Below are 118,563 nucleotides of genomic sequence, written 5' to 3'. Positions count from 1 at the left end.
TATGGCAGTTTTAACAACATGTGTCCTGATACATCCAGGCACACCAAAGCACCTTAAACTCCTGGGGGAAAATCCCCTGGGGTGTAAACAGCCCTGGCTCCATTCACTTCACTGAGCCAGCTCAGGGCTTGCTGCAGCACCTGTGGCAGGAGCTCAGCTCTCCCTGGCTGCTCTGGGCTGCAGGACTGGGTAGGTCGCTGGCATGAATCAGCACCTCCCACCAGCAGCCGAGTGGGAGGGAAAATAAAAACGCAGTCGGAGCGAGCAGCAGAGAGGCCATTGATACCAAACGTCCTGGAGCAGCTCCCAGGCAGGGAATGCCTGAACAGCAGCAGCACTCAGCAAGGATGGCACAAGAGCTTGGATCAGGCATTCATGGCAGGGAGTAGAAGCAAACTCAGCCTGCCAGAGCTGGTCCTGGCTGAGCCCCGGGGCCACTCCAGTGGCTGCAGGGCATGGGCAGGGCTCAGTGCCTGCAGCAGCTCCCTCACCCTCTGACACACCCCTCTGGGGATGCTGGCCCAGCTCAGGGGCCCAACACCCACCCCAAAGCACACACACACCTCTAACAGACCCTGGCTGGGATGTGGATCTGGGCTGGGCAGCAGGGAAACCCTTGGGCCAAGGCAAATCCTCACCATGCCCTGTGTTCCTCCTACTTGGCAATGGGGAATCAATTTTGGCCTTGCTTGTCCTACCTTATGGGACTGATTCCCCATCTTTTACTTCACTTACACACTTTGCTTAGGATCTTGTGGGATCTGGCATACCCAGAGCCCTGAAAGCTGGTGTAGGTTTTCAGGTGTTGCTCTAAGTCAGGCTCAGAGAGCTGCTCCTTGGCTGTGAGCCTTGAACAAACAGAAGGAAACCCCCCCTTGCATTTGTTCTGCAGTGTGAGCCCCCAAATGCCTTTGCTAAAGCAGCCTCCACACACACACAGGGAGATGAACAGAGGTGCCAGCAGCTGGCTTTGCCAGCACAGGTGAGAACCACCAGTGCTGGGGAGGCAGGGACAGCTGAAACCACACAAGTGTCAAAACTAAGTCAAGTGCAAGCCAGGGAGAGAGGAAGGCACTTCACCTCCCAGGAATAAACTCAGTTTCTCAGATTAGTGCACAGGCTGGGGGGAAATGGGCAGAACATGGGACATTTCTCTGAGGGCTTCATACCACTCCTGGTACTTGCCATAAAAAAGACTGGTTTTTTTTACCTTGAGGAAGCCATGGACAGTCATACCCACGGCCCACTGGAAGTGAGCAGTGCACAGAGCTGCAGCATTCCTGATTCTGAGGGGTGCAAACTTCTCAAAAGACTGCATGTTTCAGCAGCACAGAGATTACCATGTCCTCTGCAAGATGCCAGACAAGATTTGTAGATGAGTCATAATCCAAATTTTTCAGCTGCATCCAGTCTGTTCTGCCTACGTTAGTCCTTAAAATTGAACAGTTTCATGCTCTCCTCTGCCAGTATCTCTCTTCATGCTCTTCCAGCAGCCACCTTTTCTCTGTTTTGTCATTCTGAGCTTCTTTTCTCTTCCATCAAAACCCAGTAGGGATGTCTCAAACATCAGTAGCAGCAGGTCTCTCTTGAAGAGCAGGAACTTCCTATTTTTCTACAAGCTTTCTTTGTGAAAATTGAATGTCTTTGGCTTTTATTTTTACATTAAAATATTTTTTAAAAGTTTGAATAGGAGACCAGATGGTTTTCAAGCTAACCTAAAGCACTGACCAATTCATCAACAAACCAAAAACAGCAATTGAAGGGATTCAGATGCAGACCTCTGATTTCTCCATCTCTCTCTTCATGGGAGCTTACTTCCCTTAAAATGGCAGTTAAGAGGCTTTGCACAGCAGCTAATTTAACTGTGTGGAACAGCATAAACAGTGGCAAAGATTAAAAGCAACAACATGTGATTTACAATGAAGATCTTCCTTGTTCCCTGCACATCCTCAGCAGTATCTCCCTACATCTGTCAAACCTGTGCCCTTGTGGCTGTGACAGATCTGTGGGGTTAAGCAGTGTGAGCTGGCAGAGGGGCCATGATGTTACTGTCATTACTGACAGCACACTCAGGAGCATGCTTGCTTTTGCCAGCTGTAGCTGTGGCTAAACTAGCTGATATTACCATTCTCTATAGTTTTTGCCAGCAGGATGCTTTCATCTGGATTTTGATACACAAGAACCTGTGGGTTTGTTTGCTACTACAGAAATGATGCTGCATCCCCACCTCTTTTTTTCCCCTTAGCACCATTAACTTGAGTAATGCTGGGGGAGCTGCTGAAGGTCTGCTCCAATATTCTGTGTGCCCTCCAGCACTTGTACAACACCTCTGCCATAAAAGCAAGCAAGCAACACAAAGAGCAGGACCACCACAAAGCTAAATGTATTGGTTCCATGATGACTCAGGGACAGGAAACTAAACCCAGGCACTTCCAATATAAATCTATTTGCAAAGAGAAATTAAACCAAGTCCTAAGACTTTGGCCATAACTTGCAGCCAGCTGGGCCCCCTCCTGCTCTGACTGAAGGCAGCAGCCAAATTTCCATTGCCTTTGCTGAAAACACCTGCAGAGCACAGCAGCTGTGCCAATCTGCCAGGGGCAGCAAGGCAGGAATAGCAGCCCCATGTGGGACTGCAGCAGGGAATGTGACACGCAGGAACACAAACACCCACTCTGAGATCTGGCCACTGTGGACAGGGAGTGGGTGAGAGGCTTGCAGCTGGGCTGGCAGGACATCAAATACCAAAACTGGTGTGAGCCCTGTGGCTGTACTGGAGCAACCACACTGATGGTGACCTTTGAGACCCCAACCACCCTTTCTGTCCTTCTCCCTTGCCCATCTGCTGTCATCTTTAACACATCTCTGGCACTCTGTGCTTCCTTGCTCACACCCACGCTGCAGAATGGCCTCCCCAGCCAGCAAACAACATCACTACAGCAAACTGCTCTTCAGTCCACAGGCCAGGGGGTGGAAAACATGCACAAAGACATTTATCTGCCTGGCAGAGGCAGTAAAGCAACAAAGAAGTCACCGAGCTGGGAGGCTTCTGAGAGAGAAACCTTAAGTGTCTGTGTGGGCTCATTGCTCTGTTGCTGACTGACATCATCCTCTTTGGGCTCAGAGAGATCCATTTCATTTTAAAGGGAACTTTCCCCCAGGGATCTCATTAGCACCACCATGAAAGACAGAAAGGAAGGGAAGGTTGTTGGGGGAGGTAATGGTGAGGAGGTAAATAGGACAGAAGCACTGTCAGAGAGCATACCCAGAGCTGTATTTTCTCTTTCTCATGCACACACACGCTTTTTCTGTCAGAAAAACTCACTTGGCATTGCAGTAATGAACTGTGGGGTTATATGTCTGTAGGTAAAAACACAGAGCTAACAGGCACCCTGTGGAGACAAATATTCAAACAAAATCTTAACTTTCCCTCTGCAGGGCTGGAGCACACCATGCCAAGGTCATTCAAACATTCTGTTCTTGCCAACAGCACTGGACAGCAATGCTCACCCAGGGGCTGAATTTGGGCTGGACCACTGTTACCCTGGGGTAAGGATGCAGGCCAATTTAAAAGCCTGGTAGGTATAAATTATCATGTTTGATGTCCCAGCAACAAACACTGCATCAGTCAACACATCCCAGGCAGTTACACAGGTGCTCCTAAAGCAGTGCTGCCCTTCAGAGAGCAAGGTGTCGGTGAAACCCTCCATGGAGCAGCTGCTGCTGAAGGTGGTGCTTGGAGAACAATGTCTATCCAAGAAATTTCACCTCTTTCTGGAGTGAAAGCAAAGCCTCCATGACACAAACAAAGCAGTGTCTTGCTCACTTCTCGTGTGACACATCAGGGCTACGTTCTGCCTGTGTTTGTTCCAAGAGGAACTGCAAGACATCATCTGAGAGTCCGGGTGTCCTCCTCCTGTTTTCCAACAAGACTTCTCCTTCAGCTGGCTTTGAGAAGCAAGCAGAGGGGGGGTGGTTTGGAAAGATCTTACATCCATCTCTGTTCAAGACCAGCTGTGCCATTTGCAGGCATCGTGACACGTATTTTGTCCCATCTTTTTGCTCCAGCTCTGAAATCTTCTGTGACAGACACCGTGAGGCAGCCTCGTAGGTTGGATCCTCTCTCTCTGGCTGCTTTCTGCAATACATTTTGTAGAAGCCATCCAGAGAGTCCCTGATGCTAGGATCTTCTGCACCATCATGTTCATGCATCCATGAGAGCACATCATTAGGTTCAGAGGGCTCACACAGCCCTGCTTTTAGGTAACAGCTCACGTTTGCTTCCTGAGGGCCTTCAGCAGAACCGGCTGCAGGAGCTGCAGATGATGGATTGCTCTCTCCTGCAAGCAGAGGATCAATGAAATTCATTAGTCACCAGGTCATCCCTGTGGCAAAGCCTTTTTCTGTCCCCCTCCCACTGCAGTCTGGCACACAGGCTCTTTGCATGAGCAAACCAAGTGCTGCTCTGAACACAGCTGGGCTGCCCCAGGGCCTTCCTGCACAGGTTGGTGTAAGATGGGCTGATCTGGGCACCTCACAGTTGTCCCAGCCTTGACACTGCAGTGACCGGACCTACTTGGTGGTACAGATCTCCTGGCTCCTCTCAGTTACACTTCCAAAGAGGTGGAAATTGGGCTCTGCTGCTCCTGGAGATGACAGCTGATCCACAAGGAAGTCTGGTTTGCAGCTGAGACACTTCTGCATCTGTTTCAGTTTTTTCCCTCATCCCTGGGTCTAATCCTTATTTTTAATAGTTCTCAACTTTACTCCAGCACAATGTGCAGTCCTGACCTCCAGCTTTCAGCCAGATTCACAGCCTCCAAACCAGCACTGTTCTGGTGACTGCATGGAGTTTCAGAATGAGGACTGCAAAGGGGGACTCTGTGCTTCCCCACGAAATCCCACTTTTACAGCCTCGCTGCACTAAATGCTCTCCCCGCACCCTGATGGAATTTTTATGGATAAAATCAATGCAAAGGCCAAGGATTTGTTCTTGCCTAGCTCTTCTCCTCCTTCCTTGCTGACCCACATCTCTGGATAACAGGGCTGTGGTTTTCTCTTGCTTCACAGCAATCAAGGGGATGCTTTGCACTAATTAACATAGCACAACAGGGACACTCGGCATTGATAAGACCAGGACAATCAGCCAGCTTCTAGGAGGAAGAAATTCCACAAAGAGACCTTGAATTGGGCCAGGCAGTGCCTCTGACTGCAATCTCATCTCCAAGCCCACTGCACCAGACCGTGTGCCAAGCACCTGAGTCACCGACAAGGAAATTTTCCAGGGCTCAGCCAGAGGTTGCACAGCCGTCATCTGCAAGTTACATAAGCAGGATGCAGGCAGTCAGAAAATAGCTTGGTCTTTTCTAATTCCGTGAGATGTGAAGCAGAGTGCAGTTCTTCATTCTGGTAGGAGACCATGTTCAAAGGGAGTCTCAGTGTGGTGGCAGAAGGCTGTTTTTCTCTCCTGGTACAGAGAGCCACCCTTCCCTTCCTAAGCAGGGGTTCATTAACGTGAAATTAAGCTGTCTGTGCAGACACGCTGTACCTCATCTCTTTCTTCCTGTCCCTACTTCCCATCTTTGATCTTTCTTCCCAATTGTAGTTCATCTCTGATTATGCAATTTTAAATAGAACTTTCCCTCCCCTTGCAGTGTCACTTCCAATGCAGTACAAAGAAAAGCTTGGTGGCCTTCTTTTAGCAGTGAGCTCTGGCATCAGCATAGCAGAACAGAGAATGGGTCCATTTATCCTCAGTAACCCCTCAGCCCATGCTAGGTTAGAACTGAAGCCTCTTGCATCTCTGATAATTCAATCAAGTGGCAACGGGACTCCAGTGCCACTGGACTGTGGCAATTGCAGACCCCTGGGCTGTGTTGGCCTTTTGCTACCTCCTGCTCACAGCCACATTTTGTGACAGAGCAGCAGCTGCCTCCACTACACACACCAAGCCTCCATGACTCGGGAAAAGAAAAATTCTGTTGGTTTCATGTTTTCAGGGGAGACTTCAGCAATGCTGCTTTGCCTTTCTCCTACCATCTAAGTTTGGGTATTAGGAAAAATAACTCCACAGAAAGGGTTGCCAGGCACTGGAACAGGCTGCCCAGGGAAGTGGCTGAGTCACCAACTCTGGAGGTGTTTAAACAACATGTAGATAGATGTGGCACTTGGGGACATGGTTCAGTGGTGGACTTGGCAGTGTGAGGTTTATGGTTGGACTCAATGTTTTTAAAGGTCTTTTCCAACTTCAGAGATTTACTGCTTTTTATTCCACAGTCAGTATGGCCCACAAAGCTGACATCCTTATGCTGAAGCACAACCCACCACAGAAGTGACCAGCAAGTGTCTCAGGGGTATATTCTGGAGTGTGATTAGTCAGAACATATTTCATCATCATTATTATTATTGTGAGAACAGTTTTCTTTCAGTTACTGCTTCAGATTTATGCATCTCTATTTCCCAACAGTAGGCCCTATCCTCCTAGTGGATTACTTTTCCAGCGAAGTCTTCTTAAGGCAAGATAGCCAACAGGGCTGGATGTCCCAGCCCTGGAGTGTTCAAAGCCAGGCTGGATGAGGCCTTGAGCAGCCTGATCTAGGGGGAGGCGTCCCTATCCATGGCAGGGGTTGGGACTATATGGTTTTTAAGGTCCATTCCAACCCCTCAGCACTCTATGATTCTATGACACGAAAAGTTGGATGCAGAATTCCCAGAACCAATCTATACCTCACAAAGTGCTGCCTTTCCTCAGCTTTCTTGACAATTTCCCAATACATTCTCAAACTGTGTGCCAAGACTGATGTTTGAGAATACACCCCAACCTTTTCCTGCCTAAAAGTTACCAGTTAAGGTAGACACCCTTCCTTGATACCCTCTAAAGAGCTGGTGCTGCTGTTGAAAGGTACAAATCTCCTGAATGATTTATAAACCACAGGCAACAAGCACAGCAACAGGATGCCTGCAGGGTCTAGAAAGAGCCTCTCAGCTGGAGCACACAAGCACAGGTTGTTGGCCAGCAAACATGCTGCTAAAGGCAAAGACAGCATTCAACTCATCAATCCCTTTGCCTCTCCATGCACATGCACCCCTCAGAAAATCTGGGATTCTCTCATAACACACAGCAGTGCTGCTTCAAAGCCCAGACCTTTCTGGCCATCTCTCAGCAGCAGGAAAATGTAGTTTTATAAATGCCTTTGTAAAATCCTTCCATGCAAACTTAACAACACAGCTGTCACACACCCTTGTGTTGGCTTGACCCAACACCTACAGGGGTCAAGGCAAAGATGAGCAAGGCTGAAAACTCTCACTTCTCTGCCTGCAATAGGATTTCATCACTAGAGAATCTGGCTCATTATTTTTAGCTATTTTCACTCATTTTTACTACCAAGTATTAAAGGGGGAAAAAAAGCACCAATAGAAAAGCCCCAAAAAACTGAAACAGTCATTATTAATGTCTATTTCATTCTCACATGATGGATAATCATGAGTAAGAATGTATATTATTGTATATTATTTCATCTGTTCCTCCACTCCATGCTAATTGAAGTTCAGCATTTGCAACTAATTAGTAAAAGAGCTGGGGGCAGATAAAAGGATAGATATTCTCGTGTTTATAAACCTGCTGATGAAAATTTAAAAGCTCCATCTGGTACAAGCACATAACCCTACTGCCTGAAGCACAAAACCAAATCCTGCTTTGAACCTGGGCCACTTTCAGTGAGGCAACAATGCAGCAATATTATTAGTTGCACTTACAGAAAATGTAGCTGTTTGAGTTTCTGTATAACTCTGTTCAAGCACAGTGAAGTTCTCACAGATTGCTTTATTTCTCTTATCCTACCAGCCTGTCAGGATCTACCTGGGGTGACTGCAATCATGCACAGGAAAGGGTCTGTGGCTGCCATGAAGTGCAGTAACAACAGAAAAGTAAACACAGATGCTGTCCCTGAGAGTTTCTCCAGCTCTCACCCTGCTCTTAGACAATCCCTCCTTGTCCTTCCATCAGACATGTCCATATGGCATGGGAAAGCTCAAGGAGAGGTGATCCTACTTGGACTAGAGCAGAGCTGCCAACTGACCCAAACCTGTGCCTGTTCAGGGCTGCATCCATCTGCACAGGGGCTGAGAACAGGTCCCATGCTGCAGCTGAGCTCCCTACAGGTATGGAGCACTTGAGACACATGATGCATAGAAAAGCATCTTTTTGCTTTTTTTTTTCTTTCCACCTGGCTCCTTTCCAGTGGGAGTGCATGTATCACCATGGGAGTGCAATTCCTCTCTGCTCAGGGAAGAAAGAAGAAATTTTAGGAGAATTTGGCAGGAGCTCTTTCTACCCCAATCTCACAAAGCACTTTAGCCTGCCAGTAATCACACACCTGAGTACTCAGAAATTGCAAATCTAGACATTTGAGGACCAAATTCTATTGCTCTTGCTTGCATTAAGAACATTTCCTCTGATTACAACAGTTAAATGTGTGAGCTGCTGATCCCATTCCTTTACATGAGCCGAAATATATTTGCACTATAGGATTTTTATTACCACATTTAAATTGCAATAGCACCAAAAAGACAAGTACCAAGAAAATAAGTATAAATACTGCACAAACACTTATCACATTGAGTAAATGACAGATCCTAATGCCTTTTGGTGTACAGGACTGAATAATTGTAGAGATTACAATATCTCTGCCTTGCAGAAAACAGCTGTTGACTTCTTGGGCAAAGGGAAAATGAAATTTCTGATGACATTATCATTCAAAAAGACTGTTATAAGCAAAGTAAATTTGTTCCTTGTGGGTATTTAAATTGTGAACTGAAAGTGAAAATAAGAATATAATAAGCCTTGCTACTTTGCTGTCTCCCTGGTGCCACACAAACCAGCTTTCTCCCTTTGTCATCTACAGTAGGCTGCAGCTCACAAGATGGGATCTGTGAGACTCTGCTTTACACATGACATAACCAGCTATATTCTTCATCTTCCAGCCCACAGGAGTGGCACATGTGGCTGTGTCTGACTCTGAGTGCTGGCCAAGAGCTCTGCTAATGCCAGCTGCTCTGACAGGAGACCTGGAGAAAGTGAAGGTGGGCAAAAGGCAGGAAAATGGGAGGAATTTGGGGATTGGAGCAGAAAAGGGAGACAGTGACAGAGGAATAGCACTGGCTATGGCCCAGTACTGAGGCAGGCTCTCTGCTTTTTTTCTTCTTTCTGCTGCACATTTGTGGTGTGAAAAGTTGTGGGGGGGATTCAATTTGCGTGGAATGAGACGTAAGCGGTTATTTTAGGGAAGCATAAAAACTCTTCCCTTTCAGTCTAACCCCCTTAGGAATCTGAAATTCAAGAAAAATAAAAAGGCTAGCAAATAGTAAAGTGCTCTTGAAATGCAATATGCAGGCAGAGTGCATTCCCCTAGACACTCTTGGAAATGTCACAGTGGTATTAAACCCTGCCCTGCTCTGAGAGCTCACATCCGACGCCCGCTGCGCTGAGCTTTTAATACAGCTGGGAAACTCAGCTCAATGAAAGCTTTCACTGCTTAAACACACTGGATTTAATAAACCACAGGGAAAGTCAGCTGCAATATGAACTACAAATTAACACTCCTTATCTGCTGAAGGCCAAGAGATAAACACCACTGCCACCTCACAGATCTGTTCCTAAGCAACCAGGCCCCACAGGCCAGGGCAGGAGGTATGGACAGAAGCAGCTCATAAACACCATCACTTCCAGCTGTGCCCCCAGAGCCTGAGGAGGATGACACATCCTCAGCCAGGCCTCAGAGCAATGGGCTCTGGATGTAACTTCACATCCAGGCTTTGGATGTAACTGTCTGTGAACAGCTGCTCTAAGTGCAACAGCACACAGGGTCACTGCAAAGATCACAGGTGTCTTTGCAACATAACACTGGGGTGCCTGAGATTTTATTTTCACAAGAAAGCTCCTTCCCTTGGAGCTCAAAATCATTCTAAAAATACTAACAGCAAATTAAAGCACTCTTCAAATAGGCATACTTACAGTGGTTTAATTTACATGATTCCCAAGCCAGTAAAAAACCCCTAAAGCCTCCTATTTGTCTCAAACACTGCTTAAGACCTAAGGTTAAAGAGTCGATTATTTAGGGTAAACCTTCTTTGAAACATAAATAATAATTTTTTTAAATTTACACGGCTGAAAACATGAACTGTGAATTGGAGTTATTATCCAGCAGATGAGGGCATCAAGGGGCTTTATTAAACTGCAATTATCTGCTGCTTTCCTGTTACACACAAAGTCTTGGGACTGAGCCTGACTCACCACGTCTGTGCAACACTGCAAGCACCAATTTCCCAGAGGAAACTCTGATAAGGCTCCTTGAGCTAACTGCTCAGCTTCTAACCAGGCACTAGCAGAGCTCAGGAAGTGAGTGTGAGAACAGCAGAGTGCAGCTCAGGTGCACAGACATTGCTGTGCTGGAGCAGCCTCTCCTTTCCCAAACACTCAGTGGGCATTCCAGCTCTGACAGACAGGATCCAACACAAGCATCCCCAAGCCAAGCCTCTGCCTTCTCTGCTGGTGAAAATCAGAGCTCTCCACCCATGTCAAGTCCTTTATCACCACATCCACAGCACTGCTCTGCCCACAGGGAAGACTCATCACTTGAATCAGATTTGACTTCTGTCTTCCTGCAAGCAGGAGGATTTTTAGTAAAATGATGGATTTTTTCCTCTTTTGATCTATGACTTGCAGTACTGCTTTTTTAATACATGAAAGGCTCTAATTTAGCCCCAGATTGTATTTGTCTTTAGGCTCATCCTATTTCAGAATAAAAGTCTGGTGCTTGAAGCAAATGAGAAACAATCATGCTACCCAATTTTCACTGTTTAGGATTTATAAAAATTTTATGGAGAAAATCTTGTTCTATGGTGACTGAAGAAGCTTTCTCACTTTAGTTACATTGCACAGATGAAGCAAATGATAGTTATTTCTGTTTATATTTTTTTCCAGCCAGAAATTGTCAATTCCAGTCTTGTCTAGTCTCTTTTTTCTCCCAGCTGATTCTGTAGAGTTAGCTCTTTCTGAACTGTTAGCTTTCTGACCCAAGAAGCATTTTCCTAAGGAACTCTATTTTACTAAGAGCAAGGAAACTCCAGAACTCAGAAAAGGATTTTCTATGCCCACCTCTTCAGCCAAGAACTGAGAAAGACCCTTGGGACCCTGAGTCCTCCAAGGATACCTATCCTAGAGAGCAAGAGGGTCTGAAGACAACATTTTCCATGGTTTCTTAAGGTAAAAGAGAAGCAGGGAGAAATCCTTCCTGTTTCTGGCAAGGCTCACAAAGGAAAGATACTGAACTTTTAGACATTTTGCTGATGTGGTCATTCAGAACTGATGAAGCTGTGAGCTGAAATTAAAAGCGGATTTGAAAATCTGTCTGGATGAGAATTAGTAGCCATAGACAAGACTAGCAAAAAAAAAAAAAACAAAAAAAAACCCACCAAAAAACCAAACCTACCAACATGTGGGAGAGTTATTAAATTCCATTTTTCTGGGCTTTAACAAACCCTTTCATAGAGGCAAGAATGGGACCCAACAGGCAGGACAGTGAGTGCTGTAAACACCATTTTGAGGATGGGGCTGACATAAAAAGAGGAAAACTGCCACTAAATGTGAAATATTCAGTAATGGCCAGTGGCAATGACAGGAAACAGCCCTAGACTACAAGTATTATTGAGGAAGTATGGCTCTATTTGCAATCATTGAGAAGAAAACCCAGAGCAATATCCTTTCTTTAGCTATGAAATACTTTGTCTCTCATTCAGTTACACATTTTCAGCAATCAAGAGCACCAATAATCTCCAGCTAATGCCTTTGGCAAGAATAAACAGACAGCTCTCACTGGAGATAAACTGCTCAAAAGTCCCACCATCAGTTTACAAAATTCTACCTTCTGCATCTCCTTGGAGAGTGATGTTTATGACAGTTTGCCTGGAAAAACAGGAAATGATGGTGCTCATACAGCTAAAACACAAGGGGAAGAGCCTGCCATGGCAGTGATCTTTAATAAGAAGAACAGACTAGAAGACTGACATCTTATATAAAATTTAGGAAAATATTTGCTTTGTTCACAGATTGTGTGAACTTGGAAAAGGAGATGGGGTGAGGGGTTGTTCAGTGCACTCTGCCTTCCCTTGCTGTTATAGCACTTGAAAGTCCAACTCATTAATCTCAACACCCACAAACACACACAGAGGTTACACTGAAGAGATTCATAGGCATTTCAGCCCTGCACACGTGTGCACACCAGTGACTTGGGAATCACAGGCAGAAATGCAGTTTCTTAACCAAGAAAATCCTGCAAAGCAAGGTATTTTTCAAGCATCCCTCTTGACTTGCAGGTGAAATTATACTACTTGTAAATACTTTTGAGAACAAAAGAGTTATGACCTGTAATAATGTCATTGCTCATCTTCATGGGAAGTCCTGCACTTGGAGACCTGAATCCTGAGGTGGAGTTGATGCCTGGGTATGATCTATTGTAAAACAGCTGCTGTGGGAAAGGGAAAACACTCCAAAATTGAAAAGAGGTAGAAAACAGAGTGAAATAAGGCAGAAGAAGGTGAAACTCAGTTAAATATATCTTCCTCTCAACTTTTTACCCCTCCTACCTATAGACTTGTATGCCTCCTAGGTGCATTTGTGTGAATTTGTTCAACTTTGTACCAGCTTACAATTAGGTTCAGATCTCAGACTGGTGCACTGATTTTCAGGAGTGCTGAACACACAAATGCTCTTACCAAATTTAAAAGAAGCCATAGATATTTTAGCTCTGTGGAAAACATTGCCATCTAAGCTTTAATTCTTCAGGAGCAGAATCACTGCAAGTTCTACAGCAGAAGAACAAGAGGGTACCTTGCAGTTATCAGATTTCAAGATCTTTCACTTTTGTCTAAGGCTAGAAGCATGAGTGTGGGAATACTGCAAGAAATGCTTACAGATGGACTGATTCCCTCTAGATGGGAGTGGAACAGCTCAATGTGTGCACTCTGTACCTCTTCAGATCAAAGGTCCTTACTTCCAGTCAGGATTGATCTTTCAGAAAGAACAACAGAGGAACATTTGCAGAGATGGTTTCCTGAATTTACTTGCAATAAGATGGCTTTGAAACCATGCTTCTAGTCTATGTCATGCTCCTGAAAATATGCTGCACATCAGACAAACACAAAAAGGCTTGCTCTTCTTTTAAAAGCAAGGATAGAAAAATAAATACAACAAAGAAATTATCTCAAAAAGCACAAGCAAATAGCAGGTACAAAGGCAAATACAACTACTGATATTCTGGTGGAAATCTGAAGGCAGAATAAGCCATTTTCCCAGTCTCCCTGCAGGCCTGATGTGGCTGTGAGCACTGAACAGGCTGTGCAGAGATGTGCCAGCCTCCAGTGCCTTGGCACAGAAAAGAGCAGACCCACATCCTCTCCAGCCATGGAGGCTGTAAGCCCCAAACTGTGACATCTTTCTTCTTCTGCATTGCCAGTGGGGCCTTGTGCACCATACATTGATTAAAAATCAAAAAACGGACTCAAAAATGAGAATGGAAGCAAGATACCAATCTCCATCTATCAGCTTTCCACAGGCTAATAAATTAAATAGCCTGACACTGAAAAAATCAGTGTCAGATACATCAAACAGTCATCAAGGAAATTTTCAAGAGACAAAACACAAACTGTACAGACTACAATGAAAAGCAAACAAGATATACAAGTTTAATAACTGGGGAGACATTTTCTCAACACTAGTCTGTGACATTTTGGCTTGCTACTTTAAAGGTATATATTAAATAAATATTTGAGCCATCTAGTTTTGCTGCAGCATTACTAGAAATCAAGTAATGAACAGAAATTGGACTACAGCAATAGGCACATTTATAGACCATTCACAAATGCTGGAGGCTTGAGAACCACACAGGGGCTTTTGCCTAATTATCTACATGCTGTTGAGGGAATCACAGACAATCTCTTCCATCAGAACTAGCTTGAGACAAAATTGGGCTTTGAACAGAATTGTTTTGCCATTTAATCAACCAGCTTCCTGCAGGAATTGTCTGTGGCTAATAAACCAAGCACCTGAAAAGTTATAACCATTTCCAACTTCAGTTAAGAAGGATATTGGGAGTGAATCCTCAGGCCCCAGGGCTGCACACTCCTACCCAGCTTTTTCTAGGTGGTGCCATGGCTGTGGTACTGTCTGTGCTTCTGCAGGGACTGAGAAAACCTCAAGTACAGAGCAGAAGGTCCTTGACAAGGAGTATGACTTTAGAAGCTATAAAGAAGAAAAAACACTGAGCAAGCAAGTCTCCATCCCCATCTTCTCACTCTGTCCTCAGCCAGTCACGAGGAAGGCTTGGCAATGCAGGCATCTCCCATCTTGGCCCTCAAAGGGAAACAGCAAAGATTTCAGTCACTCCAGACTTGTTTACATCCTTTTATCTGGCTCTGCAGCCTGTTAGTCCTGCTTTTTATGAAAGCTTCTTAGCCATGAGCAGATCTGGGGGCACCCAAACCTCAGTTCTGCCCCAAATCAAACATTTCACCCGAATTAATTGTGGATACAACTCTGGGTAAACTATGAAGGCAAGTGAAAGCTGAAATCTTGTTTACAAAGCAAACAAAATAAACAAAAACATTGTCCATTCCATATTATTGTCACACAGCACCAGGATGGCTCTCCTAGGAGGCTGCACACACCTCAGGAAAGAGCCTGGGGCTGTGTGTGAAGCACTTGCATAGAGCTTTTTAGCAACTCCTTGAACTACTGACGAACTGTGGTTAGTGATAGTTACTGCAACCAAATACTTGTGAACAGAAAAACTAATTAATTCCTGCAAAATAAGGTGAGTAAAAGGACAGATACACCAGACCAAGTTAGGGCAACTCCACTGATCCCTAATTAAATGAAACATTTTTCATCCACCTTACACCCTAAGATTGCCTAACTGAAAATACCCACTTCATTCAAAAATAATCATACAAGTAGCAAGGTAGGGAAAGAGAGGAAACTTTTAAGAACTTAACCCATCTGATATTTGCAGGTATAAATATGTTGATCATTTACAAATAGTAAAGAACTACTCTCCAACTATTTTTCAAGGTGATGTGGGAGTCTTTGTATGACTTTCACAGAGCAGGGAGATGAATGATGCTCGTGTTTGTTTAGAATTTGTTCCCTGAGTAGGGACTAGAGAGACTACAGAAGCAGATATGAGGAAACACCAGGAAGTTCAGAATTTGCAGTTTATTGATCAGACTCCCAAAACTGCACAGCTCCTTTTTTTTTAATGTGAAGCAACCAGTGTAACTGGGGCATTTAGCAATTCCCATTGCTCTCCTGGCATCTGGATGAGAACACAGGTGCAACCACATTTTAAAATGTCAGTGAATTAATGATAGTGATTAGCACTCCTGGTAAACATTAATATAACCATAATTAATAGTATTAACCATATTAATATAGCCATTCACCTATTCAAATGAAAAAGCAAATATCTAACATAATGAATGCCTGAAAATTTACATTTTTATTGAATGATAAAATTGTGTAAGTATGATATGTGTATGATATAAAACAAATCCTTAACAGTGAAGGTAGATTCCATTTTTCAAATAAAAAGGAAAGTTTAGCAATTTACCACTGATACTCCTGACAGCTGTGTTCCAGCACAAGCTCAAGTCTCCTTGTTCATATTTAACACTGGTTGCTGTCACATATTTGACACTGTTGGGTGGGATTTGACAGCCCACATAATTTAGCAGATCACACCTTGGGATAATTTTCTTTTAAATCCCAACAAGTTCAGGATCAGCTCAAGTATTTTGTTTTAAAAGGCCTAAAGAGTATGTAATTCAAACAGATTGGATTCTGTGATTGCGGCAAATACATCAGTTTTATTTCTAAATAAAATGGAATTCTGAAAGAAAGGCTTCAGTGAACATTTTCAGCTCAAGTTTTGGGATTTATCTTCAAAGGCTACTTAGAAGGGGTTTTTTAGATCACATGTGGGCAATGTGAGGACATAAGTAGTTAATCTGTGTTCCATTGCCTTGACAACCTGCTACCTTAATCTCTTTCATTTCCTCACAAGCCAGCTGAAAGCCTCAGCACTTTTGCAAGAGGACACTTCTGCACAGAATATAGACACCTGAACCTCTTAAAGAAGGTCTAGCTGCAATACAAGAACGTGCCAGAAAATGCTCATACTCAAAAGTGATTTGGACTGGAACATTATTGAATTACAAAAAAGGTGTCTATGTGCATTTTCCAGTAATAAAACTAAGTCAAGAACAGCTATCAGAAAATAAAATTGCCACTCAGGAGATCCCTCACCTTTGAGGTTTTAAAACCTCTATGTTTACAGCACAGGAATTTTTTATTCCCTCCACTCTACACACAAATCCACTTCCCAATTCCACATTATTCCACTTCCCCTTGGCCACGGTCACTGCTGAAGTTTAGTTGTGACTCTTAAGACAATGGAAAATATATCTGATGCTTCCTTGACCTGGAAAAATGTTTAATGCATTAAGGGCACACACAAAAAAAAAAAAAAAATCGTGCCCTTGAGTAAGCAATTGAATCAGGATAAAATAAAGGTCCACTGAGAATTAAAATAAAACAAATATACCTGCCTGCACAGGGGCTTAGTACCCTCTCTGCAGATACTGTCACTCTTTCTTTATAACAAAAAAATTGGAGGCCAGTCTGCAGCAGCACAGCTTTGACACAGTTCAGAGATTAAGGTATTCCCACAGAGGTGGAGACCAAAGGCATATCTTAGACAGATTTTGGCATTAGATCACAAGTGCTAAGTCTCAAGCAGAGCACAAAGAGCAAAGTGAAGCCATCCTAAAGAATGCACGCAAGGTTAATCGTTGGGTGTGGTCTTGTCACTTCTTTTTTAAGTCTATTATCACCACCATGTCCAACAGAGTTTAAAACACTCTGGGGTTTATGTGAGGTTTGGAGCTTTTTTCCCCCCAATCTTTAGCTCAACACTTCGTGCTCCTGCCAAGCCATGAGGAAAAGAAGGCACAGGAAAAGTTGTTTAAATCTGCTCGTGGCCAACAAAACAGACATTACAGGCAGCAGAGTCAATCTGAAGGCAGCAAAGGATCTGTCCTGGTGGAGCAGGGGCTGTGCAAAGCAGGGAGAAAGGCATCATTTACTGCCTTGCATTAGGTGCCAGTGCTGCTTTCTCACTGCTCATCTCACTGGGGTCCCTCTCCACCTACCTGCACCTGGTGCACACATCTCACTGCCTCTGAGTGATCAGTGGTTATTTTCTCAGCTATAGTATTTTTCCTGATCTTGCAAAAAATTACATTAAAGGAAGCTTGAAATAAATACAAATAATGGCGTTTCTCAAGATTGTACAAAGAGCCCTAAGCTTTTAAAGTGCAATTTACATGAAAGGAGACAAAAGGATTTTGAACTCTTTAGCAAAAACCATCACAAGGAAAAAAAGTGACTGAAAAGAAATTACATCCTGGCTACAAGTAAATTGTATCACAGACAGCTAGCTGTTCAACAGGAACACTTTGGACTGTGATACACATCAAAATAAATCTAATTACCCCTAAAAATCAGAGAATCTGTAGGTTTACCTAAAAACCAGGAAATGAGCTTTTAATTGTTTTCACTGCAGACACAAACAAGAGACATTGATTAACTTACTGGGCTCAAGAGAGGTAATTATTTTGCAGCAGATGCATCTGTAAGAGCAATTCTGTGACAGCTCCAGATTTAATCTGTCTTTGTTTTATGAAGAGCATCTGCACAAATTACTTTTTCCCTCAGATCTTAGGTTTTGAGGTGAACTCTGCTCAGACAGAATGCAAAAGTCAATTATAGCCCAGCATCAGGCTGATACTGATGCTAGAGACACATGCTACAGACTGAGTCTAATGAAAAGCCCCTAGCTGAAAACAGAATTTAATTTCCTTTAAAAAAAACCACAAACACTCCCCAGTTTTGTAAAAATATTATGAAAAAAGATTAACAGATTACTGAGCACATATGAAAGGGAGGATATTTGAAAAGTTTCAGGAAAGAAGCTAAGAAGTATTTTAATAAAATATTCTCTTACAGCTAATGTGCTATTTCATTCTGCAATATTAACCCAAGAGCAGAACATCTAGGTAACAATAATCTGAAATACTCTAAACCCACAGCCTTGAAAAAGCATTCAGCAAGAGATGCCAACATCTCCATACTAACTTTCCCAATGTAATTTCTTAGATCACTGCTGACTAGAGCAAGGCATCAACTCTTCCAAGCATCCATCCCCACACCCCTCATCTGCAGGGCATTTAGAGTCTGGAGCTCTGTGTGTGAGATGCAAAGCTGTGTCTCGTGTCAGGTACAAACAGGCAATGTGTGTATTTGTGAATGCAAAATGTGTGGACCCTGACAATGGGAGAGCTGTGAATTCTAATAATTACTGAGGAAGATAAAGCATGGAAAAAGGCCTTTGAACCTATCTGTTGTTTGCAATTAACCCTAGTAGATTTAGGAGCATTGGAATTAAGGTGTTAAAGATGTTGCTTTTTGCCTGCATTTAATCCATAAAAAGCTCTGCAATAATAACCTTTTGAAGTATAATTTTAGAATATTACTTGTACCATTGAAACTATAGCTTTGGAATATATATAAAGGAAATATGCTTTCTCACGCCTTATTGAAGCAGAGAAAAACAGCTTGAGAAAGGAAGATGAACATCAACATCAGCTCAAGGATTTATAGTTTCGACCAAGGGAAGCTGGACATCACTGTAATGAGATTTATAGTCTCTGCAATTAAAAGGTGGACACACATCTGGGGAGCTGGACCCCACCAGATGGGATTCGTCTTTCTTCTTTCAGAAACTGGACCACCACCATCTGGGGATACTCCTTTTGGGATACATCCTGAGAAAAACTAAATCACAATAGTGTATGGAACTGTGACGTAAAAATTTGGAATAGAAACTGCTGAGAAAGCTGATGAGTACCCCTATAAATACCTGTAACCCTCAACTACTGGTGTGCAGTAGGAGGGAAAACTTCCCCCACTGTACCCAGCGCTGTATTGCTCATACTTTACCATATTAATTAATAAATTGATTGCTGCTTGAATATTGGTCTAGTCAAGCTTCTTATTCATAACATGTGGAGACAGAAAAAATGCCTCAGGTTTTATTTATTCTAATGAATCCCTGAATGAACTTTATCCTCTACATCAAGTGGATGGGCCCTGAGCAGTAGGATTTCAGGAGCTATCCAGGGTATGAAGCCATACAAACTGCAGCTCCTTTGGATGCACATGCTCTCCCCAAGAGAGCTCTTTGTACCAAGGTATAGCTAAGGTGTACCAGGTGATTTACTGCACTGCCTTTGGCTTAGTTTTTTGCCTTTAAGCAGGACTTAACCTGCACCAGAGCACATTTTGAACAGTGACATGTTTTAAAGACTGCACTGAGCTTTGGGAATACTCACATGAATGTTAATGAGACCAGAGATGCTCACACAAACACTCACAGAGGGAGGACAACGATGGTTTTGGGCAAGGTGTTATAGAAAAAGACAAACCAAGAGTTAAATCAGCACAGTCACTTCTGTCACTTCATTTGTCACTACAGCAAGAGCAATCAGAGATACTGTGGTGTCCTGAAGACAAGTAAAATCCACAGGAACACACTGGTCCCAGAAATAACTGTTTTCAAATTGGCAATCAACAGTGTTTTGCAAATGGAAAACCCCAGACACATTACCAGATGTAACAGCTTCCAAAACAGCAGCGAAGCCTGATTGTTTTCTCATGCAATAATCAAGAGAGGGAACCAGATTGCTGCAGCAGCTAATAACTTACTGGCTGAGAAAAGCTACAGAGGTCTGCTTGAGTGGTGAGGAGAAAGGAGGGCCCAGCTATTGCCTGGCAGGGCTTCAAACAGCTTGGAAGGCTCAAGTAAATGCCTTCACTGAGGCTGCTAAACCAAAGAAAGCCTCCTGTCTTCCCTCAAATTTGACTACTCCACTGTTTTGGGATCACTCTTCCCTTAGTACCTGCTCCAAGATCCCACAGGAACTGAGATGAGCAGGATCTTGAGGCACATAGAATTGCAGTATTTCTAAGGAGGCCAAATTTGGCTCTAGTTCCAATAGTACAGCCTGAAATAATGTGTTTATTTTCATGGCTTTGCTGCAAGAGCATCTGGCTCAGTTTGATCCCTACACACTCATTTAGCACCACTTTGGAAAGGCAAACTGGGGTTGTAGTCAATAGGTGAGAGACTCCTAGCAGATCCTCTCTGAAGGATTTCCTTCTGAAATCATATGAAGAAGTGGTTAAACTGGTTTGTTTGTTTACTTGACAGGAGGATCAAGAAAAGGGGAAATCGTCAGTATAACCCCAGAAAGCACAGGCCTCCACACTTCAACACACATTTAGGCACTGGCATTTAGAAACAGCACAGTGGCTTTGTTCTGTGATGGGGGAGAAGATTTTGGCAAACACAAGATGTAACAAAGCAGATTGTTTGACTGAAGTATTTAAACCAGCCACATACACTTTTTAAACACAAATTATTGCCTGAGAGATACCACCAGGTTTTCTATCCCCTCATTCCAACTCTTCAGCAGCTGTAGAGAAAGCAGTCAATTAATCCATAATCAAAGGTCCATCTACAAATATTTCATTGCCAGGTATTGTTAATAAAAGAGAAGTCCTGAAGAATTTACATGATTGACTGTTTTGTGCAGTGTGGGGGAATAGCACAGGCAAACCCAGCGTTTTGTTTTGTGCATGAAGAATCTCATTTGCCAAGAACACACCATCACCCTCTTCCACCACATGGTCTAACTCACCCTGGGAGGTTTGCAGTTCACAGTTGCTAATTACGGAGCATGATGCTTTCATTCTGAATATCACACCCAACTATCAATCTCATTTTTGTTTAATCTTCTGCAAAAGAATGATTCTTCAAAATAAAAAAAAAATCCCAGCTAGAGTGACATCAGAAATAAATCGCTGTGTCCATTAACTGTCAGCAGGTTGCTGAAAGCTAATAGCAATAGGTGATTTCTTAACAATGCAAACATATTTCCATTTATATTCCAAGATTTCTGGGCTTAAGAATCCTAATATTTCCTTCCACTCAACCCAAGCCAGGCATGAAACTCACAGGCACAAACTCAGTGTCTCAGCCACTGGAGCTAACTTTACTTCTGGAATGCTGTCACAGGCTCTGCAGATGATTCACACACACACACAGATGCTATCAGGCAAGTGCCTCATACAAAATAATAATTAGCAGCTGTAACAAACACCCTACCACAAAGCACTGGTGCAGCACAAAATGGATCTTCTCAAGTTATTTTATTTTGCAACTTCTGCTGCTTTCTTTACATTTTAATTGAGACTGCATCAGGAGAAAAATTAACCTAGAAATAACCTCATTAGCCATCTAGAGAAGCAGCAATGTAGAACAATGTTAAATTCAGCTGGGATTGCAGATGGTAGCTCTGTAAATCAGATTCTCCTTCAATTCAGCTCTTCAGCACAATGTTCATCCTTTCAAGAAATTGCTACTGAATAGTAAGATATCACAAAACAGATCCCACCTGTGCTGCACCATGACCAGAAGTAGAGATGATGCATTTCTTTGCAATCTTCATAGACAATAACTGCTTAAATAATTGAATTCAAAATAAATTTGTATTATGAATAGTACAGAAGGACTTGGGCTAGGCTTTGGGTCAGCATATTAAGGATGAGTATTCCTTAGGTCTGTACAAATTACTGTAGTTTTGGTTTATCTATCTATGGGTTATTCATTAATAAACTAAAACACCACTGTAAAATGTACACATACACAAATACACTGTGGACCCCAAAAAAATTTCTCCCTTTCTTCAACTCTGCCTTACCTGCTTCTCTAGTCAAACAACCCCCTTCTGCTCCTAATTCTGAGCATCTTGTCCAAGGATTTCTTTTTAATTAACAGTTCTTAAGAGATACAGTCTAGTGAAGGGAAGAGCTGTACCTATGACAGCATTGATATCAGCTTTTCCACCTGCAGAACAGGAATACTCTAGAAAAAGGAGAAAGGAAGGAGGTAGCAGGCAGGAATAGATCAGCTTCAAGTCTGGTACGTCCCCTCCACTTGTGGTCTGTTCTAGGTGGCAACCTCGTGGTGGGAATATGTGGGTGTGACCTGACACTTGAAATTACACAGAGATTAACAAAAGCCTTGAAACACCATCAGATGTTTTCAATAGCTCAGCAACTATTGTATCAGCAAGAACTACTGAGTGAGCTTGCTCTTATTACAAACATCAGTGCAAAGTCACCTTTATTTCACTGCTAAACTCTTTGCCTCAATGATTTCCTGTTGCATTGAGTTTTAAAATCTAATTACCTGTTGTGTAAGAAGTGACTGATTCTGATTCTACTGCCTTTCCTTTTCATCCAACAGACACAGAACCAACGTTCAGATTCCTGCTGAGATCATTACTGGTTTAAATTTAATTTTAAAAATAGAAAAAAGAAAATGTTTGCATCATTGAGACTAAAATACACTCATAAAAACAGACCACTGAGAGTACCAAAGCCTCCATTGATCTAAAAGACATTACAGTATACTTGTCTGTTTTCCCAGGCTTAGTCTTTCTGGTTGTTTTTGTCTCTTATTTGCAGATTAAGAAAACAAAACACCTAACAAACAAACTAACTAAAAAAAACACCCAACAACAACAGCCACAAAAAACACAAACACAAGACCCCAAAACTATTCCTGTCAGACACTGCAGCCTGCACAAAGCTGGGACCTCCTTTAGTACTGACATACATAATTTCATTACTCAGAGCTACACAAAACAGTCTGTAGGCACTTATGGAAGGCAGGAATGCAAAGGGTTTACCTACTTCACAAACCCAAATAACTTTTGGAGTAAGATAACCTCTCTGACACAGGCAGTGCTACATTTATAAAACACAGTGAACTTGTAAAACTCAAGCCCTCCCTTGCTTCCACCTGTACCCAGAGTGAGCACAAACAGAAATCCCTGGGCAGGCTGAAAGGAACAGCAAGCAGCACACAGCACAAAATACTATCATTTGCTTGCCACTGCTTATTGCAGCAATAAATAACCAGCTGCCTGCCACCCTTCACAGAGAAACCCTTAGCATGGAGGCTTGCTGGAAAGGCAGCAGCACTGCTCACACTGACAGCATTCCATCTGGCTGGGAGGAGATTTCACAGGCACAGAGATGTCCATGCATATGAGGCCCAGCTCCTACGGAATCTAAGAAGGAAGGGCAGTGGGGTGGGGGGTTATTAAACTCATGAAAAGAAGGAAGAAATCAGATGCAAGAGGGCTCCAGGACAAACCTTCATGTACTGCAACCCACACTGATGCTGAATCACTGGGCTGTGTTGTTGTTTTGTTTCAAAAAATATTGTGGATGATGAAGTGTGCTGTATTTTATGCTTGCAGTCTGCTACTAAGGGGCTATGACTCACTATTTTTTATGCTGTAGCCTCATCAGTTGCACACCAGTGAGCTCAGTGAAGTAAACCAGAGAAAGAGAAGAAAAATGAGGCCTGAATTAAGACAGAGATCTAATTTAAATTCAGTGCCAGATGCCCCACAGGTAAGTGGTGATAGGAGTCTGAGCTGTGAGGCTTTAGGAACACTTCCTCTGGGCTCAATCCATGTGGTGTGGCACAAGCCAGATGTTACAGAGGGGAAGCCAGGAAACATTGAGAGCAGCATGTGAATGTAAAGGCAGGGACCAAATAACTGCACACAAATCCAGGGAAAATGGACCACAGTGACCCCCACAATCCTGGCATCAATCCAAACCACATCACTGCAGAGAGAAAGGCCCTGCAGCCACAAGAGGGAAATGGCAGGCAGCACTGCTCAGTCCTACATCCTCAACCCAGCTATGGAGCATCCCCTGCAGCACTGCAGGCACTGCATCCACCCTGAGCACATGGAACAGAGGCGTCCTGCCCACAGCCTCCTGCTCAGCTCACTCAAACCTGCCATGGCAAAACTGGGTAGGAGCAATCTGCATCCTTTCGCAGCAGCAAGCCTGCCCTCTACACTAAGCAGCATCCTGGGAGCACAGCTTCTCATTTAAACAACAGCAGTATAACTTTTCTGTTCTCCTCCCTGCCACTAGGCACAGAGGATTCCCTGAAATATGTTTTTTCTGTTGCCAGTTCGCAGCAGCTCCTACAGAAGCTTCAAATTCTGGGAATAAATTCAGAGGCAATAAGGGACCACAGCAATCAGGGTATCTTGTTTTCTGTTGCTGCATTTTAACCACTGCCAGTACAGGGCCTTTTGGGTCCAATAAACTCCAGCTGATTCTTCTACCACACAGTCACAGGCTACATCTGAAAAAACATCTGAATAACTGAGAGCTAAAGGTAAGGAAAGCTTGCCAGTGAAAATGAAAAAGTCAGACCATGCATATTTGACCACTGGTGCCCAAAATTAGGGTCCACCAGGGTGTTTTGTCTATCAGGACAGGTAAATCTGATAAATTAGGAGACAAAACCCCTGTGTTTAGAATCAGACCAGGAAAAAAAAAAAAGTAGAAATCTTACTAATAGAGTTAAGAAAACAAGATGTTTTAAAGAGACTTGAGGAGTGACATTTCTTATTTATGCATTGTGTATAAGCAGAACATCACAGTGCCCTCTAAACCACAAACACCATTCACAGCTGGACTGCAGGTGAGATGTCCCAGAGCATGTGAACAAAGGTGTGAAGTTCAGAGTTTGCTGGAAGCTCTGTACCCCCATTTACCTGGGCTCTCTGCCCCAGCACAGCTCCATTTCAGGCCAATGACACCGTTCTTCTGCTCCCCAAGTACTGATGCTAATGGGGAACCCCACAGCACTGTGTACCAAAGAAATATCCCAGAGGGCTGGCACAGGCTGGCCTCAACATGGCATTCCAAGCCACTTTGCCCTTTTCTTCTGCCCTAGCCTGACATCCCCCATTATTTAAATTGCCATTTTAAGGCATTTTCACAGATCTTCAGCACCCACAGCTAAGTGACAGAGCTGAGACACCAAGGCAGGTTCTGCAGACAGCAGGGAAGGGCAGTGCTGGTTTTACACAATGATCTTGGCACAGGCATTCCATCTTTTGCTGGCTGCTCAGCACTGACACCCAATGATCTTGGGTCATTCTTGCATCACCTGCACTACAAAAAACCATAATACCAAGCTGCAAAGAGCAACTCTATTATACAGGAAAGGAGCCAACATCTTGGGAGCCCCTCACAAAGTTTAACATTGATAAAAAGATGCCATGAACACATGTCCAGGTAACAGGAACAGCTACAGCCCTTGGCAGCTTTCCACAGTTATTTCAATTCCTAAGGATTCACGGCATGTACTTTCTTTTCTCCCTGGGAAAAAATAAGGCATTCTGTGGAGGTGTTTCAGCTGTACAGAAGTTCTTGCCCTCCAAAGTGAACAGAACAATTCATGCACACATGAGAATGTTTCACAACTGTATTACTGCATTATTGAAGCACTTTGTTAGAAAAATTACTACCCTGGCTTACAGGCCTTGGGATTTGCTTTGTAGCTTCTCTTCTCCAGTTTTAAGAAAAATTGGGAGTTTCACTGAAATTGTTTCCTACAAAAGATGCTTCTCTTTCTAAAAGCAGAAAGAAAAACAGGACAAGTCTAACTGGACACTCTGCAGGAGGGTCTGCAGGAGCCACAGTCCAACCCCTTTGTATTCCCTCTGTGAACACCAATTCTCATTCCCATGAGTTCTCTCTCATTCTCCTCTCTGGTCCTTGTCCCTTGGGTAACTCTCATGTCTGTCAATCTTGTAGTGAAAACTTCTTGCATAGTTTTAAAGCTAAAAACACATCCTAAAGGTATTTCTTGTTTTAGTTTTTTGGGTTTTTTTAAAGGAAACCAACCATTTTTCTCCACAGTAGTAAAGTGAACTTCTCTGCCTTCCAACATTTCAAACACTGAGCACTGACTGTTCACAGATACACTGAAATCTGGTTCATATTATCCTTCTTTAGAAACAAGTGCACACAAATTCTCCACTACAGCAGGAAAGCAGGGGACATTCTCCCAGCACTCTGCACACTGCTTGGTGAAATGCTTTATGGACACCTGGACCCAACACAACACAAATATCAATAGTCACTTCTCAATGGTAAGAAGCATCTATGAAAGGTTATCTTGGAATTCAGCACATAAAACCATCAGTTGCCTGAAAAAGAGGAAATGCATTGAAGTTAACATGGTAACCCAAGGTGATGGGCAATGAGCTCACACACACAATGCAGAATATTCTGTGCATCAATGGAGATGTCACTGCTATCCATCCTCCCATACCCTTCCAGCCCCACAGTTACATCAGGGATTGTTTCTGAGCTTCAAGATAATGACAGAGGTAACCAAAACTTAGTGATTAAACAGCACAACCCCTTCTGCACAGGATTTCTGACCTCTCCCTCAACCTGACATTCTAATTTCCTCCTTCCCTTTGCTGCATCCTGCACTTTCATTCAACCCTTATCCTTTCTATTGGCACTTCAGCACCTCTGCACAGAGCCACAATGATGCTAAAGGGAGCTGAGCTGGGCAGTGAAGCAGATGAGCATCTCTAAAATACCAGCCTGGGCTTCCAAATCTGATTGTGACAAGGAAATGGCTCAAGGCCAGCACCTAAGCAGAAGCAGGTGGTAAAAGCAGTCCCTGAGCGAAATTGCACAGATGAGTCTAAACAAGGCATTTATCTGTTTCAGAAAAGAATGGAACTTGAAGAATTTCCTCTACAGCTTTGCACTAAAATAACTGTGCCATGTAAATAAGAATATCTGATCTGCCTGCCTGCAATAAGCCAGACCCCTGGCTTGCAGCACTCAGTGGATCCCCTGCAGCCATGCACAGAAAAATGGAAGAGCAGCAAACCCAGTGTGTGAAACTGCAGCCACAGCCATTAGTGCACTCTGGAGTCATGCTCCTGAGGGACTGACAAGGAATGTTATCCATTTGCTGAAATGCTGTCCTGTGCCATGGCTCCCATGCTGGCCACCCAGTGCCACACAGCCCTGTTAACACAGTCTGTCTTTGGAAATTCTGGGGCCCAACTGGAGACAATTTACAGGCAAGTGTGTCTCAGATAGGAGCTCATGTAGTGGAGACAGCCATCCTGAGTGAATCCTTGTTTTACAGGGTGAGGATTCAGTAACCACTCTGCTGCCTCCAGCAGCCTCAGCTGAGTGCCAACATCCAGCATCCAGCTGCTCCAGGATAGATCCCTCTCCACTGCTGACTTCCAGGGCAAGAACAGAGATCACTGCTTTGAAAAGCCTGAGCAGGGCTGCAAAAGCAGCTTCAAGCACAGGAGAAACTTTGCACTACATATGTGATAAGCAAGTATTTGCAGAATGGGGAAGGCAAGAGAAGCACCCATAAAGGAGGAAACCAAGCAAGGAGCAGCTTTTCAGACACATCTGCACTGTATTTTGCAGCTTCACAGAGCCAGTGACATCTGGCTTCCCAAAGACACCCCCATCCCAGCCTGATACCAGTCTGGCTTGGTCAGCAAGAACTCCTCAGGTTGTCTTTTAGCTTGGAAATTGTTCACTGTTCCCATAATATTTAATGGCATTATAGTGCTTGCAAATGATGGCTGAATTTTTTACTATTCTTCTGCAAAACCCTTATTTAAACAGCTTCTGTTCCCAATTATAATTTTCCATCTCAAAGGACTCCACATCTGCACTTCAGAGGATGAAAAATGATTAATAAAGAATTTAACAAACTCTTGTCCATTCTTGCCCATTGAACAAATTCTTGACATTTATTTACAGGATTTAATTCCTTTTCATTTAAAAGATTAATGCTCACAGGTAAGATAAAACAGCACTGGCCTGGTAAGATAAAACAACATTTGCACAAACATGTACAAAGCTGCCTCACAGCTACCTTAGGAACAATTACCATAATGACATTACTGCAGTCTGAATTGGATTAGGTCACAGCAAAGGACAAACACTGACAGCTGTGATGAGAGAACTAGAAGTCCAGGCTGGAATGACAATTTAGATAAAGGTAAGGAAGAAATGCCCCACTGGGACTCTGACAGCTTGGCAGAACAAGGTGATATTGAAAGCTCCCAGTCCCACCAGAGGGCAGACAGAGCTCTACACACCTCACAGGTCCCACTGTCTGTCACTGAGGGTGTGGTGGTGTGACCCTGGCTGGATGCCCCCAAAGCCACACTCCCCTCCACAGAGGTGAAGAAATGCAGCAAAAGGTTCATGAGTTGAAATAAGGACAGGGAGAGATCACTCACTGAATACCATCGTGGCAGATTCAGCTTAGGGAAATTAGATTAATTATTACCAATCACACTCAGAGCAGGGTAATAAGAAGCAAAACAAATTCTCCTTCCCAAGAGACAAACTCCCAAGCTCCCCTTCATGCAGAGAAACACAGAATCCAAGCAGACAACTTCAGTGCAGTAGTACAACTCCCTGTCTCTGTTACTGAAGCATCTTCTCTGCAGTTGATTTCTAATTATTAATGGTCTAATACAAGCTGTTCACTTTCACAGAACACAGAGGTACTCTGAAGCATTAAAGTCTAAAAGGCAAAGCACGTGTCTCAGTTTTTTCCCTGATATATGCATAGTGCTCTAATTCTCCTCAAAAAGGACCAGTTTTCTTCCTCAGACTGTGTAGAATAAAACTCTGCCTTTTTCTGTTCTAGGATTTACTTTTGGCTGGATGCTTTATGTAACACATCCCTGACAAATTAATTTACACAAGATCTAAGACCTACAGTGACCCAGTGGTTCCCAGTGCTTTCTTTTGTGTGCTGTGCAGTTTCCCTGTACCCCTTTTATGTCAGCTGGCATAAATTCCACCTTGCCTTTTCATTCCAGTACTCAACACAACTGGGTCACAAAGAGATGCTTGGAGGGTTGGTGATGAAAACTCACCAGAGCCATGGAGTCACCCACTGAAGAGCCTGTCCATAATTTCAGTGGAGCTGCACAACTTCAAGTCCACTGCCCCACACCATCTATACAAAATTAAAAGTGTTGAAATATTTTGCTTTTCTTTTTCCTCTTGGTAAGACTTGAGTCTAAGAAAAATCTAGCATTTTGGTCATACTTCAGAGTGCACTTGATTAAAAACCATCACTTAAAAAACCCTCGAAAGTTGTAAGCCTGCCAGGCTGGTGAAATCAGAAATGGGTAACATTGAGCACTAGAGGGCAGCAGAAAACAAACCAAAACCGGTAAATGCACCAGTTCCCAAAACCAGGGACTACCTTCCTCACCACGGCCAAGGCAAACACCGTGCTTAACCAATTTCAAACCAACACACTGGTTTTAAAAATAATTCTGTTGTTCTACGGTTAATAATAATTAGCTCTGTTGTTTGGGACCACAGCTCAAACTGAAGTGGATTTGCATGTTAACTTCTGCAGTCAATGAAAACTTCCCATCACCAAGCACCTGTGAACAGCACTCCTCCCGTCACCTTGTAAGCAAACCAAAACCTAAAACATTCTCAGTGTGATCAATATTTTTTAGGCAAAGGAGACTATCAGACGTTTCTGTATCTGACCTGGAGTTCACTTATGAGCCCCTTCTAGCTCAGCTTTGGCTCAGTCTGAAAGCGATTTAAAACATCACACACACTTTTTGGATTTATGAAGTTACACAAACCTCTTGAAGAGACTATATATAAAAGTGTTTAGCCAAACAAAAAATTAATTTTGGAAATTTGGCAACTTTAGGCAGCAGTGGCAGCTCAGACAGCCCAGCTGTAACTTCTACACCAAGCAATGAGTTCTAGGCTGAACTGAACCTCCCAGCACCCACCAAGAGCCAGCCCTAAAAGAGCTGCTGATGTGACCAAACACACTCCTTTCATTTCCAGCCTCTACATCAACACTTGTGAACAATTCCCAGGCAGGAAAAGCAGAATCCCCATGCTGGACTTGTTCAGTAAACACAAACCCACTTCTGCAAAACAGATTAAGTAACACCTGATGGGCCAGAGGACACGGCAGAGAGTATTTAAGGTAGAGAGCATTTAGGGACAAGTCAGAACACATGCACCAACATCAGCACCACTCCTCAGTTGCTAATAAAAGACACAGCAACTCATCACAAAACTGGGCATGTAAATTCACTGGGAACCCCTGTGAAAGCCAGGACACATTGCAGAGCACTGGATCTTGGCTGTAGCTGTGCTGCTGCCAGGAAGAGGAGCTGTCCCCACTTCATCCACACAAATACTCACATGGCTGCCCAGAAAGCTGGGCCAGTTCCCTGAGCTGACTTCCCACTGTGTACCAGCACTAAGGATCAACCAGGAATAGTAAGCACAGCCAGGAGCAGCCTGGCACTCTCCTTGCACTACACAGGTCAGGGAAGCCCATGGAAAATAACTAAAGGTAAGCCTGGGCTCAAACTTGAAACAAACTGCAGGAACAAAAGTGTCTTTGGAGAGGAAACTAAAGGTTGAACACCTCTTTAATTAATTTTGCTTTTTAAAAAAAGCCAGTCAGCTTTTAGATATTTGCAGGTCTCTTCAAGCCTACAGGAAATTCTGTTATCCTTTCTCTCCTAACATCACCTTTCTTTTATTTTCTCTGTTCCTGTGACACACCATTTTCTTCCACTGGGTGACCCTGTCCATCCACCCATTTCAGAACACAGCTTTTCATTACAGAGGAACAGCAACGAAGGCAGAGGCTACAGGACAGAGAGACCCATCTGCCCAAGATGACAAGCCCTAGGAAGGGCCATGAAAGGAGATGGGACTGAGCTTTGCCCATGCCTCAGACAGGCAGTCTCCCAGGCATGATTCCACAGCTGAACTCTCAAACGCTGCTTCCAAATTTAGGAGAATTTCTCCAGGGCTGCACTGGCAAATCCAGTTCTGCCTGACCACAGAGCATGGGCAGAGCCCAGAACCCTCTGCTCTACCAATTTGTAGAGCACACCTGTTGATTATTCTCTAGCACTTCCTTAGATTGCAATTTTTCCATGTAAATAGTATTTTTCCACTGTCCCTGGTACTCTCTGGTTCAGTGCCCTGATTTAAGGCTTTCCCACACACACACTTGAGTGCTGCCTGCCAAGTAAGAACTTTTGCTGGCAACTTCTCTTAATCCAGAGGAAGTGGTAAGGTCTTCCTGGTGTATTGAGCAACTGAGTGATGCAGATTAAAAAAAATGATAAACGATTACATTTTTAAAAACTATCTTCCAGTATGGGATAAAAAAGTTGAAGAAAACTGAAGCGTTTACTGATCTCATTTAATTTTCCATTATCACTTAGACACTTGAACTCACTGTGACAATAAACTAAAGGTATGAATGCCTGTTGCAAGAGCAGAACCCTCACTTCCACACCAATCATACAACCACTTACTTATAAACCATTTAAGAGACTTAGTAATGTTCCTACAGGACTACTGTTTTCTTGCCTGGGGATGCCTGCTTTCAGAAGGCCGTGTATTCATGGCTAATGAGTACTTACCTTCTGCTATTAGAAGGGATGGAGCCTCTCTAGACTAATAAAACCTGTTCCTGGTGCCTCAGGCAGCAGGGATACCCCATGACCATTTCCACCTCCTGAGGCATGGATGGTGTGGTACTTCAGTCAGTCTCAGTCCAGTTCATGTGGCAGATGGCAGAAAACACAGCCTGTCCTGTCAGTCTGTTTCATTCCTAAGGAAGCTGCCACATTCCCAGAGGCCTATGGGCCTTTTGGAAATGCTTTGAATCACTAAGGAAGATCCTCATCCATCCTGCCCAAGTCCCAATCCCTTGGTCATCCTGTGGGGTGCAACCCACAGCCACTCCCACCCTTCCCACTTACACAATGCCACAGCAGCAGCTCTCAGTGCCTCGTGACAAAACAAACAAACATGGGAGCTTCCTTTCCCAGGATACATTTGACAGAACTTGCTTTTCCAAGAATATCTGAAATGGACAGACTGTTTCTAAAACCATCTTCCTGTCTCTTCTGCCACAGTGACCAAACTCAATGGGCTGGAACGCTGAAGTTGCACCAACAGAGAGAGTTTACGTGAGTATGCATATTGGCTTGATGTTTTGTGAGGAGAAAAGAACCAAGGTGTTCAGAGCATGAACTGGTTATCCTGTGACACTTGGATGATTTCACTCCAGGAGCATCCCACAGTTATTGCTAAGGGGTTTCAGTTGTGAGCAGTCTCTGCAACAAGCAGTGAAGGGGAGGGTTCATGGGCCACATCTGCCCTCCTCAGCACACCTGGAATCCACATGGCACAGGGGGTGTTGGGGACAGCCAGGAGGCAGGATGTGGCCTCAGCATACCCTGGTGCTGAGCCTCAGCTGCCTGCTCCCCGCAGCCCCACAAACACTTCCCCAGCACTGTCATTTCCACGTGTGCTGCTCCCACCAAGCCTCGGACATTCCTGGGGCTGCCAAGTGGTCCATGTGTCCCATCCAACCCAGCAATCAGGGCCAGCTGCCCTGAGCCACAATAAATGGTGTTTGAGCAACACATCCCAGGAACTGCCTCACAGCCCCCAGGATTGCCTCATACCTTCCACACAGGCCTTGTGAAACCTGAGTAGACAAATGCCTTCCAGCCTGTCTCACCATCAGAGCAGCTTCTCCATGCTCCTCTCCCATGACAGTGGAAAAGGCTGGCTCAGGACATTCCTTGCAGTGCTGGTCACTACTCTTACACACAAAAATAAAGCAAAACCTCAAAACAGACATGCTATTGCTCCAGTGCAACAAGGATCATGGAATGTGATATGTGTTGTGGTTTAAAGCAGAGGTTAAGAGCAGAAGATTCCCATCATTATTAAGATAAGACATGTGACCTCCTGGTCTGTGTGAAAAACCAAAGCAAGGCTTGGTCTCTGCTGTTGGCAGATTCCATTACAGATCTGGATGTCTCATACCTAGAGCTGAAGGCAACTACACAGACAACCAGTCAGCATCAGCTGAGAGAGGTCAGTTGGTAGATCCCCCTGCTCACCTGCCTAGCACATGTGCCATTCCCACTGCAAGAAACTCCCCTGTTGAATTTCAAGCTAATTACTTGGAAGCAGATCACAAAAAACCACTTTAGAGTAAGAAGAGGAGCCAAATCCTACTTTTACACTCCTTAAAGATTCTAAAGCAACAAGAAATGTTGTCAGTGACATTTTAACCACTCAGGTGTCTTGACAAATCCTCTCCACACATCATTTGTTGACCAGAACTTATTTTCCCCCCCAGTATTAAACATAATCACTAGAACCTTAATTCCAGCCAGCATGCATGCATGGCAAGAAGTGCCACTGGGCCAGCACATTTTGATCTCACATTTCTTGCCAGCTGTCCCTTACCTTCTCAGATAAACAATTTATACCATTACTTCTAAGAATCTGGAGTAGTGGCTGACCTAAAATGCTACTTCTGCAGAAGCCAGTCCTTTTTCAGGTGAGGAGTAGAACTGAAGCAGTCCTCACCACACTATTGTCATTAGCACAAGCAAAGACTCAGTTATGATTATTATTAAAGTAATGGGGTGATGAGGCCACATCCTAAGCACGTGGTGAGCACATGAAAAACACAGGGAAAAGTTGAAAAACTCTTCCTACTGACTGTGGCAATTTGTGACAGTGTTTACTCCTGATGTCTGGAGGACATACTAGCTGTCCTTCTGAGAACACATTAAACATGAAGAGTGTTGCAGAACATCAGCAGCTGACAGCATCCTCTGAGCTCCTCTCCTGTGTCCCACCAACCCACAGTTCCCACTGTTTGTGTCCAGCTGGAGCTCTGCTAAAATTGTGGTTTATGACAGGCAGGTGCACCAGTATGAGACTGCAGTGACTCAGTCAAGCAGCACACTGCCTACACAGCTGAAGCACTGGCTAAAGAAAGAGCATGTGGAGAGGCAGAAGCTGTTACCTGTGGGTGGAGAGGGAAAAACATCCCCAGAAGGATAAAGCTCCTGGCTGTTCTCAGAGCTGTGTGGAGGCAGAAAGTGCTCTGCCAGGTCACAGACAGAGGGGAGGTCCAACATGCTGCTCTCTGAGGTGTGACTGGGTGATATCTCCTTTTCTTCCATGGTCCCACTGCAGACAGAAATGAGACTCAGTTGGGTTTTTACAGCATGAAAATCTAACAGAAGTCAGCATAAATAATTTGGCATTTTTGTACTGCTTTATGAGATGACAGGAGCTGCTCTAGTATAATCATACTTCAATTAAGAAGATAAAAACAAATTTAGAGATGTAAAGAAGGAACAGCAAGCCCCATAGATAACAGCCCTCAGCCTTAAGAAGGAGATAACTAGGAGACCACAATAAATCTGGCTTTCCTAGAGGCTTCCCAGAAGTACATCCTCAGGCCCCAAAACTAGGAAGCCATGGAGCATATTCCCCTCAGAGTATCCTCTGTGGGCCATTTAAAAGGAAACACGTTCTACAGGCTCCCTTTCCACTGATGCTGCTACAAGTCTCAGGTTAAACCAACCCCTCCTGGTTTATGTTCAGTAGCAGGAAGGAAAAGCATCTTACAACTTGGCAGCCTCAGTCTCACAGGGATGGCAAAGTTTTCCTGGTGTGGAGACACCATGGCAGCTGTGTTATATAATCAGTGCTCAGCACTTTGGAAAGCTTTGGTTGAAGCATCCCCTCAGCCCAACACCTTTTTATCAAGCTTCCTCAACCAGTCCACCAGCACAGAGGGAAGAACACACAGCAAGACAGGGCAGGTGCCACCCAGCTCCACACCAAGGGTTACAGTGGATGGACAACTCCTTTGGAGAGGATGGATCTAAAATGTTCCAGTCACATGAGTGTCTGGGGCAGAAGGGCAGTGAAGTGAGGAAAACTTGGTGGGGTAAGAGTGACAAGACAGAGGATCCAGATCTGGTGGTCAGGCAATGGCCTGTGGCCCTGCAGGCTTACATTTATCTTCTTTTCTATAAAATTAAGACAAATTCTTGTTTTGGGGGTATTATCAGTAAGGAATGTAACAGCCACAGTGGGCAAGGAAATCCCCAGAATGCCTTAGTACTGAAAAATAAATACCTCAAGGCAGATTTTTAAAAAAATGACAGAATTCCTTAGGTGGTTCTGTGCTGAGTAAACTTTTATCCAAGATACATCTCTGACCTTTGCAAAATGCTGGCTAACTCACTGATGAAGAGAGGGGAGATGATGGCTGTGACATCAGAGAAGAGCAGCTGCCTTGCCTTGGAGGGAAAAGGTCTGTGCACTCACAGAAAGATTCCAGGAAAAAGGCAGTGGAAGGTTAAAAACAAAACAAACACACAAACAAACAAATACATAACCATCTTCCCCCACCAGAAGGAAACTTCTCCTCTACTGCTCTTCATGCATTAAAATATAAATGACTTGAGCATAAGGAATATAGAGAAGGAAAAACTTTCCTCAAATATTCTGTTTATGATGTGTGCTACTTTAAAGTAGAATGGTATTTTAAAGAAATAAACTACCTATACCCTTCACTGGTCTGGAAAACCCCCAAAAACACACACCACAAGCCCAGTGAATTCTATGCCTCCAAGGGACAGAATGGCAAATGGCAGATTACAGCAACAGGAGCTGCTGGTGTGACACCACAGCAGCTTAAGGCTGTCACTGATGGCAGCTGCAGCAGCCCTACATGTCTCTGCCAGCTGCCTGTGCTGCTCCCTTTCCTTGGCTTGCAACAACAGGACTAATAACAACATGTGCAACCATGCTTTGATCAGGCTTAGACAGAACAAAGCAGTATTAAAAAATAATAGTTTTCCTTTGGATTAGCTCCCTTTAGTCCTTCAAAGGCAGGTACACAGCAGTTGTACCCCCAAAGCAGATGGTGTGACTACAACTCATGGTGAGACCACAACTCAGCCCTGGCCTTCAGACAAATGAAGGAGATTCACTAATTCCTCTGTGCCATACCTGGTAAGAGAGAGCACTGATGTGCAAACAGTCCCTCTGGACAAAGTCCAGGAGCAAAGAGTCTGTTGCTGCTTCAGGATTCCCTTACTCTTCCTTCATGGTCTGTCAGCCCCAGACTGCTGGAACAAAACAAACAGGTCAGTCAGATGCTTTGGGCCAGCTGATCTGGCAGATGGACAGGGTGACCTTTCAAAGTGCACATGCTAGCCAGTGTCAACAGCCAGTCATCACATATGCCACTGTTTCTTGGGTCTGGTTCAGAGGAAAAGTTTCTTCTAGGAATCAGAAAGAGTACATCTAGTTATGCCCTTGAACGTCTCAACAGCCATGGAAACCTCCAGGAAAGGGGCTGGCACATCCTAGAAGTAAAGGCAAGATTTACTTCACAAGAAGCTGCCAGATGGGCTGTTTGTTCAAAACCCACCAAGCAAACATGCAAGAATAGCTGGCAACCTTCCCTGCCTCCTGTGGAGAGCAGGTATTTCCCCAACAGGTTTATCTAGAGGTGTCTTGAAGTCAGCAGCCTGTTTTGTCAAACCTCAACCAGGAAATGTGTTTTAAGAGGGCCACAAAACCCACCCAACACAGCGTCACAAAACGCAAATCCTGTTTCCTTTGCCATTACCTGGGTTATTTTCAGTGAGCAACCAGGACAGGCATACCTTCAGGCAGGAACTGGATGTTTTTCTGGGCCACCCTCACCAATGGCACCGCACAGATACCAGGAATGTCCCAAAGGCCCGTCCTGCACAGGCTTGCCCGGCTGGCAGCACTGCCGCACAATGTGATGGGTACAGCAGGACGTGAAGCACCGGCCTTACCAGCTGCCCTGCTCAGCAGGTGAAGGGGTTCTCTTCCTCCCGGCCTCGTTCCTTTCCCTTTTCCTTCAGGCAATATTCAGGAGTTATTTCAAAAACCCCGCCCCTGGCAGTGAAGCGCCCCAAGAGTGACACAGGGCATGGTGCGAGCCCGGAGAATGGCGTGGGCCAAAGCCCGAGCACTCGCGGCCCGGCCACGGCTGCTGCGCCACCCCTTCACCACCTCCTGAGGGGAAATGCCACCGCAGCAGCTCAAAGGCAGCCACAGCTCGGGGGAGGAGGGAGTGGAAACGGGGAAAGCCAAAAGCGCGGCAGGGCTGCCCCGGGCCGGGCCGCACTCGCACAGCCGCGCCTCGGGCCCTCCACACGCTGCTGCGGGGCCAGCGAGGGCCCTCCCGCCCCGAGGCCGCCGAAGGGCGAGGGGAAGCGGGCAGAAGCCTCACGGCTGGGGGCAGGTGTGACCGGAGAGCCCTGAGCTCAGCGTTACTGGAGTAGGAGGGCCAGCGCTAAAAGGAAGCCGAGCAGCGGCGGCAGCGGCCCCTCCGTGAGGCGCCCAGAGCGGCTGCGCAGGCCCGGCCCGCCCCCGCGGGGCTGCGGGTGGAAGGGGGCGGGTGGATTTCAAAATGTTCCCAGCCAGGTTTTCCTCGCCAGGCGTTTAGCTCGGGTTTATCTCTCTGCATTCAGAGGGGAGGGGTTTTGGCGGGCTCAGGCAGTGGCGCTGTCCCGTGCCTGGTACACCGGATGCTCAGCGCTTGGTTGCTGTGCACCGCCGCCCTGCAGAGGCGCAGCCTGGCCGGGCCCTGAGCAGCAATGAGCGGGGCGATGCAGGGTGCAGATATCATAGCCTGGGCTGAGAAAAAGCCAGCACAATTCCCACGCGGAACACAAGCTGCCAGCCTTCCTCCGAAGGCCTGCGGAGCTCATGGAGGAGATGTGCACCGAGGCCTCCATGTGCTCCCACCGGGAGTTTCAGCAGGCGGCGGAGCGGAAGCTTCGCAAACCCCGCTGGGCAGCGGGACACAAACCACGCTCAGTTTGGGGCATCCCATGGCTTCGGCACCTGGCACGGTCGGTGTGTGCTGCCACTGCCACAGCCACAGCAGGCGTGCTGACAAGGACATTTACGGGGCACCGACACAGATATCTGGAGTCTCTTTAGCAGGGCTGCAGGGAGCGTCGCGGCCGAGTGCTGCCAGGGGAGAGCTGCCTCGGCTCTTGGCACGCTTGCTGTGACAGAGACTGGGAAGGAGCTGGGAGTTTGTTCCAAGAGCCTTTAGACTTCAGTTACCGAGAGCAAACTGATGTGTTAAGGAGGAAGTCACTGAAAGGAGGGGAAATCAGTTTGAAGTTCCGGGGCTGCCAAGAGGGCTTTGTTTTTCTTGCAGGCTTGAGCTGGGAAAGGTCTCCACAGGGAGAGCCTTTGGATCTGTGTTTCAGGCACAGCAGTGACTGCCCTTACAGTGCTTCTCGAGCCAGGCCTGGGCATTTGGGGTCACTGCCCAAGTGGAGATGCAAACCTGGCTACACCCTGGGCTGTAGCTAACTCCGGGCCCTGCTCTAGTGCTAGGCTACCTCTTGCCAGTTGTATCTGTCCCCAAGAACTACCCCTCCCTCTGTGGGGGCATTCTGTGACCTGGAAGGCAGCACCCCAGCCCTTCATTTCCTTGCAAGGATTAGAGCTGGAGCTGAGCTGAGGAATTCAAAACATCAGCAGATCTGCTTTATGTATCTCTGGGAGCACATGCATTATTACAGCATGCAGAAAACAGCCACCTCTGTGATTTCACCCCACTGGATCATGCCAGGTCTCTGCCACTAGAAAAGCTCTGGCAGTGGGGAACACCACTGGCTCCTGGAAAAGCAAGGAGCTCCAGCAAACAGAACTGCCAAGGAAGCTGTAGTACTCATTAACAAACCTACACAGCTTACCAGTTTCTATTTGTCATACTGGGTGGACAGCCAAATCTTTGAACTTCATTTCCCTCCTCTCCCTCACCAGAATGAGGAGCTCCTGCAGTGCTGGCACCGCCACCGTCATAGTCTACACATTGAAATCTTTATTCCTTATGAACTGTGTTATCAGCAAGAAGATAAAGTTTGCCTGTAGTATTTAGGGCAAGTCTCTAAGAGTGTACTACGGTCCCCTTTATCAACCTCTTGTTGTTAGCACATGATAAAACTCCACCAGCAGTCGTGTCTGAAGCTGGTTAAAATAGAAGGTACATGAGAGCCAGGAAACTCAGAATTAAACCCCACACTTGACATTTAGCAAAGATCAGACTACTGAGAGTCAGCTGGGGAAAAGGAAATGTGTTTTCTGACTATTGCAGCTCTGTCACAATCAGATTTTTCAGTGCTGACAGTCTCAGGGCCAGATGGTACAAGCTGTACAGTCCCATATCATTGAAGGTAATGTGTACCTGCCAACTTACCATCTTAAATACTTAATACATAACATGAAGAAAAAGAGTCTGTCTTCACAAACAGCAGAACTTGCACATTCATGTCTTTTCAGTTCTTTCCCACTCTCACACCACAGGGGAGCCTGCCTACTTCTTTCTTTCTTACACAAGAGCTCAAAGTTAATTTAGTGCCTCAAAGCAGAGTAATAGCTGAATTAATAGAAGCTAATCCAGGAAGTGGGCTGAAGGGATGCTAAGGAGATGTGAACAAGGTTGATCCTTACACAATGGAATGTACAAAGATTATTCTGTTGATTAACAGAAATTATTTAATCAAAGTTTGTAGTCTATACTTCAGTGTTTTGGGTTCACTCCTCACCATGAACTAGCCCATTGTTCTCAGAACTAAAAGCAAGAAAAAAAAATACCAGTAAATTTAAATTTATTAATTGCATGCATTTTCCTTCTTAGCTCAAGACACTGTTACTAAAACAGATGGAGTATCAGGCTCCATCCCAGTTTCCATTCTGTAGTTTTCCCCAAGCACTGCAGACAGTGTTTTAGTGGCCTTTGCTCTGGAAAATCCTGTTGTGGTTACCCCAGGAATGAGTGTTCAGGCCAGTGTCAGTGAGAAACAGCTCTTCAAACCCATGAGATGAGAAACAGCAACTGGCAGCTCATCTCCACTCTTTCCAAGCCAGTGAGGCTTGCTGACAGCAATGCAAGCAGCAAAAAGCAGAGGAAGGCTGTAAGAAAGGCTCTTTTTCACCAGTCCACTATCCCATAAAATGTAAGACACCTGGCATTCTCAAGTCACTTTTTGTGAGATTATCATTCCTTCATCTAGAGCTGTGTCCTTTGTGTGCACACCACAGTGCAGCACTGAGAGTGCAGCTCAGCTGCAGAGGCAAAAGACATTAAAAGCTCTGTTATCCATCCTGATTCCTACCAAGGCCAGAGCAGGGTTAGCATACTTCTGGGAAAATCCTTGCTTACCTTGGAAAAAGAAAATAGCTTGGTTACCCTAAAGCTCATTGATTTCTCCATCTGTGTTAGTTGTTCAGATGAAGAGTATTACAGTCCCTCCAAATTTGCCAAAGTTTTCGGGCCCACATAAAAAGACATTGTGTGTTTCATTTTCTGCCACGTCAAAGGCAATGACTCAAAGCAGCAGAGCTCCCTCTGAAGGGTCAGTTCCACTTAAACTGAAATACCCCTCCTGGTCATTGCTATCTCCAAGCAGTTGTAACTGCAGAGCTAATGCCTTTCAGAGTTCCCACTGAGCTACCACAGAGAACTGATTGTTGACTCAGATTCCTGGTTAACTCTAGGGTTAACATGTAAGCTATTTTACCTGTATTTCTAATTTGTAAGTTAATCTACCTGTCTTTCTTGCCCACAGTCAAGCAGGCATCTCCCAAGTTCCTCCAACCTCATAAGCTCTATTCTGGTAACTTCTTTTCAAGACAGGTGAAGTTTATGAGCAGCAAGTCACCTGCATTACAAAAAGTGGGTCAGCCAAGCAATCATAAACATTCTTGGCCCGCTCTTCCCTGGCCATAGGACAAACAATGCTTTTTGTTTCCTCCTTCAGTATCAAGAGGTTTAAGCCTTTTGCATGTCGCAGTCAACACCCTGAGGTACAGGAAGTTTCAAAGACCAAATGTTATTTTCTGCTGTACCACATGCCAATAAATTGACTTCTATTTATTTTTCTTTTTTAATGAATCCCTTGTTGTGGCTGTGACCTGCTTTTTGTGGTATCTGACTTTTTAAGGTGTCACTTCTAATCTAAATATGAAATCATGGTAGCCAGTTTATGGTTTTCTCTTCAAAAAGTAGTTTACTGTGGCAAAGGTTTGACAATGTGAATGTTTGGGATCTTTCAATGCAAGCAGGAGCAGGATTTTTTTTTTTTCTGTACAGTTCTGTACCAAATCCCACCTCTCTCCTTTGAGATCCCCTGCTAGAATGGGTGCAGAAGCATGCCTTCCAGTGCTCTGAGTGATAATACCTCCCTTCTGTTTTGGGCTACCTCCTTGGCATCTGCTCCTGCTTGAACCCACTTTGAATGACAGCTTTTTAGGACCTAACATTATTATTCTTGTTCTGTACAAGCTTTTAGCACTGTGGATGATGATGTAGGGCTCTGTGGGGCCTCGTTTCCTTTCTTCTGTGTCACAACTGACTAAAATAAAACAAAAGCATTGTGTGACTCAGGAGTAGGCATGAAGCATACTGTACTTATCTCTCAGGATGCTTAAGAGCACAACTTGTGTCTCCCTTCACAAGCATCCAGTTTCCCCCTGACAGACTTCTCCTCTTGCACTGCATTCCGGTTTAAATCCCCACACCCACACCCTTGCATTCCTGCTGCCCAGGAGTTCTGTTTATCCCAATGCTCTGCCTGGCTGTGGCACTGCTGCTGCTCATGGCAATGCAGGTAAAGCAGAGACATTTGGAGTTCCTAAGCTCCTGTCTCAGTCTCCCTTTGGGGCAGAATCACCCTTTAACCCTTGAGTTATCATCTGCTGTTCATCCCCTTGCACTCTTGAAGCAAATGATCAACAGTCTCTTCAGCTTCCTAGTCACTGTACACATCAGCCAGCAGCAGGACTCCTTTATTTCTGGCAGGGAGCATGTGTCTGAGTTTCCAGTTCTTCTATTCCTGGGATCTGGATGGAAATTGTTACAGCTGGACCTTCATCCCTCTGTACACACATAAATGCCCACCAGGGATGTGTCATGTTCTTGTGCTGTTGAGCCTTCAGGGAATTTCCAAAAGATCCTTCCAGTTTCACTTGAAGTAAGCAGACACAGGGAACTGTCAGTCTGGCTTCTTGCCTGGATCTTCCAGCTTCTGATGTAGCATGGAGGTACAACAAGAAGTGTCAATGGCACTTCTCAAGTGTAATTATGCACTTCTCTCCACTGGAAGACCTCCTGTGTTTAGGAGCTGAGCTCACTTGACTTTCTACACTGCTAGGGTGTCTCCCCCGTCCAGTGCCAGGTTTTTGTTACCAGTAGCACACCAGCTGGTGAGCTCTGACCTCATTACCTAACAGTCTGTTAGATTGGATCCAAGAGTTCAGAAGTAACCTGAGATAAGAACGTCCACATTGACCCTGTTTTTCCTAGAAGCCAGATCAAAGTAAAGAGTAAGGTGTGTCATCTAAAGGGCTGTTGTTCTGCAGGTGGGTGCTGATGAATACTGAAACTGAAGGGCAGAGATTGTGGAGTGCCCAGGGAAATCACCCTCTGCTCTCACACAGCAGTAATGATTCAAGGGAACTTTTGAGTTTTTGCGGTTGTGGGCACAAAATTTTACTTGGAGTTTCCACTCCTAGGATGCAGATTTGACAATGGCTTTGGTGTTAATTTCACCCACCAGTTCTAGGAGAGCACCTTCATAACTTAAAAGGGAGGCTCCATTCACATGCCATTCAGTGTTTCTTGATTTCAGATGACAGCCTTATTACCTGCCCCATATATTGTGGTGGGGTGCGTTGGGGCTTTTGGGGTTTTTTTTGGACTAGTTACACATTTTCCTATAATTCCTGGATAAAGTCTGGCTCTCTATGAGGTTTGTTCAAGGTGTGTCTACCTCTAACCCCTATGAGTCACAGCTAAAGGACTAAAGCTCCCCAAAAGTCAGGCTTGAGTCAGTGCTCCTACATGGGAGGGACACTGCTGAGCTGTAGCTCTGCAGAGACACACTGCTCATGGAAAGTGGCAAGAATATGCTCAGAGAGATATTGGCTTCCAGCTATTCTCTAGGAATCCACCTGGGCAGGGCAGAGCACAGCTGGGCAGGGCAGGGCAGGGCAGGGCAAGACAGGGCTTTTTCCTGACCTGTGAAATGCTCTCAAAGTCCTGCTGGTTTCTCTGGAGGGCCTGGCAGTAATACCAGAACAAAAATAAGTTTCTCTTTACTGCTTGGGGCTATCAGCAGTGAGAGAGTGGGTTTGGGCTTTCCTTTTCTGAGCTGTCAGCAGAGCAGAAACACAATAGAAATTGTCCCCCAGGCTGGAGATCAAGAAGGGGGCAAAACTAAACTTGGCAGGGTGAAATTCTAATGCATAAACTGATCTTCCCCTCAGCCTGGCCAGCCTTCAACTGGATTTTGAGCTGTCCTGATCCAGTGTCGCCAACACTGAGAACATGCTGTTATGCAATGAATCTATGTGAGCACCTCAGAAGGAACAGCAAAATTCTGGCCTCCCACTTCACTCTTCACAGCTGCAAAAGCCCCCAGTCCTACTGGAAGGTTAAACCAACAATGTTTTTTGTTTAAAGAGATTGTAGCCTTGTTGCTGGCTTTAGGCTGTTTTTGGAGGTGTCCTTCTAGTTGAATTCATCCATGACCTTCCCCAAGTATGGAGAGTCCATCCTTTAGGAGCAGGAAGAGCCATGCAGCTTCCATGGCTGGCAGTGCTGCAGCTCAGACTGCTTCTCCATTCCCAGTGCTCACACAGCTCAGGAGAAGGAGAACAGAAGCCTTGGGCTTGCACTGAGGCAGGAGAACCCCAGGAGACCTCTGGCCTGCTGGGGCACAATTCCAAACAGTGCTCCTGAGTCAGCTGAAGCCAGCCTTGAATTCCTTGGATGAAAGCAGCAGACTAAGACTGCCTAAGTGAGCAGAAACAGAAGAGACCCTGCCTCTGGCCTAAGGCTTAATTACTGCCTAAAGGCAAAGACACTTCACAGACACAGAGCTGTTCTCAGTCTCCAATGTAAGCTCCTTAACTGCTCTTCTGGAGTGCTCCCTCCCTAATCTTTTATTTTTAGATTAGCTATTTTTAAGAGATTGCTTACTGCCTACTTAGAGGTTTTTGATGCTCACATTTCTCAGTACTGAATGCTGTTTTATTTGCAGTTACATCACACCAATTATTTATCTACTGGCTGGATCATAGAATTTGACCTTGGCAGGCATGGGAACAGAGACCTCTAATTAAAAAACCCAAGTTACTCAAAGAAAAAAGAAAATAAAAATCAAAGCTGCAATGACTCAGTCACTGGCTCACATTACACTGAGAATACAGCAGGTTCTCAGGGTGGAGACCTCTTTTCCAAGGGTCATGCAATCTGCAAGTCCTGACCTCTCAGCACTTTTCAAACCAGGGTGTAATATATAGAATCTGGCAATGTATTTCAGGGCTGTTACACTGACGGATATTCCTCTTGTATTTTCAATTGTGACTTCAAACTTTCAACTTCTCCCCCTAAAAAGCAGGGGAGGGGAGAGCAGAGAGAACCTTGATTCCCTTAGGAAAAAAAATCTGAATTTGCTTATGGACATCTACCAACTGCAGTGACCTCCTGGACAAGCACCACAGCTCCCAGTGCCAACATCACACAATCCACTTAAATTACTTTCCTTCCTGTCACCACTGCCATTCCCATTGCTCCCAGCTCAGGTGGGTGGCCCTACAAGACCTTGCAAGGAGCTCCCTGGCTCTGCCTCTGCATGGACACCTCTTGTGCAACCTGGTCAAGCTCATGCAGCAAAGACTTGGATAAGGCATAGATAACTGTGGTGGGAGGCTCCTCAGCCTCGGGAATTTCTGTACCCCTTTATAAAAAAAAAAAAAAAAAAAAGATCAGTGTACCTAGGTATGGATACCACTGTGGTTTTAGTAAGGGATCACCTGACTTGGAATTGGAAGAAGTTTGTCACCCTTTTTGCCCCAGGAGGGCATCCCACATACTCTGTAATTCAGGTTTTTGTTTTGCTGAAGGTTTCTATGAGCTGTCACCAAGTCCCCGATCCCAAGACAGGAACAGGCCCAATGTTTGTCAACCTGTTACCATTTTTTTTCTTTTTAAAACCCCTATTATGGAGGAAAAAATATCAGCACACATCAATATAGCTTGAATCTGGGAAGCTTGAGCTGCCTGAGTCTGATTTTGATCAGGCCTTCAAAATCAAGGGATGGCAGGTCCAGGACCTGTCAAACCACAACTTCTCTCCAACAACAAATAGAAGTTTGGGAGTATTTGTGTGTAGAGGCATCAGAAACAGCTGAGAAGTAGGATACATCTGTCTGCTGCTCAGCTACCTGAGCAAAAGAAGTCCATGTGCCCATGTAATAATCTCTTGGCTTGTTACAAGCCCACAAAACCCTTTCAGGCTGTTACTACCAATTTTTCCTCCTGATGGAGACAACTGTGCTTGGATCCCAAGTGCTCAGATTCACTCAAATCTGCTTTTGGGTAGAAAAATCAGGAGCCTTCTGCCTATTCTGCACCACAGCCTTGTGTGGAAGTTACACATTGGGTGGAAGTTACACAAACCACATTTTCAGTCACTGTGGCTTTGCACTGCAAGACTTTCAGATCCAAAGCCAGAAGATCAAATGTTCAATGATCAAAAGTCAAATGTTTCCAAGTCACATGATGACTGAGCTGATAAGAAGTATTGAATTTCTGGAATGCAGGCATTTTGGAGGAAAATGTATCACTTTTCAGTGGCTATTGGAGCAGATGAACTTCTCTATACAAGTCATACATATTCAACCTGACAAAGGTAAGCTTAGCAGCTTCTGGCTAATCATCTGTAGGAAAAACAATACACAAGCAGGGCTTCTGATGCATCAATAATGAATCTCTGTAAAAAAATCCTCATTCCCTAACTACACCAAAGAGAAAACCTAAAAGGTTTGATTACACCCCAGAAGCTCCAGCTGGTCCTGTTCCTCTGAGCCAGGTCACTCAGGGCCCAGCACCACAGAGCACATGCTGCCCACAGCAATTTTGGCTGCAGCTCTCTAAAGCCAGGAGCACATTCCAAACAGCAACACCAGTACAGACACAGTACAGACAAGTGAGCCAAGACATTTGTAGTGCATTTTTGAAGACCAATGAGGAGCAAACCAGGGGCCTCCAAATCACTGCCAAAGATTGTATGTAAACAGCATGGAGGTGTTTTTTTTTTTTCTTTTTAATGCTAAAACCAAGGACTGAATTTATTTTTATACAGTATCTATTTTTACTTTCATACCATTGTTTCCTCTTGCTAGAGGTCATGCTCCTTCCTTCCTTCCTTCCTTCCTTCCTTCCTTCCTTCCTTCCTTCCTTCCTTCCTTCCTTCCTTCCTTCCTTCCTTCCTTCCTTCCTTCCTTCCTTCCTTCCTTCCTTCCTTCCTTCCTTCCTTCCTTCCTTCCTTCCTTCCTTCCTTCCTTCCTTCCTTCCTTCCTTCCTTCCTTCCTTCCTTCCTTCCTTCCTTCCTTCCTTCCTTCCTTCCTTCCTTCCTTCCTTCCTTCCTTCCTTCCTTCCTTCCTTCCTTCCTTCCTTCCTTCCTTCCTTCCTTCCTTCCTTCCTTCCTTCCTTCCTTCCTTCCTTCCTTCCTTCCTTCCTTCCTTCCTTCCTTCCTTCCTTCTCTAGAAAGCAAGTCAGCCCCTCATCCTGCTGCATCAAGTGGTTGTACCTGCTATGCCAAAACTGTCAAACAAACTGTAGCTTAGAAATACTAAAGAAATATTTTTACCTTAATTTGACCTTTTAATTCAGAAAATAAAGCAATGGTATATTTAATATTATAGTGGGATATATTACTGGATTTAATCTGCTCCTCTCTCACCATCAGGGGAACATGGAGTTACTAAATAACAAGTTCCCTAAGTAGATTGGAACGAAATCTTGTCTAAGTACAGCATGTTCCCTGTTACAGAAATTAAAACAGCTACATGATCCATGTGAGACCATTATTCTGGCAATAGATGCATCCTCCCTTCCTGTATTTTCTCCTCCTTTGGGTTTATATGAGAAGAATTCCACATTCCCTCATAAACATCGTGTCTATTGATGCTTCCCTCACCCTCATAAACTCTGCACTGGTATTTGCTTAGCAATTCCCTGGCACTACTATCAGTTTCCATAGCAAAGGATGTTAAATGAGACTGTAATCACAAACTCAAGGAACTGCTGAGGACTGAAAGTCAACCAAACCACACATGAAACAGCACAAAAATGCAAAATATCCTTGGAATACCCCTACTGGGAACTCCCTGAGAGATAGTGGGAAAACATTCCCTTTAGAAATCCTGTCCTGAGTAGAGCATCCAGAGCTAAAAATGCCAGACTAGATCTGATGTCCAAAACTGAAGTGTCACAGGTAGGACAGGGAACAGATCACAGCCAAATCTGCCCCTTCTGCCCAAAAATGGCTGGGGATGGAGCAGCACAGACAAGGCCAAAGAAGGGCAAGCTGCTCCTGCACAGGGCTGGCAGTGGTGTCTGCTCCAGAGGCCACCTAGGCAGCTGCCCTGTGCCAACAAGTGAGCAAAGGATGGACTTCCACAGCCCAAAAACTGCTGCCAGCAACCCCCTTGCACTGAAGGCTGTCCATTGATGCCCCTAGCAGCCCAAATTTGCCCTTCTCACCTAGGGTACAATCAGGGGGACAGAAATTCACCATGCAAAGATTGCTCCTTGTTCCTGTTGTCTGTCACTATGTCTGAGCAGGAAAAGCATTACCTCATTCAGGATAAGCATGGATACCGATTCATTAATTTGACTCTTTTCAGTGCTAATGGTACATTTAGGTGCCTGAATCAAGTCAAGTGCTGTGGATTTTTACATTAGACTCTTAATTTGACTGTTTTTAGTGCTAATGGTACATTTAGGTGCCCCTGAATCATGTCAAGTGCAGTGGATTTTTGCATTAGCACCAATAACAATTATCCATCCAGTTGCCAAGGTGAAGGATTAATCTGAATTTTCCCCTTGAAAACACATTTTTTTTGTGTTCTGTGAGCCTTTACAATTACAGATAAGGTTCAATCTGACCAAACCATGACTAGAATACAGCTGCCGTCTTGTAACACATGCAGCCTCTGTAGTGCTCCAATTTCCTCCTCAAAGGCCTAGTGTGCTTTAAACTAAATTATTCCACTTCCCCTGCTCCCCACCACCCCACAAAATAATTGAGATATTGTTTACATGTTCTCTTGCTCATTTAGCTTTTAGGTTGTACGTGCTGTTTTCTTTCAATATTTCTCAAGACAGTAATTTGTACTTCCCTGCCAAGAAATAACTGATCACTGATTCATCACAACTAATGCCAGAGGCTAACAATCTGAATATTTTTAAAAACACATTTGAATACATTTTTTGAGTAGTCCTTAAATACTGTTCTACATGCCTCTAGAGATGGCATTCCATTTCTGGAGGTAATACAGCTTCTCAGTTACTGCAGCCTTGAGCAGCTGTAGTACTTACTGTCACACCTCTGCACAAGCTTAAAGCAAGTACATCTGCATAAGTTCTGGGCAGAACTAGGTAAAGACAGAGAGAATATGGGTTTTAATCAACACTTGGGCTTTCACAATGATTTTTAACTAGCACAGAAAGTCAGGCTCCCTAGCCACAAGGTTCTTCAGCTCCATCCTCCCTCTGCCCCCCATGACAACATTAGAAGTGGGCAAATGTCTGTCTGCTTGTATCTTTAGTGGATCCCCTGCTTCAAGAAGTGCTTTCACAGCACAGAACTGTCCTTGCAGCTGCCCTGTGTCTGGAGAAAGGCCAGAGGGGTCACTTGGTGGTAGAACAGCATGAGAGCTGCCTGGGAGCCAGCTGGTCACCTGCTGCCATTTGGAGTTTCCTTCCTCCCACTGCATGGTCAGACCTGCAGTTACAAATCCACAGGCTCTGCCCTGAATCTTCCCACAGCAAATGCCAACAGAGAGATTGTCATCCCAGGAGCATTTGGCTGCAAGAGACCTTTGGAAGTCACTCTGGATCCCATCCTCCTGGGTGACTGCCAATGCTAAATAAGGTCTGCTGTGGCTTTGTCCAGCAGAAATTTGAACCCCCTTCAAGGGTGGAGGTTCTCCCAATCCCTCTGGTGATCTGCTCCAGGGCTGCACAATTTCCCCACGATGAAGTTTTTCCCAAGCCACAATTTATAGATTTTTGCCTCTTGTTACACCATCTCCCACCACCAAGGAGAGTTTGGCTCTGCCATCTTTTCAGCTGCCCTTCAAGAGACTGGTGGCTACTGTCACATTGACCATGTCAGTGACCAGGTCATGCCAGTACTATGTTGCTGACACTAAAGATGTGACACTTCACAAAGGAGTCACCAAGAGGATCCTGCTGGAGGGTTGTGAGCTCTCTTGGCACCTCTCAGCCAAAGTCACCAGTATTTGCAAACAAGCCACGTAACATCCACACCAGTGGGTGTGTTACACAATCATGTGCCTTGAGTCAGAGTGCCAAGGGCGAGATTCTGTGCCAGGAATCTCTAAGCAGCTGCTCCTTCAGTCCCCCTGCATCCCTTGTGGAGGGGAGGGATAGGAAATATATTGCCTTGAGCTCAGAGGTTCATCAAGCACCACCATGTAAACAAAAAATACAAAATGCATAACAAAGACAAGAAGACTCGCTGAAGGATGTTTATTTCCAGGACAAGGCCCAGCCATATGCATAGAAAACTTGTGCAAGGACATGCCAAAGGAGATTGCTGTGGAGCTAAGTCCAAACAAGCATCACAGCCAGTGTTCAGGAGGTGCCCATGTGGGCATAATCACTCAGTGCTGTCCAATTTTAGTGACAGAGCTCCATTCCAGTACATTCTACATTCAGTACAGAGGGGGAAAGGGAACCTCAGCTATATTTAAAATAAGAACAAAATAGATCACTGAAGGTGGGCAGCCTAGCTTCCCTACAAGCCAGCACCTAAGTCCTTTAGGCTCTTGTTTGAAAGCCATTGGTCCCTTATTTAGAACAAAATCACAGCAGCAAGAAGCTAAAGCTTCCCCCAGGCCAAAGCTGCACATGAACACTGATCAGTTCCTAGTGACAGCTGTACCTGGCTCTCCCTTCTCTTGTATGTACAAACTGCCTCCCCAACCCAAATCAGACACTGGAGGCAGGGCACAGTTCATTAATCCTTTCCAGCCCTGATGTTCCTTGAATGCCTTATTTACTTGTTCCTGCAGAAAAAATGGGAGAATAGGTATTTGGTGAGCCCTTGACAAAAAGAGGTTTTAATAGGATTCAGAAAGGTTTAAAGATATTCCCCATGCAGGACTGGATTGCATTTTATGGAGAAGTCAGATCCCAAGGGTGTGCATTTGTCTGAGGCTTCCAACAAAACATTACATTGTGATTTGCAGAGGGTGAATTTTAAGGCATTTTAGTGAATTGACCTAGAAAAGGCTGTGAGGCTCCACTTATCTCTGGATACCTAAACAGGGATGTAATGCTCAGCTGTCAGATAAGAGTTTGCTTCAGTGATTCATTGATTTGCAGTGACTTACACAGAGCTGCTTGCTTTGTGAATCAACATTTCACAATATTTGGGTGCAGAACCTAACTCCCAACCACCCTGATGACGTCATGTATGGATAAGAAGAGATCCTTACAAGACTGGAGTTTACTTGATACACTAATATAAAAATAGTTTCTTTCTGTGACCTTCTAACTGCAGTAATCCTAACTGCACTTTGCCAGCTGAGAGGATGATGTCACAATGCTGACAAATGGGCAAAGGATGGACGGTTTGACTGCACTGCTGTGATCTTGGTAAATTAATTTCAAGTCCTTGTGCCTTGTATTCCTGCTTGTGAAAGTGGAAGGAACTAAAACCTCCTTTCTTCCCCAATGTGGTTATGCTGGCTGTTCAGATGATAACACTTCAAGAGAGGACAATGCAAAGCAAAGCACAACCCATGAAGAATACTAAAGCAATAATCAATGTCATGCATTTTTTGGCATCGGTGTGCAAAAGTGATTTGGTGGTTATAAGTTGCTGTGGGCCCATGGCAAGAATTGCAGAGAACTCTGGTTTTCAGAAATGAAGCAAAATCTGCTTTTATAGGAAGAATTTACAGATGATCAGTAAGTGAAATCATCTTTTACTTCCCAAAGAAACTGAAAGATTAAATAAAATCCTGAAGTGCCTTATTTTCAGTTATGGGAAAATAAATCAAAATGAAATTTATTAATCTGAGACATTTAGGATTAAAACAAATTTGTGAAGACAAAAGGAAGAAACACAGAGATAGTTATAGTTTGGTTAAAACAGCAGAGTTTGCGTTACCATCACATGCCCTGAGCTGAGCTCAGCAATAAACCAGGGGCTTGGTTTGAGAAAGAGGGACCTTTTCCTTTTCCAACTCAGGTGTGTTAATAAAGAAGAATATATGTTTGCCTTGGGAATTACTTATTTCTGCCACGCTCACTAAATTCATTTAGGTTGCCAGTTGAAGTCTGTGGATCACATGGGAAGACTCATTACTTGTCCAGTAAGAAGGATATGAAAAGATCCATAACTGATTGATGTCAGCTTCCCTCCAATTTCCACTTCAGCAACACTTTAAACTAGGTCAGAGCATTAATTAATTTTTGTATGAAATCTCTCCTCAGTCCACCTAGCCTCCCATTGGCTAGTTAATTAAAATCAGCACCATTATTTGGCTGCTACTTTGCAACAAGAAAAAGAAAAAGCTAGTAATTATCCACTGGGGGAATAATTAATTAGGTTACTATGTGTTAATGCTCAGCAGCTCTCTTGTAGCTGGAAGGCAGAGTCCTTTCTGTCCTGCCTGGGTTTCTGGAAGGTAACTGGGTCACAGGAACATGTGCCTTGGCTTCAGCCTTCGCTGTACTTCCTTTTGACAAATCTTTGTTGAAGATAATCTCCTTAAAATAGAGGCTGTTTCTTCCTGCCTTCTTGTTGGAAAGCAGCTCCCTGAGCACCTTACAAGGACCTTGGAAAAGTTGGACTTCATGCTGGGAATGAGCTGGGCTTTCCATTCCTGAAGCAGCCTCCAGAGAGCCAGGCAGGGTTTCTCATGAGGCTTTGCTGGCCACCCACTGCAGGTTCCTGCACAGGTGTGCCCCAGATGCTCCCAGGAATTTTCACATCCAGGTAACACCCACAATCACACCTGGCCTGTGTGGAGTGGTAAACAACTGTGCAACAATGTTTAGGCAAGGATCTGATTCCTGTTTTGGGATAGGTCTGTGCTGCTCAACTGGCAAAGAAGTCCTGATGCTCACCAGCTCTTTAAAAGAGAATCCAACGCCAATAAAACGTCACTTATATCCCGACTGGTGAATTTATACTATAAAAATGCAATTTCATGCTTTGGATGTATGAGGAAGAGGTGAAGAGATCAAACAAGATAATTGCCAAGGTAGTAAAATCAGAAAGACCATGGCAAACAGATAGACTGAACTAGGGATTAAAAGGATAGAGGTTCTCCCCTAGTTGGCCAGCAGAACAATTTCCCTGCAACAGAAGGAACTTGACTGTGTTGCACCAGAAAACTCCTGGTGTTTGAAGCTGTGCATTTTGTGCTGACAATACAGTTTTAAAAATTACAATACAGTTTTTAAAATTACAATACAGGTTTTTGTGCAATACAGGTTTTAGTCCTAAAGCCAAGCACCATTTTCTCAGTTATTCACATTACACCAGCAGTATCCATAGGGATATGCCATCGTGCAGCACCTCTGGGACCAAGTGCCACAAACTTGCAAGCAAATCCTATATTTTTGTCTTTGCAAAACCTTTCCCTCTCATAACTGAATCCCTAATGCCAACATTCTTTCTCCCTTCTCTGGAGGGAAAATTGTTGGCAGTTTTTTTCAAGCCAGCCTTCATACCCCATGGCTCCTTTGCCATCTCTAAGATACTGCTGTTGTTAGAAGTGCCAGATACGGTGCAGTATTTTGTCTGGGAAAATAATAGAGTCATGCTATTCTTTGCAATCTGAGTATGATAAAAGTCAAATTAGCCTTCTTCCAAACCCTCAGCTCTCATGAACTCTTCATCTGTCTTCCAATTTTGTCTTCCAGATTTTATCTGTATCTATCTAAAGTTTATGTGCAGTTTGTGCAAGATGCAATCACACCATGAGATAAAGAAGATACAATGATTACATACTTCAGAAGGAAAAAGCACAGCTGTAAAACACTGATTTATCCTAGAATTTGTTCTCTTAACACAACAGTTGAAAGGTAATGTCTGATGTAAACAATGACAATTACTTCCTCTTGCCTTTTGAATTCTGGCAATTGCAGTAAAAGAGGCTTTTTACTGCTCATAAAGTAGTAGTAGTTTACTGTTTATAAGGCAGCTGTGCACACTGAGATATAAAGCAGCCAAACATCAGAAAATAGAGTTAAGGTCTCAAACATTCTGAATTTGAAGGGTTACACACTCATACTGGCCCTGTAGGCTTTGCTGACCTGCAATGAGGACTGGCTCCTTTCCTTCCCTCACACCAGCCTCTACAATGCTCCCAGCCCTTGCCCTCCTTTAGAGAGGCATTCAGTGGAGAAGTCACCAAGTCATTGATGGATACACATGCTGGATCAGGCCTTTAGCAAATAAAAAATCACTTCTTGGGCTGGGGACAGCTGAGTGGAGTGTAGGGGACTTATGGACATGCTTTCCAGCTAATACTTTATTCCCATGGATAATCTCCCATTGTGCAAACAGTCCCACTGAACACAGGGATTACAGTTAAGGACAGCAGGATGAAATGCTCAGATGCAGAGTAAACAAAGTATGACATTAAAGCTATTAATGTGTGCTAATAGGCAGCTAATGAAGTCAGGGTGGCCATGAGTCCTTCCTGAGCTTATCAGCAAAACTGTTCTCAGTGCAAAGCCAGAGTGCCATTTTTAAATATAGCTACTGTCCATACACTGAGGCTGTGACCTCTCTGTGACTGGGCAGCTAGAGGTGACAATGTCACCCTGGGCCTGAAGTTTCAACAGGAGCTTGGTGTTTTCTGTTAAAGTCACTCTCCCTATCCTCTCAGCTAGCAATAATTTTGCTTTATGTTTTTATCACATTTAATTTCTTTTGCCCTGTACCCTGAGAAAAGTCAAGGTTTACTTATCTAGGCAGTGTGTTTATGTTGTCCTATTTTCCAATACTTTCTGAATCCATACACAGATTTTGGACTATATTGACAAAGGGGCAAGGCCATGGGAAAATACATCATGAGGCCATCCTATGGCCTTTGCAAGCCAGACTCCCAGCACCTGAAAGGATGCAGGACCTGCTGTCTATCTTTATTCCTATTTTCATTCTACTGTGTTACAATATCTGTTTTATTATGCCACTTGTTCTTGGGGTTTTCTTACTGAGATCTGGAAAAGCCATGCACCATCTTGCCCTCTTACCTTCCCAGGGGTGCAGAGCAGGATCTTGGTCACATTGGACAGAGGGTGCACAGGCAGGACAGGAGAGGCAGAGCTCATGTGCCACTTCTGAGAGAAAACCTGCTGAACAAAATTAGTATTTCAAACACAGAAGTGGGAAGGAGATGCTGACAAAATGTTTTCTACTCCAGAATCTCTAATATTTAATTTTAAAACATTTTGTGAAAGGTACTGCAACTCAGTTGATAAATATAAAAACCATCTCTGAGTGGTGAAGGAGTTTTATACATCAGTTGGAAAAACAAGATATCTTTGTTTTATTTCTACAGTAGTTTGAAAAACACTTTTCTAGTTGAAACAAAAAGGATTTTCCGAATACTTATTTTTGTAGAAACATCTGCTGTGGGGGAAGTTATTTGAGCAAAAAAACATACCTCTTTATTTATACTAGAAAGTTCTAAAAGTCTGGAGCATGTTGCAAAACAAAGCAAAGAGAAATAAACAGGAAATAAGGGACAGAGTAGTCACAACATTTTAAGGTCAGTTCCCATTGCTTTGGATTTAAGTTGTACTCTTTCCCAATGTGTATTTTTTTCAAGAAATTTTCTCTCTGTTTGCCTTTTTTTTTTTTTTTTTTACTCCTTTTCCTTTCCTGCTGTAATTGATTTATTCCCTTTGGTCCTCTAGAGGGTTTGAAAACAAATAAACTTTATTTCTACTTCACACTGGGTGTGACAATGCCTATGCACAAGTCACAAACTGCTTCACAATATGTCAAACCCTGGTTCATTCACTGCCTTTTCAATCACTTTGATTTGATTCAGCCTGATCTTTGGTGTGCTTCAGGATCCTTTGCAGAAGATCCATTGGACAAAGGAATTGGAAAGATCACCAAACAGTTTGTTGAGACCAGGCAATCTCCTGCCTCAGAATCAGCCTGCTCCATTCAAAATCCTCCCAGTAATTCCATCCCTGAGATTTTGCAGGGATGGAAACCTCTTACACCCATTCTCTAGAAGAGTCCTCATTTCAGGCAGCATCTAAGAATCTCCACAGATTTTGACTGCATGCACACAGTCCTGAGATCTGCTAAAAAAGAGGTTTCTGCTCTTGGATGCTCAGTATTCATTAATCTGAAAGACATTATTGTGGCCTTTCAGTACTTGAAGGAGGCTTGTAAGAAACATGGAGAGAGATCTTTTACCAGGGCCTGAAACAACAGGACACAGGGTAATGGTTTTCAGCTGAAGGAGGGCGGGTTTAGATTGGACATCAAGAATTAGTGAGGCACTGGAGCAAGCTGCCCAGAAAAACTGTAGGTGCCCTGCCCCTGGAAGGGCTCAAGGCCAAATTGGATGGAGCTCTAAGAACCTTGATCTAGTGAAAGGTGCCCCTGCCTGTGGCAGGATGAGATGGTCTTCAAAGGCCCTTTCTAACACAAACCATTCTGTGTTCTTTAAAGCTTCCTTCCAACCCAAACCATTCTGTGATTCTAGTTCCAGTGAACAAGGGTGAATATTCAGTCTCCAAAAAACATCCTTTGAGTTTCTTATCCTTTTACACCTGTTCTGATCCCACAGGATACTGGAAATCTGGTTTAATAATGTTAAAAACTGGTTCAGTTCTTGGGGGCTGTAACTATCTGTGGATCAATACTTTGAAGGAAAACAGCAGAAATAATTACAGCTGCATCTTGTTCTAGAGGAGAGCAGGAAAACATCACAGGCATGCCATTAACACAGACAATTTCAGTGCTCATTTTACTCCTCAATGCTACCCATTCATTTGTACTTTAGAAATGTGGAAGTTCCGTATAGTGCCTAACTGGCCATAGTTCAATACTATCAGAATTTAAAGACATATTATTTCACCTTGGGAGTAGGTGGGTGCTGTTTCTGGGGCAGCCTCTCCCTGTAACACAGTCTGAGCCCAAGGCAATTGCTGACAAAATTGGTGAGTGCCTCAGACCACCTCCCTGCAAACCAGAGAAGTTAATTTGACAGCCTAGAGAACTGCAAGGTGTAACAAAAAGATACTTTCTGCCACCTCAAAACTGTGCCCGCTTTCCTGCCAGTAGCACCCCAGGGAGCCTGCTGTGTTCTGTGCTGCTCTGGGTTCAGGATGACCCTGAACAGCCTGGGACTGCAGCACTGCTCCTCCTCTCCTCTCCAGCAGCCTTCCCCAGGGACTCTTTTAATCATTATTTCACCCCACTCCTCAGCAGGGTCAGATCCCTGGAGGAAGAGCTGCAATACAGTACGGAGGTTTTGCTCATCTGCAGTTTTTCCAGCAAAAAGCAGTTTCCCTGGGTTGTGAGCAGCAGCTGAGCTCTGCAGCTGCAATCTCACTGGCAGAGCTGCCAGCAGCACCAGGACAGAGGCTCACACACTTCAGTTAATCAGTCATTTATCTGTCTGGGACATGTCTGTGCTTTATCTGTGCTGCCCATGCACACAGCCTTGGGACCAGGCCAGTACTCCAGCACACTTGAATGCCTTTTGCTCCCATGGCTGAGAGCAGCTGGGCAGGATTTTCAGTGCTTTTCTGTGGGGCTTTCTTTTTCCACATAAAAGAGTGTTCACATCAACCAACAGGCTGGCTTTGAGTTCTCACTACCTCACACCAGCTACAGCCTAGGCTTGCTTTGCAGCTCTTACAGCTCTTATTTTACTGCCTTTGGTCCTGATACTCTTTTTTTTTTTTTTTTTTTTTTTTTAGTGAGAATATCCATTGAACACTCCAATAGATTTTGCAGTGCTCCAAGAGTTTATCTATACTTGTCTGCAGTGAACCTGATAAACCAGTTTTTGCTGTCACACAAATGCAATGCATTGTTCAGCTGCACAATGTGTCTTTTATCACTGATCTTGCATTTTAAGGCTTTGACTAAAAGGTAAATGGCAAACCTGTGAACAGCTTCACATGGAGAACTGTCAGACTCAGCAAAGGATGCTGACATCTTTAAAGTTACATATACCTGTATCTATCCTCAGAAGCTTGAAAATGAGAGTTCTTTCTTCTTCCCAGCAAGGAGAATCAGAGTCAGAATTACTTGAAAAATTGTCTTAGCTTGTTTCTTATTAACCTTATTAAATTTTTTTAAAAAAATAGTTTTTTGGTATTTCCAAAGCTGTGGGCAGAATAGGAATGCTTTGTTTACAAGAGTTACTGGCTAAGCACAACAGAAAGAGCTAAGAATACAGAGTTAGTGTAAAGTAAGTGACATGTTCTCACATTTCCCCTCACAAGTCCACTTTGAGGTGGCTCACCCTCTGTTTTAAACATAAATTGTTAAATCTGCTTGAGCTGCTCTTTGTCACAACGAGCAGTTCCCTAAAAGCTAAGGACAGCTCAGCTTCTGCCTGCTGGTGTCCCCACTTAAACCAAGACAGCTCCAACATTCATCCAACCTGAATTGGAATTGTTTCAGCCCACTGACTCAACATAGAACTAACCTCACTAAAAACCAACCAAATAACAACAAAACAAGACAGAACCCTAAGCAAAACCCCCACTTTCTGACTGAGAACTGTCCTAATTCAGTGAAAGGTTTCACAAGGGCCAGAGAGAGGACAAAGGGCAGGTAGGGCTGCAGGAGGAGGTGTAGCAGAGCCAAAATGCTGCAGCCAGATGTTAGGCTGGCTTAAAGCAGGGAGAGCCTCAACTTCTCCTCAGGCTGACCTTTGCTCCCAGGAAAGAAACAAACTCTCTCTGATGTGTCTGCAGTCCCAGGCACAACAGCACAGTAAACTTTGTGTGCTGCAGTAAACATGGGAATTGTTACTATTTAATAACCATATTACCATAATACTATTTAAAAAGGAAGATGATATTTCATTCCACTTTTAAGGACTTTCATGCCAATGACTGAAACTTAAACCACATTTCTCTGTCATTAGGAGTATGTGTGGCAGATGGAAGAGAACTGCAAGTGATGGAGGACAGGAAAAGCTAACATTTCCCCCCATTAGATTTGTCCCATTTACTTTCTCCATATTGGTATATTCAGTAGAGGCACACTTCAAGAAATGTTGAGTCTGAAAGTACAACAGACAATAAATAGCAAATTTCAGGCTCCTTTGGGCCCTTTGGTGTTCACACAGGTCACTGAGAACACAATTTGCCTTCTCCCCTGCAAAACAAGCACCACCACACCACAAACCCCACACTGCAGCTACTCCTTACCTGCAGAATTCAAAGGAAGCACTTATATCACTACCACTGTTATCTGGCAGAGCATAAAGGTCAGCCTCACATTTCATTTAAAACACAAACATGACCTTTGGAATGGGATTTTAAATGACAGCAGAGTCAAGCCTTCCTGCTGTCATAGGAAGCTCTGTCTCTCCTTATCTTAAAGTGTTCCTCCCTGTTTGAGAGATAAAAAAAAGGAATAAACAAAGCAGTATCTGTGTCATGTTCCATAACTGCTCTTCATTTTCTGACCATTTTCATTCTTTTTTACACAGTGAAATGGCTACTGCTGGGAAAACCAGCACAGAGCACAAATCCAGAGATAACAAGATGGAGAAAGTAACACAAGAAGATTTTGTGCAAGAACACAAGAGAATGGCTTGGCACATAGAGCTAGGAGTTCACAGAAACCACATATACATTCATTTCAAAGGAATGTAAATATTTGTACTAGTATTAAGTTATGGATATAACCTCAGTTTTATGCTGATATACAAAAAACCTGAGTATAAAACTTATTCTAGTTGTATTCAAACCTAAAAGGTTTCCCATTTGCAATTGACTGTCAGTTTAAATGTGGTTCTGTGACTGAGTGGTACTTGAATCTTTCAGGTGTTTCACAAACAAACCTACCACCACAAAACAAAACCAAACAAAAACAAACTCACCAACACCAAAACCAAACAAAACCAACCTCAAAAAAAATCCAGCATCAAACAAAAAAATTCACAAAACCAACCCCCCCAAATTATATATGTTTCATTTCAGAAACTATAAACCAGCTCAGATCAAGAAGCAAATCATGCTGGAACTCTCAAAACTAAAACATAGCATGTGTCATTTCAACTTAAAATTTAATGCCTGCAATATTCTATTGGCACTTGGGGTTTTGTGTTTTTTTTTTTTTTTTTTTTTTTTTTAACTTTTTGTTGTAACATTGTCTATCACCAATGCCAAATTATACATAATAATTAACAGTGTTTGAAAGTGACTGAATTTTTGATAGAAGAAAGTGAAACTCTTTTTTCTTGTTATAAATTTAATTATTGTTAATAATAGACATAAGAGGGTTTCATTTTATAACTATGATACTTTATACTTGATACTTTGTTACCTGATATTTAGTGATTCACTCATAGCCCACCTTGCAAAGCTCTAGAGAACATGACAAAAGCATTCATTCTCACTGAAGGATGTCTTAGCCTTCCTTTCCACAAAAAAATTGGGACTGGGAGGATGAGAGGAAGGGTAGAGAAGAATCAAAATTGGGGGAAAAACCCCTAAGCAATCCAAAAATCAATGTCCCAGTCATAGAATGGTTTTGGCCATGAGGGACAAGGCATCCACAGCTTCCCCCAGCATCCAGTGTCTTGCTAACCTCCAGGTAAAGAATTCCCTCCTAACATTTGTCTGAATCTCCTCTCTTTCAGTTTCAAACCATTCCACCATCACAAAATGCTCTTGTGAAAATCCCTCTCCAGCCATCTTTGTAGCCTCTTTTGAGGCTCTGAAGTCCCTAAAGGGCTGAATGGGACTCCTTGGAACCTTCTTTTCTCCAGGCTGAGAAACTCCATCTCCCTTACCCTGTCTCCATCATAGCAGAGGAGGTGCTCCAGCCTTGTGAGCACCTTCAGAGCCTGCTCTGGACTTGTTCCAGGGGAGCCCAGAGCTGGCCACAGCACTGCAGGTGGGGTCACCAGAGCAGAGCCACCTCCCTCAGCCTGCTGGCCTCCCTGCTTTTGATGACAAACTGCAGACTTGTCCACAGAGAAAAACACATTATTCTGTACTACAGTAAACATTACAGAAAAAAAGCCATTGTGCAATGGGAAATTTTTCTTACAATCCTTTCTCATCATTCTCCATGAGACTGAGAAGCTTTTGCCACGCTGACAGCATGGCTCTTTCTTGCTATTATTTCATATCCCTTAGCATCACTTTTCTTTAATGCCCATAAACTGTCCAGATTTTCCATTAGGTAGTGATACAGCAATATTCTCAGTGCCAGAGAAAAGGTCAGAAGTGTATTTTCAACCATAAGTGGTTCTACAAAAGATCAAAGAACATTAATTTGATGCTGCATGCCTAATGCTGTGCCTTCATTTGCACAGTTTTAGCAGCTATTTTTATTCCCAATTACCCACCAGACCCAGAACAAGTGCAGAAAGATCAAGTGCAGTAAAATGAGGAGTGAATTCATCTGTACATGCAGCTTCCATCAGCTGTGAGCACTGGTGTCAGTAAAACCAGACCACTGGAACTCACTGCAGGCTGTGACAGAGGAAGCACAGCTGTAATTTGATGTTCACAATCTTTATAGCTACTTGTAGCACCAATGAAGCTTGATTATAGGCTGAATCCATAATTCTGGCAGCTGAAGGAAATATTCCATTGGCTACAGAAAAGGACATAAACCTTTGAAGGCCTTCCCTAGTGCCTTTTTAGTGTGGGTTTGCCAGTGTATTGTAAACCTATTTCCTGCACTTGGGCAAGTATTTTTTACAAAAATCATTGCAGTCCTACTGGGCTCCACATCCCAGCCAGTGCAGCCTCAAGGCTGCTTTGATTTTCTACCTACAGCACACAACACCTCCAAGCAACTTCATTCCACATTGTCATGGCAGGGAACGAGACACAGTGAGAGGGCAGAGTCCCCATGGAGCTTCAGCATCTTCCTTTGGCTCTTCCACTTGTGCTCAGGGACTTCAGCACTACACTGACACTGCCAGAACAAAGACAGAATATTTTACCCTCTGGTTAAGTATTAGCAATTCTCATTCACCTTGTTTAATTTTTATCCAATAAGAAAATATGTTTTCCAACAGGTGCACATATAGCTTAAATAGAGTTGGTGCTTGGGCACTGGAAACACATCTTGTAACTTTGTCTTTTTTGGAGCTCTTTTACAAACAGCACCTCAATTCAATTTATATTCAACTCAATTTATATTTTATAATATAAAACCCTATTTCTCTTGTTTTGTTTCCTGTATAAAAAAGGAAAGCAGATCATCAACCTTAACTTTTTTAACAGACACTTAAGGAGAGCTCTATAAACTGACCCACATGCTCTAATTCCTGCACAGTTTTATATTCTCTTAAAGGCTAGCTGAGACTTGTCTGCTGCAGCATGGCCAAGTAGGAGTTTATCTGACTCAACCGTATTGAAGCAACTCCTTAGGGTGGAAAAAAAAAAAAAGTGTGCTGGCAAGTTTTAATTAAATGTAGACTTTTCTTAAGTCAACATAAACCAGTATTTTCCATTCCACCCTTTTCCTACTTGCTCCACACTGATGCACATCTTTAATAAAATGAACACATGAGTATTTCTTGAATCTATTAAGGGTCTAAATTATAATTTTTAGCTACAGTGAATTATGGAATGAAATGCAATATTAGTTTGACAAAATAAAGTCCTTTTTTTAAAGTTGACACTAAGGCTGAATGAAATAAATTGTTGCATTTCTAACAAAATTGTTTTTTAACAAAAAATTAATGGTACAATTTTATAATATTTCTGGCATGACATCAAATTTTTGAAAAGTTTAACACACCAAACCATGCTTGAAAGTGTTCAACTCTATCCCTGCTTTATAGCAAATTCATTGAATTAATAAATCTTAAAAACAGGGAAGAGAAAACAAGTAGACAACTGTTTTTTCTAAATACTGTTTTCTCTAAAGTTTCTTTATCCTCTTTCTTCCCTCAGTAGTGAATACACCTTACGTTCTCTTAAATACCGAGGGTTTGTAATTAGAGTAGCTCACATCTGTGTTTAACAAGGAAATCCTTTCCACCAACCTTCACTCCTCCTTTCCCAGAGGAATTCCTCTTATCTTTTTCACTTAAGAATGAGCTGCTTTCAGCTATAATTTCTTTTTGTTGCATGCTTCCCCCTACCTTTCTTTCCATGAAGCTTGAAACACTAGCATAGAGACCTCAGCAGTTTAAATGCATTACACACTTTTCTGATATTAACATTAGTTTTGCCTACAACACCCAGTGGAACATCACAAATTTCTTATAAACACAGCTAGATCTGCAGGGCAGGAACAAATGGAAAATAGCCCTCTATTTAAATGGCAGATTGAGGGATGGCATTGAGTAGCTGTCCCATTCCTGTAACAGCACTAACTCCCAACAGAGGATAATTGGCTTCTCTGCCCACAAAAGCAGCTCTCCAAAATGCAGTTTATTCCATCCAAGAGGTTCCAGCAGTCCAGGGTGGTGGGTGACAGAGCTGTGCCTACAGCTGTCAGCTCCAGCTGCAGGCAGGCCTGGAGACCCTTGGTTTAGGTTACAATGCATTATACACTTTTCTTTGCCAAGCATCTTAATACAGTAGAGCCAATCTATACCTTAACATTATCTATAGCCTATCACAGCTACTATAATTACCATATTCATGTTACTATTCTCCAATCACTAAAAGCTAGTACATTACAGTTTAAGCTAGAAGTTGTTATTCAGTTTTCTTGCAGGGGAAAATTTTGAGACCTTTTTTCTACTTGCCACATTGGCTGGCTTGTTTGCCTGTGCTATCTTTCTGCTTGGTGAAAACATCTTCTTGTTTGAGGTAAGCTTATTCTTTAAGCCATAAAAACCCCTTTTAACATACCCTTTGCTTCCTTGGTTATCCAGTAAGACTGGCTCAGCAATTCTTTTCTTCTATATCAAAACTTGCTTCCATGTCTATTCCTTCATCAGACTCTACATTTAAAAATCTTTCTGCTAAGATACATATCTGTGAGACTTTTTTGTCAAATTTTCATCCTACCCAACACATGTCCTTGGTGCAATAGGCTTACAGCCAGCTTCAACCATGGTAAACCTTTAGGAAGCAGAACTCCCTATACTTAGGGCAACCCTTACCCAGGCTGGGTACAGAGGATACAGACTGAGGTGGGGGTGACCACAGAGGGAGTGTGGGTGGCAGCAGAAGCCTGACTCGCCTCAGCAAAGGCATTCCCCTGCCATCACAGCCACTGTCCCAGGGCCACTGTCCTGCCCTCAGCCCCACTGTCCCAGGGCCACTCTCCTGCCCTCACCGCCACTGTCCCTCAAGGCCACTGTCCTGCCCTCAGCCCCACTGTCCCCCAGGGCCACTCTCCCGCCCTCACGGCCCCCTGCGCTCCCTCAGCGCCAAGGCTTTCAAGGGAACGGCGCGCGCCCCTCCCGCCCCGCCCGCCCGGCCCTGATTGGCTGCGGCGGCGGGAGGGGAGGGGCCACGCCGCAGAGCGACGCGTCAGCCGGGCGGGTCACGTGGCCGCGCCCTCCCGGTGCGCTCGGGGGCCGCAGGATCCGGCTGCCGGCCCCGCCGCCCCCTGCCCTGCCCTGCCCTGCCATCCCATCCCTTCCCTGCGCTGTCAGCGGCCCCGCCAGCACCAACAGGAGCCCGGCCAGCGCTGCTCGCAGCCCCGCACAGAGGGGTGGGCAGCCGGCTGCCGCGCTCGGCCAGGTCAGTGCACGCCGCCGGCCAAGGGGGCGCGGGGCCAGCGGGAGTGCTGTACGGGGGTGTGGTGGCGACGGCGGCGAAGGGCGGTCGGTGCGCCCTCCTGGGGAGGTCTTGGTGGCTGGAGGAGGTCGGGTCGCGCTGCGGTGTCGGGAGAGCGCTGGGGCAGCGGCGCCGCGCTATCAGAGGAAGGTACCGGGGGAATGGCGCTGGGAAGCGGCGGTGCTTGGCCCTCGGGAGAGGCGGGTAGGGCAGAGCTTCCCCGCCGTGCGCAGGCGGCCACAAGCCGCCTCCAAACCCCCCTGCCTCTCGGAGCCCCCCTGCGCCTGCCCCCGCTCCGCGCACTCCCCACGCCTCCCTCGGCCCCGCCCCGGGCCCGCGGCTGTCGAGGAACGGGCCCGCCCCCCGGCGCTTCCCGCGCTCCCATTGGCGGCGGCGGGGCGGGCGGGGCCGCGGCCGCGGTCACGTGTTGGCGGGGGGCAGCTGGAACCGGTTGGGGCCGCGCCGCCCCCTCCCCACCCCCGTCAGCGGCCCCGGGCGGCGGCCCCGGTAGGAGGGCGGGGAGCCCGGGCTTTGCTGTCTGCAGCCCCGCACAAAGCGAGCGGGGACTGGGAGCGCCGCGCCGCTCCACCAGGTCAGTCGGCGCCGCCGGCCGCGTGTAGCGGTGGGACCGCGCGGTGGCGGAGGGGGCGGTCGGCGCGGCTGAGCGGGGTCTGTCAGAGCCTGTGCGGAGAGGGCGCTGAGGGAGCGCTGGGTTATCTAAGAGGACGTGCGGGAGGAGCGCCTCGCCTGGTACCGGGACGTCTCCTCGGGTTCCTGAGAGGCGGGAAGAGCGCGGCTCCGTGCGCCCGGGGGCGGCCGCGGCGCTGCCCGGCCCGGGGCTGCGTGCCGTGCCGGGAGGGCTGCGGGCGCATGGCGCTGATCCGCCGGGCCCTGGCTGACACCCGGCGGGCGGCGGGCCGGGCAGCGCGGGGCCTGCGGCTCTGTTTGTTTACGTCGCCGCCTAAAGCCCTGGCCTGGGGCGGTCCCGCCGCTGCCGCATTATGCAAGCGGCCGGGCCGGGGACGTGGCGCGCCGCCTCCCGGCCGGGCTGGCTCCGCGGGCGGTGCCGTGCGGGGCGCCCGGAGCCCGCGGTCCGTGTCCGGGCTGGGGTCGCTGCGGCGCCGCTGGGCTCTGCCGGGAGTGGGGTGTGCGCTGCGCTGCTCTTTGTCTCGCTCTGCGCTAGAGGAACGCAGCGGTGCTGCTGCCGGCTCCAGGTTTGATGTTATTGATCGCTGGTGAGGCAGCTCTAGATGAAGTTTAATTTTAAAAATTAATCTGTTATCTGCACCCTAACCAAGCACAGATTCTTTTTTCCATTTTTCTCTTTTTGCTTTTTCCTTTAAGTTAATAGCTTGTCTTGTTAGTATTAGTGTTTTAATTTGTCAGAGCACGCAGTGTTAGGTGGAGGTTAACCTCCAACGTACTTTAAATGTTAATGGTAGGGTGAAATGGTGTATAAGTGGAACTATTTTTATTATATATGTTTTCATTCTAGTACTGCTTCCTGTAAAATAACTGTATAAGATGTTAAAAAAATAGGAGATTGCCATTGATTTTGAATAGACACTGGTAGCCAAAGCTGTCATGTAATTAGTCTTTCAGTAAAGCACGTAGCCTCTCCACAGAATGGATCCAGGCTTTGGAAACCTGTTAAAAAAGTGGTTTGTTGAGAGCTGTGGGGAGCATTATACATGTTATTTGTCCAAGTCATTCCTAAGTGAGGAATGTTAGTGTGATCACAGGGAGCTAAATTGCTCCCTGCCTAAGATCTTGTCAGCCCTGTGTTAATAATAAGCAACAGTTCACAGAAGAGGAATCAGACTGGTGCTGTTCTGTCTCGCTTACAAACGTGCCCCAGCTGTTTCCTGTGTGCTTCAAGAACTTCACCAAACTGCTGTGGCATAGCTGAGGCCGAAGGGTTTGTCACATGGACAGGTATTTGCCAAATGCTGAAACAATTAACTTGTTGTTACTTAAAACAAAGCAGATACCTTGTGAGTGAGCAGAGGGAACCATGGCTGATGTGGCCCCTCACATGGGGAGCTAAATTGATACTGAAAATACAGTCCTCAAAATATTTTTCTCACTTGCTGTGTATTCGTGTGATGCAATTTCAGAGGTTCACTTGGGCTTTCTAAATGTCAGCATTTGGCTGTTGGTAAAATTTCAGCCTTTGAATCAGAGCAGCATGTCCGAATCCTCTGTGCAAGTTTGTTTGCTGTCCAGTGTTAGCACTGCAATGCAGAAGGAGAGACCTGCTGAGTTTGTCCTTGCTCCTGCAGTCAAGGTGCAGTGGGGGGAGAGGAGGGGGCAGAAGAACCCTCTTGTTTGGTTGAACATGAAGGGGTTGATGCTGTAATGCTGTTTCTAAAAATTCTCTCCCATTTGTTAAAGGGAATGCCCTGACAAATATATCCTCTGACGCTGTTCTAAAACCCAGGTGTCGTCAGCTACTGTTACATAATTTTCTTGCATGTCTAATTTGTTGCTTTAGATGGATTCTGTAATATCTGATACCTCATTAGGACCAACCACAGGCAACAAAATCTGTTCATCATAGTACAAGGTTACCCAGATACCACTTGGTATCTTTGGAATATCACAGTGTGTGTCTTAGGCTCGTGTCCCTTTGTTCAGCACAGCAGTAGATCTGATGTGTGGCGGATTTTTTATTGCTGTGTGTAGCACATCTTTTGGGAAGGTAAAATCTGAGCACAGTACCTTCTCCCACAGGGCTGGGCTGTGTTCAGGCTCATGGTTCATGAGGGAGGCTGTAATGGGTGCTCTGTGTCAGCCCCAGTGCTGCCTGTGTGTCCTCCCAGCTGTCAGATGACTTGGCTGGGGCTGTGGAACCTTTCCCCTGCTTCATTGTGGAGTTGGACTCTCCTGGGTGTTGATACAGCTCATGAGTCTCTTAAGGTGGAAAGTGTCAGCTCAAAATGACAAAAATAAAAACAAAAATACTCCAGCCTTCTAGTCCTTGCTGATTTTATCTTTATGTGCAATAAATGGAGAGATATTTTGAAATGATTGAGCCTGTTTGCTTTTAGGATTGTGCACTTGCAGGCCTGTGCAGCAGGATGTGTGATGAAATGTGTGCTAGCATTATGAAAGAGCCTGTTTGTGCACAGGAGGTGCTCATGGGTTGGCCTTGGCTGCGTGCCAGTTGCCCACCTGGCAGCTCTGTCAGCCCTCTCCTCAGGGGAAAAAAGGTGGGAAAAGCCTCAGGGGTCAAGATAGGGGCAATTTGATGCAGCAAAAATAATTTCTGCAGAAGCAAGGGGAAACAGAAGACTTTATTCTCTGTTTCACCATTAGGGAAGCAGGGCTTCCATATGGATAGGAGCTGCTCTGGAACACAAAGGTCTTAAATGACAAACATCCTCCTTTCTTATAGCTTTTTTTTTTTTTTTTCCCTTCTTTTTTTTTCTTTTTTTAATGTATCAATCTCTGAGTTGATGTCATGTGACCAGGAATGTCCCTTTGGCCAGTTTGGTCACCTGTCCTGGCTGTGTCTCCTCCCGGGACGTTGCCCACCGCAGCCTCCTGTGATAGTGGGGAATGTTGGAGAGGCTGCGCTGATGCTGTGTGAGCTCAGCTGAAACTCTGGGTGTTATCCACACCTTTCTAGCTGCCAGTACAAAGCACAGCTCTGTCAGGGCTGTTGTAGGGAAAATTAACTCCCTCTCAGCCAGACCAGTTCAATGGGCTTTGGTTTTCTGCAGCTAAATAAGCAAATTTGGTAATAGAGCAGGCAGAAGTAATCTTACACTAAATATCAGATGTTTGAAAGTGCTAAAGTGCATTCCAGGAATTTTGTGGCACCTGTGTTCTTAGTTGTCTTATTACCTGTGAAAAATCCCATTAAGTATCTATGAAATTCATTAGTCTAAAAAAAAACCCCAGCCATTAAAATGATACTTTGTGAGCTGTATTTTTTCATCTCATTGGAAAAATCTGTGCTGCACATTATCCAGTCAGTTTAAATATAATGTTACCCAAGAGAGTTTTGGGTTGATACCTTTCCATCAGAATTTTTTACTTTTAGCTTATTGGATTGAGATTGGTGGCTTTTTGTGGGGAGAGAAGGGGAGAAATGTGACACTAGTGTGAGTCTGATACTTTTTTGCTTTCTTACCAGCGTGTTGCCAAAGTCTGATTATCCATAATGGATGTGTTAAGTGTAACCAGCCATTCTGCAGTCCTTACAGTCAGTTTAGAGTTGATAAAATCAGCTTTTCATTCAGGTCTGTCAGGGTAGTTGCTTGAAGTGTTCCCTGCCTAATTTTGAAAGCTCTTTGTCCATGCACCAAAGTTCAAGGCCTTCAGGCTTGTTAGTCTCCACAGTTTAAAAAAATATCCCATTGTACTTCAAGCCTGCCCTTGGACCACCAGAATCAAAGCCTCAATACCTGTTCAAGTTTTTATTAAAAATATTGGTTGTAATGAGTAGAGAGCAGCTAACCTGGCTGCATGTCTGCTGTGAATTTTGATGACTCTGGAATTTGTTCAGTGTTTGTCAGATAGACTGTTATATTCCAGGATTGCCCCAGATTACCTGGTGTGTATTTAGCTAATCCTGAAAAAACATATAAAACGTGCTACAGCAGGCAGCCAGCACCTCTTCAATCATATTGGAAAGGTTAGGGAAGTTAAGGGTGAGGCAGAATAATCCACTAAAGCTGAAGGCTTGTGAAGGGTTTTATTATATCACCAGACCTATAAGCTGGAAGGTTCAAATTACCTTCAAGATTTGAATTAATAAATCAAGTCCCTGTCCTGGTTTATTTCTAACTAGAACCAAAAAATGTTTTGGTCTTCCCCATCCAGGATGACATTTATTACCTTGTTTTAGAGGAAATCTATGATACTTTGTGACACTTTAACAGTTGATTGTATTATGTCATCTTTTATTTCTTACCTGCATTTTCTAGGAGTTCTCTTTTAGAATCAGGAAGAGGAGAGTTTGGATTTCTTATTCTTTTCTTCCTATTAATGTTTCCTGTTGGGGTTGTTTTGTTTGTTTGGTTTTGTTTATTTGTTTTTTTAGTGAAGTGCTGATAAGTCTCTGCCAGTGTGATTTGTCTTTCCCATGAGGAGAACTGAGATTCAGGTTTTCACTGCTTTCTTGCACGTGGTTGTAGTCTGTAAAAGCTGACCAAAGGAAGAGGAGCAATTGTTTGCACCCAGGTTAGCATCTGAATGCCTGTAGCTGCAGCAAATGTGAATTCAGCTTTATTCCTTTTGGACTCAGAGGTTGTTTAAAAAGGGTTGTTGCACAAGGATTTCTAGTTTATAAATCAGCTCAATTGATTTTATTAATGTTTGTTGATTAGGAAATATTTATCATTTTTAATGTAGCTCTTCTAATTTGCTTCAGTTCCCCTAAGCAGTTATGATGTGACCCCTCTGAGCTGAAAATTCTTTGCATTCACCTAAAAGCCCATCATGACAGGAGTGGGGAGCAAGAGAGGATTTTGTTAATTCTTTGCCAGCTTCTTTGGTTAAGCAGTGCTGAAAATCTGAAGGAAGGAACATCCTGTTTCAAGGATGCCTGACACTTAGAGGTCAAAGGATTTGATTGTTAAAGCTTTTCATTCCACTTTGGGAATTAAATTATTATCTCTCTTCAGGAACCATCAGTAACTAGACAGCTAAACTCAGCTTGTTTGGCTTTTTCCCTCCCCCTTCAGTAAAATGTTTTTGTATCATGTCTTGAAAGCACAGACTCCTTTTATAAGTGCATTATAATATACCTCAGAGGTTTGATTCCTTAGCAAAAAGCAGAGCTTGTTTTTCCTTGCTGTGTGTTTGCATTCAGTGCAAGAAAAGATGTTTTTTTCAGAATGAGAGATGGTACTTTGACCCTAAATATAAGAGTAATACCTGTACCTGCAGTTCTGCTAGAAAAGAAACATGCTCTTGCTTGGAGAAGTGGAATTTTTCTTTTCTTCATATGCATCCCTTGGGTAGGCTGAGTAGGTTTTTGAGATAAAATGCATTTTGGGTAGAATTTTGGTAATTTTACAAAGTCAGTTTATCACAACCTCCTCACAACTGGCTACTCCTATATAGAAAAATAAAGTTATTTTACTAGGCAGTTTAGAAAAGCCCACACTTGTCTGGAAAGTAGGTACATAGAATTTTGGCAAGATTGGCTATAAAAGCTTTATAGACTTAGGAGGATTTTGGATGATTCTCTAGGAACAGTCGGGTAGTTAGTTAATTTGCAGTAGGACACATGCTGGGTTTTGTGAAGTTTAAATTTGAGTTGTTGCATTGGCTCTGGAAACAGCTTTTTTTGGGTTTTGTTTTGCTTTGTTGTTTTTTTTTTTTTTTTTTTGTTTGGTTGGCTGAGTTTTTTTGGTTTTTTGCTTTTTTTTGTTTGGGTTTTTTTTTTGTTTTTTTTTTTTTTTTTTTTTTTTTTGGGGGGGGGTGTTTTTTTTTTTTTTTTGCAAGCCAAAAGCACATTCTTACTTTGGGGAACTGGGTGCACATATCCGCTTTCACTTTCCTGCTTGACTTTTGCAAGGCATTTTTGCCTCCTCCATTTCCCCTTTGGCTCCTCTGCCCTTTGAGTTAAAGGCTGTCCAAACAGGCATTTGGGGAGCACAGCCAAGCCCCTGGCTACTTGGTGTCATCATAAATGCACACTAGTAATTTATATTCTCTGCGTTACACTGAGGTTTTTTTGTCACATTAGACCAGCTTTGTGAGTCCAGTCTTAGTTTCAGCACTGAAACGTGCTGTGCTTCTCTGTCTATAAATAACTGCTAAAAACAAGTGCTAGAATGTGTCACTTAACATACACAGGTGAGAAAGTTCCTAAGGGGCATGCCCTTCATGGAATTCCTGTTTATCAGCTGTGCTTATTTCCAGCTTCAGGAGTCTGGGATTTTATCATTTGAGAAAGATAAAATTTGTGAAAGGCAGATGCAGAATTGGAATATGTGACCAGAAACCTTTATATGTCTACTGTTTTTTTTTGCTCTCATTGTATTACTGAAAAGTCATCTTCCTTGACATGGAGAGGGAAAATAAGGGAGGAGAAAAAGGAATGTAAAGGCAGCTGTAGTTACAGTAGGAATAGAGGAGAAAATCCAGAAGAAACAGTTCTGAAGGCTCAATACCTGCAATAACATTCTAAATGCCCACAAAAAATGAGGTTTGATGATGAGCTTCTTTTTCCTGTTTGGTATCTGCCTTTTGCTTTCAAGGCATATTTAGCTGTCCTGTGCCCTTTGAAGGCAAGGGCTTCCCTTGTAGTAGTAGAGCTAATGAAAGGCAAATTTTTGTTCAGTGTTGTTAGTTCTTTCTGATGTTGTTATTAAAAGATTGCTGACCAAGATTGTACTGAAATAAAGTGCTATTTGTCCTGTTCAAAAATAGCAATAGTAACAATCTACTTCCTTAGTTAAAAAAAAACCCCAACCAAACAAAACACATGCAGAACAAAAAGCCCTTCACTGTGATGTAGAGAACTGGATTAATTGAAAGCATTGCAAAATTCATTCTGCACATAATAATTACAGTTATTTTGTAGCTCATGTCCAGATGGATATACTTGGGGGATGACAGTCTAGCAACATCCATATGTGGACTTTACTATGACTGCTGCTTTTGTAAATAATATAAAAGGATGTGATATATCAATATTGTTTCTGCTGTAATGGTGAAAATGGGCTTCTGCCAGTTCTTTTCCAGTCAAGGTGTTGTGCATTGGAGGAGAAAATTGAGGCAGAGTCAGTCTTCAGCTGCAGTCCTGGCTAAAGGCAGTGTCGTCCTGCTGGGCTGCTTTGAAGGCTGCTTGGTGCTTCCAGTTGCTCCTGGTGCTTCCAGTGAAAGCCTGGAAGTGGGGGAGCAGAGTCTGCAGGCATGGACAAGTGACAGCAGGGAGCTCTCATCTCTTATGGGTTGTTCCCCTTTCCCTTCAGGGTGGTTGTGCTTCTCTGTGGAACCTTCCTTGTGCTTTGTAGAGCATGCTGAAGAGTAGCACTGATGAGACAGAAGTTACTGTTTGCCAGGGGTCCTGATCTTAAATCCCTTAAAACCTTCCAGTGGCCTCCTTGGAAGCAAAATTAGTTTAGAAAAAAATCTCTGCTGAAGACTGATAAATGCTGCAGCATACTGGTACTTGCATATGGTATTTGATTTAGTGGTCTTTTTCTTATGCCAGTGTTGCAGCTGGATGTTGTTTTCTGGGTCTGCAGCTGCTTTTAAAGAGCTTTCTACTTCTGCTGCTCACTCAAGCAGTAATATCACAAGTAGCTTGCTTCCCTGTAGGTGGTGGGATTTCTGTTTCCTCTTACTTAGAGCAGCACCAAATGAAGTGATTGTTCCTCAAATTAGTTCTCTTTCTTCCCGCTCTAGGAGATTTCAACGATCCCAAGACAAAATTTCTGCAGAAATGAGCTCTTGTCAAGTCACTTTTGAAATAAGGGGACCATCAGCACCAGGTACTCAAATCATACTTTCTCCTTTCTCTATGGTTGGTGTAGGAGACAACTTAAAAGAGGAGTGTTCAAAGGCTGCCTTGTCTGTTTTCCTCAGAGATAAAAGAACACATTAGATCAAATATCAAGATGATAAATCATTGTAAAATATATTAAGACATTTTACCAATGAATTTGAAAATGAGAGTTGGGAAATAAATTTTACCTCTTTCTCCAAACAAAAATTTCATAATGTACTGGGGATTTTGATGCTAACTGAGATGGTTATGATTGGTTTAAAATCTTCTCTCTTTAGTACCTTTTTATTCCATGGAAACAAGCATTTGTATTCTGACCCATGATACTTTGGCATGCACTGATGTGTTTGTTCTGTTTTTTATTTTCTCTGCATCCCTGTTGAAAGTTCTCACAAGATGTGACCTCTATCAGAAGTTACAGACAGAAAGAATATGCAGCTTAATTCAGTATTCTGTCTATGCAAAGAAAAAAAAAGTGTAAAATAACTTCTGTTACCCAAATGAGGAACACAAGGTATCACATCAGGTAGAACATAACAATCTGGTATTGGTTAATTGTGCATATTATATTGACCTTCATTTTCAGGAACTTGGAAGGAAGGAAGGTTTAACCACAGTTGGTAACTGAGGTCCACAGAACTGCTCCCAGCCATGTTCCTTCCCAGCTTCTTTCCCAGCCCCCTCTCTGGTGTGGAGAGAACAGAAGAGGCCTTGATGTTGTGAGCGCTGCCCAGAAGTAACTGAAATATCCCTCTATTATCAGCACTGCTTCCAGGACAAATTCAAAACACAGCCCCTGCTAGCTGTTGTGAAGAAAATTAACTCTACCCCAGCCAAAATCAGCACAGAAGTTCACCAAAAAAGTAATGGATTGTTGCCTTACAGAAGCAGATGAATGTGGGAGCAGATTGGCAAAATTCCTGTGGCAGGCCAATACCAGATGGCAGAAGTGTCTCCTGTAGTTGTAGGGGAAGAAAATGATAAAACATTGTACAGGTTTTGATATCTGCCCTGTGTTAGACCTCTCCTGTGTTTTTCCCTCATGATTTGGCGTTTGGGAACTGAAAACTGCTACTCAGTGTCAACATAAAGCTGTTAGTGAGGAGTAGAGTTTTCTGTATCATTCTAAAGAAAATTTTAGAACTTGAGAGTAAATTGACCTTAGCTCAAGACCTGTGTGGCTGTACCATGGAGTATTGCAAGCGGTGCTCTCTTTGTCCTGCTCACACTGTTGCTTCCACAGCTGTGGTGGCACTGTCACTAGCAAAGCTGACTTTGGATGTGTAACTTCTTCCTGTGCTAATAATATCTGCAATGAAAAGTAGGATTAGTGAGAACCAGGTCCTGCCTCAATGGCTGCTCACAAAGAATTATCTGAAAATACAGCATAAAGAGATGGCACAAAAGGGTGCTTCTGCTTATGACAACATTGATATTGTTGGGGTTTTTGTTATTATTGTTGGATGAGTGAGGCTGTTAGTTGTGGGATCTCAGCACCTCAGGATGGAGGTGCAGAGTGGCCGAGAGCACCCTTGGGGGGCTCGGGAGTCCTGGAATGTTGCCAGAAGTGTCTGGTGGCAGGGCTTTGATCCTACACAGGAGGCAACACCTGTATGAGGACTGGGAAGGTTTCACTGGGTGAATGGTGAAGGGATAAGTTAATTAGAGTGTAAAACACAGGGTTTAGGATTTTGGTACAGGGGGGTCTAAAGAAGTAAGATGGAGGAATTGGGGCGTGTCCTGTCCTTCTTCTTCTTCTTCTTGGCCTCCATCTTCTGTGGTGATGGTGGCACTTTGGGATTGGTCATTACTAGAAGTGCACCGGTTAATAAGGGTAGAAGGTATTGGGGAAAAATGATAAATATTGTACACGTAACTTCGGGTATAAAGATAAGTAACCGCCCCGGGGGCTTGCAGTGTGCTCATGGCTGGCTTGCTGTGCAGACCTCTGTCGGGCTGAAAGAAAATCTTTTAGATAAACAATTAATAAACACCGAGACCGAGACAAGATCAGAAGTCTCTCCTCGTCCTTTGAAGCGTCAGCTCTTCAAGGCCATCCCTGGGCCTTTCCAGGCCACCTAGACAGCCTAAACAGCCGAGAAAACTTACAGTTAGTAAGCTTTGAGTTGGGGCACAAAGTGTAGATTAACCTTCTTTGCTGAAGGAGCTCTGCCAGGAGCAGCCTTGAATTCCCTGACAAGGAGAGGGGAGAAGCTGAGAGCCCCTGAGCTTGAATTGCAAACCCAACCCAAACCCCCTGAGTTCAGAATTGCCTCTGGGGAGGCGGTTTGCCCTGCATTTCACTTTGGCTTTACTGGGATAATTAAGGCAGTGTTTTACAAATCCGAATTCGGCCTCAGTGCAGTTCCTGAAGGGAGTTTAGGGTGGCTGCACATCCTATTCAAGCATTGCCTTTGGTGTGTGGTGCCTTACTGAGTGAGAAGTGGGCACTGGATGTTCACATTTTGTTTAAAATGGGAGCCCAGAGAACTCTCCCAGCTGGCACCTGTTGAGAGGAATACAATTATATGGCACTTCAAGGTTGGCTGTGTGGACATGAAGGTGTATTAAGTACTGCTGTTTTAAAGGGATGTTAAAAGAATTTTAGCTTCTTTTAAATATTTCTACCCAGAAACTACCTGTGTGGTGTTCAGGTGGTCTTCCCTCCCCACTTTATCTCGTCCCTCACATGCCTCAGGATAGGGTGGAAAAGGGAAAGCTGACATAGGTAATTGCATACTAAATATACTCATAATGTAGATTTTTACCTACATTTGTGTGCTTACAGTGAGCATCCAGAAAGCTCAGGCTTCTTTTTTTTAATTAATTGCAGCAAAAGATTTAAAAAAACACAACTGTTGAAGTTCAAGGTGTTATGTAAAATTATTTCAATAAGCTGCTTTCAGAGAAATGTTGTCCTGTAGATTTTTTCCAACCCCTGGGTCTGCAGAGGTTTCTTTCATAAGCAGGCCTGTGGTATCCCTTAGTAGTTTAACTGGAGAAAAGGGACACAATTTTAGAGACAGAAGGGCATCCTCAAAACTGTAACTGTGTGCTTTGAAGTGTCAGCTGTGATTTGTGGCTTAGGAAGAGGTAATGTACACTTGCTGCATACAGCTGGTCTACTTTGTATCTTGGGATTATTGTGTCCCCCACACTACTCATTTTGAGAACAGGAAATAAGTCAGTGATGCTTGTATCATTCTTTTGTGGTGCCTAACTGTACTTTAAAACTCCATATTTTCTCATTCTGCAACAGCTTTTTATTATGTCTAAAAATCTTGTTGAAACCCTGTGAGAGCAAAATTCTAATTTGTTCTTTCCATTAGTATTTATCTTTGCTGTTCTTACAGTCAGATACATACAGGTTTTATATTAAAAACAAGGGTAAGTTGCAGTGGTCACGTGGGATATCCCAAAATTAAATATACTGTCGTGACCTTTTGGGTTCTGTATGTATGTATGCATTAAGAGAAGTGTGACAATTTCATGTGGATTTTTTGTCTAACAATATTATGTTTTGATACCCAGTAAAAACTGAAAGCATAGCAGCAAAATTAACTTTATTACTTTTGGGAATCAAATTAATTTGGGATGTTGCCTTGGGAATAATGCTAGCAACCTCCTGTTTGTCTGTGCTTTCTAAGTTTTTGGTATGAATTTGAGGGAATATGGACATACATTAAGAAATACAGAATATTTAGGGAAATAACAGTGTTATCTTGAGATTAAACATTTTCCTGGGAAATTTGCCTGCTGCATTCCCAGAGATGTTTTGAACACTGTTCCTTAAGAATGGTTTGGAAGCCAACCCTTTTAAGGGCTGGAGTTGTCATTAGTCCCTCTCTCAGGTCTTAGGGATGGTGAAGGAAATGCTGTTGTAGTTTTGGGTGATTCCCAAGGATTCCTTTGAAGGATTCCTTTCTGGACAGGATGGATTTTAAATGAGTGATTCTGGTGTATGTATTTAAAATACTTGAAAGTTTGACTGTGGCTGTACTTTCTATGCCATCTAGCCTGAAGTAATGATGATTGTGGGTATTTTTCTGTTTGGATTTTTTAGGAGAGGTTTTTGCAATATGTGGGAGTTGCAGTGCTTTGGGAAATTGGAATCCCCAGCTTGCAGTGGTCCTCCAGATTGCGGATGAGTAAGTTGGTCTTGATTTTTGGTTTTTCTGGGGGGATTTTTTTCTTCTGTTTTGAATTTTATTTACTTATTCCATTTGAAGTAGCTGGAGTTCTGCAGCAACAAATTTATTCTGTCTTTGAGTTTGTAAACTCCTGAGCTGCATATACTGGTAGTAGAACTCAAGAATTTCCTGTGTTGCCCCTGAACACTTTGGACACCTAGGAATTTAAGGAAATATAAAACTTGGGTATGCTTTTCTAGTTACAGATGATGCTTCTGCTGTTGTGGTTGGCATTTCAGTAGTTTAGCTTTATACTTGGAGTATGAAACTGCTTTAGGGCAATTCTCAATCCCATGGCTGTGCAGCAAGTTATAGGAGATCTATAGGATAAAAGGAAAGTAAAGACTATAAAAAAGTTATTATTGTGCTAGAAAGTGATAGGGAGGAGATTATTTAAACTGAGAGTTGCATTGAAATTCTTAAGGGGGAGGGGATGTATGAGTGTACACAAAAAAAGCTTAAATGCAGTGAAAAAATTCAGTATTTTTTTTTAAATGGTGCCAGTTTATGGCAGCTTTGTGGTGAAGGAAAATAAGGTTTGCAGGCTGTGTCTGTAATTCTGTCAGTGGCTGGCTATGTGATCTTGGATGAGTCTGAATCACTTCACCACGTTTTCCCCCTCTGTTCAATGGGGATGAGAATTCTTGCTCTCTTAGAGCATTTCAGATCTGTCAATCAAAAAGTTCAGTGTCATTTCTAAGTACATCTTGTGTTCTGTGCATGTTTGGCTAAGCTACTTTGTAATAACTTTACTTGCAACAATACACTAGACTTTATTTTAGGATATTACTTAGACATGTGTCTGAGGTGGCTGTTAGGCTGTATTTTGAAACTTATTTTTTTGGTTGGCTGTTTTCTTTTTTCTTCACAGTATGTTTGAGAGAAGATGGAGAACTACTGTAGAGCTTCCTAGAGGAGTTCCTGTTCAGTATCGGTATTTTAAAGGATACTTTCTAGAACCTAAGGTATGTACAACCTTGTCTACTTTAAGTTGGCTCATCCTTAGGAGAAATTCCCATACTTGAAATAAAAAGAGGATTTCCTGAGTTAAACATGAGATTTTTTTTTAGAAATAAGTCTTGAATTGCTACATGTGAAACACTAAAATGTGTGGAAATACAGTTCACTTCTGGCAATACATGACCATATGCTCTTAACTGTAATTATATTCTCTTCTTTCTTTTATCAGTGTTAGTGTTCTAGAAATATCAGTGGTAAAGAAATCCTTGACATTGTTATAGAGCTTAAATAATATGGTGAAGTTCTCACAGTTAGAATATAGTTGCATAAGGACTTCAGCAGGGCATGGATCTCAAGTGATCCATGGAAGGAATGTGATAGTATCTCATATCTATCCTGTATGATAGCATGGAAGCAGGTGATAATAGGAGAAAAATGATCAGTGTAGGAGGTGCATTAAAATTTTAAAAGTTTTTGATATCACTGCAGATTTGTTTTTGTGAAGCATGAGAAGTATTAACCAGACTTTGTGCTGCATAATTAACATAAATTAATCTTTTGAAGTGAAAAGGTGAAACAAGGGATGAGGCATCCCATTGTTTTCTGTATGTTTGTATGTAGGTATTTGCACGACTTGGAGGGGGAAAAAAGAGCCAAGAGACACAGACAGATGTGTTTTTACAGGTATTGATGTCAAAGTTGCATATGACTTAGTTACATAAATTAGAGTTTAATGTATGTGGCACTGTACTGGTTTGTAAACATTGCACTAGGGCAGGGGGAAGTTCTTCAGATGGGAAGAGGCTGCATCCAGGAAAAAGCTGGGCTAAGTTGGGAAAATAAGCAGCTACTCTTGTACTGTTTTTCAGAATAACAAGTAATAACCTTAAGAAATTTAATGCTGCCTTTGCTGTCTTTCTTATTCTATTAATATCCTGTAGCTATTCACCCTGGGCTTTAGTTCCTCATTGAAACTGGGATTATGAAGGCTGTAGCTAAATGTGCAAAGGAGTTACAGAACCATCTCATCAATACCTTTTAAAAATTTCAAATTACTGTCAAGAGCATGTAAGTTTTTGTCAGCCTTTTTTTAACTAAAAAAATCACATTTGATGGAGGTATCATTTCAGTGAAGGGTACTAATTTCAAATGAAACACAGTTCTGGTTTTTTCATTAGAGCAAGTGAAACAGTCTAGTCAGAAACTGGTATTTAAATTGCTACTTTGAGGCAAAAGAAGGGAAGGACAGTAATAGATTTTGCTGAGTTCAAACTGAGGCCAAAAGTAGATTAATTCTTACAGCTCAGCAGCTCTGATAGGACTCTTGCATTTTGTTTGGTTTTTGCAAATGACCAGAAGTTTAAAAGTCCAGAAGTTTAAATGTAAGCAAATGTAACACACTCAAAAAGCAGAGTTAGTGAGCAGAGGCTGAGCCATGGTTGATACACAATACAATTTCTGTTTTACCATTTGCAAAAGTTTACCCTCTGTATTGGTGAGTGTGTTTCTTTGAGTAGGTGCTCTGTATCTGCACCCTTATGCACCGTGTGATGCAGGGTCTGCCAAGGTAAGTATGAATTTAATGCAATACCAGCATAAAGAGCAGGAGAAAAGGAAACCACCCTACAAAACAAAGTGAATTCCTGGGGTGCAGGTTGTCACCTTAGTGGTGTCTGACTTGTACCTGTTAAATGCACAGGACTTCTTATAAAATAAAGTCTTTTGAAGGAAAGAAATCCAGTTACAATGTAGTTTTCTTCTTCTTTTTGTAAACCTATTGCAGAACAATGAAAAAGTAACAGGAATATCATGTACAGTATAGTGCAAGTGAGACAGTACATGGAGAACTTTAGCATTAAGGAAATGCTGATAAGGAAAATATACTTTAAAGTTAAATTATTCTGCCTATTTTTATTTCAGAATTTTTTTCATTAGGCATTGCATGTGATTAATCTAAATTTGACAAGCTGGCAATATATGATCTCTGCCATTTAATGTTTTATATCAATTTTATGTGTAGTAAAACAACAGTGTAATCTTAACTATATGTTCAAGTCTGAGTATATGAATTTGACATCACATAGTTATTAAATCACGTTGAGGACAGATCCACCTGAAGTCAGCAACTTCGACAGCAACTGCATCTGTGAAGATGCTTGAGTTGGACATGGTGGCAAAGATGGGGCTGATATGTGTTTACACAGAGAAATGGTAGTTCCTAGATTACCCACAGTAGTGCTACAGGCTAGATGTGAAAATAGATAGAATAATTGATATTTTATAAAAAAAAAAAGTGATGTCTTTTTCTCCCTTCTCTTTAAAAAGATCATAATTTGATCTTAAAATTTTTTTACTTGAAGGAAAGTATGATGTAATAGAAAGTCTTGTTTGTAGTGAAGCATATTGCTGTTAACATAATTGTGGTTATGTAAATAGAGTAGTGTTTTTTAAAAATACTCAATATATTGAAATTCATAGAATTTTTGCATGAATACAAATATATATCCAAAGAACATTTTCCTGTAAAATTGGTGTCAGGTCTTGGCTCCTGCATGTCAAGAGATTTTAAAAAGAAAAATAAATACACACAACTGGATGAAATGAGACAGTAACTTAAACTATTTTGGTTGAGGTTGTTCCTTTGTTGAACATAGTCTGGGACCAGTGAGCTCCCTGTGAGGATCTTCCTGGCTTTTATTCTACACTCACTTTCTGTTTGTGGCAGTGGGTTGTGAGGGGGTTTGTGTGAGGCACACCAAAACTCCCTTGGCTGGAATTGGTCTTCTATGTATCTTACATTTGTTTGCATGATGCATACTTGAAAACCTTGGTAAGGAACACACCTTAATCTGTTCAGCTGTGTTCTGTATGTGCTTTTAAAACTGTAAATAAGCATGCAAGTTCAGGGTTACTTCTTTCAAGGCAAGTGTGAAATAACTAAGCTGTCTGTGCATGTAGCAGGACTTTAAAAACTGCATTGGAGGACATTTTTCACACTTTCTGCTTAATTACAGATGTTTCAAATGAGAGTTTGGTTTACTTTTTAAAGTGCAATTAAAAAAATCCATTTAGTGCCTAGACTGTAGTAATAAAGATGAAATTGAAACCTAGACTCAGTAATTAATGCCTTAGAAAAGCTTTTTGTAAATTAAGAACCCGTGGTTGTCACGATAGTAACAGAGACATTATTGTCTGCTGAGATAGCAGATTATGTGAGAAACTGTTACTGGAAATACCAGAGCTGTAAAATCTCTACTGAGCTCAGCATTTCCTGCCAGGTGACTTTTATCTGCTGCTGCCTTGCAAGTTGGATGTGATGGCTGAATGGCTTTAATTATTCAGTTCAGTGCTTAATTATTGTCTTCTACATGGTACAGAAATCCAGAGAGATTTTAGTCAGAAATGCAGTTTTAGCAATTAAGGCTAATTTAGCTGTTTCATATTATTGAAGTAGATTATTTTTCTTGAAACATAGTTTTAATTAGTGAAGTGCATTTGGATAAATGTGTTTGTGTGGCATTTTTAAGATTTGGTTTGGGTTTCCCCCCCCTCTAATGCCTACTCTGTTGTATTGTCTTAAAGCAGGAAGCTTGGAACTGATCTCCTAAATTACCATTTAAGCATCCACAGAAATGTTTTCATTATTTAATTGTACTGAGTACCCAGGCACTTCATGGAAATGGTGCATCTGCTTTGAACCTCAGAGCCATTATGCTAGATAGGCATTTTCCCCTTCATTTCAATAGTGTCTAATGACTGCTGGGGTGGGAGGCCCCAGCTTCTCATAATGGAAGAAGACTTGATTTTTACAGAAAGTTCTTGAATGTTCTTTAAAAACTTGAAAATCGAATCAGATGTTCACCTAATCAGCATCAAGCAACATAATATTCGTGTTGGTTTTTATAAAAAATAAGAGTGTCTGTATTAGTAGAAAAAAGATCCACAGAGCCACTTACCTCAGTGTACTGCCCATGAGATGCTTGATGTGACATTTGGATGGATGCCCTTTTAAGACTGTCCTCTAGAAACTCTCCTTTTAGGCAATGTTTCCATACTGTTAATATTGATGACACCTCATTTAGTTCTGCTGCTCAGCTGGCTGCTTTTCAGATGTGGTCAGTATATGCCACAGAAATGACATTAGTCTTTTGACCTCATTGTAACAATGGCTTCTGTTACATGTAATTGAAACGTTCTTTAAATGCCTGTAAACTCAGAGAGGGTCTGAGCAGGGATTGGGAGGGTTCTGAGTGATATCTCTGTCTGTTCTCTAATCAATTGCCCTTTTTTTCCAGGTAGCTTTGCTTGGCTCTTCTTAGTATGGGAAGTGTTGAGGGTTCCTGGGATTAAATGCACGATCAGTCCATTGTATTCCTTTCATGAAAGGAAATTATGCTGAATGTATCTGGCATGGTGTCCTTATTGTTGGGATAATGTTATTCAAATTCATTCATCATTTTAGAACCTAACTTGAGAATGGACAGTTACAGTAGTGTAAGAAATAAATTGACATTTTCATACAATACATTTGGGGTTTTACAAGGAAGAACCTTGGCTTATCTTCTGAAGGAAACAGTTTAGTCCATGTTAGGAAGATTTGCATTGCCCAGGTTCACAATCTAAAGCTGTACTTGTGCTCATGGGAGCTGCTGTTGCAGATCTTGCATGCCTGCATGGTGGGAGTAAATGGCAGCCTCCCTGCTGACAAACAGGGTTTGCAGATTTAGAAACTGTCATTGTGACAGGCAAACGTCACTGTGCTGTCAAAGAAGGGGAAAGAAACTTCTCATTATTTACTTTTCTAGAAATCCTGAGTGTGGTCACTGTGGCAGCAGTGAGAAGTTGTGAGCTAAAACTGCCCTGTAACAAGAATAAACTGGAAGCAGTAATATAATTGTATTTGTATTTTACATGCATTCTGTCTTTAAAACATAACTAAGCATATGTGGTATATTTTGACATGACATTTAAGTGTGGATGCCTCTGAACTCATTAGGAGCATTGCTTTAGCTGAGACTCACAGAGCAAAGCCATCCTACTGAGCTCTTGTTGAATGTTTGGTGTTTGCTTTCTGTTAGCTCACCCAGAGGCTTGGGAGATTAAATGTGCTCACTGTATGTCAAGAAATCCCATCTGCATGTGAAGAATTTGTTGGGTGAGGTGTAAAGGAACAAAGCATTTTGGTGCTGTGTAATTACACTGCTGAGTCTGAAGCTTGTCTGGATGTCCCTGTGGCTCTGAAATCTCTTTAAACAAGAGCCTGAACTACTGGGATGAGCTGGCATGGAAGTTTCCATGTCTTTGGCAATAGTAGCAAATTTTTTTTGAAATAAGAGTTACTTAGGCCCCAAAACATCAAAATTACATATTGCAGCTATTTGACAGTGGTTTCTACATCTGATGGTAACAACTGTGCCATGCTAGGGGAACCTGCTCAGGGTGACTGAACTGCTAATCAGGCATGTTCTCTCTGTTAAGTTGTGGTTCCCTAAAAGCTTTTACCTAGAAAGCTATCTCAAAGTTAAATTGTTCTGAAAGAAGAGTTTGTGTTACTGTTCTGGTTATCTGAGTCTTGGCTGTGTTTGTCAACAAATGTATTCTTTTGGTGGACAATATTTTCTTTTTAATGACAGTATCTAATTTATCCTGCTCCAGCTGGAATAGCCTGCAGGGTCTTCATTGCTGGCTGATTGGATCAATTATTTATGTTTTAATTAGATGATAAATAACTTGCTTTTCAGTACCACAACTAAAATAACTGTGTTTTATAGTCTTTGAATTTAGCAAGGCAAATTTTGAAGGAGAACTCACCCCTGCAACTGCTATGTGCATGAGTAGGTGCTGAATGCTGTTTGGAATTAGAGATGTGGGGTATGTTTGTCATAAACTGTTGCTGTAGCTTGAGAACAAAGTGAGCACTCTTAATGAATTTAGAGATTTTTTTTGTATAAGAAGGAGACTAAAGTAGTCCAGCAGAGCATCTGTTAGCAGTGAAGGTTTAATGATTCCATGTAACTTCTCTGCCATGTCAGACTGTCAAAAGTTTTGTCATATGTATTCACAACATATCAAACAGAGTCATCAGCAGTTGCAGGGGTAAGAAGCCTCATCTGTTTCTTTCTTTCTTTCTTCTTCAGTCTTTTTCTCTCTCTGTTCCTCTCCCTTTCTTCTCCTCCTCCTTCTTTTACTTCCTTAAATCTCTAAGTTTAGTTCACAACCATCCCAACCAGCTTCATGGGTACAAAGTCAGATCTAACAAAAGAAATTATTGCAGACATTTAACTTTTAAATTACAGACTATCGATGGTCCCTGCGAAGTCATAGTTCACACGTGGGAGACTCATCTACAACCACGATCAATTACCCCTTTAGGTATGGGCATCAACTGCATCTGTTTGAGGCATATGCATAAGATTGCTGATATGCTGCACACTGGTTTAGAGGGATTGATGGCTATAGTTTTAAAATACTTAAATTTATTAATGTGTGGGAGGTATAGACTTTTTCTTTGCACAACATGGGCCTTACTCTCAAAATATATATGTATATATAAGTAAGTGGCTTCAAAATGGAAGTGGATGTGAAATTCTTTGCTGTCATCCTTAAGATTATGTGGGTTGGTTTTTTACTAATTTGAAATTTTAATAATTTTCTGTAAGCTTAATTCTTTGAGACTAAGGATCCATATGATCTTTTTTAAATAAAATGAGGGGAGGGTGTGAAGTCACTGCTGTTTTTTATTTAAGTGCTATTTAATTAGTAAAATTTTAAACAAAAATGTTTAATTAGGCTTCTATAAGTAAATGGATTAATGCAAATAGAGAAATGAATGTACTTATTTACCCGTCAATTGAGCAGAAATGTATTTTGCTGAAAGAAAGGGTGGCATGCAGACTTGCATATGAGTTACTAATGCTTTTCTGAACAGGGAAAAATTCGGGTTTTAAGAGGGACTGAAATAACCTTTGAATGTAGCTTCTAGTTTAGATCTCTTATGCTGCTATGGCATGTTTTATGCACTGTCTTTTCTAGCACATAAAAAATACTATTTTCTCCACACTTAGAAGTTTACATTTGTTAAGAAACTTTCTAATTATTTGAAAAAATGTCTTTTTGAAAGAAGGTGGTATCAAAGAATCTGTTAGTCATTAATAGTACCATGATCATGTTCCGTTCTCCCTTTGCCTTTTTTTTTTTAATTTCAGTTGAATTTGTAGTGTTTCTTTTCCTGTAAGAAGGTTATTTCTGTATTTGTCAGTAACTGATAAGAGAAGCAGCCTATCCTGTGCTAGGGCCTAGACTTTAAATTTAGATTACCTCATTCCAAGTTGAGATTTTTTTACCCCAGGTAATACTCAATTCTTCATAAGCAGTTTTTAAGAAAATGCAGCAATGCACAGTATGTTAGCACTGGGTCATATTGATCCTAAATTGTTGCCTGTGGTCTTTAAGAAATTAGGTTAGGAGCCAAATGATTCTTAGGGGAAAAAAAAAAAGGGATTAACCACTGTAAAGGCAAAATTACGTGAAGTTTTATGTTTTGAGAAATAGATGGTTTGTTTAGACTATCTGTTCTGTTAATGCTGATGAGTTTACTTAGTGCCTTAGGATTTCAGTTCTTAAAGCTTTGGAAAGAGTAAGGATAAAAGTAAGTGTGAAGTGAGTGTTTTCAGTATTCATGCTAGGTTGGTTTCTGTCACGTGGGCAGAATAAGCATTTTAATTGTGACTGACTCAATTTAAAAGCTTTAAATGTGCAGCAGGACAACTTTGTTGTATATTTGCAAGAAAATTTAATGTCTTTGACACTACTTTGACAAGTAAAGCATCTTAGATACTAGTGGGATGTAGTCAGCAGCAAAATACTGCAGCAAGCCAGAAAATTGTGCAAACTTTTTACTCTCAGTTCAGATTACTTGTAATGAAATGTGGTATTTTGTGTGTTGGTTGGTTTTTTCATGCAGAAACTGAGAAAAAACATAAATTGAGATCAGTCCTTATAGAAGGTTGCAAAAAACATGCTGCTTTGTCTGATTCAGTTTTCCTGCGTTTTCAAGATACACTTTTTAGAAGTGAAGTGGAGAAGTAGAATTAATTTAACTTGGCAATGATTTTTAAATGTGAATACTAATTACTTTTTTCCATTCTTTTCCGTTCCTTTTAATTCTAGAAAATAAAATTATTGTCGATGATGGAGACTTTGGAATCTGTAGTAAGTGAGATATATTAACCTTTATTCCTTACCATGAATTTAATTTAAACAAGGTTAAGTCTTGTATTTGAAAAATGTTTGAGATTATAGGTTTTGAAAAGAATTGCCTGTGATAGTTTTCTCTTGCTTTTATAGTTATTTTTGTATGTAGCATTTGTGAATTCACGCTCAGGCTGTTATCCCTTCTAATGTTAATAAAAGAGTGCTAGGAAGAGTTGAAGTCTTGTCGCTCTGATGGTGTTAAAGGTTGAAATTTGGGAACTATAAATCATGAGCGTGCATTTTTTGAAAGCAGAGAATAGGCTTAGCTTTCTCTTAATACTGAACTTTAGAAAAACTCTTCATGCCTGGAAAAACACTGTATTTACCCACTCTGCCTCTTCAGTCAGAGATGCAGCTGCCAAAGGGTTCTTGTAAGCCCACACCTCATGTTCTTGTGTGCACAAATGTCTCACTTGTGACAGTTCTGACTCACCTCTCACTTAATGTTCAATCCTCTGACACTGAAAGTAACTCCTTACCATACCTCATAAATCTTGTCTTCAAGCTTTTCCATTTCCCCCTCACATCCTCATCAAATGATGGGTTTGGCTTTTTAGACCTCTTCAAAACTGTGGGGTTTGCTTCAGCACCTGGTTTACAGCTTGTGCTTCTGGTCCTCCTTGTTTTGGTGTTGAGGGTGAGGATTCTCCACGCTTTTCATCAGAACTGTTGCTGTACCCTGTCCTGCAGACTTGCACTGCTTTACTGGCACTGATTGTGATGGGCTAATGGATACATCTGTTTGATCCCATTAAAATCCTGTTGGCTGTTCTGGGTGGTTCAGAAAGACTGGGGAAAGGCTGCACTCCACTTCTTGCATTACTGTAGATTAAGGCTGGTGACAAGGAGGATTATCTGGAAGGTGATGGCAAGAAGAACTACCTAGATCTCCCTAAAATTAGTTACTAAAATGTCTTCTCCTTTCTGTTTTGCTTTTGATAGATGGTATTAAAACTGTGGATGCTGGTTGGCTGACATGTCAGACAGAAATCAGGCTACGTCTGCATTATTCTGAGAAACCCCCTGTACTGATTTCTAAGAAGAAATTTAAAACATCAAGGTTTAGGTAAGAGCCTGCTCATCTCAGTATGCAATTTACCTCATCTTAATTGTCAATACTAGGGGTATTTTTTTTACTTAATTGATGTAGCCTTTAAGTTCATTTTGGATTACTAGCCCAGTTTCCAAGTGTTAAAGCACAAATATTTACTCCATAATTGTCTTGGCATTTCTTGCTTTTTAGCTGTAACTGTAGATTTCTTAGATTCTTACTTAAATCAGTTTGGTGCTTTTCTCTGCAGAGGTGCCTCAAAAATGAGGCATTTTTATAACTCCACAGTTCATTGTCAGAAATGGGTATCTTAGCCCTGGTGTTTAGAGGACTGCACTGTTGCACACAGTGGATAAGGATTTGGCTGGGTGGTTGCCCTGGATGTTGTGGTCAGCAGCTTGATGTCCCAAGTGAAAACTGGGGATGAGGGATGACCCTCAGGGGTTGGGGGTATGGAAAATAGGGTTGAGTGTCCCTTCAGTAGTTTGCTGATGACAGCAGCCGGAGCAGTGCAGTCACACTGGAGGCAAGGGATGCCATCCAGAGGGAGCTTCAGAGGCTTGGGAGCTCAGATCTCACCAAGGCCAAGTGCAAGGTCCTCCACTTGAATTGGAGCAATCCCAAGTGCAAGCTGGGTGGAGAATGGACTGAGAGCACCCTGAGGCGAAGGACTTGGGAGTGTTGGTGATGAGAAGCTCCATGTGACCCAGCACTGCACACCTGCAGTTACAGAAGGCCAAGTGCATTGTGAGCTGCAGCAGCAGCAGTGTGGGCAGCAGGTGAGGAGGGGATTCTGGCCCCTGCTCTGCACTGATGACACCTCACCTGGAGAACTGCATCCCCTGCATCCAGCTCTGGAACCCCCAGGCTAAGTACATGGAGGTGTTCAAGTGAGTCCAGAGGAGACCATGGAAGTGCTCAGAGGGCTGGAACACTTCTTGCTGTGGACACAGGATTAGAAATTCTGTGTTCTTCAGCCTAGAGAGGAGAAGATTCTGGGGAGACCTTTGCAGCAGTCCCTAAAGACAGCTGAAGAGGGACTTTGGATAAGGGCCTGGAGTGATAGGACAAGAGAGAAGTGCTTTAAACTGAAAGAGGACAGAGTTAGATGAGATATGAGGAAGACATTCTTTAATGTGTGGGTGGTGAGGCACTGGCACAAGTTGTCCAGAGTTGTAGGTGCTGAAACCCAAGAAGTGTTCAAGGCAAAGTTGAATGGAGCGTGGAGGAACCTGGTAGAGTGGGCATCCCTACCTGTGGTAGGGGGGTTAGAACTAAATGATCTTAAAGATCCCTTCTAAACCAAACCATTCCATGGATCTGTTATACTTGATTTATTTCTTTTTTTCCAGTTTTGATTTGATTTCCCCTCCCATCAATTCCAAATTTGCTGATGAGGGAAAGATTTATTTAATATGATGCTCTTCAGTGAGATTTAATACTTACATTGTGTTCTGTACAGCTTTGCCTTTTTTCCTTGCATGTTATAGCAGGTAGAGAGAATAATTTCTGAAGCCAGCTTCTTGTCTAAGTTAAATGGTTGAAATAAAACTTGATAAGCTAGATGCATTCACTAAACACTCTGTCCTAAAATGTTGGATCTGTCCAGTCATTTCTGTGACTGTCTCTTGCTATGGCAGTGTCATTTTTCAAGTTTCTGGAGTACCTGTGTTGTAACTTCTTTTATTTTTTTTTTTAATGAGGATATATTTCAATGTGGACTTGGTGTAATAGATTTCCATGATTGTAATTATTTCTTTGAGATATGACATCAGTTTTACTGGTGACTTGGCATCTATAAATGATAATCCTGTGTCTCATCTGCTGTGTCTGTGATGCAGGAAGGGATTTGGTTTACTCATGTGTGCTTACTTCACTGACATAACTAATTTTGTCTGGAAGGTTTGCTCTGTATGATAAAGGACTCTGAGTCCTATAAAGAGGCTTGTGCTTCTCAGTCCAGGATTTTTTTCAGAAATCCATTCAGTTTAAATGCTCATTCAGGATTTTTCAAGGGATTTAATTACTTCAGCCTATATTACTTATGTCTATATTAGAGTATACTTATCTGCCTTATCAGAGAGGCATAGCAGCAGCCACCAATGTTCAAGGCTTGACCTTGATGATGACTGCTGTTTTCAGTGCTTTTTGTTAGCTTGTTGGCACTATGGGTGTCAGCCTGTACAGGAAGGCTGTCTGTTTGGCAGCCCAAATAGTCTGGTGGGAGTGCTGCTTCTCAGACCCCTAGTAGAGTTCTCATATTTCCCCATGTTCAACTTCTAGCAGTGGCTTTAGCACTGAAATCTGACTAAAATAGGATTTAGACAACGGCTGCAAACTCTTGCTCATGTGAGGAGCCTCTGTATGCAGTCCTGTTCTAAATCTTTATCATTTGTAAAGGTACTGCAGTGACTTGACCATTTGTTTTGTGTTTCTGGATGAGTAGAGTAAAATTGACCCTAGAAGGCCTAGAGAAGGATGATGATGAAGACAAGACATCCCCTACTGTTCCCCAGAAAATGGCAAACACGGTGGAGTTCTCCTTGATCAGTAACGACGACTACAAGTGTCGGCACTCTCAGCCAGACTGTGGCTATGCCTTGCAGCCAGACCGGTGGATAGAATACACAATACAAACCATGGAGCCTGATAACTTGGAGTTAATATTTGATTTTTTTGAGGTATGTCTCTTTACCCTTAAGAAGCAGCTCCAGTCTGCCTTTTGGAGCTCAGTTGTGAAGATTTCACTGTTGAAACAGAGCTACTGCCTGATGTTCTTCATATTTTGCATTTATTTACACAAGTGTGAGATTACTGACTCCCAGCCCATTGTAGAAAGGTTTTGGTGAGCCTTCTTGATGTGGCACAGGAAGTTTTTCAGTTCTGTTTATTTAGAAGTCAGTACAAATTAAACTTGAATCTGCATGTGTGCAGTATTGCATGCTGTTAGGTTGGCTTGATATTAATCCTTTATCAGAATGTTAATCCTTTATCAGCTACGTTATGCTTCCCCTGCTTCAGCCTGTACAATGTGTATATAAACTGATTATATCACAACTATTGAATCTAAATTTTTATATTTATAAGCAAAAGATATTTCTCTGAACTAACTCATGCAGATTAAAACTGGATTCTCACTTTTGTGTCTGTTATTTTACACTGTTTTTTCCCCTGAAAAGTCTTAGTATTTGAAGTTCTTTTTAGAAGAAAGCAACTTATACAGAATAAGGTTTTTTAAGCATTCTCTTTTTGGTCTGAAAATGCCTTCAGGATCACTTACAGTCATAATTGTAAAGTGTCTGCATAGTTCCTGAACCTGACTATGGTCAAGTGCACATTCTGTATATTAATTCTTCTCTGCAAATGCATACCAAGTTTTCTAGCATTTTAAGCATAAATATTATTCCAGTAATTTTTGTCCTAAACAAGGCTTGGGCATTTTAGAATATAGATTATTCCATGCATGCTATTTTGATGTGAAAAGTTTGAGATGTACAGGATGTCAAAGAAAAATGTGAGTTTTGTAGATTTCTGTTAAAGTTTTCATTTTCCTGATAGTAATTCGTAACTTGCTGTTACATTAAACAATTTTAGCTGAAATTAGTGCTTTGTGTAACACACGAGAAACCTGTGTGGTGTCAAGCCAGAAGAGTTTGTTTAGAATTCTTACTCACATCTAACAGTAGGGGTTTTGGGTTTTTGTTTTTGTTTTCAGGAAGATTTAGGTGAGAAGGTAGTACAAGATGATGTGCTCCCAGGTCACGTAGGCTCTGCCTGCCTCCTGTCATCCACAATTGCAGAACCTGGAAAGAGTGCTGGAGTTCTTTCACTCGCCATTATGAGCAGAAATCCAAGGAAGACAATTGGAAAAGTTAGAGGTACAGTTGATGCCAGCAACAGATGCAGATAACTTTCCTCAAAGCTATCTGCTGTTTACTGACATGGGAAGCATTGCTGTTTTTCTTGCAGTGGACTACATAATTATCAGACCTATCCAGGGATACACTTGTGATATGCAGGCTTCATATGCAAAGTACTGGAAACCAAGAACAGCTCTGGATGTTGGACACAGGGGAGCAGGGAATTCTACAACAACCACTAAGTAAGTTTGTTTGCATTTTAAACTGGGGAAATTGTTTTCTGTCACTGACATCAGTTGAGGAAGTGGACATTTTGAAAAGCTGCAACCCATAGTCATTTACTTCAGTATCAACTTGTGGGTAGTCTCTAAAACAAAAACTTTTGATTTGTGTTTCTGTTGGTTCAATTCTGTGCTATACTGCATCTAACAAACACTTTATCTTGGCTGTTGTTTCAGGCTTGCTAAAGTTCAAGAGAACACCATTGCATCCCTGAGGAGTGCTGCTAGTCATGTATGTACACACATTTTCATCACACAGCACCTGTCTCATGCAAACTAGGTTGGCTTGTACATTTAATTTGCATGATTCAATACAGTGAATGGTAATTGAACTGATGTAAATGAGATAAAATCACTGTGGAAATTGCTTGAGTTATGGGAAGTTAATAGTAGGTTAGACTCTTCTCAAGTCCCTTAAAAAAATAAAAATTTCTATTTAGTGTATTCTGCTGGTATTCTAATACAGGAGAATTTTAGTCTCAACCCTCTACAGCCAGCTTCAACAAGTGAATCAAATTTTGGCACTCTAGAGTCTGTCAGCATCCTCTCATGTGGCAAAGGTCTTGCTCAGGGACTGCTGTGTACTGAAACTTGCTCTCTGAAAATGTGACTTGGGAGCTGAGCTGGTAGAATAAACCAGTCCTTCTTTTGGTACTTGCTGCAGTGAAGACTTGAAATCCTAAGACAGAAGTTCCAGTTTGGGAGATAATAGCTCCACGTGCCTAAATTCTGTGATGGAGATGGTCACTTTTATTCCTTCCAATAATCTTGATCACTGAACAAAGCTGTAGCTGCTAAATGACTGTTTTGAACAGTAGTCCTTAATCCCTGAGTGGACACTACAGGTTTATAGACAGGCTTTTAAAATGCTCATGAGATATATGCATTGAGGCAGAAATTTGCTGTGAAGTCATCAGCAGCATGACTAGAGAATTGCTTTCATCTATTTGCAGATTGAAAAGGCTGAAAGCCACCAATTTGAAAATATTTCTGCTGAGGAAAGGGCTGAAAAAACCCATGTCCTATTTTCTCTCTGTGCTGATTGAAAAAGTGGGTGTCAGGGTGATAATTTGATGAATGGTGTTCTTGGAGGCCTTCAAAGGAATGACTTGCAAGCAGTCAATATGTGTAAAAAACCCCAAACCTGTTACTGTCTTTTTCTTTCTGGGCCTCCCTCTTTTCTGGAAGACTGTACTTCCAGCTTTTGGATCTTTTTTCCTTTTTTAACACCTAACAGAAAACATCTACAGCTGAAAAGGGCAGGAAAATGCTGAATGCAGCTATTTCTGCTCTTGCACGGATTATAACACACTGCTGCTGTGTTACTCTCTAGTGACTCCAGAAGTTTGTTCCTATATGGAATATCTCCCTAAAGCCTTGGCAATATGGAGCCATCACTTGTCTGTTGGTGTGGTGATGGGGAGGAGGGAGGAAGATGCCTCACAATTATCTGTGTTTAAAACATTTGTGTCTAAAAATATTGTCTTGATCTTTCTCTGTAATCAGGTTCACAGGACTTGAACCTTATTAGAGGGCTTTATAAGATTAAGCAATATATATATATGTCTGTATAATGGTAGTTAGGATAATTTGCCATATATTTCTTTCATCTTTAATAATCCATTGCTGAGCATGATTTAACTGGCAACAGCCAGTTGTATTCAACTTCTACTTGATATCCAGGACCATGAATATTTGACAGTACTTGCATGCAGTTCTGTTGTCCTTGTTCATAAGTAGTTAATGGGCTTTTGTTTTGTTCTGTGTGATTTTCAATTTTCTGCAGGGAGCAGCATTTGTGGAATTTGATGTACATCTTTCTAAAGATCATGTGCCTATAGTATACCACGATCTCACGTGTTGCATGGCCATGAAAAAGGTAAAGATAATAGCTGTATTTTGTGTGCAGATATGCCCATTCTAGAAATGTAAAATATTAAGCTCTCACAGAAATAATTCTGGGCTCTCAAGGGATGGAATGGCAATAAATATGCAGCATTACTTACTGCATAGATCAGGGAAGTTGAATTTTTTCCTTTTGATGTTGTAGCAACAGCATTTCAGATGCATGGTTTGGCACTCTTCAAGCTGACATTGTAGTTACTATTTAGCTTCTTTCTGACTCAAGATTTGGAAGAAAAAAAGCAGACAGCTGTGCTCTATTCTGTGGTGCCTATGGGGCTCTCTTATTCTGAGGCCTGAATGTTTGCATTTTGTCCTGTTCTGCTTATCTTCCCTCCTAGTTCTGGCAGTGAATCAAAAGAGAGATTGCAGAGCACACTGCTCTGTGTTCTTGGCACTGGGTCTTGTGGCTCAAACTCCCACACTCACTGCAGTATTGCACTTTTTAAGAAGCTTGGTTTAGGACAGTGTGGAAATGGAATTTGACTGAGGGGAATGAATGTTCAGTGTATCTTCACTCACTATTGTCTTGCTCAGTAAAAATTTCTTAGTGAAGAGGGGAAGTGAGAAATGGACAGAATTTTTTTGACACCAGATCTTTATTTTGGGAGTGGTCTGTGTGTGTGAATTTTATCCCAGGACATTTATATATTTTATTAGTTTCTGAGACATTGGATAAACAGCAGTAAAGTGAACTGCCTTGGAATATTTTTACTGCATTTCTTTACTTGTAAACATCTTTCCTGAATACATTAACCAATCAAGTTTTTACAGAATAATTATGCTACTGTTTTGGGGATGAAAGAACTTTAAAGACTCCGTCTTGCATGGAGGCAAAACACTGGGTTTCTTTCAGATTGTTTTATGCTTTTAAGTGCCTGTGTTGTCTTGTGAAAACTGATCATCTTATTCATAAGATATGACTTGTATCTTTATCAATAAAATAGGAAACATTAATTGCCTTTATGGCTACTTTATGAAGGGTGTGTAGGCTTTTTTGTTGCTTTCAGTGATGCTTAATTACGTGTTGTTTCTCTTCAAAGAAACTGGATACAGAGCCTTTGGAACTGTTTGAGATTGCAGTCAAAGAACTCACATTTGATCAGCTGCAGTTGTTAAAGGTATTGTTTCCTTGGCTACTACAATATTCTGTGTGTAGAATTTTATGAAGCTTGGAGATTTTGGGAGTAACTACAGATAGTTCTGGAGAGTACAGTTTTAAAAATTGTGCAAACAGAACAATTAGGTAATTCCAAGAAAAATACTTTTGCAACGGTTTTATAACTTGGATAAATGTCATTACTTTTATGCTCTAGAAATATGGTATCTAATTTTAAAATGATAAAGGGTCTGTGTTGAACTGCTCTACCTTCCAAACATAAGTGCCCTGTCTAGATAAAAAAGGGATGAGTGGGCTATTGAAGACCCTGCTGAGCTACCTGCCCTCAGTCAAGGAAACCATCTGGCTAATCCAAGAACCATATGATTCTTTTTACTTAAAATTACTTGGTCTGTTCCTTTTTGTGAAGAGAGAATTTGAACGGAGCAAGGGAGCTGGCTGTATCTGGCCTGATTCTAGCTCAGTGTGTGTGACTGTAACATAAAACAGGTCAGCAGGATTGAAACACAGAGGAGAGATAATGTTCAGACTACTTCACATCTTGATGTTGAATTATAATTTGTATGGGTTTACCCTTAACACGATTCCTGAATTTTCAGTGAGCATGTTTTCAGTTTGGTTTTGAGCTTTTATTGAAATTGTGAAAACAAAGTTTGAAAGAAAATTGTGATGTGTACAATTTGTCTTTTATTCTTTTACAAATTTTATCTGTAATAGACTTTTAAATTGTAAAATTATTTACAAGCAAAATTAGTTACATTTTACATGTAGGAAGATGTGGGTAGAGTGTTAATGCTGCTCTTATGCTCTTCAGCTGGCTCACGTGACGGCCCTGAAAGTAAAAGATCACAATGGTATGTACTAGTTTGGAAGAGTGTTGGGATTGATTTATTGCCATGATATAAATTCTGTGGTTGCAGCTGCTTGTTGTAATCACATTTGTCCTGAACATTTCTAAATGCTTAAATAGTTAATTTTGTGCATGCTGTAGAGTTCTTTACTGGGAAGGAAATATCTGAACAGAAGTTACTCCCTTGGGAGGCAGGGACAGAAGGGTAGAAGGCAAATATATAGATCAATATATTTCTGAATAATCATAACAAAATTGCCACTGATGTTTCCATCTTATGCTTCTCCAGCTGTACCTTCAGCTCTTCAGACTTGCTGACAAGAACTTTGGTAACTGCTGTAGGATGTCTTATCAGTGCTGTAAATTTTTGGCCTTAATTATCCCTTTTGTAGGGACAGCAAATTCTCTCACACATCCTGTATAAGAAAAGATATCATTAAATGAAAAGATATAATTCACTGAGTGAAGTGGTGAAGGATGAGAGAGGCCATTCTGAGATATATGTATATATATATATGTATATATATGTATGTATGTATTATGTCAAGGGTTTAAATTCCAAACCAGGAATTGCCAACACCAATGGGAGTATGTCAGTATTAGAGGAAAAGGTGTAGGTAATCAAAAGGGAGACCTGGTTTCATTGTTCACTCCTAAAGACCTTATGATTTTGAGCCAGTTTTTTCTTGCTGGCATTACTGGGATTATGCTTCTGTTGTTTTAATTCAATATTTCATCTTTCTTTACAGCATCTTTTAGTGATGAAGAGAACTCTGCTTTTGAGATGCAACCATTTCCTTCTCTGCAAAGAGTAAGTGGTGAATATGGAGCAAGATGATTGGGGAACATGAAAACCTGTGTTTTACTTTCAGCTTTGCACACATAGCAAAGGGGATATTGATTTTTGGGTTTAGGCCTCTGGTATCAATGCTGGAACTGAGAACAGGGGTGTTATTGTTGGGCACTGGAGGGTTTTCAGTGCTCACAAGTAACAGTCTGTGTGTATTTCAAGCTTCTGAGTTCATGAGCCCAAGCTGTGTAGCTCAGGGTGCACTCAGTTTTACAGCTGGTTAACATTTGGGCATTGCATGTTAATGCATTGACAGTTTCTAATTTTGAAAGAAACCACACCTGCCCTTTGGCAGTTCCTCACAGTGTCTTGGCCATCTCTCAGAGCCAGACACTGAGAAATGTTGAGTGAATTTCCAGTGTGTTTCCATTTAGGACTAGTTTGTGTTAGCTCCACCTTTTGAAATCACCTTGCAAATAATTCTTTACAGGAATTTCACATGAAATAACTTTTGTTTTCATGGTAATGGCAAACTCCTGGATTTCATACTTAAGATGCGTTTTGCATTCAGAAGAACTTTCTGGAGAAAGAAAAAAATTTTTTTCTTTAGGAGTACAAATGGGGCATTTCTTACATGTGTTAAGGTGAATTGACTCATACTTGTACCTTGTCAAAATCTTGTCCTTAAGATTGTATCCACTTTTATGTATTCATTAAGTTTAAACTGGAGTAGAAAAGGGTGTATACGTGTGTTGTATAAAATGTTAAAAACCTAGGGTTTTAAATTCTACTGTTAGGACACCATTAGCATTAAAATCCAATGTATTCTCCCAACAATTACCTTCCCAGTGCTTTTTTGTCCTCCTTTGCTGTTGGGTCTCTTCATAGTAAAATTTTTTTCAGGTCCTGGAGTCTGTTCCTAACGATGTTGGGTTTGACATAGAAATAAAATGGATCTCCCAACAAAGGGTAAGTAAAGATACATGTGATTTACTTTGATTGTTTGACATTCTTATGGCTGAAGCTTGTAATTTGATGTGACAATTTATGAGCTGCAAAGGCGTAATTTTTGTGGGGGTTTGGGCCTTTAAAAAAAAACCACTGCATTATTTTTAAACTGGGGTATAGTAGCATCACTCCAACAAATGAACAGTCTTATTCTTAAAATAATAAAATTCATAGGATTGAGTTTAGACTGCTTTTGGTATGAGATTCTTTTTAAAGTCAACAGATCACAACAGGGCAGACAGGAAAGTGGCAAGAAATTCAACCTCTCCTGGCCCTGTGCAGGAGCAGCTACAGCATGGTGCAGTGATGCAAGCAGCTGCTTCCTTCCAGTCAGCAGGGCTGCAGACTCAGCTGGATTGTGCAGCACTCAGTCCAGAGAGAAATGGGTATAAAGGCTGGGATTGGAAGCCTGGAGTGGGGGAAGGAAGCTGAGGACAGTGGTAGGTGGAAGTCAGTATGCTAGTAATAACCACAGAGAGTAGCTGCTGTAATTACTGTTCTTCAGGGAATTTCTTTGTGTTTTTGTAGCTGTAATAGGCTTCCTAGGAATGTATTCCTTGGATGGGGAGACAGGGAATTTTTCAGTGAATTTTACTGCTGTGAGAATTCAGCTGCCCCTCTCAGGCTGTCAGTCCTGGAGAGCTGGAACCAGCACTGAGCAGACTGAAGGACTGATGCTGCATTCAAACTGTCCAGCTGAGTTCTCACTTTGCTCAGGTTGACTGAGAGGCCATTGCTGGTTAAAATAATTTTAGTAAGCATTCATTTAAGTGACTCAAACTTGTGCTTTCTTTTTCCAGGATGGACAATGGGATGGCAACTTGTCAACTTACTTTGATATGAACCTTTTTCTAGATATTATTCTGAAAACTGTTTTGATGAATGCTGGACGAAGAAGAATTGTGTTTTCTTCTTTTCATGCAGATATTTGTACAATGTAAGTTTAGAAGAGAAATAATATACTTTGGTTTTGAAATTTATTTTTATTTGGTAAAATTTACTTTGTATTTTAAAATACACAACAGGAAATAAGTAACAGGCCTTTTCCTTAGACATAAAATTTGGGTGCCAAAATAGTTGGGAACTGAAATGAGACCACTTTGCTATCTGGAATGAGCCTGAAAAATAAAAATAGGTGAACAAAGTCACAGTGAGTATTTTTGTCAAGTGCTTTTCTGGATGCTTCACTCTTTCTTAGCTCAACAAAAATGTCAGGGTTTCTTCTGGTATCCCAAAGTCTTTTCCAGTCATACTTGAGGGGTGTGCAAGCCTAACTTAGGAACAAATACTCTTGTTACAGTATTCAGCTTGAAAAATGCATTAGTAAGGTTAGGGGCTGTGTATTAACCATATTTAGAAATTCCTGTCATGGATCTTCATCATCATCATGAATCTGTGCATTTAAGAAGAAAATTACAGAATTAAATGGCATTAGGGGATTGTATATAAACATATTGAGGATGTAAGGCTGAGTTCAACATCAAGCCTAGCTTCCCTTAACATGTGTTAATCATGTGGCAAAAGGACTCATTGGAGCAGTTTGTCAGCACAGTTTGATGCTAAACTGTGGGACCATCTCCTTGCACCAGCTAGGAACTAGAAGAATGTGCAGGAAAGAGAGGAATTCCCCTTGAAACAGTGAGATCAAATCTTTGTTCTTTCACTTGTATTTTTTCATGTGCTACTTGTGGACTTTTGTCCTGACAGGATCCGACATAAGCAGAACAAGTATCCTGTGCTGTTTCTCACCCAAGGGGAATCTAAACTCTATCCAGAGCTCATGGATCTCAGATCTCGCACAACTTCAATTGCCATTAACTTTGCACAGTTTGAAAACTTGCTGGTAAGCTGACAAGTTAAAATCAAACAGAATTATTACTGCTTGTTTTAAATCTATCATTTTTGGCACTAATGCTTTAAATTATGGCTAACCTCACAAAAGAAGTACACTAATATTGGCAACAAAAAAGGTCCATTGTTTGAAATGTTTTTAATACAGTGTTTGAAAAATAGCACTCTAATTAAACTCTCTAATTGTGTTAAATATGTTTTATTATTATGGATGAAACAGTAAGGAGCTGCCAGTGTTAAAAGATTAAAAAAGCTGATGTGTTTCAAAACCATGGAATTTTAATTGAAGTCTTTTGTATTTCAGGGAATTAGTGTGCATTCTGAAGACCTGCTGAGGAATCCATCATTTATTAAACGGGCCATATCCAAAGGCCTGGTTATTTTTACGTGGGGTGATGATACAAACGACCCGGATAACAGGAAGAAGCTGAGAGAATATGGTGTTCATGGGTTAATATATGACAGGTACTTAGTTGTGGCTTTTTAAAAGAATGATCATAATCACCATCATCATCAAACTTAGAAACTATTGTAAATTGATTCTGGTGAAATTTCATGTTGCTTCTTGGTTGACTGGGTGCAGAAAGTACAAGGACCCCATAAACCCCGATCAAGAATAAGTCTAACACCAGTTGCCACTCTTTCAGCTGTATCTATGAAGCAAAATAATTTTTGTTTTTCCTGAGATCAACATAAATGTAGTTAGATCCTTTAAAGAACAAGTGTATGGCATACACGTTTAAGGTACTACTAATATTCATTATAGTAATTTTTAGGTTATGTAAACGTGTTACAGCGAGGAAAATGTCATTTAATTGTTTGACTGGAAGTTTCAGTATTCTACATTGAACTGTGGAAATAGTTAACACAACATTCTCTTGTGTTTCAAAGCTATGAATTCACATTTTTCCTATCAAAATTAGCTTGGAGTGACTCCAGGGCAAACTGCCAAGTTAGTAATTTCAGAAAGTAGCTGTTACATCAAAAAGTTCAGGTAGAAACATCAGAATACTGTGTTAAATATTTTAACAAAAGCATTGTTGTGTTATTTGGTTGCTTACAATATCCCCAAGTTTTAGGTCTTTTGTCTTTGAAGATGAGAAATTCATCATTTTGAGGTGAAGTTTAATTTGAAAAACTGTATTAAACTAGAATTTCCGATAGAAAGTAATTGGGAAAGCATTAAGTGTAACTGAAGTTTCAAATTACAGAAGGCTTTCAAACCTTCTGCTTTAGCAAGAGTATTGCTTTGTATATTGTTTTACCTACAAAAAAAAAAAAAAAAAAAAAAAGAAAAAACAACCAAAGAAAGAGGAATCAATAATTGTCAAAGGCTCTGTTTTATAAAGTGAAAACTCAGAGTCAATTTAATCAACTCTAGGGGCAGGAAATCAAATATGTTTGCTCCTAGGGTTCTAGGCTCTCAGTATAAAAAATTAGTTAGCTCTTTTCTATCTGTTGTTGACTGCTGGGAGTCATTTGTCATTTCAAGGTGCATTGCTTCTCAGGTTTGCCAGAGGTGCCCCTTCTTGTGCTGTACAGAAAGTCTCCCATTTCATTTGCAGTAAAAAAAGGAATAACTAGGTTTTTACACTAGGGATCAGCTTCAGACTGAGGACATGGACACAAGTCCTCTTTCCTGCTACAGCAGTGCTGTGTGTTGCACCTCTCCTGCAGCTCAGGATTGGGGCCTCTTTAGTCAATGAAAAATACCTCTGGACTAGAATGCAGGTGAAAGAATCATCTAACTACTTAGTGTGCAGTCATAGGGTAATGAAATTTTATTCTGTGGTATGCATAAGTTAAAGTGATATATTATTGGTGGGGTGTTAATCAAACTCCACTGCATAAAGTGTTTGTGGAATGTCTCTTCATCTCATATCTACTGATCCAGTCTTCCAGAGTTGTTAATTACTCCCTGTGCAATAGATATTCACTACTGTGGTAAAACAGTAAAGCAGGGGCCAGCCTAACTTCTGACTTCGTGTTGCTTTTATTGCTTTAGATACTCCACACTACTTAAATATTGTGGCATTTATGTTGAGGCTGCTACTTGTCATTTTATGTGTCCTATTTGGTGTATTTTAAGTTGTAGTAGGTCAGTAGAACACCTTTCATCTCACTTTCTGATAACCAGCCAGTTTGTTGGAAGGCTTAATTCCCTTGTGGATTTAACTGAACAAATATTTCTTGACCTTCCTTCACTGTTTAGATAATCTGGATTCTTAATAATGTTTATCTCTCCTCTTGCTGCCTGCCTCCTCTGTCACTTCCACTTCAACATCTTCCCATTTTTTGGAGAGGAACCCCAAAATTAGTATTAACTCCAAAGTTGTTACTGCAGGCTTGTTAAGTGTAATTTCTAAATGTAATTTCCCTTTTTTTTTCTGTAGGCCAAAACAAACAATGGGATGTCCCTTTGCAATTCTTAATTACTTTTCAAGTTTTACTAATTGTGTGAGTAAAATTAAATTCACTCTTAATGCAGGTTAGGGATCTTACAGTTTCTGAAAGTTGCATCAGCTGTCTCAAGGTGGACATTTTGAGATGCAGGTGGTACCTGCAAGTCCTGGAATGTAGGGATGTAAAACCTGGCAGCAAACATTTCCACTCACAGCTGGAGCTGCTGGGTAAAGAGTCAGTCTTTCAGATCACTTGAGACTTGAAGTTGATATTTAGAGTTTAAATAGGTATGGTGTCAGCATCCATATCCTGTGCTGTTTGGAGTTTAGAAATAAATAAATGTAAAACTAAATTTAAAAAGCAGAACTCAAGAGAGAGAGATGTACACGATTGTTCCAAGGCCTAAGTAATAAGTAGGGACTGCAGTAATCTGTTTTAGTGTCAAGCCAGTTCAGGCTGTTGTTGTGTCTTCAAATTCCAGAATATTTCCTGGGCTGAATTAAGATGGTGCTTCTTCCATCATTTCTGTATTTTTGTTCCCTGGATTTATGGCCAAGTCCAGATATCTATCAATTATTGTATTTTGTGTTGCTGTTTACTAGGCCTTTACTTACACCATGTTAAGTGCTAATTATCTGAATAATCTAGGAAGTGAATAGAGGAATTGTAGTGAATTTTAGGTTGCTTGTGTGTGGCCCTGAGTTACTGTGTGCAGTAGTTATTTCTGAGATTATGAACTGTGTGCATAGAGATTATTTCTGTAAGCGTTTTTTTTTCCAAACTTTAATCATCCATGTAGAATTGACCAAAACACTGTAGCCAGTTGTGAAGATGGCAGAAAAACTGTGTCCTGAATACCAAAAGTTGATGATACCAAGCTCTGGGAAAAAAAAAAATGCAGGTAGGGGGTCTGGCTTTGCTTTGCATGGAGAACAACTGCAAGACTAAATCTGGGAAGTTTACAAATGCCAAAAATATTAAAAGGCTGAGCTCACCGGGGCAGAGGAAAGAACACAAATGCACTCCCTCCCCTCATCCAGGCCTTTCTCCACTTGGGCTGCAAATTATTACGTACACCCAAAGTCAGTAATCCGAGCAGATGTTCTGGGATGATAATCTCCTATGTTCCTATGTTCAACTACCATTTGTCTCAGTGTTTAACCAAATTATTTGAATTAAAAGGGCAGCCTCTACAGAAAGGTGCCATGTCTGCCTTCAGGCTTTTATTTGGGCTCTTAAACAAGAAGGTACTTTAAGTGCATGACTGGGTGTCTTCTGTCTGCACAGAAATCACATCCTTAAAATGCTTTATTAGTCTGATATTTCAATTTTAATTAAAGAAGAAATTTCAACCTATTGTGAAATTACTCTGGCTTGGTTAAAATGCTCATTTGTAAAGCATGATTTGTGAGGTGATTGATCTGGTGCTTTTTTCCTGGATAGGCTTTGGAAATAGTTCAGAAAATATATCTGTATTTGAAGATACTTAACTCAGTAAGAACAATGCAGCCTTGTATTTTTACACCTGCTGGCTGTATATTGAATACCAATGTGGAGAGGGAGTGGGTGCTAGCTTACACTTGCATCATCTTTTCTCATTCACTTTACATGATCTGAATTTTGTTTGTTGAATAATACACAGAACTGCATAAAAATACGAAATCACTATTTCCCAAACATGGATGCTGAGAGCTTTTCCATGAGAGCTTTGTCCAAACACTGCAGTTCCTTAGGCTGCATGTTGCATTTGCAGGCAAAAGCTGTGCTTGACTGGTATTAGTAACTTCCCAACATTTACACAAATTTAGCTGGCAATCAAATCAAAAGTGTTTTAAATACTTCTCAAAAGCACAAGACTGCTGAAATCTGGGCTGCCCTGTTTGCCTGAAACTGCATGTTACTTAAATAACAGCATGGATATATGGAGGAAGTGTAGTACAAGTTGATTTATAACCTACTCAGTAATTGAATTAATATGTTATGATGGGTTGTTAAGACAGTTTAACTCTTCCCCATTTTGTGAATTGCAAAGTAAACTCGAAGTTTTTCCTCGAGATCTAAAGAAAAGTGAAAAGCTTTAATCAAAAGCTTCAGAAAATCTTTTGAGCGTGGAACCAGTATTTCAGTGCTGCTGCCTCTTGTCTTGTATGTGTTTTCAAAGGTTGCAAAACACCTTTCAGGAGCCAAGCACATCAGTTTTACACTCACTGCAGAGCCCTGCAATGTTCTGCAAGTCTTTTGTAGAAGGTGCTTACTTAAGAGCATTGTTTAAAGAACTTCCCAGTCTTCTGCAGAGTTTGCTTCTTAACAGGAGTTTGGATGGAGAAACTTTGGTGCATAGTTGCTTACAAATTATTGTCCTGTTGAAGAAAGGAGGAGAGGGAGATGGAAGTTTATTCCTTGTCTTTACAGTGATGCTGGAAATAATTAGAGAAGTACTGGAGCTCTGTTGCTGCAAACTGATGGTGTACTTTTGTGGACCCAAACAAAAAGTAGGGTCAAGAAATTCTGAAGTTTTGCTTTGAGTTGTCTTCTCTGCCTTTGGTTTAAAAGAAACCAGATACCCACATTGGAGTGGACTGGCTCTAGGGGGCAGCTTGAAAGGAGCCTGGAGGGTTGAATTCATCCAGAATCTCAATTGAAAATAATTTAGAATGGAGCAGGAATTAGAGTTTATACTTGTTGTAGTAAAGAACTAGTATTAAAATACTTGCCAGAAGCTGCTTGGAAACACGCTTAGCCATGTTCTAGGAACAAGGGGCTTAGAAGAATCATTCTGTTGCTGTTCTAGTGTCTAACTGATGGGAAAGACTTCAGCTTCTTAGTTCCTAACACGTGTTTTACATAGAATAGTATCCTCAAGTTTCAGTGTTTTGTGTGGAATTTGCAGAGAAATTCATAAGGTGCCAGCTGACTGAGCTGAAGAAAGCACAGGAAGGAAGGAAGGAAGGAAGGTGGAGCTGTTATTTTGCAGAAAGCTTCCATTGGGCAAATTTGGGTCATATCTTAGGCCTGTATTGGATTACAAGTGGTGTGCAAGTAATTCAAATGCTGTGCCTTCTGTTTGAATTTCATCAAACTGGACATCTATCCTCACTCCTAGGAGTTTCTTCACAGAAATTGTCCTTGACCTTACTGTGATCCATATCAGTATTTCCTGTGGAAGTGTTTCCTCACCTGAATCCCATTATTGTACCCATCTTTGAGCTGCATGTTGGTTTTGGTGTCTTGGAGTTGCCAGCAGTTCACAAGTTGTCTTGTCAGGGTAAAAGGGCACCTTGCAGTCTCTCACTTGAGCGCTACATTGTTTTGTTAGTGGCATTGGTTCCTTTTGGGCTTAACTTGAAAATGTGTGAGAGACAAAGGAGGATGAAATAAAAGCAAACTACTTTCTTGAAGGAATCATAAGTGAAGTATGATCATTCTTAAAGACTAAGGGAGAAGCCATGGTAATTTCTTGCAGAAGTTTTCATTTCAAGGAGAAAAACTTGAAGACCTGCAATACCTGGAACTGTGTGTGTGCAACAACTAAAAGTGAGAGCAGATGGGTTCCAGGATTAAAATTTTGAATATAAACATGCTGATATTAAAAATGAATGTTGGGAAATCAAGGTATATCCTTGTTATAATAGGTATTGTACCAATGTTAGGTTACAGGAGCACCAATGCTTTTTCTTTGTAATGAATTACACCAGAATGGTGTTTGAGTTGTGCTCAGTGCTTGCTGAAAATTTGTTTTGATTTTTTGATTTTACTGTCACTCAAAATGTGGTTTGGATTTGGACAATCTGGGATGATGCTGACATTTCCAATCTGCAGCTTTGTTTACATATGTGAAAACAAGAAAGTGAGAAGAGGATAGACTGTTGAAAGTAGTGCAGATGGTTCATCTGCATTAGGTGTGCAGAGAGGTCAGATTTTCTATTTTTCACTCTTCACATCGTATTGTGGTAATGGTGGTAATTTAAAAAAGAAAAAATTCTGAATTGGGTGAGGTGAAATACTTCTTGAAACAGTAAGTACACACTCAATGCAGTATTATGTGTAAACAGTATAATACAGTCTGTTCAAGTAATCTCTGAAATTTCTTATGCTTTGAACTGTGAAGCCTGGCACACTGCTCTTGTTTCACTGCTTTGTGCCACCTGTAAAATCACATTTGTCAGGAGATTAAGTGAGTATATGCCAGTTGGTTTTTAGTATATCCAATGAAACACTAACCAGTCTGTGTAAAGGGGATACCTTTTTATATTGTGAGATAAGCAGCAAAACTCAGGGTACTAACCCCAAATAAACTGACTTTGGCACTCAGTTTTGCTCTGGTAAGGAAAAAAACCCAGGTGCTTCATCTGGTACATTTCTGTGGACTGCTAGTTTATACTGATTAGTGTTTTTTCTTTTCTCATTTATTAAGGATATACGACCAAAATCCTGAACAACCAAACATATTCCAGGTGGAGCAGCTGGAACGTCTCAAGAGAGAGCTGCCAGAGTTGAAAAGCTGTGTGACCCCCACAGTTAGCCACTTCAAAGCCATAACTCCATGTAAATGCCATCATTGTTGCAAGGAAGAGAAACCTGTAGATAACTTGAAGTGTTTTCAGATGAAGAAGGACTAATTTTAGGCAGAATGCTGTTTTGTATCTATAGAATTTTCACTATTGGAATAGTTCTGTCTATGCTTTCAGGTTGGTTTGGTTTAATTTTAAGTCTTCAAATAGCAATAACTGTGTTCCTCCTTCCTAACAGTACTTAGTAAAATTTCAAGAAATGTTAAAATATTCAACCAGTTAGTTATTGTTCCAAATTACATACACAGTTTTAACTTTTTCCTCACATCATATCAAGTCTTGAAAAAGAAAATTATTATGATATTATTTTGCTTTTAAAAAAACCAAAAATTAAGTAGTCTCAGTAGTGAAAGCTCGGAAACTAAATTGTAGAGAAATTACAATAATCTGATATTGAATATGCTGAAAATTTGTTTTAATTTTGATTTTACTTACAGGCTGACAAGCTGTAGCATTTATCTGACAGCAGGAAATTGAGTGATTTTAAGATACATATAAATAGATCTGGCCTATACATGATCTGAACAAATTGGTACCTCATGTATATGTATTTGCACTGGTAGATCCACCTGTACAAAGCTTTGTGCCATTTAAAATACTTTATTTCTTAGCAAACTGCAGCTCGTTTTCCCCCACTTGATTGGAATTGAGGCTGCTGCTTTTGTTTCCTCAGCCCCCAGTTGAGTGGTGCAGCAATCAGGGGGGAACCACGAGTAATGTTGTTCATTAATCACACACAGGCCTGCTAAAGTTTAAAAATTTTGCTAATAATTGTAACAGAATTACAGAAACATCTTCAGTGGTCAAGAATCTTTTTTGCACAGTAACCTTAATGAACAGAGTGTGTACCCTGCACAAACTCTACAAAATGCATGCTTTATCTACTAAGCATTAATTTTAGGTGTTTGCTGAGGTCCTTGCATCTTTATGGTGCTAGTTATGTGTGAAGGGTGCAAGGACCAACTCAACAACTTAATCTCCTTTGCCTGAGAAACCACAAGCCTGTTATTCACAAACATTTGGAGAAGAGGCTCTACCATACTTGGTATGTATGTGTACCCTACATGGTTTGTCTGTCTTACTTATAATGCAAGCTACTGGCTTTTGTATTTTGCAAGATTTTTTGGCTTTTACCATGGAGCAAGAATCACAAATGTACTGGATTCAGATAATCAGTATTCTGTTGGCTGGTATCTATCCTCTGTAATTTATTACAAAGTCATAGTTTAGAGTTTTAATAGATAAGTATGCATGTCCCTTCTCCTCCTGATGTTGCAGGTCATGCCAACACAACAGCTGTAACTTTCTACTGAAATGTTAATGTATAATAAGAATGGAAAATATTTATTTTTTTTTCTCTTGTAAATTGACAATGAAAACAATAGTATGTACTATATTCTTTATATACAGTCATTGCTACATATAGAACTGATTGTACAAAGAGTAAAGCCATTGCAAATAAGTGTTTGAGCCTGCACTGCTGAGCAGTTCAAAACAGCTTGTTTTGACTTGTGCATTTTAGTATTTAAAGTTTGTCCTGCACAAACAGCACAATAGTATTAGGTATCTGGAAGCCTTCTTTTATTAAAAAAAAAAAAAAAAAAAAACAAAACAAAAAAAAAAACAAAACAAAACCACAAAACATCCCTAAACCAAAACTGGAAGTGTGTGAGCTGTTTTTGAGAAGGGGAGGGGGCACTGAACCAGAATCTTGGCACCAGGAACCTGTGGCTGTTACTTGATACATTCCTCATTATGTGATGAATTCACAAATTTCTTTTTTAAATTTTTTTCCTCCTTTGTGTACCCTGTGGGATCCTCTTGGCAGGTCTTGAGGGCTTTGCCAGCTGTTACTCAGCTCCTGGCAGAGTTTGTGTCACTGCTTGTGAGAGGTGGGCAGCACATCCTCAGAGATGCTGAGACACCTGTTCTGTGCAAAGGGGGTTTAAAAGCTGTGCTGTGTAAAGCACCTCTCAGACCTATCCCACTGAGATGCTCAGGCACCCTTGAAATCTTCTTTCCCAGCCTTCAGTGCTCAGGGAATTGCACTTGCCAGTTCTGTTTGAGGGGACTGGGGGTGGAAATAAATCCACCTCTCAGGTTTCTGTGGTTGAAATGACCCCTGAGGTATCAGAAAGTCTTTTTTCCCAGCCTGGCAACTGAAGAAGGAGTTGAGATTCCTCAGTTCTGCTTTTCAAGGTTGTTAATTTTCTCTTATCTATTACACTCCTTCTCTGACCTGCTGAGATCTGTCCAGCAGGTCGGGTTGTGGCACAGCCCCTACCCTTTGGGTGATGTTAACTTTTTATAATAAGAACTACATGTACTTTATTTACAATAATTTTCCAATACCTGTCACCTATGTTAGACAGTCTGTCTCTAAAGCAATCCAAAAGTGCCACCATCACAGCAGAAGATGGAGGACAAGAAGAAGGACAGGACACAGATTCCTCCATCTTGCTTCTTGAACCCCCATTCTAAACCTCCAAAATTCTACTTTTTCACCCTGTGATAAATTGACCATCATTCTACTCAAACTCTTTTGGCTTGTAAATCTTCACACAAGGCTGGTAGTTTTTTCCATGGACTGAAATGGAAGGCACAGGTGTTTTTGACTCTGTGCCAAGGTCTCTGAGCCCCTTGCTAGGGTCTCGAGTCCTCCAGGGCAGCCAGAGGAGTGTCCTGGGTTCCAACATCCACCCACTGTGATGGTTTTACAGGGCAGTTCTGAGTAGTGTTGGTGTTTTCTTGCTGACTCCTTTTTTTCTGAGTAAGTTGTGTCAGCAGCTTCCTCCAAACCTGAGGAGCTTCCACAGCTCTGCTGCTGTGCCAGTTCTTGGAGCTGAGCTCACAGCTTGGGCGTGCTGAGCAGCTGTCACTCAGCCACTGGCAGTGCAGGGGGGACAGAAGGAACCAAAGAATTTGGGATCTGACAGGGGAAAGTGCCCCCTCCTGCTCTGGCGTGCTTGTTGGAAACCAGTGTGGTCCAGGGCAGAGAGGCTTTGCTCCAGCCAAGAGACTGCTGCAGAATTTTAATCCAGAGATGTGAGAGCTGTAGTAGAGGAGACAGAATTTCTCTCTTGATTTTGGAACATTTCCTTCTGGCCCACCCAAAGACTGGGCTCTGCATCTGTACTATTGGTTGCTGAATGACACTCCCACACGATGCCTGTACTTGGGTGTGTGCATGTGTATATTTATATATGGATGTTGTATATATATTTATATATGTAGCTGGATGGTGTGGGAGCTGGTCATGACAGAGCTGCTGTGTTACGATACACAGTTGGATGCTCCCTCCAAAATTTCTCCAAATAACTGGGCCTTCATGTATTTTCAGTCACACAGATCTTGTACCTTAACTGTAAACCTGCAGCAAAGTCTTGGTCACAGCAGCTGCCAGCTGAGCTAACACTTGCTGACTCCACATTTGTCTCACACCCCTGGAATTACACCCCACAGCCTGGAGTTTGCACTTTTCTTCTTAGCTGCATCCATCATATCAGTCTCCCAGAGCCCAGCTTTGACACTTTGAACCGCCAGTGACTGCTTCCATACAGTTCTTGGGGAAAAAAAGCCAGTCCTGGCCTTCCCCTTTCTCTTGCAGCCTGTAAACTGCACCACATGCAGGAGTTTGCTCTTTCTGTGTGCCCTCAGATTCTCTCACAGAATCTATGTCCAAAATTGAGAAAAGTCCAGCAGCTGCTCCCTCAGAGAAGGTCCTGGAAGAAAGAGCCAGTGCTGGACTGTACCTTTCTTTTGTAGCCTCTAAACTGCACTGAGGTGATTCACTTTCCCTTCTTCAGGATCCAAACCTGAAGCCCTCCCCTACTTGCTCCCACTAAAGGTGCCAGGACAAAAAAGATGTTGGCTTTTAGCTTCCCACTGTCACCATTCAGAACTCCACCCTGTATCCCTGTGTACTTCCTAGACAATTAAATGTCCTGTGGTAGTCCTTTCTGTCTCAGAAACCCAGAGGGCAGATCTGAAACCAAAAGTGTCCGGACCCTACTGGCAAAATGTGCCAGGACAAAAAGAAATACATTTATTTTGAAGGCAAGCAGCTCTCCCTGGTGTTCCTGGTGCACATAAGAGGCTCCCCAGGGGAGGTAAAGGCCAGCACCTGCTTTCTTTCATGGCATTTCCAGTGTGGGAGCAATCCCCTCCCAGGAGCCCTGCACCGAAATTTGAGTGCTGCCTCCAGTGTTGAAAACATCCACCAGGGACTGCTCTAACACACAAGTTCTCTCCAAGGAAGAGCTGCTGCTGCTGCTTTGTGCCTCCCCGGGGCAGCACCTCCTGCACCGCCAGCGATGGGGTGAGGTGCTGTCCTCAGCAGATAAAGGCATCCTCATGCTCTTTCTGGAGCTCACTCCCGTATTTGGATACCAGCTCCAAAACTGTGTGTGTCCAGGGATCACTTTCAGAGAAGCCTTTCCAGAACAGAAAGCTCAGGGGTTTATACCTCCCTAGGGAACCCTGTAATGTCATCCTTTTCTTTCAGGTGGCCAGCAGCTGACAAGGACAAGGATGGATTAATTACCACTTTATTTAAATTGACAACGGTTAGATGAAAATGTAAAAAGAGAAAAATGCACAATGGCAAAACTCCAATCTGGTCAGAGTTATTTACTACCCAATTAAGCTGGTAATACAGTGCTCTATTTATTGCACCAATAACATAGCCAGTTTAATAACTATTAAATAGAGATTGATGTTACTCACCCGTGTCACTGACCATGGGCAAACCTCTCACCCAGCCTCCAGAGCTGTCCCTGAGGGCTGTTCCCACCCAAGGGAAGGATCTTCTTGCATCTCAAGGAGATATGCTGGGGAAACTGAGACTGATCTTTTGTAGTGTGAAGAGGTTGGTTGTCCTGCAACTTCTAGATTCTGTGTTGTCCTCAGCAGAACGTGTTTGAGTCAGGTGTTACCAGCTCTTTGGTTTCTGCTCAAAGCTTCCATCTCTCACTTCCCTACCAGGCTCTTCCATATCCCTGTTGATGCCCACCTCAGTCAGGAGGGGCCTAATTTAAGAGAGTTTGTTTGATCAAGCTGGTCTCAGCATTCTTCACCACTGAACCTAGTGTTCTACTAAACCCCCTGGTTTTTAATCCATCACCAAAAATACGTAAATAGGACAAAGAAGGGGTTCTTTAAAGATGTCCCAGCCCTTCCAAATGGAATAGCTCCAGTGCCCCTGCCCCTCATAATGCACTTACTTGTTCCTCACAGCAGTCCTGTGGTCCCAGGAACAGGGGAGCTTTATCTCCATCCCTTACAGAGACAGTGAGACCCCTCTGGAGCTCTGTCTGTGTCTCCAGCTCCAATGCCTACATTCCCACTGCTTCCAGCTCTCCCTCTTTGCTGACTGGTTTCTAGGTCTGCCTCATATCCAAGGTTTCATCCATTATGTGTAGTTCTGTCACCTTAGGGCAAATGGAATCTCTCTGGAGAAGTGGGAAATCAGGTGGATGCAGCAAAAACACTCTCCCACCTTTGAAAAAGTTACGAAGATCAGCATGGACTCTGCATTTAAGTGAGAAAAGGCCTCCAGAAGAAAAAGAAGGATGGCATTATCTACTTAGATGTTTTTGCTTCAATTGACTGGAAATAATAGAGCTCAAGGTCTGGGTAAGAGGCATCCATCCCAGCTGCCCCACCAGCTCTGCCATGTAACCTTGCCCCTCACTTAATCTGCTTATTAAAAGCATTTCCCCAGTTTTTCTGACATTGCAGGCTCCTCCACTCATCTGCCTCACTGCTTTCTCCAAGGGACAGGTTTTACCCTGCCTTCCTTTCTCAAAGTCCTTTCTCTGCACTTTTTGGCCTCAGCTTCTGGAGTTCTTTGGTTTTTGCTGTGTCCCCAAGTATGTTTAAGAGGAGTAAATAAATATTCCTTATGAAGAAGAAGGGGAATGACTTGCTCCCATGGACTACAGACAAAAAGGTAAAATTTAAAAAGTGAAACTGCCTGGGAAATCTCATCATTTTAGGTCATTTGTGTTACCTTGGCATTTCCAATCTCCTTCAGAGATGGTGGAGGTGGTTTGGCCTGCAGTTTGATTGCTCTCATCCCTGGATGTCTGTGGGACATTTCTAGGCCCACTGTTAGTCCCCTGTCACATCCTGGCCTGCCTTGGCCACCAGCCGCCCTCGTGTCCTCTGCTGTGACCACCTCAGGTGTGGGTCACTGTGGCTGGCTCACTGTGCAAATCCAAGGGGACTCGAGGCTGTGCAGGTGGATGGGCACAGGTGTCCCCTGCTGCCCTCAGCTGTCATCCAGTGCCACGGGGCCCTGCCCAGGAACCTGCCTGGCAGCTCGGGTGCGGGGACAGCCGAACTCTGCTGCCAGTGCCCCAGGGCTGCCCCTGCATCTCCCGAACAGCTCCCATGTGACTCCAGGTCACAGGGTTTGGCCACACCTGTGCCACTCACAGCTGTCTTCGTCTGTCAGCAGGAAGGAAAGGAACCAGGGGAGGAAAGAGGAAGAAACGAGAGCAGGAAGGGCAGGAAAGGAGGGAGAGAGAGAGGGAGAGGTGAGGAGGCTGCATTCAGCAGTGAGGAGCAGAGTGGCCGATAAGCACCGCGCCAGAGGCTTCCGATGTCTTCCTCAACTTCCACCAGCACTTTGCCCAGTGGCCTGGCCGTCCTGACGACCTTCCCAGATGTTCTCTTCATCCCTGAAATCGTGAGTGCTGCCTTGTCCCTGAGGGAGGGCTGTGGCTGCTGCTTGGGCACTCAGCACAGGTTGTGCTGCAGGTGTCCGAGGGGTGACACTTGTCCCACGGCAGGTCCCTGAGCCACAGGGGGCTGGAGGGCATCTCATCCTCGGGGAAAACCACGGGCTCTGAAGCTCTCCTTTAGTCTGCAGTGGGATTTTTCTGGAGTCCTTGAAAAGCGTTTTAATTTCCTGCCTGAAACACAGCAGGTTTAAGCAGGTGCCAAATGGAGCTGGTTAATGACCCGAGGTGATTTTAGCGGAGAGCACAGGCAGAGGATGAGCTGCTGGCTTGGAGCAGGGGGTTAGGGAGCGAGGGAATTGCTGGCAGCAGCCGAGGCTGTGCTTCCATCGCGGCATTCCTGAGCCGCAGGTGCGGAGCTGCGGGACCCTGGGCGTGTGGGAGAGCAAAGGGTGAGCAAACACCTTGTAACCTCTTTCCACACTGTAACTTCATTGAGCAGGAGGAGATCATAATCTTAATGGACTTGGCGCTCGTGGTTTAAAGGAATTGCTCTGAGCATAGGTTATTAGATACAAAGTCTCAGCCTCAACTTTTCCCCTGTCCTCTGCCCCGCTCATGAAACGTGCTCTTCGCACAAGAGCTTGGGAGGCTTTTTTCCAAATTCCCAGCGCTTTGAAAGCTCTGGTTGAGTATTGTAGAATAGCATTCAGATTATTTCATGCTAAAAACTTCAGTTTTGCCATCTGGCACCAAATCCTTTCCTGTCACCCAGCCTGCTCCCTGCTCCTGGGATATACCAAGTTTCCTTCATTCCCCTGGTGATAACAATGTAGCAAAGAGGATGTAGACCTGATCTGTGCCCAAGAGCAATGCCCAGGTTTCCTGGAGCTACAGGAGGGAGGATGTTGAGTGCCTGTGGAGATTTTGGCTGGGCTGACACTTGCCAGCCACCCCTGCCCCTGAGTTATGTTGGTCCTGTTGGCCTCAGAGAGCTCATTCCCCTTGAACTGTTTGTTTGTAATCCCTGTCTCCAGGGGATTTGCCAGGGCAGCTTTCTGAAGTGAGCACACTATCCTTAGGTTTGGGTAAGATCTGGAAATGTGCATCCTGAAGGCCCAGGAACCACCCAGGAAGGAGGAATGCTGCATGACTGGATTTCTCCATCTCCAGGCAGATTCTGGGCTGTGCAACTGTGTGACCTCTGCTGTGTACAAAGGAGGTGGCTGCCTTGAATCAGAGGGATAAAGAGTTTCTCATTCCTTAGTGGAATCTCAGGTTCCCTGCCATGGGCCGAGATGGTAACATAACAAAACAAAACAAAATTGGCATTTTAAATGCTAAGATAGTTGTGAAATTTTCAGAAGATCCTACCTGCAGCTCAGATGATTGCCACATTTGCATGGGCTGATCAAAAGTTACCATTTTTAATCTGTGAGGCTCAGTTTAATTCTTGTAATCTATTTAATTTGAAGAACTTTCTGCACATATGGATACCCAGACCTATGTGGAAAACCTGAAACAAGCTGAAAGCAGATATGTTTGCTTTGTAAAAGCTATTTAAAGGATGAATTTTTTCCTTAGACTGCTGTCCACATCCTGCTGTGAGTTATTGAAAGCCTCTCAATCCTTCCTTCCTTTTTATGAATCTTCACTATAAAACCAAAGTCAATAATCAAACCAGGTCAAACAGACATTTCTGAGTGGTAAGCACAGCCTGCAGGAAGGAGAGATGGTGAGTGGTAGGGAGTGAGCTGTGGTGCTTCTTTCCCCAACCTTGTATCTCACCATAATTTGTGCTTGATTTTAATGGAGCATAACGCTTTCCCCCAGGATTTTTAGCTGCAACACACTCATTGTGTCAGCCCATGAGTGATTAAAAGGACTGGATCAGTGTTCAAGGCTCAGCCTTTGGTTGTTACAGGAGGGACCACGAGAGCAGCACTTTGGAAGACCCATTTTCACTCAGGTCTTTGCCACATCTCAACCACATAATTGATGTCATGTGTCAATTTGCATAATGGCACCAACAAACTTTCCTACAACTGTGGGGTGACACAAATGATGTAACATTTTCTGAGTTAACATAAATCAGAGACTTTCTTTCCACTTGCAGAATGATTGGAAGGAAATGGAAATGAGTATGGATGCTGGCTGGGATACACTGGCCATACAAGGATCAGAATGACCTTAAAGTCAGCAAGGCTGTCCTACCTTTGGACATCTGCCTGAATCTCAGACTGGCTGGTGGTGAGGGATAGATCCCCACAACAGCACAGATCCACAGAGTGTGGGCTCAGCTGTGGAGCTCCTCATCACAGGATGCTGCACAGACTGAACTCTGCACAGGTCCAAGGTATAACTGGGCTGATTTGTGGCACAGAAAAGCTACTGAGGGCGTTTCAGTGCAAAGGCACCACTTGCACTCCAGACATTCCACAACACTGAACATAATGCTCCCATCCTCTTGTGCAGGAGTCTGCTGGTGAAGGGATGGAGCCCTGACATAGCTGTCCCCGTGTACCACCCATGGCAAACTCCCAATGCTGGCTGAGAAGGTCCTACCCACTCTCACACCAGCAGCTGGGACCAGGCACAGCTCTGATGTAGGCAGTGAAGGATGACCCAAAGGACTGGAGCAGAAATATGAGCTTCCTTTCCCAAGCAGGAGCTGGGAGCCTCAGGCTCTTTTCCTCTACCCAGAGAGTCAAACCTCTCTCACAGTGATATTTGCATGTGACCCTTGTGAGGGCAGGTCTCTGTGCTGCTTGTGCAGGTGAGCTGGGTTTGACACGCTGGGTGTGAAGCAAAGATACCTCTCCTAAATCAGCCTCCCTGTTCATTAAAGCCAGCCCTCAGAAGGGTCTGAGCCAGCCTCCTAAGCACACTGGTGTAGGGAGGGTGTGAGTGGTGGTGGCACCAGTGAGGAATTTTTTTGGTCAGGATCAATGGCAGATACTCCCAGCTGAATGCCCATTTTTGAGTGGAGGCTGGGAAGAACTCGGGCTGCTGCCATGTGCAGTGCCAAAGGCGTGAGTGGCTTTTGGCTCTGCTCTGGACAAGTCACTTTATCCCACACTCACCCTGTCCCCCGCTTTGACTTGCAGATCTTTGGGGGCCTTGTGTGGATCCTGGTGGCATCCTCGAAGGTCCTAGCCCCCATGCTGCAGGGCTGGGTGATGTTTGTCTCCGTGTTCTGCTTCGTCATGTCCATCTCCCTCCTGTGCCTCTACTTCTGCGGCGCTCACGGCGGCGGCGGCAGCTGCTGGGTCACCTTGGTACGTGCCTGTGACAAACCCTAGGGGTGGCTTTGTCACCAGCAGGGTGCTGCTGCTGCTCCCCAGCCTGCAGCCTGGTTGTAGGGGCAGTGTGACTCCCTTGGAGGTGACGGTGTGCTCCTTGTTCCTTAGGATGCCATCTGCCACAGCACGGCAGCGCTGTTCTACCTCAGTGCCGCGGTACTGGAAGCCTACACGACCTATTCGCTTGGCTTCACCATACTCCTGGCACAGGAGTACAGGGAGAACATTGCTGCTGTGGTGAGTGCCTGGCAGGAGGGCAGGGAATGGCAGCAGGTGGCTCTGGAGTGGCCTCAAGTGCAAATCTGTATTTGCACCAACAGTTTGGGGAGGGGGGAGAGAAACCAGTCACCGTCTCAGCATGCACGGGTGTCCCCAGACATGTGGCACGTCACGAGGCGTGGGCTCAGTGCTGGGGTGGCACCGTGCCCCAGAACACTGACGGGCTGCTGTGTTTTTCCATCCCAGGTATTTGCATTCGTGGCCACCCTGCTGTATGTGATCCACAAGGTGTTCTCGCTCCTGCGGTGGAAATCGTCCTGAGGGCCTGAACAGCCCCAGCAACAACGGCTGTCCTCTCCAGGCTGGGTTTGGGGTTTGTTTTCTAATGTATAGCCTAGAAACAAGTAGCTTTTTATGTGGGATCTTGGTGATGAAGACAAGGAGCTTGCCAGAGAAAGGAATATCTTGGCACAATCTGTTTCCCTTCAATATTTTCCAGGCTGGGTACAGTTTGATGCTGGGGCCAAAATAAAAAAAAAAAGCCATCCAATTTTAAAAAAACAGTATAGTTGGATTCAAAGGGCTAAAATATCCCTGGACTTCACCTTCATGTATCCAGAGTTGTTACTGGTATCGGGGAAAAGGGAACAACAAACACCAAGGAGTACAAGTGTGAAACTGTGTCATTTTAATTGCTGTGTGCCCATTTAAGTGTGTTTCCCCCCCTAGAACCACTGTGCAAATTAATATTTTCAAGCAGTTTCTGAAAATGCCTTCTCTGACTTGCAATGAACAATGGGGACAATATTTAACTCAGCTCAGGAGCAATGTGGATCACTGTAGCTCCTGAAGGGTGCTGCTGAATTCTGAGGTACGACTGTAAGGCCAGGAATTACCACTGCCCTTGATCCCAGCCCTACAAAGCACAACCTGGAAGGGGCCCAGTGCGCTGTAGGAGACTTCTCTGGGTGGTCAGAATCAAATCCTCAGAAAGCAGAGGCAATCAACTCCTGCCTTTGGTGAATGCTACTCTCTCACACTGCCATGGTGTCACTAATAAAGATGGGTTTGCTGTGATTTTGAGAATGGGTGAGTCCTTGCTGCTCTTTTTCCCTTTGCTGCACCCAGCCCCAGGAGCTTTGCACCCTGACAGGCAGTGCCACCACGGGGCTGAGTGACTGGCTGGGTGGAGCTCAATTGCCAGCTGGGGTTAAACCTTGACAATGAATTAATTCAAATGGGGTTTAGACCCAGGAAGGGATGTTTTCAACGTCTTAGAGGTGCCTAGGAAACAGTGGTACTAAATTATCTCTTCCAGCTTATGGGGCAAAGAATGCTTCCATTTTAAGTCTGAAGTTCCTGGATAACACTGAGGACTAGAGGATAAGAAGGAAATAAAAGTTGACTTGGAGGCTCCTCTGTTGATTCATATCTGGGCAAACTTTTGACCTGTGACCATGGGTTTGGTTTGAAGCTTTTTAATTGCAAACTAAGGAAAACATTTGTGGAGATTTTTTGTCTTTGCTAAAACCAGCCTGACTTGTTTTGCTTGTGTTACTGTGACAACAGGGAACTGCTTGCAACAGAGGTGGAAAGAGAAATCCCTTTTCAGGGCAGGGAGGGAACTCAAAGCCACTTTGGACAATGGCACATGGCTCTGAAGTTCCACATCCACCTGTTGAAACTGGTTTCACCATCCCATCATCATGGGGTGTGTGTGGGGGTGTTGGTGCCCAGGTTCTATGAACGCCCCTGAATGTGACAAGGGCACACAAAGATGCCTTTCTGCTTGGATGTGTTTACAAAGGCTGGGATCTGCAGCCCTACCCTGGGCCTTGGGATGAGCTGTCTCTGTTCCATCTGTGCCCAGCACCCGTGCACCCAGCAGTGCTGCCTGTCCCCTCACCTCCCATCCTGTGCCTCGTGGCCATCCCATTTACAGCCCACGCCTTGGCACAGCCCCAGCTTTCCTTCTGCTTTGCTTTGCCCTTTGCTTTCCCCTTGCCTGGCACACACCAGTTCACACCAGTCTGCACCAGTGCCCCTCGGTGTCCTCTGTCCCACCCTGGTTGCTGAGTGCCTCCCCCACAGCCTCAGCCCAGCCTTGCTGGGTGCTGCTGGCACGGCAGTGTCCCTCGGCTGCAGGGACACTGAGGGAGGCTCTGAGCCCCCAGGGTCACCTGGGGAGGGCTGGGCATATGGAAGGGACCCCTGCCCCCACCACTCACAGAAAACGGAGCTGGAACTTTGATACCCTCCTGGTGTGACCCAAGTTCAACCCCAGGCAGGGGAGCAGGGGGAAGGGGGGTGCCTGCTTGGCACAGGCTGCAGGGCCCCAGCAGGGGACACTGGGAGGGCTGGCTGCTGAATTGCAGCAATGTGCACCTTCCCTGCACAGTGGAAAGAAGAGAAAATGACACAAAAGAGGTTAATCATATCCAGCTTTCCTGTCATCTCAACACAGCCCCAAAGACTGCCATCCATGCCCTGGAAGCTGGGCAGCCCAAGGGAGCTGTCTGGAAAATGGCACACCCCCAGCACTTCCTGAAGGGAAAGAAGCTGCCCAGAGCTCTCCCAGGACCTCCAGACCACTTCTGCAGCATATCTCTTTCCCTACAGAGAGCCCTGAGGGCAGCACTGACCCCAGAATTTGCTGATACTCTGCTGGAAACACGGGGCATGATGGACACTGCAGGCTAGCAAGCCTTTTCCTTTGGGGACACTTCCATGGGGCCAATGGCACTCTGGCAGGGCTCCCCAGGATGAGGGAA

At 43.0% G+C, this 118,563-nt stretch overlaps 3 protein-coding genes across 7 annotated transcripts; 2 read left to right on the top strand and 1 right to left on the bottom strand.

The window, feature by feature from the left end:
• Positions 1–2,882: 2,882 nt before the first annotated feature.
• On the bottom strand, positions 2,883–36,974 carry SHLD1 (shieldin complex subunit 1). The gene is made up of 4 exons (XM_058802142.1): positions 36,817–36,974; positions 35,996–36,114; positions 33,990–34,156; positions 2,883–4,340 (listed from the first exon to the last, which is right to left on the bottom strand). Exons 3-4 carry the CDS (start codon positions 34,147–34,149, stop codon positions 3,823–3,825), a joined length of 678 nt encoding a protein of 225 aa, XP_058658125.1. The 5' UTR covers positions 34,150–34,156; positions 35,996–36,114; positions 36,817–36,974; the 3' UTR covers positions 2,883–3,822.
• A 26,854-nt stretch (positions 36,975–63,828) lies between these two features.
• Positions 63,829–107,233, top strand: GPCPD1 (glycerophosphocholine phosphodiesterase 1). 4 transcript variants are annotated; one of them, XM_058802711.1, is made up of 22 exons: positions 64,467–64,620; positions 72,399–72,484; positions 76,562–76,646; positions 77,560–77,653; positions 78,270–78,332; positions 83,945–84,020; positions 85,818–85,859; positions 86,844–86,967; positions 89,399–89,633; positions 90,668–90,830; positions 90,922–91,054; positions 91,271–91,325; positions 92,880–92,972; positions 94,039–94,116; positions 94,930–94,969; positions 95,715–95,776; positions 96,659–96,724; positions 97,564–97,700; positions 98,471–98,606; positions 98,919–99,079; positions 101,817–101,918; positions 105,432–107,233. In XM_058802711.1, the coding sequence occupies exons 2-21, from the start codon at positions 72,436–72,438 to the stop codon at positions 101,869–101,871; spliced, it is 1,947 nt and encodes a 648-aa protein (XP_058658694.1). In that variant the 5' UTR covers positions 64,467–64,620; positions 72,399–72,435; the 3' UTR covers positions 101,872–101,918; positions 105,432–107,233. The 4 variants fall into 4 exon arrangements, with proteins under 4 accessions (XP_058658692.1, XP_058658694.1, XP_058658691.1 ...); XM_058802709.1 differs by lacking the exons at positions 64,467–64,620; positions 101,817–101,918 and adding an exon at positions 63,829–63,992; XM_058802708.1 differs by lacking the exon at positions 101,817–101,918.
• A 4,959-nt stretch (positions 107,234–112,192) lies between these two features.
• Positions 112,193–117,168, top strand: MAL (mal, T cell differentiation protein). Of its 2 annotated transcripts, XM_058802713.1 has the most exons (4): positions 112,193–112,279; positions 115,379–115,549; positions 115,682–115,810; positions 116,039–117,160. In XM_058802713.1, exons 1-4 carry the CDS (start codon positions 112,193–112,195, stop codon positions 116,111–116,113), a joined length of 462 nt encoding a protein of 153 aa, XP_058658696.1. In that variant the 3' UTR covers positions 116,114–117,160. The 2 variants fall into 2 exon arrangements, with proteins under 2 accessions (XP_058658696.1, XP_058658695.1); XM_058802712.1 differs by lacking the exon at positions 112,193–112,279 and having other exon boundaries at positions 115,286–115,549; positions 116,039–117,168.
• The last annotated feature ends 1,395 nt before the right edge of the window (positions 117,169–118,563 follow it).

The sequence above is a fragment of the Ammospiza caudacuta genome, chromosome 3 (assembly GCF_027887145.1).
Source record: "Ammospiza caudacuta isolate bAmmCau1 chromosome 3, bAmmCau1.pri, whole genome shotgun sequence".
Taxonomy (NCBI): domain Eukaryota; kingdom Metazoa; phylum Chordata; class Aves; order Passeriformes; family Passerellidae; genus Ammospiza; species Ammospiza caudacuta.
This window is presented reverse-complemented; position numbering and strand designations above follow the sequence as displayed.

Bases quoted from the DNA above. Each gene is read 5' to 3' on its own strand.
- SHLD1 (XM_058802142.1), bottom strand. From the start codon at position 34,149: ATGGAAGAAAAGGAGATATCACCCAGTCACACCTCAGAGAGCAGCATG. The intron at 4,341-33,989 runs GTAACAGCTTCT...CTCTGCTTGCAG, and splicing joins TTTTCCCTCTCCACCCACAG to GAGAGAGCAATCCATCATCT.
- GPCPD1 (XM_058802709.1), top strand. From the start codon at position 72,436: ATGAGCTCTTGTCAAGTCACTTTTGAAATAAGGGGACCATCAGCACCA. The intron at 76,647-77,559 runs GTAAGTTGGTCT...TTTTCTTCACAG, and splicing joins GTCCTCCAGATTGCGGATGA to TATGTTTGAGAGAAGATGGA. The intron at 97,701-98,470 runs GTAAGTTTAGAA...TTGTCCTGACAG, and splicing joins CATGCAGATATTTGTACAAT to GATCCGACATAAGCAGAACA.
- MAL (XM_058802712.1), top strand. From the start codon at position 115,286: ATGTGCAGTGCCAAAGGCGTGAGTGGCTTTTGGCTCTGCTCTGGACAA. The intron at 115,550-115,681 runs GTACGTGCCTGT...CTTGTTCCTTAG, and splicing joins GCAGCTGCTGGGTCACCTTG to GATGCCATCTGCCACAGCAC. The intron at 115,811-116,038 runs GTGAGTGCCTGG...TTTCCATCCCAG, and splicing joins GGGAGAACATTGCTGCTGTG to GTATTTGCATTCGTGGCCAC.